This window comes from Pituophis catenifer, unplaced genomic scaffold, assembly GCF_029215685.1.
Source record: "Pituophis catenifer annectens isolate HBS135680 unplaced genomic scaffold, rPitCat1.0.hap2 SCAF_6, whole genome shotgun sequence".
NCBI lineage: Eukaryota > Metazoa > Chordata > Lepidosauria > Squamata > Colubridae > Pituophis > Pituophis catenifer.
The window spans coordinates 64,320,349-64,464,527 of record NW_027256886.1 but is presented as its reverse complement, the minus strand read 5'-3'; the positions used below and the strand labels follow the sequence as shown (position 1 = coordinate 64,464,527).

The following is a 144,179-nucleotide window of genomic DNA, read 5'->3' as shown; positions in this document are numbered from 1 at the left end:
GAGAGTACAGGGTTGCTTTCCATATAAACTCTACTTTTTTGCAAAATAAATAAATAAATAAAATCCATATAAACTGCAAATTGTAAAATTCAGTTAATCAACAAGAAGGGGTAGGCATGAATGTCACTGAGTCATCTGATTTTGAGCCTGGATATCAAGCTACAAAAAGGCAACCCTATAAATGATAGGATGTTACTTCTAGCACTAAGCATTACCCCAACTGCTTTAGTGTTACTCCCATCACTGCTTCTAAAATGTTCTTCCTTTAGTGTTGCAGCATTACTGCATCAGAAATACTTCACCAACTTAATAATGCTTTCTTTGTTCGACATGGGAACCCCACAGTGACCTCCTAAGGTCATCATAGTCCCCAGATGCTGCCTGCCACATAACAATGGCATTGTGTATGTCAATACACAGTCACATACAGCAAAGCATATAATGACATATAACAACAGTGCAGAACATTGTAGAAAAATGGGAGCAGACTATGGGCAGTTCTGATTCATCTAGCGAAGAGTTGCAATATTGCATCCTACTAAACCAGTGTTTTTTTTTTTTCAAACTTGGCACCTTTAGTTGTGTGGACTTCAACTCCAGAATTCTCCAGTCAGCAATTCTGGAAATTAAAATCCACACAACTTAATTTTTCCAATTTTGAAAATTACCTTGCTAAACTGTTGCTAGTTACACAGAGGTCCCTGTCACCGTTCCCTCATTAGTATCACTTGAAAATGGCAGCGCTTATTAATTTTGGATGCTTCCAGCTACAGCCTTTTAGTTGCTTATTATATATTGCTCTGCAGAAAATTTGGAGAGGTGGCTAAAATTACTTCTGTTGAGCCAGATCTAGTTGAATCTTCTCTCTTTCATCTAAAAAGAACTGGCTTGACTTAAGTCCATTGATTTTTTTTCCACCTTACATTCCTACACCCTGATTTTTATTTTGGAAGGAGAGAGCCTAGAACAAATGCAGGTAAAGTTCTAGTTTGAATCTCAATAGTATCATCAATAGTAAAATAACCAAACTTTCATCCTGAAAAGAGATCACTTCTAGCTGAACGTCTTAATTCAGCATGAAAAGACTCATTTTGGAACCCTTTTTATTTATGTTGATTTTCATGTTGGCTCAACCAGTCGTTCTTTTTCTCCTTATATTGTGGCCAACATATTAAAGTTCAAATCTTTCTGAAGTAAAATCACAATATTGTGCTTTTATCTGTACTTGGATTCAGTATTTTGTGTGCTATGGATTTTAAATCAGTTCCATTGTTTATTTTTCTAACTGGGCTTTACATTCAATATCTCATATGTATGTGTTTGTGGTCCAAAGCTTTTAGAGCATTATATTCATTGCTTTGAAGTAGAATCTATTTGATATAAACCTAAATTTCAATATTGCCCTACTTCAATGTCTTTCTGATTCAGTTTCAGTCAACATATAAGTTACTAAGTCTTTTAATCGTTCCTCATTTTGCTCTGGCAGATAAGGAATTTGATTCTGATGTTGTTAAAAAGCTTTCCATTTTTCTTTCTGTAAATTGACCTCCATTGTCTGTTCTTATCATGAAGCTTGCATTGAAAAAAATTACTTGCTCTGATTTTGCCATTGTGAGTATCGGTTCCCAGATGTTTCGGTAGCCTTATGATTTATATGTATCATTATGCTTACATGGAAAAGGATTCTTAGCTCTCTTTGGACTTTCTTCAGACAAGGAGCTACATTTTGCTTGAACTGTGATCGGCATTCACATCTAATCACTGCAGAGCATGAGGTCATCTTAAAAGGTCTCCAGATTAGCCATTGTAATTCCAGTCTGCCTTGGGGAAGCCTATGTCCTAAATGGTGATGCCAAATATGAATGCAATCTCTGTGTTGCTTGCCTGTAGAGATAGCAGACTTTTCTTTTATTGCTCTGGCAATCTCTTTTGACCCATTCTGAATAGCATATTCATTACCTTTAAATATAATTGTAAATCCCTTTTCTGTTAAATGTGTCATTGATCAACATCCTCCATCCAAACCTGGAACACTGAAGATATTATTTGTGTCTATACTTTAAGAGTACTGTACTGTGTTCAAAATATCTACTCTTCATCCCCCTTTAACTTTAATTCTTTGTTTGTAACACTCTCTTCTTTAGCAAGATAAACCCCTCCTTCATCATTAGTGACTAAATTAGTAGACCAGCGAAATGCTGTGGACATAGTATACTTAGACTTCAGTAAGGCATTTGACAAAGTAGACCACAACCTACTTCTTGGTAAGCTAGAAAAAGGTGGGATAGATAGCATCATCACCAGATGGATTTGTAACTGGCTGACAAACCATACTCAACAATTAGTCCTTAGTGGTACTACCTCTATATGGAGGGAAGCAAGCAGTGGGGTACCACAAGGTTCCGTCTTAGGCCCGGTACGTTTATGAAGATATTGATCTTCATAAACGACTTAGATGATGGAACAGAAGAGGAACTTATCAAATTTGCAGATGATACTAAGCTGGCAGGAATAGCCAATCCAACACCCTAGATGATAGGTTCAAGTGTCAGCCCTGGAGGCCATCTTTTTCTTTAGATCTTCAGGGCTGCCACCTTAGTGCTGTGGGAAAGTGGGAGGTGGGTTGCATGGAGTTGATGGAGTTATTTAGCCATAACAACATTCTTTTCTCTGAGAGTCAAGGACGTTCAGCCTGCACCTGGAGAGGCGTGACTGGAGACATCTCCAGTTGGAACAGTGGATTGATTGGACCATGTGATGGACATGTGGTTGCAGGGGAAGGGACTTTCAGATTTGGATTTTCTCAGAAGTGCCAATATGACATCTCTAATAAAATGGATCTTTGAGGAACTGCCTCCCTCGGAGTCTTACTTGGTTGGGGGTGTTACTTGGATCCCTGACATTAAGATCCAGATGGATCTTGTCAGATTTCAGCACTAAGCCCTCTCTAACAAAATGAAATTCCATGTAGAGAAAAACAAAGTCTTACACTTAGGCAAGAAAAAACAGAAGTAGGTGAAACCTGACTTAATAGCAGTAACTGTAAAGGGATCTTGGAGTCCTAGTGGACAATCAATTACATATAAGGCAGAAGAAGAAAACAGCCAATGCAAACCTAAATTGCAGTAACTGAGGGATTGAATCAAGTTCATGTGAGGTACTACCAGTAGTACCACTGTATAAGGCCTTAGTAAGGCCACACCTAGAATACTGCATCCAGTTTGGATCACCACACTATAAAAAAGTTGTTGAGACTCTAGAAAGAATGCTAAGAAGAGCAACAAAGATGATGAGGAGCCTGGAGGCTAAAACATATGAAGGACAGTTGCAAGAACTGGGCATGGCTAGTCTAGTGAAGAGAAGGACCAGGGGAGACATGATAGCAGTGTTCCAATATTTGAGAGGCTATCACAGAGTGGAGGGGGAAAGTACTTGAAGGCCAGACAAGGAACAATGGGTGGAAATTGATCAAGGAGAGATTCAACCTAGAAATAAAGAGATATTTTCTGTCAGTAGGAACAATCAACCAATGGAATAGCTTGTGGGTGTTCCAACACTGGAGGATTTCAAGAAGAGACTGGACAGCCACTTGTCAAAAATGGTATAGAGCAGTGATGGCGAACCTTTTTTTCCTCGGGTGCTGAAAGCACACGCACGCGTGCGATAGTGCGCATGCGTGTGCTGACACCCATAATACAATGACTCTCCTTGCAGGCCCCACCACCCACGCATGCGTGCGTGACACCCCCGCGCTCCCCCCAACCCCTGCACATGCAGGCACAACCCCCGTTTTAGTGCCAGCAGGTGGGGTGGTGGTGGGTGGCGGGTGCGGGGTGTGGTGCACCCCCCCGTGGCCTGTTTTTGGTCCCAGGAGGCTTCAAGGAGACCTGCTAGCACCAAAACAGGGTGTGGGGAGTACAGTGCGCCCCCCACCGCCCATTTTGGTGCTAGCAGTCCTCCATGAAGCCTCCTGGAACCAAAAACTGGGCGCGTGGGAGGGGCGCTACAACCCCCACCCCCTCCGCGCATGCACATGCCACCCTCCCAGCAGAGACCCAAAAATCAGCTGGCGAGCAGGAGGCGTGCGGGCTTACGCGGTGGAGCTGACCTGGGCATCGGCTCATGTGCCTGCAGAGATGGCTCCGCATGCCACCTGTGGAACACGTGCCATAGATTTGCCATCACGGTTATAGTCTTCTGCTTAAGTATGGGGTTGGACTAGATGACCTACAAGGTACCTTCCAATTCTGTTATTCTGTACTCCGTATCACATATTGCCAATTATTTTCAGAGCTTTATCATAACTATTAACTTCAATCAGTTCATCCCTTTTGATAATGTGTTTCTGTATAAATTTGAAAGTTCCATTCTATCATTATTCAGTTCTTTCCCTGATTGCAACTTTAACTTTTTGCTAATGAACTTGGGAATCTCTCATGAATTACTCCGCTTCACATTTGAAACCTCTAGTCTTTAAATGTTCCCCTTTCTTGCACCTGAAATACATTCCAGTCTCTTCTCTGTACATGTTACTAAAGTATTTAATATTATTTCTTCATTTGGATCATATATTATTTTAATAGGTTCATTTTCTACCCTGGAGCTCATCTAAAAATATTCCTTGAACAAATTCAAATGTTAATTCTGATTCAGACCTTATTTCTAAAGCATTTATAAGAACCCTTTATGTTTCATTCAGGGAGGCTGCATAGAAATTATGCTGTTATGTAATTATTCTTGATACCTTTTTCAGTTTTTCAACAACCTCCATGGTAGCATTCAAATTTATTTATCAAATTTATACACCATTCTCAAATGATTTTGCATATCTAATATAGATGTTTTTTTCTAAATAAGAGCCATTTATTTAAGCTTCTTACTTTATGTACGGGCATATTTCAGAGATATTGTGAATTCAGTTCTAGACCCACCCCCACAATAAAACAAATATAGTAATAAAGCAAATTCCCAACACATATAAAAGTAATGTTTATACTATACCCGTGATGGCGAACCTATGGCACGCCCATATCAGTGGGCATACCAGCTCTGGCGTGCATGTGCGTGCCGGCCACCTGATTTTCAGGCCTTTTGGGACCACCAGAAGTAGGGAAACATGCTGTCTTCTGCCTCTGGAGGGCCTGGGGGTAGGTAGGGAAGGCTATTTTCGCCCTCCCCAGATGCATAGAGAGGATCTGGAGCCAGGTGACAAAGAAAAATGGGCCAGGAGCAAGGGGGGAGATGGGAGGGGAGGTTGGGCATGCATGCACAGGGCGGGGTGCATTAAATTATGGGTGTGGGCACGTGCGTGCATGAACCTCCCCCGCCTCCCTCCTTCCTGGCACACGATGGCAAAAAAACAGGCCATTTGCCATGCCTTTTTTAGTTGTTTTCTAGGTCATTTTTCAGGCCATTTCCTGGCCATTTTTGGCTCGAAAAATGGCCTAAAACGGACTGAAAATGGCCTGCAAAACAGCCAAAAACAACCAAAAAACAGGCATGCGTGCCTTCAGGTTTCTGGTGCTTTGGCGCGTGCGAAGACCAGCTGGCCAGTGCGCATGCCGGAAACCCAAAGACCAGCTGGCTGGCACGTGCATGTGCACCAGCCAGCTGGTCTTCGGGTTTCCGGCACTCTGGCGCAGACATGCACGCACGTTCCGGTTTGGGCACTCGGTGCCAAAAAGGTTCACCATCACTGCTGTAGTCTATTAAGTATGCAACAGCATTATGCCTAAAAAACAACGTATGTACCTTAATTAAAAATATTTTATAGCTAAGAAATGCTAATCATGATCCGAGCCTTCAGCAAGTTGTAAACCTTTTGCTGCTGGAGGGTCTCATAAAAAAAAAAACCAACAACAACCAATGCAATGTCCACGAAGCGCAATAAGGTGAAGCATAATAAAATGAGATATTATGAGCCATGATGGTGCAGTAGTGAAAATGCAGTATTGCAGGCTAACTCTACCAACTGCCAGCAGTTTGATCCTGACTGAAGGTTGACTCAGCCCTCCATCCTTCTGAGGTGGGTCCCCAGATTGTTGGGGACAATAGGCTGACTTTGTATACTGCTTAGAGAGGGCTGTAAAAGCACTGTGAAGAGGTATGAAGTATATAAGGACAGCTAAGCTTGAATTATAATATCTTGTTTACTTAATAGGAAGTACCTATAAATGGTACTTCACTTACAATCACTTACAATCACTGATAAAAATAGAAGAGTCTACCGATATAAAGGAATAAACAAGAATAGCTGATGTTTGCAGGGAACCCTGCTATAAAGAATGGAAGCCTATGAAGATTAGCTGTTTCCCTGGAGAAATTCACCCTGTTGCAATATCACTATATGACTTGATTTCTTTTTCTTCTTTCTCTTTCTGTTCCTTCTCTTTACCTCAGGGGTGAAATCCAGCAGGTTCTGACAGGTTCTGGAGAACCGGTAGTGGAAATTTTGAGCAGTTCGGAGAACCAGCAAATACCACTCTGACTGGCCCCAGATTATGGTGGGAATGGAGATTTTGCAATTTCCTTCCCCCAGGAGTGGGGAGGGAATGGGGATTTTGCAGTATCCTTCCCCTGGAGTGGGGTGGGAATGGAGATTTTGCAGTATCCTTCCCCTGCCATGCCCACCAAGCCACGCCCACAGAACCGGTAGTAAAAAAAATGGATTTCACAACTGCTTTACCTCCTCTATATCTACTTTTCTTTTTTCTTCTTTTTCCTTCCTTCCATCTCAGCATAGATTAAAGTCATAACATGTCTTCAACACCAGGGGGAGCTGCACATTTTCTTGAAAGTAACTGGATCTTGCTACTTTTTTTTAGTCAGAGAGAGGCGGTCTGTATCAGGTCATTCCTGAGGTTCTCTCTCTTCTTCTTTCTTCAGAAGAAAAGACAAGCAAAAGGAAGGCAGCAGATCAAAACACCCCAGAATGCTAATCTCTGGCTTCTGAGACAAACTATAGCTGCTACTCAGAGGTGTTTGCAAGGAATGGTCCCAAATGCAAGGTGGTGCCTATGAGGTTATAATACAAGCTCCATCCATTTCTGTTTGGTGCACATACGCATACCTATTTTTGGCATGGACAGTCAAGGCCATTTTTTCTGCCTTGCAAGATGTTCATTCTTGTACCCGATAGCTTTTAAAAAAAAATGTATTACACAGCAGGTTTTTTTCTTAAGATGCATTTCTTATGGCTCAAATATGTATGTATGTGTGTGTATAGGTTGTATATATCAGAGATGAAAGAATAATCATAAATGCAAATATATCAACAGTCTTGGCAAGTTCTAATGCTTAACTTATGAATAAATATAATTCCTGTCTAACAGCCCCGGCACAGCTCTGCAGATTTACATTTACCATAAATATTCAAATTGTTTTTCAGCATGACATATAATTAAAGCATCTAAATGGTTTCATCCTGTAGATCCTCACACTGGCATTGCTCTAAGGAACAAAGTCACTCTGAAGGACATAAACAAAGAACACTTCCCCACATTTTCCCAGGATACGTGTACAAAAGGGATACGGCATGTCAGATTTGATTGCAAGGCTGGCTTTGATGTACTAACTACAAGCATTGCATAACGGTTAGTGAGACTTGTAGATTTAAAAACGAGAAGGTGAGTGTGTTTGTCTGGAAATCTAAGTAAGATTAACTTGACTTGACTTGATTTCCACAAAAGGCAAGCAGAAGTTCGGGGCTGCGCTCCTTCCCTTGATCAACAACCCTATATGTAACTGGGTTGACACACAGAGTAGTGAATTTCAACACATCTTTTCTCCAGTAAAACTGAAGTGTTCATGTCAACATTCAGGAAAGAGAAAGGATGAGACTTCGGATTATTTTTATCATCTTTTTGCAGTGTTAACAGCCTTGTAGAAACAGGTTCTGAAACCTTATTTCTTCTCATAGGTGCTCAGAAAGTAAGGTTTGAAGGGTTATCAGTATCATGAGAAAATGTAATAAGCATTCAGGTTAACATTTTGGTTTTTTTTTTTCTTTTTCTTTTGAGGAGCAGCTTCCTTTTATTTCTTTGTGCATGTTAAGATTAGGAAGCATTAGGAAGGCAGCAGGTGTCTAAGACTTATCCACATACCCAAACACATCCAGAGATCCTGCTGTTCAAAGGAGGAAGGGTTGTTTTTCATTTATTTTTAAAGACTTACATCCTGATACAAACAGAGAGAGGGGATATGTTTAACAACCTGCTGAACACAAAAGCGATCAATGTCACCATGCCATCATGCATGTGGAGAAGACTTAGATGAGAAACTCCATTCTAAAATCTGTGAAGCCCAGCTAGGGACACAAAAGGGGTCCATTAAGAAAAGGGAATAGGTGGCAGAGAAGGGAAGGTAAGCAACGGGTACTGACATACAGGCATGCAGTTAAACTTCCTACCTCCTTGAGTAACTCAAGAATGTTAGCGTATTGTCACTACAGAGAGAACGGATGGAGAGAAATCATTGGGCCTTTAAGAAGAACGCATATAGATAGCACCATATTTTCTTGCTCATCTTTTTTCTTTATCTGGCTTTAACAAGGATTGGGGGGGGGGAGTGCTTCATCAGGGAGACGGACTGATTTCCTGTATCTATCCTGTGAATTGTTGTGACCTTAGTCATTAGAAGACACAAATTAGACTGAATTTTATTATAACAGCTGAGAATTACTTCATTCCCAGCTTAATCCAAATTAATTCCAAAACAAGTCCTTCACAAAAAGTCCTTCAGGATTATCAGAAACTTTCATGTTCTTTGGCACCTTGGCAAAGCCCCACGAAGTTCAGAAACAAGAGATACCAACTGGAAACAGATTTAGCAACGTTGCTTTCCTACAAAGAGCCCACGAGCCTTTGCTGCACTTTTAAGCCTTATGTGCAGGGCCAATCATCTCCTGACTTTACTCCCGAGTCGTCCTTTTTTCTTCAGCTGCTCTTGCCTTCTGACAGCTCTGCATATGTGTGCATTAGGAACAGGCTCCTCCTGTTCCTCTCTGCTGTCCGACTCTGGAGGCTCTGGAGTTCGTGCATCACTCCCAGATGGCCCTGGCCCCATATCTGCCTCTGATGCAGAGCCCTCATCCGGGCCTTCCCCAGACTCCAGGACTGGCCCATTGTCCTCCCCAGCCTCCTCACTGTCCGACTCCGCTGCCAGCTCCACAGGCTGCTGGTGGACCACACATGAATCAGAAACATTCTAGAATAGTAATGGTGAACCTCTGATGTGTTTCAAAAGTGACAGACATATCACAACATTTTGGGTGGCGTACCAGCATCAACCAATACCCAACAACAAATATTCTCAAAAGTATATCTGTCTCCTTACATGATTATCAGAGGTTGCGGAGACTGTGTGAGAATGGGATGTGCTCTTATGCAACCTCTGCACCCTTTGGAAATTGCATGACCTCTGGAGACTCCAAAATTTATGCAAGATCGGTGCATGTTTTTGTGCAGTTTTGGGAGGGTGCAGAAGAGCTTTCTCCAAACCTGCTTCAAGAATGAAGGCCTCTTGTGACCCAGAGCAGCATCAGGTAGGCCTTAATAGCATTAAGCATCACGCCTGGACTACTGTAATGCTCTCTACATGGGGCTCCCCTTGAGGAGCACCCGGAGGCTCCAGCTGGTCCAGAATGCGGCCGCGCGGGTAGTTATGGGAGCAGCATGGCGCTCCCATGTGGCTCCCCTCCTGCGCGAGCTGCACTGGCTCCCTGTGGTCTTCCGGGTGCGCTTCAAGGTCTTAGTTACCACCTTTAGAGCGCTCCATGGCTTAGGACCGGGGTACTTACGAGACCGCCTTCTGCCACCAATAGCCTCTCACCGCCCAGTACGCTCCCATAGAGAGGGGCTTCTCAGGGTGCCGTCAGCCAAACAATGTCGACTGGCGGCCCCCAGGGGGAGAGCCTTTTCTGTGAGGGCACCCACCATCTGGAACGAGCTCCCCCCAGAGATACAGAAGATTCCGGATCTGCGCACTTTCCGCCGTGCCCTCAAAACATTCCTGTTTCAGCAGGCCGGCCTGGCCTAACTTTCCCTTTATATTGCTTTTTGATTTTATTTTAAACTGGGATGTCTTGAATTATCTAGGACCAGAATGTTTAGTATATTTTAATTGGTTTTTCATTATTAACGTTTGTATTACATGTATTTTTATCGTTCGCTGTTCACCGCCCTGAGTCCCTTAGGAATTGGGCGGTATATAAATTTAATAAATAAATAAATAAATAAATAAATAAATAAATAAATAAATAAATAAATAAATAAATAAATTATAAAGGCATTGTCCAGTTTTCACTATTTCTTCTTTTGTATAGATGGTACGACATGAAAGAGTAAAGGAGCACAGCCAGCAAATAGCTAAACTAGATTCTTAGCAGAAGCTCAACAACTTCCCCCCTCCCAACCTGATCTCTAAGGAGTGTGGGAAGAAATAGCCATGTGATTCAGTTCCAGTCCAGGAGAAAGACACTGGAAACTTGGAGGCTGATTGGAAAGACAGTTTAATGAGGAAGCAGAACCACATGGGTTCTGGGCAGCTGACAAAATAGAATTGAGAGTGAAGGGTTTTTATACCTTCTCTTGGGCTTTGCACTTGAACTTCCTGTTCCTGTGCAAGAGCATGTATTCTACTGGCTGTTGTTAGACTCCCATGGGGCCATGTAGGGCTAATGTAGGGTCATAGCTAGCTCTAGGTGTTTGTCTGAGCTAAGTTTGGTTGAAGTTTCTGAGGGTGATGCAATGAAGGGGCTTGTGTTCTGAAAGGGTGTTGGGCAGTGGTGAAATCCAAATTTTTTTACTATCGGTTCTGTGAACGTGGCTTGATGGACGTGGTGTGGCTTGGTAGGTGTGGCAGGGGGAGGATACTCCAAAATCTCCATTCCCACCCCACACTGGGGCCAGCCAGAGGTGGTATTTGCCGGTTCTCCAAACTACTCAAAATTTCCGCTACCGGTTCTCCAGAACCTGTCAGAACCTGCTGGATTTCACTCCTGGTGTTAGGCAATTCCTGTCATGGCTTAATGGCTTTTTCCTGTGTTGGATATTGGGTGATAGCTGCTTCTAATCCTACCATTCTGCCTTTGTTTCAAAATATCCTATCTTGAATGGATTACCAAATCTGCATTTCCAAAAGCTGGCCTCAGTCTCTGCTGGGCTATTATGAAAGACTTGGAGGCTGCTTTCTGTTTCCAAGAACATGTTTCTCCATTTCTCCTTTACGGAAATATAATATTCTGCCTTTTTAATATTTCCCAAAATATTTCATTCTTCAGGGAGAGAGGTGGCTTCCCACAGGTGGGAGCATCAAAAGGTAGAATTACAGAAGAGTGGAGGTGCTGAGAGCCAGCTGGATCCATTGAGGTTCATCTCTGAGGCGCAAACAACTATCAAATGTTAGTTGGGGATTAGAGGCCAGAAAAATCACATACAGTCTAAAAAGGATGGGATGTCCATCAGTGGTTTATTGGATTGAAGTCTAACATTCTTTCAAATGGCACCTACAAATTAATGAAGCGTGCATCAACTGAGCATTCCCGAGAAGAATGTGTGATAACTGAAGGGCTATAATTAAAAAGAGCATCTCTGGGATGCTACCCAGCTAATTTCAGCATGATGGACCAAGTCCAATAAGGACTGGAAGTGCTTGCAATTCAGCTATCATCTTCTAAAGCCAAAAATATGTTCTTCATTTGAATGGCAACCAGCCCTTTGAGCTTATGCCTTAGAAAGTCATGGTTCATATGCCCATGCTGGAGCTCCATTATCAAAAGCTTTTGGCTGTATTTTGGATATTTGTTCCTCTTCAATTTTTGCCTAATATTATCTTTGATGGCAGAAAAACCTGTGATCTTTTTATAACTATGGATGCTATTCAACAAAGCCCCCAAACGAGATACCAAAGGTAAAAGGGTTAAAAGAGAGTCAGCTAGTATAATAATTAAGATGTTGGACTAGGAACTTGGTAAATTGAGGTTTATGCCCATCCTCAGTCATAAAAATTTACTGAGCAACCTTTTAAAATTCAAATCCTAAACTGCTAGAAGAGATGCCAAGCCCAAACCCTTTTTCTTCCAGTTATTAACCAAATGACTTTAAGTCACATGACATTTGTTATTGGTGGCTTAGACTGAGAGATGAAAAAGCATTTTATATTTCTGCCCAAATCAACATATTTGGGCTTCTTTGATGAGATGTATTATGCCTTTATGGCTGCAGTTTTTCTCAATGTTCTCAATCCCGCAAACATAAAAAAATGAAGAGGGCTAAAACGTGCACAGGATATTTTAATATTTTAGGAAAAATGCTTTTCTTCTGGGTAAAATGCTTGCACACATGCATAGTTTTAGACAGTATACATTTTAAAAAGTGGCAAGGAAAAACCCACATGTGGATGGAGAAATGAGCTGTATCAGAAAAATGAATGTGTGTATGTGACAAGGGTTCAACCAAAAAATAGACCAATCTACTGTTAGATTCAGACCACATATGATTAATCTTCAAAAGTATTTATTTGTCTGTCAATTCAAGGATTCTACATCCTGAGTAACTTTTCTCTTAAAAAAACTAGGTAGCTATATATGTATATTTTATATACATTTAATATATATATAAATATATATATTTATAATTTATTACAAAATGGCTGTTTGATGTAAATCTGATAATATTGCTATAGTTATAAGAAAGTTAAAAACACTATATTGATAGATATGTTTTTCCCCCTTTTTCAATGTTATTTTGAATATTTCTAATAGCAGGCATTCAAAGGCATTTATTGCCCTTCTTCTCCATCAGTGAAAGAAAGCTGGTCCCTGAAGCACAACTTCTGACATCTGATTCTTACCTTTTATTTCCTTTTGTCACTGCCACTTCTCTAATAGCAAGAAACATAAAAGCATTGCTACATTTAAATTATAGTTCCCTATGTATGCCATTGGGAATGTTTTATGCTGAGTTAGGCTATTTTTCTAGATTGTCCACGTCAACTATAGATGATGGATGTTGACATCTGAGTTTTCCTGTGGTAAGATCAGTAGCCAATTAATTAATATAAATATCTTTTGAGGTAGCCTCTCAAAATTTCTGTCAGGCTTGCATCAGCTGGAATCTTTAAATAAGAGCCATCCTTGACTGCATTTGGTGAAGAAGGCATGTTTTATTAAAGGTCAAGTAGAATAAAATAAAGCAAAGTCAGAACTGAAGTTTGTGTGCCAAATCTCTAGGTATAACTTTTCCCTCCCAGACACTTCCCATTGCTGATCCCCCCGCTGTTCCCCCCTCCCCCGTCATCCAAAAAGAGGTGTTTTTGAAACAGTCACAGCTGCATTCTTCTCCTAGAGAAATGACCTTGAAGACTCGTCTCTGAGAGGCACGCTTCTTTCCATCAGTTTTATCAGTTTCACTTTCCCCCAAGCATCCGCCCTCCCTTCCACCCTCCCAAGGTCCATGGCAGACTGGCACTGAACGATTGCGAAGTGGAAGTATGAGGTGGCAGTTCTGACAATTTCAGCCAGAAATCTTCCTCAGTCCTGTGACATGAAACCTCCCGTTAGAGATAGTAAAGCTATTGGAAATCACATCAAGGACACATCATGTCCTTGATCTATATAGTCCAGAGGTCTTCAAACTTGGCAGCTTTAAGACTTGTGGACTTCACAAGTCTTAAAGCTGCCAAGTTTGAAGACCTCTGATATAGTCCCTTCCTAGACCAGTAAAGTGAAACTTAGCCCACAGTTACTATCTCCCCACAAAAGACTAGCTCCATATTGGCACTCCTTCCCCAATATATTTTTTTTCTGTACAGCTCCAAATGTATACATTGTATAGTAAGTCTGTCCATGCATGAAACTTTAAAAATCATCAACAGTGTCATTTTTGAATGGTAAGAAGAACCATTGAGATCAATTGTTAATTTTCAAATCACAGATTAAAACTAAAACAGAGAGTATCTTATTGTTTGGTTCAATGAAACTGCAAAGTGTCACATTCATCAGAGCCTACAGTTTTGTACCACCAACTAATATATTGATATATGGCCGGGTTCAATACATGCAATTAAAATATCATATAGTTTGGTTTTAACACCATGTGATGGATGAATTTAGGCACTGTGGTTGGTAAAGCATGCTTTTTGCCTTAGCCAAATGTGGGAACTGAGCCCCTTATGTGTTTTTCAATGAACCATGATTACAATAAACCTGGATTAAACTAACGTCAATCCCAAACTGTCTCTAGTTATGTAGAAAATTGCTGGGCAGAAAAAGAAGAAAAGCTACAAAAAAATCTGAGAATGGGCAGAAATAAAAGCTGTTCAAAGAGATTGCATTTTTATCAGCTGAACCAGCTCTATCATAATATGTAAAATTTTATTAAAGCAAGCAAATTGTTGATTAACAGTATTTAAAACCATCTGTTCTTCTCCAGAATTCTTTTTTTTTTAAAAAATATTTGTTGTGAAGAAATTCTGTGAAACGCTGGAAGCTGAAAATGATTGAAGGATGCTGGAACAGATGATAGATAGATGATAGAGATAGATGAATATAAACGGATATATAGAGATAGAGATATGGATATCTGTCTGTCTGTCTATTCTGTGAATGAAAAGAAATAACACAGAATCCATGTAGGAGATAAATTCAATGCTAGTAAAGGATTTCCCATTCCAATGGAATGATTGCCTTAACCATTCCAGATGCCGCCTCAACATCAAGAAAACTGAGCACTTAGAGACTGTTACCACCCTTGGAATGCTTCAAATCAATGGACAAAACCTAAAGAAGGTGGCCATTTTTTAGGATCCCATCTCCAAGGCAATGGCGACATCAATGGCGAGGTGCAAGTAAGGGTGAATGTAGCCTGGATGCATTGGCGAGAACTCACTGGTGTGTTATGACAGACGAATGCCAACCCATCTTAAATCTAAGATTTACAAGACAACCATCCATCCTGTTGCACTGTAGGGCATTGAATGCTGAGCCACAACAACAGGGACCGAAAGCTATCTCCATGCCATGCAAATGCAAATGCTCTTTTGGACGTCGGGCATCTTCCTTCTTGACCAAATCATAAATGACACCATTCGACAGCATTTTGGTGTGGCACCAATTACAGAGAAGATGAGAGAAGGCTGGCTCCACTGGTATGGACACGTCCAGAGAGCAGCACCTTCCACCGTTGCCAAGACAGCCTACCAACTAGAGATCAATGGCCAGTGACGTCCTGGGCATCCAAAACAGATATGGCAAGACACCATCAACAAAGACATTCAAGCCGTGGGCCTGCGCCCTGGAGACGCAGTTGACCATGCAAAGTGGCGTTCAATGATACGAAATGTGGACCCTGAATTTGTGGGAATATGCTAGGAAGAAGGAAGAAGAAGAAAGGGTTTCCCATTCCCTAATTCTCAATTTACTAGGTTATCTATTTTGGAAGAAGCAGCCTTGCCTTACTTTTTATTAGAATACCACCCACCATCTCTTCGATGTCAAAATATAGATATATTTTCCTAATGTGGTCACAGCACACAGCAAATTAGCAGAGATCCTTAACATGTAAAATGTAAAATGTATTTTATGTAATGCTCTTTCACATCCATCTCATTAGGGCAATTTTCAGCCCAACTATAGGTGGGTCAAGTTAAAATGAGCAACTAATGGACTGAGACATTTAATTTCAGCCACAAAGTTTGCAAGCTCCCAAATATATGACTCGGGGGTGGGTGGGTGGGGAATGTATAGCTTATGTTAGCACGTTTTGAATGGATAGGTTTGGTCTTTTTGAATTTTGATTGCTTAGTCATACGGAACACTGCCGACAAAATTATTTCAGTGATTCAATTCTGTGTGACACAAAGCATCATCTCTCTCTGTCTGAAATTGCAGTTTGCTTGTGAATCAGGATGGAAGTGATTCATAGCTTGATCACCCACTCTCTTTCCCCATTTAATAAAGGAACTCTTACACTACAAACATTACAGATTGTATTTGTTTAAACAACAAGCAGCAGGTGCTGGGGATTAACAGGCCATTTTCACAGGGACAGATGCCAAGCAGGGAGCTGAAGGATTAACATTGCAGGCTGAGGATATTAATTTATTCACAAATAGTCCCGAGTCAAGATGAGCAGTGAAATGGGCACATTTGTGTGCCAATTTATTCAATATGGTGAAAAATAAACTTAGATAGCCTGCCAAAGTATTTCAAAAAGTTTTTTTTTTTTTTTCAAAAGTGGGCGAAATTTATAAATTCAATGTTTGGAAATGAAACCTGGTTCCCATTAAAGCATATTACCTTAGTTAACATATGGTCCTGAGTCACACAATACACTAAGCCTGGAAGGTCAATTAGCTTCACTGTTTAGAAAACAATCTAAATTGTGACTATGAGGGGAAGTTGGCTGTAAAGTCCTCATTCCTCTCTCATAATGAAAAGTCTCTTCCAAGCTGGGATAGATGTCAGTATGCTTGGAAAGGGGTGCTTTCATTCCAATATCATACCAAATTGGTTGGAGTTGAAGAGAGGGAGGATCCTGTTTAAATTCAAAACCTGCCTCTGGTTCTGCCAAGAGGCTTGAGGCCCCAATGTTAAGGTGACCAGACGTCCCGCTTTTGGCGGGACAGTCCCGCTTTTGAGCAACTTGTCCCGCGTCCCGCGGCGTTTTAAAAAAGTCCCGATTTTTCATTCTGCCTCCTGAATCCCCGCTGATGGCTAGAGGGAAAAAACCTGTTTAAACTCTTGCCGTGGGGCTTCAAAGGGCCGCCCTACGTTAATTAGCTTGGCTTCCTCCTCTCAGCTGATTTGCACAGGGCTCTGCTCTTGCTAAATTGCTCAGTTTTTTTTCCTCTTTGTGCAAACCAAGCTCAAAACGAAACTGAAAGTAAAACAGGCTGTTGGCTTTGCGGTTTGCTTGCAACATTGGAAAATTAGGCAGCAGATTTATTTTCCTTTTCCTCACCAAAAAAGGTAAGTGCAAACAATGGAAAATTATTTAGGGCAAAAGAGGAGAGTTCAAGATTTTAAAACACAAAAGAAAAAAAAGCTCTTTTTAACTAGGGAATTGTAATAATTGAGATATTATTAATTGTATACTGTGTTGAAAGCAGAAATGGTTAAGTTGTGGTTTGGAGGAATATATGGGGGAAATTATTTGGTTTATTATTATTGGTAAGTATAATTAATTGATTTGTAAGAAATTGGATTGCATGGAAATAATTGGAATATTCATGTTCATATTGATTAATATACAAAAAAGATAGTTATATAACTAATTGAGTTATATTAAAATGTTGAATTTGTATTAAACAACTGTATTACATAATTACATAATTAACCAATGTGAGGATGGATATAAAAATAGATGACAATGGGAAGGGGTATAAAATAGAATAGAAGGGAAAAATTGAATTTGATTAAGATTAGAGATGAGGATGAAGGGTAATATTGTTTTTTTAAAAAAATAGATGAGGAATAAATATGGCAAAAAGGAAATATAGAAATTGTAAATTTAATTGAAATGACTAAACACTGTTTAAATTTGTGAACCAGCCAAATATTCTGTTCAAAGAAAATATATTGTATGTATGTGTGTTTCTAATTATTGCTATTTATTCATATTTGTTCTCTTTTATTCTTTAAAGTTTAACAATTCATTCTTTATCTTAATATCTTTATATTTGTTTGGGGTTGGCTTTCTTCCCTTTCATCTTTTTTATTGTACAGCAATCTTTCTCCTCAAACCTACCACCTCTCTTTTCTTTCCTTCTTACTTTCTCTTCCCCCCCTCTTCTTCTCCTCCCTACTTCCTCTTCCTTTCTCCTTCTCCTCCTCTCTTCCTCCCTCTCTTAACCGTCACTCCTACTCTAATTTCCCTTCCCTTCCTTCATCCCTCTCAATTACTGTATCCTTTTATGCATATGGACTACTCAGAGGGCTGAAAAAGTTATTTTTGACTGGTCCTCGCACTTTTGACCAGTCCTCGAACTTACGACTGTCCTCACATTTTACATTTTTGCCCTATCTTGTCATCATGGTGAAGAGAAGCAGTTGTGAAATGAGTGACATGGTTGTTAAGAATGCTGCATGGGCATAAATATGAGGATGGTCATAAGTGTGAGGGCCAGTCAAAAGTGCAAGGACCTGTCAGAAATGACTTTTTTCAGCCCTCTGGTTAGTCCTTTTGTGCATATGGACTACTCAGAGGGCTGAAAAAGTTATTTTTGACTGGTCCTCGCACTTTTGACCAGTCCTCGAACTTACGACTGTCCTCACATTTTATGTTTTTTGCCCTATCTTGTCACCATGGTGAAGAGAAGCAGTTGTGAAATGAGTGACATGGTTGTTAACAATGCTGCACGGGCATAAATGTGAGGATGGTCATAAGTGTGAGGACCAGTCAAAAGTGTGAGGACCTGTCAGAAATGACTTTCCAGCCCTCTGTGTAGTCCCTATACACATAGCCATGGCCACCCGGTCACATGACCAGCTAGCCACGCCCACCCAGTCACATGGCCTCCAAGCCACGCCCACACAATAAGCCACGCCCACAATGGTGTCCCTCTTACCAATGTTAAAATCTGTTCACCTTACCCTATACACATAGCCATGGCCACCCGGTCACATGACCAGCTAGCCACGCCCACCCAGTCACATGACCAGCTAGCCACGCCCACAAAATAAGCCACGCCCACAATGTCCCTCTTTACTAATGTTAAAATCTGGTCACCTTACCCAATGTGGGCATTGTATATTGGAAATGGTTAGTGGAGTAGGAAAGCAGCCCCACCTCGACCTCATAGTATTCTGGTTTTAACTTATCTAATTTAGGTTTATTTAATATTTCAGTGTTTGTACCTCTGTTTTTATGATATTTATAAACCACTCAAAGGCATTTGTTAGCGAGATGGGTGGCAAATAGATTTAATCAATAAATTAACTGTGCCTACAAACAGGCACCAGAAGCGTGTCACTGAAACTTTAGGAAGAGAGGAGAAAGAGTCATGGTTGTATTAAGGACAGGAGTTTAGTTCCCACTATTGGGAAAACACTGCTGTTAAGTGTGCCTCAATCAGGAGTGGGTTCTACTTTCCTTTACTACCGGTTCGCAATGGTGTCGCGCACATGCGCAGAAGTTGCCTGTTGACGTCGGGGTCAGTGGGCGGAGCCTCCCGCCGGTTTTACTACCGGTTCTATAGAACCGGTCCGAACTGAGGGCAACCCACTACTGCCCTCAATGTTGTGTTAGTTTGCTTTTACAGTTTTTTTCTTAATGTCATCTCAATCTATAACTCAAACACTGCTCAAAAGGTTTTTTTAAATAAATATTTGTTGCTTTTTAAAACAATAACAGGAAAAAACAAAGGAAACAAAACACAAAAAGAAGTACATTATAAAAAAATAAATAACAAAGAAAGCTTAAGAAAGTGAAAAAATGCAACAGGAAATAATAAGATACAGGAAATAATATGTTGGGAGAACGATAAACACTTATACTTTTATAAATAATTATCTAATACAAATATTCATGCACACACACAAACACACACACATACCACTTATCACTTACCATATTTTGTGTTATATAAATGAGTCCCAAAATATATTTATCCATACAAAGTCTGGATAAATCTGTAGACAATCTAGTCTTAGGTTATCAGCTCTTCAATCATTGAGTAAATGGGGATATACATTTATCTTTCCAGGGTTGCAGTACCAATCTTTTAGCAAAACCAGCCTGAAAAGTCAAAACTAGCCAACATTTAGGTGTTAGGATCTCCAGCCCTTTGAAACCCAAGGTTATATGGAAGCTAGCTTAATCTGTGCATGGATGCTCTCCAATTGTCTTAAATGGATATGACATTTGAAAACTCTTGGTTCTTCATCTCTTTCGTACACTGTTGTCCTTTCAGAAAACTTCTAGAGAGCCACTCTTATTTTCAGCTCTGTCTGTTTCTATTTGGGTTTCTCAATTTAAGATCTCTTTATGCATTGTGAGCAGTGTGACAAGTCAGAGCTTGTTAGATCTGGCTAACAACAGGCCTTTCTTTACCCCAAGTCCTGCATCGCAATCAAGATAGGATTATATTGAAAGAAGCTGAGATTTCTCTCCCGCGTTGTTCCTGAAGACAAGCAAGAAAGGAAAGAGAAAAGAAGGAATGGCTTTGGCTTTCGTGGTGTTTTTTTTTCCAATTCACAATTATGAATTTCTAAGAAATCTCTGCTTGGGGTGGTTGGATATTGGATATTGTTTTTCTAATGTTTTGGCACTGTGGGTGCAGCCTTTCCTGAATATCCACCAGAGCTACAGTATTTAATATACCTGGAGACAGTGGTGGGATTCAAATAATTTAACAACCGGTTCTCTGCCCTAATGATCTCTTCCAACAACCAGTTCACCAAACTGCTCAGAAGGTTAACAACTGGTTCTCCCGAAGTGGTGCAAACTGGCTGAATCCCACCACTGCCTGGGGGCTATTTGTATCGCCTAAAATGAACATAAATATGTTGGCTTTTATATTTATAAAAATGAAAAAGTAATCATTTTTTATTTCTATATTTAAGACCTTAGGGAAACACAGTGTTCCCTGGAATTATTTCAAGTCTGAGAGATTAATCTGTTGAGTAGAACTAGTAGGCCCTTAAGACTGCAGGCTGTGAAGCTTGAATAGTAACCTTTTCCCCACCTTTACTCTGCTTCTTTACAATCTACAGTGATGAAGTAGAAATAAAAGGTATTTCTTTGTTAGATTTATATTCCATCTTTTCTCCAGGAGCTCAAAGCAATGTAAATTTAGGGTTCTCTATGGTATGAGAGCAGGAATGAAATCCAGCAGGTTCTGACAGGTTCTGGAGAACCAGTAGCAGAAATTTTGAGTAGTTCGGAGAACCAGCAAATACCACCTCTGGCTGGCCCCAGGGTGGGGAGGGAATGGAGATTTTGCAAATCCTTCCCCGCCACGCCCACCATGCCTCACCACACTCACCAAGATACAGAACCGGTAGTAAAAAAATTTGGATTTCACCACTGTATGAGAGGTATATTGAAGTATGTGTGTGTGTGTGAGAGAGAGAGAGAGAGAGAGAATATCTCTTTAGCAATAACTTGTGTGCATCTCCTTAGCAATAACTTGGATCCTAGTCTTTAGCCACTAAAGCACATTCATTCTCAAATACTTGCACGTGGCTTTTGCACCATGGTGTAATGTGGATTTTGCCATTTTAAAGAGGAAATTTCCACTCCCATCAAGAAAGCATAGATTGGACCGCTTCCCTAATATGATAGGGCGGAGGGGAGCGAATCAGGATTAAAACAGAAGAGGATCAATAGTCCATGCCCATCGATGCTAAAAATAAAACAGCAGACATGGTAAAAAGCATAATTCTCTCAAGGAGACATTTGGCATATGATTCTATTAGATATGTCAGATTACCTTCCATACTATTTTAAGAATTCAGGAATGAAAAATAAAAAGAAGAAATGAAAAAGTCATAACCTTTTAGTGCTTCTTTCAAATTCTTGCGATTATCCAGAGATTCATAAACTTGGAGAAAGGTTCAAAAGCAGCTTAGACGGGGACTATTTTGTTTGCGCAAATCAGTTGCCCAAGCAAAGAAGGAATGAATTCAGTTCTGCTAAGATTTCACCAGGGGAAGCCTGCAGATATAAACATTTAGAAATGAGGATTGGAGAGAAAGAAAAGTTGAACTCCATCCTAACACACGTGTCAGGTTTTTCTTTTCAGCCAAGGGCAAATTAATGGTAGAACTAGAATTACATAATGGATGGTATTGTCCATATTGAAAGACAATGGCTATAATGGTGAAGAGGTTGGATGAGTACCAGGAGATCAAGATTCAAAACTTTGTAAGTCATAGAAAGTCAGTGGGTAAATTTGGGATAGTGGCTCTCTCTGTCTCTTAACCCAATATATATAATAATAATATATAATAATAATATTATTATTAATTTAATAATAATAATAATAATAACCCAACTTACTCTACAGGGGAAAATGGGAAAAGGGAGTGTTATGTACATTATTGTGAGCTGCTGAGTACTGTGTTTATAAATGGGCACCATGGATCAGAGATATCCAAAGGATGGGCTGGAGAATGCATCTCTCCGCTCTGCTTCAGTCTAAGTAATGTTCAGAGAACCATAATCAAGACGGGTAAAAGTCTTGGAAAAAAGCCATTGGTATGTTTAGCCTAGAAAAGACTGGGAGAGATATGTTAATCTTTAAATATCTAAAGTTGTTGCATAAAAAGAGAAAATGGACTTACACTGTATTGTTGTGGAAGCAATAGCAATTGCACTTAGACTTATATACCACTTGATAATGCTTTACAGTTTACACAGGATCAGCATATTGCCCCCAACAAATTGGGTCCTCATTTTGCCTTGGAAGGATGGAAGGCAGCGTCAACCTTGAGCCAGTCAGGATCGAACTCCTGACAGTAGGCAGAATTTGCCTGCCATACTGCATTCTAACTACTGTGCCATCACAAAGAAAGACAGAACCATAAGTGTTAAAACTATAAAGAAGGAAGTTCAAGCTTGGGAGGACTTTTCTGACTGTGCAAATTGTCATACATGTTGAGTGCTTCATTAGTGGCACAATGGTCATGTGTCAGAAATTCTCTGGCGGATCCTACATTGAGCAAGGGCCTAGAAGATCTTTTTAAGATTTCTTCCAATTTTATGATTTTAAAATTCCTGTTTCATGTTAGATTGTTTAATTTTGCATGAAAAGCATTATAGTATCTCTGATTTCTCAGATGTAAATCTGGGTAATATGCATAAACAGATGTGCCCACATATTAGAACATATTTTGGAATTCAAACAGGAGAACTCAACCAAGGCAGTCTTCTGGGGGTAAGGAGCTGCATTCCACATAATTTGGAGCGGAATTTCCTTGGCAAATAAATCTCTGCTAAATGATAATAGCAGGGCTTTGGGCTCCAAATTTAAGATATTATTTTCCATATGGCATATAACTTCAGGGCTGTTCTGCAGCTGTCAGAAAGACCTCCTGAGGTAAAAATATTGAATCTACTTTGGGAACATTCCAGAAAATACTAGAGCTTCTGGCAAAGGGCTGCTGTGAGATGTTACCTTGCTGAAAGATATAGTAACATCCAGTGAAGCTTCAGCTGTTGGATATATATTTATGGAAGATGAGTCATCTCCATAAAATTGAAAAGCACTATACCCTTGTAACTAGGTCCCATGACTCAGAAGACTCACTGAAACCTCTTGGGAAGTGCAGTGGCTAATCTGGTTGAAACATCTGGCATATCCTAGAACAGTGATTCTCAACCTTAACAAATGTGTGGACTTCAACTCCCAGGAGTCTCCAGTCAGCATGGCATGGATTCTGGGAGATGAAGTCCACATGTCTTAAATTTGTATTTGGTTGAGAAACATAGAATCATGATAGAGTTGGAGGGAAATAGCCTGTGGGTCAAGCAGGAAATTGAGAGCGCAGGAAGCCATGCTGCTGGAAGAACTGAAACAAATGCTTATTGCTATTTGGTCCCACCATCAAAATGATTGTGTTGGTTAACAAATGTCACTAAATGTTTACCATATATCCTCCAAGCTTGTTGGATCTAGTCCTTCCCTTAGGAACCAAAAGGAACAACCTTGGCTTCCTTTTGGGTATAAATTTGTAGAGTATTTGCAGAAGGTTTAGATATTTCTCCTGGTTACTACAAATCATGAACATCCCTAGCAATGTGCAAAGGGATATAAATATATGTCTACTAGCAATATTGTCACACAAGTGGCTAATGTAGCTGTGTCAGATGTCAGGATGTCAGGATATATGTATGTAATGAGAGCATCTGTCTGATGACATCACCAAAATCTGTAACATTATTTTGGAGTCATTGTGGTTTGCTGCAGATGCTCCTGCCACAAGATTGTGTCTTCACTTCTCAGTGCTAAATATTGATGTTGGCTCAAACACCCCTTGCAGAATTTGCTGTCCATGGTGTTTTTCCCTGTCTTCTTATGAATGTGTTCCAGTTTGGGGTTACGTCAAGTCTGCATTGGCGAGACACCCGTTTCCATGAGTCTGCTGGTTCTTGCTGAACAGTCTTTCCTTCAGCGTTAAAGGCATTCTTTAAATAAGAACTGTGGTGACACAGTGGTTAGAATGCAGTACTGCAGGCTACTTTCGCTGACTGCCGATTACCAGCAACTTGGCAGTTCGAATCTCACCAGGCTCAAGGTTGACTCAGCCTTCCATCCTTCCGAGGTGGATATAATGAGGACCCAAATTGTTGGGTAATATGCTGACTCTGTAAACCTCTTAGAGAGGGCTGGAAAGCACTCTGAAGCAGTATATAAGTCTAAATGCTAGTGCTATTCTGTGGCTCAGAGATCTTTTATTGGCAATACACCTAAAGGACAGGCAAAGCTTTGATCACACCATAGCAGTCACCATCTTGTTGACCACATCCTGCAAACATCCTTGCTAGAAAACAAAAGTTTTGCATATAAAATATAAATTTCTGCCAGGCCAAACTGTTAGAAAATATAGTTTTGGTTATCTTTCTCTCTCTCTCTCCTATGAAATATGCACATTAATTTCTAGCACATGTTCAGTAGTTGGCTGCAGCTAAATAGGAAGCTACTCATCCCATGTTTGGTTGGGATGAGCCTTACTTCCCTGCAACACTTTCTTTTCCCACTGTGTTTTGTAGGTTGTCTTTTTTCTCTCTCCACTTCCTATAACCTTTCGTCCATGCTCACCTATGATATTTATGCAACACGAAGAGATTTTGTTATTTATATTTCATCGTACTTCAGTGCAACATTTATTTTCCTTCCCCAGAGCTTCACTGAGCTTTTTTTGCTTGATTGCCTCAAAGCCTCGATCTGACTCCGAGGTGGAAGGTTGCTTTTGCACAGCTTAGATCAAAGGCTTTTGCTTCCAAGACATGCTGATGGTGGGGCTGGAATTCACCCCTTCATCAAAGCAGCAATGAACACACACAAACCCGTCTAGGACTGATTAAACTGATAACACACAATGAAATGTTAAAAATGGAGTGGGGATGGGTGGGGGGAGCCAGTAGGTCCTCTTCAATCTGCACTCCCCCAAATCTCTTACTTAAATTGAAGTGGCTGCATTACAAGCCGGAGTCTGCCCTTTCAAATGTGATATGACAGCTTACTTTCACATTGTTTCCTAGGATTTCCTATGGTAAACATTTAAACCTGAAAAGAACTCATGTATCTTCAAGCAATGCAGTCTACAAAAAACCTGAGAGAGAGATGTGGCTGATCAAAGTTCTTGGCATAGATGTCTGCCTGCCTGTCAGTATAAATTGTCTCGTCACACTTTCAGGCTCCTTTGTGATGAGCCCCTCTCTATATGTTTCTGAATGTGTAGAGGTTTCTTTTTTTTTTTTGAAGAATGTACTGAACAACTCACTTTCACATAGAAAGATGACTTGGATCAAATTATTTGCATTCAAATTATGTTGCTTGCAAGGGTTGTTGTGAAGATCATATGTAGATGCTGAGCTCTTTGGAATACTGTGAGTATGGTTTCATCGCAATAGAGATAAAAGCAAAATGCAACTAAAGCGTATATAGGGGAAAGAAAGAAAGAGAGAGAGAGAGAGAGAGAAAGGAAGGAAGGAAGGAAGAAAGAAGAAAGAAAGAAAGAAAGAAAGAAAGAAAGAAAGAAAGAAAGAAAGAGAAAGAAAGAAAGAAAGAAAGAAAGAAAGAAAGAAAGAAAGAAAGAAAGAAAGAAAGAAAGAAAGAAAGATGAGGGAGGGAGGAATTAGGAAGATACATTTCCTGGCTTATTTTATGTCATCTTATACTGTATATGATAGCAATCTTTTTAAAAAAACCTACAAAATATTCAAGTAATAGAATACTGCTTTACAGGCAGTCCTCACTTAAGAATTGCCACGTTTAGCAAGCAAAGTTACAACAGTGCTGAAAAAGGAACTTTGCAAGCAGTCATTGCACTTGCAGTTAGTCCTTGACTAATGGTAAGGTTGCTTAACGACCATTCAAAGTGATGATGGACCTCTCCCAAAGTTACCCAGTTCAGAAATTCTGACAACCAGATGCCCTCCCCCACCCCCACCCCCAGTCATTGACTGCATTCTGGGCATTTAGCTCTGGCCTCCATTTACGGCCATTTGCAGCGTCCTGAAGTCACATGACTGCAACTTATGTTTTTGTTGAAAACCAGCATTTACTTCTGGTTTTGGCAAAAAATGCCTCACAGAAAATAATAGTTTTGCTTAATGAGTGCAGTGTTCGCTTATTGACTGCAGTGTTTGTTTAATGACTGCTGTGTTCACTTAATAACTGCTGCCAAAAAAAAAAATAGTCAATCATGTGAGGACCTGCTTTACAATCTTCAGGATTTACAATTGTAATTGTCAGAGTCTATTACAGTGATAAGTTGAAGACTATATGTATAACTTGCAATGTCCCAGGTTTGCTATCACTATTTGACTTTGCTTTACAGCCAGCTTCCAATAGAATCAATGGAAAAGCGTCCAGTAATTATTGCTGTTAAACAAGGATTGCATGTATAAGATATACTCTAAAGTTACTGATGCCACAAAAAGAATAGAATTCAGGATTTGTTTCTTTCTCCAATTTTCTTTCTTGTCTCTTCCGGCTGTAATTTTACCCTGTGTTGTTATTATTTTATTGCAAATCGCAATAAAATGATTGCATTCAAATATTGACAAGGATAACCAGTTCTGTAGTACTTGGCATAGTAAGCCTAAAATTGAACATATATGTAGCTTTTTTTCTATAATTTTTCCATTTCCCATGAACATGCAATTGTTCCTTGTTCTTTCAATTGAAAAAAAATTAGTTAAGGGCAAATGTGACTGGACAGTATTTAAACATGCATTTGATCTTATGTTTTTAAAAACCAGGCATGAAGAGAATGTCTGTCTGACTTCTAATATTAACATTAACAGTCACCCAGTAAAAATTAATGAGCAGGAGATTTGAGGCTCAGACAAAGAAGCTGTTTCATAAAGATCTATAATCGGTTAAGAAAGTCACTGTCAATAAGAGATGCTTACAGTTGAGGGTCTCAAAAAAAAAAAGCTGTTTGACAAAAGTGTGGAGGAGTCATCTGTCCATTTATGAGCCACAACTTTCACATTCAGAAGCAAGGAGCTTCCAGATGTTAGTTCCACATGTTCAGACCAAATAACAAGACCATGTGGCTGATTTCATGTCTTCCCTGCATCGTTTTTTATGAGCCTCTCTGTGGCCTCTATTAGAAAAAGCCTGCTGGCAAGATATTCTGATCCAGTGCATTCTTCTAAAGACTTGTAATAACTGATTTGTGTTACTTAGGGAGCTAGGTGATTTCCAGATATTGTTGATTAGATCATGGTGTTTGTTTTTTTTTATAGTGTGTGGAAAGCTGAAACAAGGTGACCTTTCCTCTCAGCCTGGGCAATTGCATCAGCTGATATTTGATAATCTTATTGTCTCTCTGCAAAATAAGTCATTATCAGAAGAGCAATTCCCCATCGCAGCCTGCAGGCTCTTACTGTTGATACCGCTCTTTGTTCTTCTTATATTGAGGCCATAAAACAAGATTCATTTTGAAGAAAAGATTCAGATTAATAGTATCAGCGATCTAATTCGGTTACTGGAACAATGTGGAGAGTGAAATTTGAGACTTATCACCATATCTCTTCCACTGCGGTGACAGTAAATGCTTCTTAGAAAATATCCAAATCTTAAGTTAAAAAGGACTTCATATTTTTGTTCTGATGGAAACAATCTCTTCTGACAAGTTGAGGGAGTGAGTGGACCTGTTGAAGAGCTAGAAAACAATGGGCTATTCGCATGCAACCAATGTCTTTGGGGAACGTTTCATTTAGAATTAGAGCTGAATGTACCAGAATTAAATGTTATTACAGGCCAAGACTAAGAGCAGGGGGAAAAGGCATTCTGACCAAAGATATGATTGATGGACACAAATGATTGTCGCTCATATAAGTAGGATAATATTTCTGGTGTTTTCTGTAAAGAATGACAATACCAAGGATGAAAGCAATGCTCAGAAGGGAATGGTTTTGGTAAGATCCAGGTCTAATGTTAGTTTTGGCCAGTGATGGGCTTCAAGTAATTTAACAATCTGTTCTCCTAGTGACTGGTTGGGTGGGTGGGTGTGGCTTGAGGGGGTCATGTGACTGAGGGGGCATGGCCAACTCAATGTCACTCAGGGCAAGGTGGGGCAGCACAGGTGGGCCAATGCTGCAGGGACAGGGTGATTTCCTACGTACCATTCTGAGCCCCTTTCCCCCCTCTTGAGCTGACAAAATAAAAGCCCATTTAAAGATCGTGACTGCCTAGCGCATATTGGCAAAAGAAGGCTAGGGGGGAAAAAAGAGAAGGGCCGATTGAAACGCCTCGTTTTCCACCTGCATTGGGCTGTCTGCACTGCACTCAATCGGAATGGGGAGGTGGGGGGAAAAGCAAAAAGCCCACTCGGTCCGTATGTACTCACCAGCACAATGGAGAATCTCTCTTCCAGCTCGCTGGTTTGGGCATTGGGAGCTTGAGGAGTAGTTTGTGCGCCCTGAACTCCATCTGCTGCTGCTCCAAGCCCGGAGCCTGGATGCAGCCGACCATCAGCCAATTTTCTTCCACCGCTCGTACAAGGAACCCTGGAGGAGTGTAGCAGCAGCATATTGCATGGTTTTCACTCCAAGCAGCCCTGAAAAATGCATGGCTGGGGCAGAACGGTCCTCCTTAACAAGCTCCAAACCATTGCTGCTGCTCCAAGCCTGGGTTCCCCGCACAAGGATTGAAGGAAAGGGAGTCCAATTGTGAGGGTGGGCTTTTCCAAAGCTGGTGATAGAGGGAAACAGTGAGTGTGTGTTTCCTTCCTGAGGAAAAAGCCTGAGCCCGCCAGGCACTCCTGGCCAATCTCCTGGAGACTGGGTGCAAAGGAACGATCACGGCAACAGCTCCACATTGCCTAGAAAACCTGGCAGGCAAGGCTTCCAGGTCCAACAAAGGGGCCGAGGTGGGACTTCCTCCCGTCTCTTTTTTGGGAAGATTTTCAAACAAAGGGCTGGGAACTTGCCCACCCCGGCCAGCAACTCTGGGCTGGGCAGTGGTTCAGCTTTCCTGGCTGGCTGCGACCATGACCTTACCTTCCTCCCGCAGCTGGTGGCAGAGGGGAAGGCAAGCCAAGGCTGAGCCATCACAGCTGAGCTCCCCCCAGCCCACATCTCGCCCTCCGCCTGGATTCTCTGCAGCTGCTGGACCTCGCCTGCATGTGGGTGGGCAGGGGGTGACCAGGCAGCACAAGGCGATGCAGCCCACATCGTGCCTCTGCCAGCCGCCCCTGCCCCTCCCTCACCCACCAGCCTACGCACTTTGGACGAGCGCAGGCCACCATTGTGAAAAGGGTGCAAGCCCCATGGGCTGGAAAATAAGGCCAATGGTGGGGAAGGAAGATCCGCTCTGGTCTTGCTGCGCTCAGCTGAAGGACCACCTCGGTGGTGGTGGTAGGGACACAGTCAGGCTCTGCAGCCTTTCGGGCCCTGCTCTGGGATGCCACCTACTCGCCCTCCCCTCCGCTTCAGGTCCCACATCCAGCACGTGACAAGGGGACACACATGCCGCTTCCAGGCCAGTCCGTCAGGTGGGTGAGCGGGCAGCCCTCAGTGGAGGTATTTTCTCTCAGGCTTCCCACCTGGGCCTCATAGAAGCTGGTGGGCCTGAAAGTCTGCCAAGCCTCGCCATGTCCCATCCCCCCAATGACCTTTTGGCTGAGCACAACAAGACCAGAGCAGATCTTCCTTCCCCACCATCAGTCTTACCTTCCAGCAGCCCATTGGGCCCCTATCATTCTCACAGCAGTGGTTCACGCTCATCCAAAGTGCATGGGCCAACAGCGAGGGAGGATGGCTAACAGAGGGGTGATGCGAGCTACATCGCCTCGTGCTCCCTGGTCACTGCCCCCCACAGGCAGGCGAGGCCCAGCAGCTGCGGAGAATCTGGATGGAGGGTGAGATGTGGGCTGGGGGGGAGCCAAGCGGCGATGGCTCAGCCCTGGCTTGCCTTCCTCTCTGCCACCAGCCATGGGAGGAAGGTAAGGTCATGGGACCAAGAAAGAGGCAGTCGTGGGGAAAGTTGCAGAAACATCATGGGGCCTATGAAGGAGGAGAAACAGCCAGTGCGGAGGTAATTGAGCCAATTCGGCAGGGCGGTGGTGGTGGGGAGGTGTGTCCCTTTAGAAAGGCAGGAACTGGCGTGTCCCCAACCCGAGGTGAAGGGCAAGCGGGAGACATACGGCATGACTCTAGCCACCAGCCAAGGTGATAGGGCATGGTGGGGCAGCATGTGGTGAGAGAGGCCAGCCAGTGGTGGAATTTGCCGGTTTGCTAAACTGCGCAGAATCATAACAACCAGTTTGCCTGAACTGGTCCAACCTGGCAGCAGGCCACTTCTGGTTATGGCAAGTCAAGCCAATTGAAAAAGTCTTCTTGCAAAATGAGAAGATTCTGCAGTAAATGGCTTTGATTTCTTGTGGTGAGTTTGTTTTGTTTTTTTGTTTGCAGATGCATTATGATCTAATAATCAAGCTGCTTCTTTAATCACTGAGGTTTTTAGGATGCATATACAGTCATACAAAGTCCTTAATCACAAAATTCAATAAGGTGAAAGAATAGATTTATGAAGCCCATAAAGTTTATATGTAATGAGATCAATGGAAGGTAAATTATTTTTATTGGTTAGGATTCGACACTTTCTGTCAGCCCTGGAGGCCATTTTTTCTTTTGGATCTTCAGGGCTGCCCCACTTAGTCTGTGGGAAACTGGGGGGTTTCCCCCAGATGTGCCAATATGATATCTGTAATAAAATGGAACTTTGAGGAATTGCTGGCCTTGGAAGTCTTCATTGGTTGGGGGTGTTACTTGGAACCCTGACATTTTCTTTTATACTGATTTAAATATTGATTTGCTCTTTTTTTAAAATGTTCCCATTTTTTAATTTGTATTTTATTCTTTTGATCCTAGAACAAAAGTTCTACTGCTCTACCAGCATCAAGTTGCCAGTATTACTTGGCATCCTCTTTGGTATTCATGAGGTGACACTTTATTTTGTTTATCTTTTAAATTAACAAATGCATTTTGTTAAAATACAAAACTTCACACCAGCTTCAATTATAAATTGTGTTTTTATGTAGCCTCCAGATGCAGTAATGGAAATTAAAAATGATACCAACCACTATGTTTAATAAGGCACTCTTTGGTCAGAATAGAAGAACAGATGACAGTGAATATTTTGGGAGGCTAGAGAATGAATTAAATCTTACCAGTTTTGCTTTGAGGAAAATAGAGATTTTGTGACTGGCCACACCCATCATGGCTGCCATTTTGAGAGGATACTTAAAACAAGCTTTCAAAATTCCAAACAGTTTAGTTGCAAAATTGATTAGAACTATAACTCAAATATCAAAGCATTTGATAATAAATCATAACAGAGGCTAAATGTGTATGAAGAGGAAACCAATCCAATCCTCCGTTCTATTAAAATGTTGCACAATTTAGTGTTTTGTTAAAACTGGCTACTTCAAGATGTGTGGACTTCAACTCCCAGAATTCCTTAGCCAACATATTGCTGAGGTATTCTGGAAGTTGAAGTCACACATCTTAAAATTGATTAGATTTTATGTATCTATAAAACAAGCTGTATGCTTCGTTTGTCATAGGCAAGTTTAGTGAACTTCTTTCATACAACTCATAGATAGCATTGCATTACAGAGATGAAATTCCATGGAGGTTCAGCCCTTTCTTGAATTCTATTTTATTCCGAGGGTTGCTTCAAGTGCTAATTTCTGTTCTGGTTGCCAAGTTCTTTCGAACAAAGAATGAATGAACATGTAGCACTCCAGATTGCTCATAGAAACTGGTAATTTTGGAAGGGGGAAATCGTCGCTAGAAGAGCATTTGAACTGACGGAATCCTAAAATTGCTTCTGCCATTATTCAGTCTTAAGTGGTTATTAATACAGAGCAGATTGTAGAAATACTATAGCAATAGATGATGAAGAAAGAGCCACTGTTGGCAATTCTAGGCAAAGTTCCAGGATCACAGCTTTTAGTGTGATGGAAATGCCTTGAAGAGAAGTTTGGAAACAAGTACATATGAAATACAAATCCTGCTAGAACGTGTGAGCAGATGGCCGAAATGAAGAGGCAGTGGTGGATAGCAAAACTTCCTGTGAATGATCACTTCAGAACTAGAATTTCCTCTGATTTTAAGGAATGGCATGGCTAAAATATTGTCCCATACCAATTTTTGGAATAATATCTTGCCCAGACAGATATTAAAGAAACTTAGCACTAACGTGCAAAAATAAACTACCGGTAGCTCCCCTCAAAGCCAAAATATATAGCTCCAAACATTTCTGACAACATAGTAAGTGATCCTGTATATTTCCTTTCCCATATTAAGAGGGAGAGCTCTTATTCTTTCTTCTGGAAAATAAATGACAATCTCATTCCCACGTCTTTGTGTATGTGTATCTAAAATGTTACATATTTTGTGACTATTTCATTCTGAATTAACTTATATTTTGATTTTTCAGAACAGATATGGTACTAATATTTCAGGAAAATAAACAAAATGAAATTACTAATACAGGAACTAATACAGGAATTAGTTGTAAAACTCACTGTGGACATTAAGTTATGGAAATCTGGGTGCTGCATGATTGGGCATTCACCCATTCCCCATCCAGGATCTTCACCATATCCGTAGGCAGAGCAGGCAAGTTTGAGAAAAAAAAACTGTTGCTGTCTACAGTGGCTGAATTTACCAAAACCCAAACCAACCATAAATGCAGAAATGCCACGGAATATAAATTCCAGATTAAAATCTCTTTATAGAGGCCTGGGATGAAAGTTTATTCGAGTCTAACCATGTGGAGAAAATAACTGCAAGCATGTTATTTGTGTGGATGTGTTTGTGTGTGTTATTTTAAATTTGAGGTTGAAGATCAAAATGGGAAGGGTTTGTTTGAAGTGTTTTCTTGTCAGTTTTTGATTCATGTCTGGAAAAGTCCCTGCATTTTTTTGGGGGGGGGGCATGGTTTTCAGAAATGGTTTGTCCTTGCCCCCTTCCTAAGAAGGAGTGAGTGACTGGGACAAGATTAGCTAACTGGCTTTGTGCCTAAGGCAGGACTAGAACTCATAATATGCTAGTTTCTCCCTCTTTTTAAACATTTTTAATATTTTTAAATATTTTTTAGTATTTTTAATATTCAAAGTTTAAATTTGTTTTAAATTGATTGGGGTTTTAAATCTGTCTGGGCCAAACTATTTAATTCGATTTTATCTCTGCTTTTTAAATTTTGTATGTATGTATTTTATTGTTGGCTGTTCACCGCCCTGAGTCCTTCAGGAGTAGGGCGGTATATAAATCAAATAAAAGTAAAGTAAAAGTAAAAAAGTTTGGTGTGTGGTTAAGGCTAGAAATTGGTCTCCCAATTTTTAACCTTAATCTCTACACCAAACTGGCATATTACAACAGTATATTTATATGTATGTGTGTTTGTAGGTAAGAGATGTATTAGACAGATGGAAGGGGGATGGTGGTTTTACCTCTGAGTCCATTTTGCCATGTTCTTCACCCCCTTCCCAATGTTCCAAATTCTGATCTACTGACTATGTAGCAACTTCAAAAGGAGCAGCTTTCCCAAATTCAACCTGGAAATAAGAGAGATTAAATTTGGGACTGACATTCAAGATTTGTTCTACATCGTGAGAATCCTTCTCATACTGCCAAATTTCCAGGAACACTTCTGCTGCTAAGATCTTTCTTGTTTCAAGAAAAAGTATAAGTTCTATTTATTCCAACTAGGGTCAGATTTCAGTATAGTGTATAACAGCAGCCCCCAATCTTTTGGGCACCAGGGACTGGTTTCATGGAGAGAGGTTCTTCTGTAAACCGGAGAGAGCGTGGTTTCCCATGCTGCCTGCATCCCGTGGATGGGGCTTCCCTTGTTTGTGCGGCCCGGTTTCTGGCATGCTGTGGTCAGATGGTGGTCCATGTTCCAGGGTTTGGAGACCCTTGGTGTAGGATAACATATTTTCCCTTCAAGTTTAACCAAATCTTTCTTTTACAATCAGAATATTTTAAGGTTCAGGGTTTTACAATTCATCTTTCACTAGAGATGAACTGTATAATCAATATCTTCTGATATCTATAATTGATGCCTTGTGAAATCTAAAATTGCATGAGCATATACTAATTTATTATATTCATATGCCATAACTTTGGCATGATGCGCTTTCTTCTTCTTCCTCTCAAGAGCATCTAAACATTTTCAAATATTATTTTGGAAAGTTGAAGACAGGAAAGCAGATTTTCAGGACAGAAAAGAAGCTTAGTGAGTTTAGGAAATCTGTGCTTGCTGATTTTGCCAACATAATTCCAGTTTTATTGGATTTAAATCCTGCAACACTAGGCAGGATGCAGGATGTGATGAAATTCCTTACTTTTAGGAAAAGATAGAACCATGCAAAATGCTAGATTCCTTTGAAGATATGTCGTGGGAAAAATTATCCCTATTCCTACTTCTGGACAATTTCATTCATGCTTCATGTAACCAGAACTTGTATAGGGTAATCTCAGCTGCTTAGATTAGGCAATTTCTGATTCAATTATATGTACGGAAATCTTGAAGTTAAATACAGTCCCATATCTGATTCTAAGACCTGGCAAAGGGAATAAAACAAATAATCTATGCCAATAATCAGGAAAAAAAAATACTGAGTGTAAATTTTTAGGTTAAAAAAAAAAGAAGAAAGAGAGAGACAAAAGCACAAAATGATTTTGGTCACATTTCATGTTAGAGAATATTTTTAATTTATTTAATATCATAATTACCTACTCTGTTATTATATTGTATATTTTCTTTTAAAAAAATGCAAACAGATTATTGCATAACATTACTTCCAAATTAGCTCAGAAAGATTTGCTAACTTCAGACACAATATGAAAGGTGTACTAATGCTGAACATTAGTCTTCAGGAAAGATTTATGCTAAAGATTTGTGTGTGTGTGTGTGAAAAGCAGCACCTATTTCATTATCTTTGTTTGGTTTTCTTAAAACAGAATAATGCTGGCAAGGGGAAAGACAAGCTGGAAACATTTTTCTGGGTGTATGTCTGCAGGGTGACTATTTTGCCTGTATCTCAGGATGTGCAAACTATTTTGCATTATTCTAGAGGTCTTGAATAACATAGATAATACAGAATATTATAAATACCACTGAGATACCGAAAAGTGGCTTTGAACAGCATATTTATGTGTCTACAGAGTTTCACTGATGTTGTGGATTTGTATCATGTCCATGAAAAAAAAACAAATTATAAAAATTAGGAAATATATTATACTCACAACGCAAAATACTGTATTTTAGTTTCTGAGACAGTTCAAGCATATACAGCAGATACATAATAAAGCTCGGGAATTTTTTATCATCTGAAAGAAGCAATCATGAAAAGATGAAATTCTGTTCATATCTCCACACCCATTTAGTGCATTCTGCTGTGTTCACTTTTGAAAGACACACATAAGAGCGTGTGTAAACATACACACACAATGAATACATTATTTGCTACAATTTACAATATATATAGTTATATATATACACATATAGGTGTGTGTGTTTGAATTTTATAAAAATACCAAAAAGAAAAAGTTAATTCCTTGCACTCAGATACTGAGCATTAACCCTTTGAGTACTTCGTCCCCACCTGCAAAGACTGCAGAATGTATTCATCTGACCCACATTTTTATAGCATTCCCACTTAAAATCATTTGTGTATATACAGCGTGATGAAAAAAGAGTCGTACGGAACATAAATGGATTTAGAATGTGCTGATAATAATACAGATAATGAACCGAGCTCTATTAAGATTGTCAGGAGCAGAAGCCCATTGATATGAAGCAAGGGTTTTTTCCCCGCAAGAAACAAACTGTCAAGGCTAATTGAATGTGTGACATCTTTATCAATTGACTTCTAACGTCCACATAATACTGAGTGATCCAAGAATATCTGCAAAGAGGTGGTTAAAAAAAAAAATCCAGAGGGGGGCACAGCTATGTGATCAAAGCTGGTCCCCCTTTTTTACAACGCATGTAAAAAGGAGGCAGGGCTTCAGTTGAGTGGTTGGTTGCCACCATCTTGATTCCTTCCCTGGCTTTCTTCTTTAAGCATGGAATGACTGATTATTTTTCATCACCGCTCCCCACCACACCTTGAGTTGTATGATTCCCTTCATTTTAAGTCACCAGTTTAAAACTGCACTGTACTTTTATTTTAAATCTTAAACAGCAACTATACAGTAATTCTCTTATTCATGTTTATTAGTGCAATGTGTTCAGATATTCATAGATAGATTTTTCTCCCCTCCCCCTAAAAAATACCAAAACAAAACTTTTTTTTTGCTGAAAGTTCATGAACAGAGAGTAATGTTGGCCCTCGAGATTACTAGATCCGAACAGAATAAATCAGTGAAGGGTCAAATATGTATGGAAATATAAAGGCAATCCCATTTTTGTTTTAGCAATGGATTAAAAAGGCGTGACAAAGGAAGTGATTTCATCCCAAATACAGCATAATTTAAACATCTGCTCTTAAAGTGATATTTCGTTACAGTGAAGTCCTATATGCATTTCCTTAGCAGTGAGGGCTGGGGGTTTGCTTAAAATGGCCGCCATGGTCACAAAGCTTTTACTAGCTACTCTTGGACAGGACTGCTGTGATGATGACGATCATCGCATAACAATGCACGTATAAGTCCTCCCTCCAATCTGGAAACATTGTCAGGAAACAATCCAATCAAAGTTAAGCACTTTGGGTTTCAGTGTTTTAAAAAAATGCAAGCTAGTACTCAGGTTCAATTGTCTTTCTCATTGACATCAATGCATTTTCAAAGTGCTTAGCTCGGGCTGCTAACGTCCTACTTTATTTCTTGAGCGAATAATTGCAGTCCTCAAAGAGTTAATGGGAAAGCACTACTTTGCCTGCACTGATGATGATAGGGCTACTGGCAGGTTAATTCCCAAAGGCAAATGGACCAAAGAGTGAAACTGATGGAGAGACGGCTACTAAAGACATACACAGTGCCACATTCAATGGGACATGCTTTGCAGAGACATTAGAGTGCACCCTTATCAAAGCAATCTTTTAACCTCATAGAAAGGATTGTGCCACTTAAAGGAGTGCAGAAGGGTTTTTTTTTCCTTTTTTTTTTTCTTTTCGTAGAGTCAAAATGCTCTAGATTAATACCAACATGGATAGTCACAGCCTTTTACAATAGGGTATTTTTTTTTCCTTTGTACATATGCAACATTAGAAAACAACAAATGGCATTATCCTGACAGATGTCATGCAGAAATTAAAAGTACTACTATTAATAACAATAATCTTAACAACGAAAAATAATACAACCCGTACAGCACTGTAGATGTTAACGTAGGACTTTACCTAGTGTTTCCCTTCCAAAGAGAAAGAAGACAGAACAGTGACATACATGGGTTTACACGCCATAGGCTACAGAAGATCTTTTAGAGACAGCGTCGTTTTTATAGGCCTAAAAAGCTGTGTTAGGCTGGTTATAAAATCCTCTCTTTTTCTGCTGACTTCAAAAATTAATAGAAGACCGTTTTTGTTGCAAAAAATAACCAAGGAAAGGCTGTGATGCTGATATGTGTAGAAAAGTATCTGATGCCAATACAGATTTAAAAAAAAAATAAAAAGAAAACAATACCACATTACATGATACCGGTAGTCCTCGAATTATGACCTTTTGTTTAACAGCGGCCTGGAAAAAGTAACTTGCATTTACCACTCTTGCATTACCCTCATGATCATGTGATCACCATCTGAGTGCTTGGCAACTAACTCACATTTATGACCAGTTGCCACATCCTGCTGTTATGTGATTTCAGGCATAAAAAATAAAAAGGCCCATTGGAGAAAGATACTAAAGATACTATACAAATCTATACATAGATTTGTATAGTAATGTGATTTGCTTAACAATTGTAGTGATTCACAATGACCACCATAAAAATTGTTGTAAAATTGGCTTCCGCTCAACATATGACAGAAATTCCAATCTCAATTGTGGTCATAAGTTAAGGACTACCTGTACTACAAACACCTCACAGTCTGCTTCCTAGGTTTACATTTTCATTCTCCCTTGAACATTATTCTGTCGTTCTTTTAAAAATAATTTCGAGACTGCCCCTGCTTTTTAAAAGCCTCTTCTTATTAAGGAAAAAAAAAATAGGTTGAAAACCTATACAGTTATCTCATGTGCCACACCAACACGTAGTATCTTATTCGGTTTAGAAGAAAAACAAAGACCAACAGTACAAACCTACCTAGGTCTACTCAGAAGTAAGCCCACCGAATTTAATTGGGCTGACTCACAAATTGCTGTGTATAGGTTTGCAGTCTAAGATGCTTTGAGCTGCAAGCTGAGAAATGTGGCCTACCAACTACACAGTAGTTTCATTCTTCCACGGCCCCGTTTTGATATTTCCTGTACTATCTGAACTATAGATCATGGCTTCATGCAAGTTTCCCTTTAGGATTCCATTGTGGCTGGTTGTGCTAAATGGCAAGGATTGTGTCCGTGGATGCATTTCAAAATGAGGGCCTGTCTCAGTTTCTGGGACTTTAGCACAACTGTAGATCACAGTACTTGCATCACTACTTTCAGGCTGAGTGATGGTTGGATAGGGACTGTTTTTTGCACAACATGGCCGCCTGTGGCCTGAGTGACTGTCATGTGTACTATGGGGACTGTCTGTATGTGAGCTGTGTATGCTGCCGTCAATACTTGAAGGGATGTGGTAAGCATACTCCCTTTCTCCTGCAGATCGATGTCGGCTAAAATATCGTGGTTTAGTTCTACTTTTCAAACATCTGTGAATGTGCATGTTGGGTCTGAAAGTCCCTTCGTTGTGGACATGAATATGAGCTTCATCTTCCAGGAGCTGATCACAATGCATTTTTGCACAGCACGGAGTGACCGGCGAAAGGCAGTTGACGTGGTTTTGAACAGCCTGTAGATTAGTGAGTTTGCAGTGACTAATGGCCGGGTGATTAAAAATGGCAGATTTACTTGGGCATGGTGATTCTTGAAGGCATGAGGCATGAGCTTGGCTTTCACCGTTGACATTAACTTTTGGACGGACATTAACCTTCACCGAGTAGGTGTTCCTTCGAGAAGGGCAACAGGACCACCAGCAATGCCACACATCATCTCGCTTTGCACAGTGATGGATGAGGATGAAGAGCCCCAAGGTTACACAAAATGCTCCGTATAGGCAACTAAATATCATATCCAAGAAATGTCCTTGAGAAACAGCAAGGGCGCCAAAAGTCCAAGTGGCAGTAAACAGAAACAAAGTGAACGCAGCAGCTCGAAGTTGAGCCTTGAAGGAATGCTCATTTTCCAACAAGGATGAAGACATCATTGAACAGGTTGCTTGGGAAACTGATCCAATGTCTGTCATGTGACTATGGCCAAGTTCAGGACTTGCCAATCTCTGCTGATCTTCTATCCTTTCCTTTAATTCATACTTGCGTTCTGGGTGACGCCTCAATTGCACATAGGTGCAGAGGAAGTAAATGCATGTTACCAGAACAATGAATGCAAGCGGTCCATAAAATGCACCAAGACTTGGCTCCCATGACATCCAACAACTACACACAAGAGTGGGGTGGAATAGAGTTTTTTAAAAAAGAGAAAAGAAATCAAATTAATAATATTGAAGACAAATTACCTGCGAATGCAAAATAAATAAATACATTTACAATACTGTAAATTGTTTGGAAAAAATATGTCCTCTACAAAAATGGGGCTTACATATGCATAGTAAAGGTAATTACAGTTAAACCTCTACTTACAATGATTCATTTAGCAACTGTTCAAAGTTAAAACATCACTAAGAAAAGTGACTTATAACCAGTCCTTGCACTTTACAACTGTCGCAGCATCCCCATGGTCACATGATCAAAATTTGGGTGCGGTGTCTTGGATTTGCAGTGTCTTGGATTTCACACAATCTCCATTTTGACTTTCCAAATGGGCTTCTGACAAACTAAGTCAATGGAGAAGGGGGGGTGGCTTTTAAAGGTGCTTTTTCAAAAGGCAACCTGACTTTGTTTTTTCCTTGAGGAAGATGCTTCACTTCTCATCCAAGAAGCTTCTTCAGTTCTGATTGAATGTCCTGGGCAGGGGTGAAAATGGAAGGATTTAAATTCCTTTACAGTCATCTGGTCATTAGCACTCTCTCTGAGAGCCCTTTATCTGTACCGACAGGGTCATCTGAATCACCTATCTCCTGTTTACAACACAATCCTTTCAGCAGTTCCAAGGGTATTCTACCCCTATTTGCAGGTGAGATGATTCTGGTGACCCTGATGGCACAGATAAACCCCCAAGTGGCCTCACTGGCTTTCAGAGAGATGCTAAAGACCAGATGACTGCAAAGGAATATAAAGCTTTCCATATCCCCCCCACACCACCATTCAGTCAGAACTGAAGAAGCTCCTTGGATGAGAAGTGAAATCTTTCCCTCAAGGAAAAACAAAGTCCAGTTGCCTTTGAGACAATCATGACCTGGATGACTGAGAATCTCCATAATCAATGGGGCGGAAGAAAGATTTGCTTAATGACTGCAGGATTCACTTAACAAGAAATGGCAAAAAGGTCATACGTTCAGGCACAATTCACTTAACAACCACCTTGCTTAGCAATGAAAATTTGGGTCCCAATTTTAGTTGTAAGTCGAGGACTACTTGTAACACCCATCTAGTTTTTACCCATAGAACAGCTTTTAAAACTGACATTTTAAGCAATATTTTTGATAGGATCTCAGCCTGTTGCAGAGGATCCCCAGTGAGATCAGTAGCTGAGGTAAATGTAAAACTCCCTTTAATCTCCACATCACACTGGCTCTCGTATCATACAAGAAAACAAGTTTTCATTAAAGCTCTCTAGATATCAAATCCAATACTCTGGTTTTGAAACACAGCTAATAAAATTACCTCACGGTGTATTGTCAAATCTGAGTGCATCCACAGAGAAAAATTGGGGATGTTTAGAGATTCGCTCACTCAAAGGTCTCTAATACAAACTACAATGATAAAATAATGATGGAATGTGCATTGCAACATCACATTGTCTTTTCATATTGGTGTCCTGACACTGGACATGTATGATAGGCATGATACTACAACACACACTTTGTCACTTGCTTCCCTTGTCTCTCCCTTCCCTACAATCCCACTTGAATTCACTTCTTGATTCCAATAAAAAAAAAAGATGGGAAATGGTGTTCACTCAGAGCCACTAGTGTAGAAATTTTTTGGCAGTGTGATTGCTGAAACCTCCCCTTTTGTGTAGAGAAGTGGAGGAAGCAGACTCTTCTCAGCTAATGTAAAGGAAGGGAGCAGTTAACATACAGGAGCCTGGAAGAACAAAAGTCTGTATCCATCAACCCAGTGCCCAAAGCTGGACAAAGTAATATATGAACTTAAATAATCCTTTAAAAGTAGTCCTTAACCTAAAACTATAATTGAATCCAAAATTAAGGTCATAAGGTTGTTGCAGTTGAAAGTTGAAGCATCACGTGACCAAACTCAATTTTTTGTGATAGTCTTTTAGCAAATGCAGTGGTCCTTAAGAGAATGCAGTGGTGGTTAAGAAAATCAATTTTTCATAGTGGGTGTTTTTTTTGCTGGAAACCAGAAGTGAAAGTGGAACTGGCGAAAAAGTTGCAAATTGCAGTCAAGGTACCATGGGATGCTTGCAAACGGCTGTAAAACCGAGTTGGTTGCCAAGTGCCCATAGTGTGATCACATGACCTTGGATGGGTGTGGCCATCGTATCTTTGAAAACGAGTTGTAAGTAGCTTCAGGGAGGTCCTTCATAACTTCGAATGGACGTTAAGTGACTGGTTGTAAATTGGGGACTACCCGTAAATATCTCCACTAGGGAAGGATAGTGAGTGAGTGGCTGTCCCGGAATGGGCCTTTTCAGTGGTAGCCCTCCCTAGTTAGGGTACAATGATACACACTTTATTGTTATTACAGTGCTGTGCAACTCTATTCTTCTTCTAAGAGCCAGGGCTAATAATTCGTACGTTGCATAATTATGAAAATAATTCATAATTACAGATAGTCCTCGACTTACAACCATAATTGAGCCCAAAACGTATGCTGCTAGGTGAGAAACATGTTAAGTGAGTTTTGCCTCATTTTATCACTTTTCCTGCCACATTTGTTGAGTGAATTACAGCAGTTGTTAAACTAATAACATGGTGGTTAAGTGAATCTGGCTTCCCCATTGATTTTGCTTGTCAGAAGGCTGCAGAAGGGGGTCACATGACCCCGGGACATTGCAACCCCCATAAATGTGATTCAGTTGCCAGGCATCCGAATTTTGGTCACTTGACCATAGGGATGCTGCAACAGTGAAAAATGGTCCTAAGTCACTTTTTTTAGTGCCATTGTAACTTCGAACAGTCACTAAATGAACTGTTCTAAGTTGAGACCACCTGTATTTTCTTCCTTATTGCTGTGTGGTAGTTTTGCTTAGTTTTATTCCAGGCATTCTTAAATATAGGTCCCCCCCTCCACCAAATATCCTGAGCAGCCATTTACAGAGGCTTTGCTTTCCAGGCGCTAGGATGAACAAGGGGATAAACTCTGAGCTGATTCAGTAGATGCTCACATGTACCTTTCAGGTTGTGGAGGTGTGTCTCACTAACACATAAAATATTAACAGCTTCCTCTGATTCCTCAGAACAGTTCTCTTGTTTAGTTTAAGAAAAACAACACAACAACCCTTCCCCCAGACAACATCTCCCCCCAGTGACAGCCAATGTAATTTTCCCCTTCTGTGGGTCAGTGGTATTTTCAAAAGGCTCTTCATCACAGGCCACTTCAAAACTTAGCCCCATAAAAGCACACAGACATTGGAAGGTCTACATGTGTATGATGTGAAAAATGAATAAGGCTTACAAGACACTGTGCTGTGGCTTAGTCTACCTCTCTCTCACTCCCCTGAGCAATTTTACCCCTCCATCTGTTTCCTAGTTTTCTACTCGTATTGTGATATCTGGTATTGATTGCCTGTGATTAAAGTGATTAAATTAAAGTAGTACAACCTCTGTAAAAGTGCTGGCAGGAAAGTCTCCCACAAATTTATGAACATAAATAATCAGATCTTTTAACACCCTGTTGATTATAAGTGATTGTCTAATCACACATGATGGAATAAATAGGCTTTAATAGGGTAGAACTTCCAGAAGAGTTTTGTGCTCTCTTTAATCTGCTGAAGTTCTTCCTTTTTTCTAATGTATTTCTCAAATGAAATTTCCTAAAAGTATTTCCATGAAGGAAAAACACAGTTTGCTTTACTTCCTCCGTTTGTTTATAAATATGGGAACACTGAATCTGCCTGGATATTAACTGAAATGCTTTCCTTAAATGCTACCAAAATATTGTAATGCACAATTTATTAATGCCTCTGTGGGTACTTTTTAGTACTCAATTAAACCAATGCATTTAGAAGAAATCGCTGGATTTCTAAACAGGTGTGCGTCCCCTCATGCATTCATATATTTACTTTATACACATAAAAAACCATAATTAGCCTGCAGCATAGGTTGTGTGCAGAGTATAATACGTTATGTTATAAAATGACAAAAACTACATGCTGATAGGGAGTAACTAACCTGACAGGGATTCTGGATTAGGCTGTATGGTTCCAGACTGAAAGTTATTTAATCATGGCTTATTTTTACAGGAAATAACAGTGGCGTCATACATGGAAAATATAGGGATATACTTACAACTGAGCTCCAGCGTAACTTTTTATCCCATAATTATTTATGTTGGTTGCTGCAGTAATTCCACAGATAATAAAAGGAACTCCTCCACTAATCAGATAGAACCTGTTTCAAAGACAATTATTTGACAGGTGAATTTGCTTGGCATCAAGTAAATATTTTTAAAGTTTGAAACAAGAGTCTTTGAACGTAACTCAGTTCATCAATTTCAATCACCCATTAAAACTGGAAATAAAACAAACTGAAAACACAGTGTGATGATCTAGAAAGTAAAAGTTTCACATTTAGAAACATATAGTTTAGAATTTCAGTGTGAAATGCATTCGAAACTGGGGGTACTTCAATAAAAATGTATTTTCATTTAACCATGGATGCAACCTTTCAATAAGAAAAAAAAAAATCAAAATCCCTACATTCCAGCCTTAAAAATGAAAGCTGTTTTCAAACAAAAAGGGATTACTGTTGACAGTGAAGATTTTTGTTTAAAAACAGAAGATAAAACCATTTTATTCTGAAAAATTAGCCAAACCAACATTTCTAGAAGAATGACCATATGTATTATATGTTATTATCCAACTTTAATAGATTAAAAAGTATAACCTTGCAAAAGGCCTATTATACTAAGCCATTGTCCTTTGTAAACATGGCAGTGTCTTCTCTATTCCCAATCTAGAACCTGAGCTAACGGCACAAAAATATATCACACACAGGCTTTGGGCAAACAATTGTTTTGTTTCATGTTGAAAGAATACAAATGTTCTATCTTACTTGATTATGTAATTAATATGCTAGAACCCAAAATGACAAACCTGAACCCATGAGCTTCCAATCTTGAACTTTCCTTTGTAAATATTAGCGCATAGTAAAACTTTTGATAGCAGAGATGGGAACCGGTGTTCTAAACAATATGGTTCTGACCCCAAGAAGAGATGTAGAGAACAAGAAGAAGGCATATCGCCAAGCTAGCAAATCTCTTTTACAGGGATGCTAAAGCTAGAATTATTCAAACAATCCAAAGCCGAGAATACAAAATAAAGATGGCACACAGAAGAGTGGGGGTTACGTACGGCAATGTTGATATATATATGCAAGTTTTGGTGTATTCAGGTCTTTTTCCGTGTAAGATTGAGAGTATCTTGGCGATGTTTCGACGAGGTCTCACTCGCCATCTTCAGGCTGATGTCTTCGGCTTCGTGCTTGTGCGAGGAAAGCTTTCCGAGCAATGCGATCACACATTGCTCCTAGAAGCACGAAGCCGAAAACACCAGCCTGAAGATAACGAATGAGACTTCGTCGAAACGTCGCCAAGACACTTCCAATTTTACGCGGGAGAAAACCCGAATAACCACAGACTTACATACAAACACCCGCGAAAACCTCAGAAAACATATACATATATATGTATATGCATATTGTGAAAAGAAATATATAGTGTAATACATAATTCTGACATTCTGCATACAGGTTTTAGGAAAAGAACCTTCTCTACCATTGCACCCACTCTATGGGACAGCTTGCTCCCAGAAGCGAGGAAGGCCCCTCTATTCTAGCCTCCTGGAAGAGCGTAAAGACCTGGCTCTGCCAACCGGCCTGGGGTTCTAAACATACCATGCAACCCTGGGGATGGTTGGTGGGCTGAAGGCACTTCCTCTGCTTTTTAACTCTGCAATTGTTCTTTTTAATCTCTGTTTTTAATCTGGAGTTTAACTTTGTTTTTAATTATAGCTTTCGTATGATTTTACTGTTTTATCTGTAAACTGCCAACAGTCACACTAGTGACCTATAGGGGTATAGAAATTTGATAAAATAAATAAATTTGATAAGTATGTTGCATCCAGCCACAGCTTTAGCCACTGCTGATACCGGCTGCCTAAACCACTTTAGCAGCTGGCCCCAGGCCTAGTTGGGATTCATTGTGATGCTGAGGAGGCTATATCTCTCAAGCTTTGCTTCTTAAAATGTCCTTATGTGCTTTGTGAAAGGAAAATTAGAGCAGTATCTCTAAGCTACTCAGGATGAGAAGCCCAGAAGGGTAATCACTGCTTGGGAGCAGGTACCATACGAAAAATATAGCAGAGAAGGGATGCTGGGCAAAAGGGGATGTAGAAAATGCACTGTTTGTGCCTATATAAGAAAAGCTGGCTTAAATGATGTATTTACTCATTATGCTGACATAAACTAAATATTATTTATGTTGTATAAAAGGTTTTAATAATTAAGCAGACTTACCATTTCTTTTGCTACTTACATGTACAATAAGTAATAGTGAAATACGGGATGTTGACACTAGTTACTTCTTGGAACCAAAACCCATTTTAATGTGTGCAATGCATATTAGTAACTGTTATAATTAAACAGTGAATCATTGTCAGGCCCCATCAGAAGCTGAACAAGTTTCCTAGGAGATATGTGTTTTTAAAATAAAACACTCATCCTAGTGTCCCTACAATCAAAATAATATAGAAATGATTCCGGTTGAAAGAAGCTCTAGAGAGGTGGTGCTCAATCTAATATCAACTCTTGAAAGAACAAAAGTCCAACTTTTCTATGAATGATAATTCTATGTTACATACATTTTGCTATTAGGATTAATGAAAAAAATTACATCTCTCCCACCTTTCTAATTAATTTTATTATCATTGAAAATGGTTTGCTCATCTGGTCCAAAAGACCATTCATGGCATTCCCTTCCTGGCCAATGAACTCCCCAATAATGACATTAGTCATCAAAACTTCTTGCATCCCTTGTTTCACATCTCTGCAACATAGAGAAAGGATGCAATTTGCCACTTCGAGGCAAAAAAAAAAAAAAGGACTGACAGGAAGAAATTTGAGGTAATGATAGTGATGAAAAGAAGGAAAGCTGCTGCTAATTCAAGTCAGACACCCTATTTTCCTCAAGCCTTCCCTAAGTGATTCATCACCCATTTTGTTCTCTGCATTGTGAGATCTGTGTTCACTTAGAAGAACCAATTAAAAAACAAATACAGCAGTGGAGAGAGAAGTTGAGGGGAAAACCTTTCCCCTCCTCTCGATTATTGCCAACAGGATAGGCCTCATCAAGTAGATGAGAAGGGGAAATGACTCAGCTGGACAAGTAGGTGGTAAACTGAAAGGCAAGAAAATCAAGGAAGGGGCTCCCAGGAGAGAGCATGGAAAAAAAATAAATCCTTGGTTAGCAATGCTATGGAACTCATGCAGCAGCACTTTTCCTGCTAAGCTCAAATGAATCAGAATGTAGAAGAACTAGGAGTTCATGGAGATTCTCAGTCATCCAGGTCATGGTTGTCCCAAAGGTGCTTTTTCAAAAGACAACTGGACTTTGTTTTTCCATGAAGACATTTAGCTTCTCATCCCAGAAGCTTCTTCAATTCTGACTGGTCACAACTGAAGAAGCTTCTTGGATGACAAGTGAAATCTCCTACTCGTCCAGGTGACTGAAATGTCCTACTCGTCCATTTTCTCTTCTCATCTACTTGATGGGACCTATCCTGTTGACGATAAATGAGAGGAGAGGAAAGGTTTTCCCCTCAACTTCTCCCTCAACTGCTATATATATATATATATTTGGTTCTTCTAAGTAAACACAAATTTCACAATGCAAAGAAGGAAATGGTCAGAACTGAAGAAGCTTCCGAGATAAGAATAAAACATCTTCAAGGAAAAACAAAGTCCAGTTGCCTTTTGAAAAAGCACCTTTGGGATGAAAGAATTGGAGGCCACCAGATTGACAGGTCATGCTTATACTTTGATACGGGGAATGTTGGACAGTTAATTTGTAATGTTTGTTATGAAAAAACTGTGTCCCACAAGACTGCTTCTGAATCTCACCAGGGTTATGTGCTCTATGATCTGAGAAACACTCAGTTCTTTGGCTGAGATTACACTACTAGTTCTGCTTCTGCTGAATTATTATATCGTGAATGTATCTCATGTTTTCCGAGAATAACGGTACCATTGGATAACCTTCTATTTTACAATTTTTTCAGAAACAATTAGGACCCCATGGTTCCATTTCAAATATTACATTGGAATTGCAATTCATTAGTTGCACATAGTTCTGTGAACTAAAACAAAAAAAAGTGTGAAGTATTGAGTTCAGATTAGACAATGGCAACCTTGAACCGATGTGATTAACTTTTACTAGAATCACAAGGTCTAACAGCTGTAGCTTGAGGGGTAGAACTAAATATAAAGTGGTAGCTCAGAAGTAATTATCTGAAATGCCAAACAATATAATGGGATTTTCATATAAAAGACAGGAAAAATATAAACAAGTACCAGTAGTTTTATAGCACTGAAACCATTGCAATACATTTTGACTTTAAAAAAAGCCAAGAATCTGAACTAGAAAATTCAGGGTAATGTTTATGGGGGAATTTAAAATAAGATTTTGAAGTATGTAAAGACGTCCTGGATATAGCAAATGGAAAACTGTTGACAAAGTTGATTATGTGTCTAGCAGAAAACCACTGATACCTAAAATTGCCACACCTTCCCACTACTTCAGAAAAAGCAAAAACAGTCACAATAGAGAGGCTATGAACTCTTAAGTGGAAGCAAGGGCAGGGCGATGACTGCCAGAATACCAAACGTGAGAATTCATTGAAGGTTCTTTTTTTTTTTTAATTTGAAATGCAGCCTAATGGGAAGTTGTCTCCACAAGACAACTGTTGCGAATGAAGACCCTGTGGGAAGAATATGCACACTTGTCTCATCTCTGAGGCTATATCCTGTTCCCTGAAACAATTTATTTCTTCACAATGGCTTTTTCTAGCTCTCTAGGAAGTCCAGGCAGAATGCTGCTGTAAACTTAATATTATTTTCTATGAACTGATTCGTTGTTATGACTGGAGAAAAAACAGCAGGCAGCCTCCCCCACTGCAAACATAATGGTGGAAATTGCAGTGATCTGCACTGTTTGCTTCTCTGTTTGATATTTGTTTTTGAATAGTGCATAGACAGGTTCTTACTCTATATATTTGTTGATTGCTAATTTATCAGTGGGTCAGGCTTCTAGAAAGTCCTGTGCATCCTCCCTGCCCACCGTCATGGAAAAATAGTGATTCACTATAGTCTAAGCTAACTGAGGAATTCTGGGAGTTGAAGTCCACAGGTCTTAAAGTTGTCAAGATTGGACATTCCTGGTCTAATCCAAAGCAATTGAGATCTGAAACATTTCTTGATCACAACATTTCTTGATCCAGTCACACAGACCTCTTAATATTTTGATAAAATGCAAGTCTAGGCCTTGAAATTCAAGTCCACATCTTGTTCTCTGCCTTCTGAGTCATTCTTCACAGTCAGTTTAAACTGAATTACAGCATCAAAGGGTGCTGAGAATCTCATCAATTTTCTTAGTTCTATGCAATTTTCTACTGATACAGATAAATAAGAAAAAAATAAATCAATTCTTAACTAAGAAAATCTACTTTTAAAAATTTAAACTTTTACATTCCACCCTCTTTATCACACAATGATTAACAACATAAACAGAAGATGGCACTGCATTGTTTTTAACAAGAACCAGATAATGACCTGTCAATCATATAGAAAACAACAGCATCCATAAACACAGCCCATCTAATCACAGTTAGGAGAGGCTGGCAGGACAGGCAATGATATATTTCACAACAAACAAGAAACCTCCCATTTCTCCAAGATCAAAGCACTGAAGAGACTATCTCAGCATTTGCATTATCTGCAAATGAAAAACCAAGATCAGAAAACTGGTACAACCCAACATTTCGCTCTGAATTATGTGTATTTTCTACCATCACAATTTTAGATCTATCACTTTATATATCTAGATCAAGGACTCTCTGTTTAAATTCATGAGTAGCCCTGCTGAGACTAAGCAATATTAAAACAGAGTGAAATGCTGCATATATCATCAAAAGTTAGCTGAGCCAGTGATTCACCTCAAAAAGATTGTCTTGGCTAATATTTTAGATGACATATTTGCATTCAGGTTGTTGTGTAGAAGGATATCTGAAGAACGTACACCAAAGACTGGGCTCACAATAGAGTTCTAGTAAAGTTTGACTGGATAGCTTCTAGGTGTGACATTCAGAGTAAGCTGAGTATGAAATAAATAAAACTTCAAATGTTTGCAATAAATAGCATGGTTGCAGTTAAATATTTCCATTGCGAGTGGCAACTTATTAGTATTTTGCATCTGTAGCCTTTAGAAGTCAGACTGTAACCGCTGCACAATTTGATGTGTCAAGGAGGCACAAGACTAGAAGAGAAAACCTAAGCATTTGAATGTCTTTATCGGCCATTAATTTTCCACTTAGGTGCGCAGTGACTCTTAGTGGGAAGCAGTGGTGGGTTGCCCCCGGTTCGCACCAGTTCTATAGAACTGGTAATAAAACCGGTCAGAGGCTCCGCCCACTGACCCCGATGTCATCAGAATGCTTCTGCGCATGCGCACGGCCCCATTGCGAACCGGTAGTAAAGGTAAGTAGAACCACCCCTGTTGGGAAGCAGGGGTGGGTTCTACTTACCTTTACTATTGGTTCGCAATGGGGCCATGCGCATGCGCAGAAGCGTTCTGATGACGTCGGGATCAGTGAGTGGAGCCTCCCGCCAATTTTACTACCAGTTCTATAGAACCGGTGCGAACCGGGGGCAACCCACCACTGGTGGGAAGGGGACCTTCATCTTCAAATGGCCATCTTTGGCTAATGCCCAGAGGGAACCACAATGGCCAAACTGGGTCAAGGAAAGAATCACTGTGTCAGAGTGGAGAAGTGTGGAAATTTAACTCTGGTTTTTAGAATCACAGGGCTGGAAGGGATATTAGAGGACTTCTATTCCAACCCCCTGCCCAATGCAGGAATCCATAGACATGGGTCTATCTTTTTATGCTGCTCCAGTCGTTAGGAGCTGGAACCACTGCAAGTTGAAGACCCTCATTTTCATAAGTAGACTGTGCCGAACATTGTTCTCATTGCTTTGCAAACTGTTAAATACAACCAAGCATTTTAAATATTTGAATGTTTGAATCTGCCAACTTGGTTGTATTTGCATAACTGCTTTAGCTTAATCCGTACTGAGCATGTTGTAATTTTAATTCTTATCAAAGAGGGAGAGAAAGAAAAAGAAATGGAGCATATAATTGCCTTTAAAGGGGCTTGAATTGTTCTCTATCTCATTCGTTACTTCAAATGTGAATTTTGCTCAGCCTCCCTAGGAGATCAGCCTTGGAACTTTGCATACAAAACACACACTCCACCACTCAGTTATATAATATTCACATGAGAAGCCTTGTCCTTTTAATTTTCAGTATCCCTTTGGATACAAGACTATCTTTGACTTTGTCCATTCTAAATCCGGAAATTGGAACCCCACCTTTGGAGGGTTTCTCAACATGTTATTCTTCTTTATTTGATTTTAGTCGGCTGTCTCGCTTTGGATACATATTTCAGTGAAAGATGCACCTTTAAAAAGAAAAAAAAAAAGGCAATCCTAGAAGCTACCAGATACCTTAGAGCTACCAGAACATTATTTATAAAAAAAGAGAGAAGCAATCGTTTTACACAACCAGATGCTTTTATTCACATGTGACATTTTAGATGGATTGCCTCTGGGTTACTTGGACTCAACGATAATCCTTAGATTCATCAACGATAGAAATGTATTTTCGCAAACTGGCAGATACCACTTCATTGCTTTAAATGGAGACAGCAAGACATTTACCACTGTATCCCAGAGGTGGCTTTGGGAGCGCCTAAGGGTTTTATTTGCCTTCTAGCAGATGGAGGCAAGAAGAAATTTAGGCTAAATGTCACATTCAAATATAAACTTTCAAAAACACAGAACAATGTATGTATTCATTTTGGCATTATTACAAACAACTATTTGAAAGATTACAACATATTGTTCAGACGGTTTATTATCAAAAACTTGAGGCCTGAAGCCAACATTGGTCACTGTAAATGAGGATAAAAATATGAGCAAATGCAAATTTCTTTCCCTATTTATTACGCATAGCCAGATTGTACCGTTGAAGTGATAGAGAACTTCTGGTAAAATCATCACTTCTACCAGTCCTGAGCCATCTCAGAACTCACCTCCAGAGAAAGCAGATTGAAGTCTTCAAGACCGCAAGTCTAGGAAACTCTTACTGCCAACTCAGAAATGGAACCAAGGAGCTCAGGCAAGAAGGTTGCTATGTAGAAGAGAGGCTGGGTGCAACAGCAACAATCCCAACTGGCCCCTAGAACTCAACTTAATGAACAGGGTCTCACACCCGGTGATGTATGGTACAGTGCCTCTGAAGGCCACAAAGGGATTCCCAAATGATGACTGCCCACACTTCTATTCTTGCCATGAAGTCTTGGCTGGTTCCATACCCAAAACCCAACTGGTCCTATTTCTGAAAGGGCCACCCCATCTTCCAGGCCCAGACAGGTTAGGTCTCTCTTCAGTGATTAAATCTCAGATGAGGGAGGTCTTATTATAGATTGCTCTAGCATTTAGAACAGCAACTGAAAACCAGAACCGCTGACTGCCTACTGATTGGGTCCAGGGATTAGGACCAAGGAGTTGGAACATGAAACCGGTATGAGACATCAGTTCTGTCATCCCAAAGAATGGCGCACTCCTAGTCTCCCGCTACATCTTCCCATGCTTGTTATCATTGTAACACTTTCGCTGGCCCATATCCCTCCAATGCCATATTATTCTCCAATACACCTCCCCCCCCAATTCTCATGGTTGGGCACCTCGCATAGTGTTTGATTCTAGCTATCCTGGGGTGGGGGGCGTGGGGGGGGAGAGAATCCGGGCATCCTGAAGCAATTTAGCTTCATAGACTCTCAGTGCTATCAGGGTACCCAGTGACCATCTCCCCAACTCAACCCACACACACATAAACACAAACATCTAACAAACACAAACCCTCATACTTACAGGAGTTTCCTCCCTGTTGCTCTTACCACTCTTATCCAACCTCTTGGTCTCATCCAGAGATGGGGGGAGTCACAGTCAGAAGTCCTGAGCTAGCAGGTGTAATTAGGCTGATTGATTCTTTTATCCCTTTACAGCTAAAAATGGACACTATGGGGGGGAAGGGTTCATAGGACACTACCGTTCTATTGTTATTCCCCTCACCCAACAGCCTAGCCAACACCAGTATCCCAAAGCTCTAGAGTTCTGGTTGGTCTCTTCTGATAAAATGTCAAATAGAGTTTATACAGTCTGTGAGGATAGAGACCGACAGCAGAAGAGGTTACAGCAGTGGTGAAATTCAAATTTCTTTACTGCTGGTTCTGTGAGCGTGGCTTGGTGGGTGTGGCAGGGGAAGGATACTGCAAAATCTCCATTTCACCCCACTCCAAAGGAAGGATACTGCAAAATCCCCATTCCCTCCCCACTCCTGGGGCCAGCCAGAAGTGGTATTTGCCAGTTCTCCAAACTACTCAAAATTTCCGCTACCGGTTCTCGAGAACCTGTCAGAACCTGCTGGATTTCACCCCTGGGTTGCAGTCATATCAAACGCCATTGTGGCCAGAGCTATAAAGGTGGCCAGTCCTCTGGTTCATTTCTTCAACCAGCGCAAGGCCCACAGGCACAATGAGTGAACTACACTAAGTCTACAGAAGTGGCCAATACACCACCCATGGCCAGGTTGCAGCTGGCCTGCTCTTGGCCCACTCCTCCAGCCTCCAAACGTCTTACTGTGGCTAGTACAGGCTCACAGATATGGCAAATGCATTAGGTCAAAGGCATGGACTGTCTTCCAGCATGTCTTCCAGCAGCCTCCATGGCCTGCTCCTTTGACTGGCAAGCCTCTCAGAATGGCTGATCTCCAGCTCAAAGTTCCTAATTTGGTTGGCACTTGACCTATATGCATGGCAATGCTTCTCTGGCTCATCTTCCAGCTGTGCCTATAATTAGCAAAATGTCCCCTTTTTAATTCCTCAAGGAAGCTATTATTTTACATTTTGCTAAGATTAGAAAACCTAATGTCAACACATGTCATTAAGTCTTTTTCACCTCCTTGTAATAGAAATAATGCCTTCCCATAACTTCATATCACTGAATATTTCTGACACCATTTAAGAATCGGCTTTACAGATTGGTGAGCTAAAAATTGCTTCATTATTTTTCTATGTTTTATATATCATTAATAGTATTATTATTATATATATAACAATGTGAGATCGCAGCTGCCAGTTCTCTAATTGTTGTTGGCCTTTGTATGCATTGAGTTCTTCTCAAGAACCTAGGACGTCATAATGTATTGGTATAACATGTTTTCCCGAAAATAAGACCCTGTCTTATATTTCTTTGAACCCTGGAATAAGTGCTTGGCCTTATTGCCATGCGCTCAAAAGCCCAATTGGGCTTATTATCAGGGGATGTCTTATTTTGGGGGAAACAGGGTAATACATGAGTGCATCCAAGCAATGTGACCATTTGTAATTGACAGATGGAAATTTTGTTAATACGCTGATTTTCTAAGTCCTTTCCAAGGCTTTTTGGTATGGCATCAATGGTAATAACCAAACTCCTATCTGCAGGACTTTGTATTTTGTGATTTTCTCTGTTCTTTCTCTTCCCTTTTGCTTCCTCTAAGTACTGTGACATCCACTATCCAGAATTTTTATCTGTCTTATTGACAATTATTAAGTCTGGAATATTATGTGCTCCATGGAAGATCTGAAACTGCATGAAAAAAACACCACCTGAAATACAGCAACTGAACACTGTATATAGAGGCAAGATATTACAATGGAATTTGGACTAGACAAATGTGCCACTCACACCATCAACAGAAGAAAAATAGTGAAAACTGAAGGAATCAAGTTGCCCTCTGGAAATAAGATCAAGAGTCAAGATGAAACTGGGCCTCCTTCAAGCTGACAACATCAAGCACATTAAAGTCAAGAAGAAGGTTATAAGCAAATACATCAGGACAGTGAAGAAAATCTTAAAGTTAGGGGAGGAAATATCATCAAGCAATTAACACCTGGCAATCCTTGTCATTAAATGCACAGCTGGAATAGTGGACTGGACTCAAGCAGAACTAAAAGCCCTTGATAAGAAGACCACAAAAATCATTACAATGAACCATGCCTTTCATTTGTGCAGCAATGTTGACAGATTCTACTTACTAATAAAAATTGGTGGGTGTGGAATGTTGCAAGTACGCTAGAGAGTTTAAGAAGAAAAAAGGGCATCAGAAGAATACCTGAAGAAGAGTGAAGATGCACTGAAGCTAGTATACAATGAAGATGTATTGAGTACAGGTAGTCCTCAACTAACAACCATAATGGAGTCTGCCCATTATGGTCACAAGTTGTAACATTAAGCGAGGTGCTCAAATGGCTGCTTTAATGACCTCTTACCCGGCTCCCTCTTATGCTGTTATTAAGTACTTTGCTTAATTACCCTATCCGTGTTGTTAAGTGGGGCTCAGGAGTGTGGGAGGCCCTGGGAGACCTAGTGCAAACTCAGGCCCACCTGTCCAGGCTCTCCAACACCTCCCTCCTATGAGATACCCCATGCTCTGCTTTCTATCCTTCAAGATTCCTGCAGGTCTTGGACCTGCTTTCCCACTCCATTCCAGAATTATTAGTAAGTCCTCAAGTTATAACTGTAATTGAGCCCAGAATTACAGTTGTAAGTCATGATCTTTTTAGGCAAGTCACCACTCCCAATTTAAAACCTTTTTTTGTGACAGTCATTAGGAAAATCCATTGGAGGCTAAGAAATACAAGGCTATTAACCTTGGAAGACTACAACTAAGACTATGATTAACTAAGAAATACAAGGCTAGTAACCTTGGAAGGACATGATCTACAATTGGGATGGCATGCATTCTTATGGTATGGCAGAAGCAAGATGCATACGTACTTTCAGAGACACTATGTAAGAAATGCATTGTTATTGGTGTGGGAGAAAGTTAGAGATAAATATTATTTGAAAATACCAATATGGTTATCAACAATGGAAGCGCTAATATTATTAATCTTAGAAATATTCTTAGATATAAGGATATATTAACAGATAAGGGGGAATTGAAAGGGAAACAAGAAATAAAAGAACAAGGGATTGAGATGGATTGGTATACACATATGCAAATACAAACAAGAAATGAAAAAGATGCGAAATTATATGGTTTTTATTTAGAAATGACAGATCTGGATAGGATACTCACAGGAACAGATGATAAAATAATTAAAAAATATATAATTATTTACTTAGTATTGAACTAGAAGAAGAACAGGTAAAAGAAACAATGATAGCCTGAGTGAAAAATTTTGGATGTTCAATTGAGCTAGATAAATGGCAGCAGTTATGGGAAAGGAATTACAAATTAACAATGTCCACAACATATAAAGAGAACCAATATAAAATGTTTTATAGGTGGCATATGCCTCCTGAAAAATTGGCGAAAATGTTTAAAGATAAATCAGCTAAATGTTGGAAATGTCATCAGATACCAAGATTGTATTATCATATGTGGTGGATATGTCCAGAAGCAAGAAATTATTAGACTAGAATTAAAACATGGTTAGAAGAAATGCTACAACAACATATAGAATTAAAACCTGAGCTGTTCCTATTGGGTACTCTACCAGAGAAAATCAGTAAAGAAAATATATACTTGATTATACATGTAATAACTGCAGCGAGGATAGTATTTGCGCAAAGATAGAAAGCAGAAAAAAATCCCTTCAGAGGAGGAAGCAATTAAAAAAATATTAGATTGTGCAGGAATGAATAGATTGACTTTGATAATTAAAGAAAGAGAGGAATCGGAATATTTTAAGATATGGGGACAATTTTACCATTGGTTAGAGAAGAGATATATATATAGGGTAATGTTGCAATGAAGCAATGGAAGAAGAAAGGGGAGAGTGAAGATAGATAAATGTATTAATAGTAAGCTAGAAATATGAGGAGAATGTTATAAATAAATGAATAATGTGGGGAGAATGTTATAACAAATGAATGGAAAATATTAAGAAGATCAGAGGAGTAAGAAGAGGTCACAAAAGATGTACCTAGATGATACACTGAAGAATTGATTATATATTGTATGTTTGTTTGTTTATAAAATAAAAAATAATTATGCAAAAAAAAGAAAAGAAAAGAAAAGAAAATCCATTGTCCGCAATGGTCGTTTTTTGCCAGAAACTGGAAGTAAATATCAGTTTCTGGCAAAAACATAAATGTTCTGCCCCAGCTACAGACCCCAAAGAACGCAGAACACAAAAACTCTATACAAAGCTTATTTACTCAAAATAACTTAGTCTTTATCATTCAAAAGCTGTTAATGAACTGTCTTAACAGCCTACCAGAATTCTAAGATAAGGTAATCACAGTCTTACTAGAGTTGGCAGAAAGCCCAGAAACAGTTTTGCAGACATGAAGGAGAGTGAACTAAAGTTGTTCTCTACAGCTTGTTGCAAGCGGCGTTCCTTCTTAAATAGGCTAAGGGAGTGGCCAATTAGCCCCAAGCCTTACTCTCGAGGAGACCTCCTCCTCAGGAGCCACTCCTGCCTTTTGGCAGCTCTACGCGCCCATGCATTGAGAAGAGGCTCCTCCTCTTCTTCCTCTTCACTTATGGGAGCTTCTGGAGGTTTTGAAGGCCCTGGCTGAATCCCTTCCTCTGGCACCACATCTTCTCCAGCCTCCTCACTTTCCGACTGAGCGCCAGCTGCACAGGCTGCTGGCGCACCACCACACCAGTCTCCTCATTGTCGGAATCGGCTACAATCTGCACAGGCTGCTGACGGGCCACAACACTAAATCAAGTTAATGTGACCATGGGACACTGTAAACAATGTAATGCAGGTCTGTTCCTGAATGCACAAAATATGATCAGGTGACCACAGAGGGAGCCCGACCGTCTATGAATCCAGGTTGTAGCCCTGGAGAGGTCCATCGTAGCTTTAAATGGTCACTAAGTAGCCAGTCATAAATCAAGGACTGCCTCTAAGTGGAGAGACCAAACTGGCATACAAGAAAGACCAAATGAAGAAGAAGCAAGGCAAAGTATTACCCATCAGGCCAAGCAGATAACAAGACCTGGCAATGGCTAAGAGCAGGAAAGTTGAAGAAAAAAAACGAGGGGCTAATTCTGGCTTCACAAGACCAAACTTTAAGAACAAATGCATACAAAAGCAGAATTGAGAAGATAGCAACAGGCAACAGATGCCAACTCTGCAAAGAAACTGAAGAAACAGTCTATCACCTAGTCAGCTGCTGCAAGATGAACACACAGATTGACTACAAGCAACGGCATGACAAAGTAGTAACAATGAAGAACTGGATTATTTGCAAGAAATTCTATCTTCCTGGATGCAAGAACTGGCAAGACCACAAAATCGACAAACAGAACGTAAATAAGCTAAAGTCCTCTGGACCTTTAGAATTTTATTATTATTATTATTTCCTATTGTTCTTTGATCTGTTGTTCTAGATATGTTAGCATAATTAACGTTTTGCTCTTTTATGCTGCAGTTTTTGTAGGTTTAATTATTTATAATTATATTTGTACATTTTATAATTTATTTTTTCCCGCCTGGAGAGCAGAATACTCTGATTTCTTCTGCAAAAAAATTCAAGAGTATACAAAAAAGCATTTAGAGTACATTTTGTTCAGTAATGTGTGGGCTCACAGCCAGAGGAAGCAAGGAATTGGTTTAGTCTAATGAAAGGCAGAAGAAAAATAACAAGGAATGAAAAGAAGATCAATAGCAATAACCAATAAAATGTCCCTACTTTAAGAAATCAAGTCCTTTGTCAGAGTCAGCACATGGGTCTTTCATCTTTTTGGAAATTAGGCAATCCACCTTGTTTTACATTCTGATGCTAATCAAATATATTCTTGATTTTAAAATGAATACTGGATTGGCAGATATTTCTTTTTTACTTTCCTCTGAATACGATATGCATTTAAGAGGAAATAAATGTTAATACTGCCTATTTTTTTTTCTCAGAATTTTCAGAATCTTTAGAATTCCTATTCAAGCAATTTCCTCCTGTCCCCATTTCATTATGTCTTCATAGTCTGTAAGTAGCCTCTCCAATCCCCCCACGTTATAACTATGGAAATGTTCTTGCCACTGGGAACAGTGATGCGATGCTGAAGGAACCGATGGAAATCTGGCGCCTTGACATTTACCCAAACATTTCTTCCTGTTGACAGTGCTCAGAGGTAAATAACAAGAATTAATTCTGACAATCTTAATACACTATCTACTTCTATGAACATTTTAGATAGTTTGCCAGAGAATGTAATATAGACTGTTTTCCCCAGCCAACAAAACAGAGCCTGAACAGAAATGCTGATTTGGAAACGTTCCCTCGGGGGTGAGAAATACTACTGCTCTTGTGTTCCATTAGATCCATAGCTGTTTCAGCAGATTTTCAATTACTTTGGCCCAATCAGCAAAATCCAGTGGGGATAACACAAGTTATTAGATAGGGTAAAGTTTATATGACCGCTGGCTCTCTGATTAAAAGAAAAATGTAATGGAGCTTAAAAAAAAAATCTCTACTATATACACTGAATGGTGGGGATAAATAACATTGAATATATAAAATAGAAGGGAAAATCTTTCTAAAAAATATGCATCATTTGTATACTGTATAATCCACCTTGGAATGTTACTGAATCTAAAATGGGATCTCTTCAATCAAATACAGGTAGTCCTAGACTTACGACCAGAATTGAGCCCAGAATTTATGTTGCTAAGTGAGAAATTTGTTAAGTGAGCTTTGCCCCAATTTACGACTGTTCTTTTTTTATTTATTTATTTTTATATGCCGCCCTTCTCCGGAGACTCAGGGTGGCTTACAATGTGTTAAGCAATAGCCCTCATACTTTTGTATATTTTATACAAAGTCAGCTTATTGCTCCACAAACCGGGTCCTCATTTTACCCACCTTGGAAAGGATGGAAGGCTGAGTCGACCTTGAGCCTAGTGAGAATTAAACTCGCAGTAATTGCAGGCAGCTGGATGTTAAATGCATTAGCCTCCTATGCCACTCAGGCTCCTTGTTCTTGCCATGTTTGTTAAGTGAGTTGCTGCAGTTGTTAAATTAGTAACATGGTTGTTAAGTGAATCTGGCTTCACCACTGATTTTGCTTGTCAGAAGGTCGCAAAAGGGAATCACGTGACTCCGAGACACTGCAACCGTCATAAATATGAACCAGTTGGCAAGCATCCGAATATAAATCACGTGACCATGGAACTGCTGCAACGGTCATCAGTGTGAAAAATCGCAATAGATCTTTGACTTATATATCGCTTTAGTGCTTTACAGCCCTCTCTAAGCGGTTTACAGAGTCAGCCTCTTGCCCCCAACAATGTGGCTCCTCATTTTACCGACCTTGGAAGGATGGAAGGCTGAGTCAATCTTGAGCCGGTCAGAATCGAACTGCCGAACTGCTGGCAGCTGGCAGTCAGCAGAAGTAGCCTGCAGTGCTGCATTCTAACCACTGCAGCACCACGGCTCTATGGTCATAAGTCACTACAAGTGCCGTTGTAACTTTGAACGTAACTGCTAAATCCAGTTCACATCTAACCTTTTTTTTTTAAGGCAAAAGAAAGCTAAAAAGAGAAATGAAGAGTCAAATTGCACATAGTTTTTCTGCTTCATTTGCTCTGAAATTCACTTTAATAGCCTTGACTGATTGGATTTTCCTTTCCTGATTTCTCCCTAGTATTAAACAAATAGATATTTACTTCATTCTGCTGCCTGCCATTTTCTGTTGTATGGGACGCTCTAACAAGTTTCAGGATAATTGAAGGTGCAGTGGTGGGCTTCAAAATTTTTTACTACCGGTTCTGTGGACTTGGCTTGGTGGGCATGGCATGGCTTGGTGGGTGTGGCAGGGGAAGGATACTGTAAAATCTCTATTCTCTTCTCACTCCAGGGGAAGGTTACTGCAAAATCCCCATTTCCTCTCGATCAGCTCGGACTTGGGAGGCAGAGAATAGATGGGGGCAGGGCCAATCAGAATTTTTACTACTGGTTTTCTGAACTACTCAAAATTTCCGCTACCGGTTCTCCAGAACTGGTCAGAACCTGCTGAAACCCACCTACTTTCAACTGTATGGCCTCCGTGTACTTCCTATTATGCATGTTGGATCGAAGAAAAAAAAATAGTTATACTGGCTTACTCTCAAAATTTTTCCTGAGTACGAGTCATATAATTTTACCTTATTGGTTAGATCTTTGAAATTATGCTCTAATGCTCCACATTTTATTCAGCTATTAGCTTGCCCATGCATAAATTCAAAATATCTGGATTCCCAATTGCTAAGATTTCTCAGTTAATGATTGCCTCTTAATTATTTCCTTCCATTTATACTGCACTTGAGGATAATATTCAAATTCCCAGTAAATATTCCAAAAAAGAAATACTTGAGAGAAATGGGCATACATTTACCATATTAGATTTGGATGTGTGGGATATTCCTTCCAGCAAGCATTCCTTAAGTTTGTTTTTACTAATTCCTTCTTAAGAAATGGTATCCAAATATTATAATGTAGAAAGTTAGCACCCACCTCTCTCCTAGAAGAATGAAATATTTTAGGAAATATTAAAACGGCAGAATATTATATTTCCCTACAGGGAGAAATGGAGAAACATGCTCTTGGAAAGCAGCCCCCATCTTCCTTAATGGCCCACAGCAGATGTCAGCACTTAAGAGATAAAGAGATAGATAGCTCTATTCATAAGCAAATACCCTCACCCAAGATTCAACAAAGGTAGGATTAACTGTCAGCCACAACAGGAATTGCCCAATGCCCCTTTATTGCATCAGCAGTCTAAACTTCAACCAATCTTAACTCAGACAACCTACAGAGCCAGCTATGACCCCTACATAACCCCTACAACAGAATATATGTTGTTGCACAGGAACAGGAAGTTCAAGTAAAAAGCTCAGAGCAGGTATAACCTCCCTCCCCTACTCTCAACTCCATGTGGTCAGCTGCACCAGAACCATGTGCTTGGTGGTCCTGTTCATCATTAAACAATCTTTCCAATCAGCTTCCATGTTTCCAGTGTCTTTCTCCTGGCTTGGAACTGAACCAGGTGGATATTTCTTCCAACAATAATTTCCCTCAAATATCCATAGCCAAGCAAGTGTTTTGTACACTTTTTCTCAAGTGTTTTACTTTGGAAGGCTCCACTTTTTTTATTAATATGTGCAAGGTATTAGTTATGTGAACCTGTCAGCTATGATGTAGAATTCTAAACTTTTAAATTATGAGTTAATAACAGATAAAATATTACAAAATGGAAGAATAACTAAGATCAGAAAAGATTCTCTTTTATTGAAAAGAGAATATTCAATTGTTAGTAGTTGTATTAAAAGTAACCCTTGATAGGATGCTATTGAACAACAATAAAAAAAACCAAGATATAATAGGTAATAAGTAAAATGTAATATTACTCTGTGTTGTAATAGACCGTAACATAATCTCTGTGGGGTTTTCCATTAAACTGTATCATCAGGTTATGATATTGCTAGACTCAAACAAGATCCCTTAATAAAAACACCTTGCTGTGCCTTGATTCACGAGGAAAGAAAATACATTAATGAGTAAACTTTACATGCAATAAACTGAGAGCTTCTCTATATCCGGTCATTTAATAAAATAGCTACATAGAAATTGTGCAATATGACTGTATATATATACATATATAAAACCAGTGGCAAAGTCTGCTAAAATAAAACAGCAGATAACCAATAATAATAATCTAGAAAATATGGCTGCATGGGATAATAGAATTAGTTACAATGAATGATATAATAGGAATTAATGGGTCGATAAAGTTACTTGATTTATGTAAGAACATAAAGAGGGTGAAAAAAATCTCTATTTTGCAGAGATGCAACATTCAAAATGGAGAAAGATTAAGACTATGCCTGCAACCTTACCCATGCCTTTTTCTAATGATCATGTACTGTAGAAAGTCTCAAAATGAGCTCTATTAGATTTGCTTTCATATGATCATACTTCTCTCTATGATAAAGCAAGATGCTGAATCATATACGGTATACTATTGCACTTGTTTTCAAGCAACTTCTGTATAGGTCCTGTTCAGACCTTCAACCTGAATGAAGTTTGGAGGGAAGCAAGGTTAGGACTACGTGTGGGTGCCTTCTTCTCTAACTATTTTGAGCTCTGCATGCATTAGGACTTTTGTGTTCTTCTAATCCAATTATGCTCCTTCCCAGAACATCAAAATACCAGGACTTTTTGACTTAATCCTCAAATCTGTTTCCCAGGTCCCTTTTTCTTCTCACTGGATTTACAAGCTTCTTATTTTCCCACCTTGTTTCTTTTCCCTTGAGTTATCCATGTGATCACACTCCCTTTATCAGTTGCTGGTCAGTTTCACATCCCCATATTTGTGTCTACTATTCAGAAATTAGCAAAATCTATTAACTTGCAAAACTGTATAAAAACTCTTTCCTTGATTGTAACATTCATCTCTTTTGGCCAAGATCTGTGATTGGGGTATAAAAGAAGAAGAAATAGTTGGTGGAAGATGATCAGCATTGCAAATGACAGAAATGTTGAATTTCTGTCCATTATGTGTTAGTTACATATCCTTTGCTGAATCAAATACTTCCAAATTTGAACCCTTGGAGATAGTACCTCCTGAGCTGTATTCTCCTCAATAATCTGATCCCTTTCATATCACTGATTTCATCCTCTTTGTTTTTTCAGCAATCCAGACAATGTGGATGGTGAGATGGACTGAGAAGCTCTTCAGAAGTACTGGAGCCTGGTAATCAGGCCAGTGATAGATTTAAAGGGCTTAACTGAGCTCCAAACCCTACTGAAATGTCAGCCATTACAGGTAGTCCATACAGGGAGCACCAACTATGAGCAGTAACGCTATCTTTTGTAAGGTTACAGTAAAAAAATCTTGCAAGTTTGAAAATACATTTCTCCCACCTTGTCTTTACAATCCAAGAAACTAGGGAAGGTCCCTTCTGAGACATTTTCCACACCCTCATTGCTTTTGTGGGCTAAGCTGTCTCTTATCTGATGTTATCCTAAATTGCTTTCTCCCTCCTCTTCTTCTGTCTCTCAAGGACATTCTCATGGACCATTAAACAAAGCAAGTTATATTCTTAAGAGTGTCCATGATCTGCAACTCTAGGCTGATATCTCTCTGAAACACTCTTGAATATAAATCATATTTCATTGACTCCTCTCCTTTGGCCAACTCTGGACAGAGAATCCTTCCTGTCTTTCATGAACTTCACTACCATGTATGGTATTTCTTCCTCTATGTTTTTCATAGAGCCATTTGAATTGAGATATATTGAGTGCCTGAAGTTACACAGTGAACTTCCATGGCTGAATCTGTACTTATTTCTATACCACTCCATCTGTAAATGACCAGGGCTGAGCCCAAGTTTGCCCAGATTGATTCCCATCAGTTTGGAGTTTGGAGTCGCTAAGCTCTCACAAGAGACTTAAGCCCCCCATGAATTCTTTTCACTCTTATCTAGGACGAATTTGCATTGACCGCTAGTAGATCAGATACCTGTATATAGGTAGCATGAAATAAACTGGTAGTACTTTTGAATTTTAAGGGACATAGTGGCTCAATGGCTAAGACACTGAGCTTGTCAATCAGAAGCTTGGCAGTTCAGCGGTTCGAATCCCTAGTGCTGCATAACAGAGTGAGCTCCTGTTACTTGTCCCAGCTTCTGTCAACCTAGCAGTTCGAAAGCATGTAAAAAATGCAAGTAGAAAAATAGGGACCACTTTGGTGGGAAGGTAACAGTGCTTCGTCCGCCTTTGGCATTTAGTCATGCCGGCCACATGATCATGGAGCCGTCTTCGGACAGCGCTGGCTCTTCAGCTTAGAAACGGAGATGAGCAACGCCCCTAGAGCAGGAAATGACTAGCACACATGTGCAGGGGAACCTTTACCTTTACTTTTGAATTTTAACCCAGCTCCTGACACCATCCTAGACCAACACCCTTCCTACACCCCAATGATTTATATATTCACCTGTCTAAATAGACTACTTTGTTATCAAGCTGCAAGGAAATGTCCTGTGAGCCAAGCATCTTTAACAATTAATGTACTAGGGAAAATGCATATGAGGCATAAATCATTCTGTCCAATGAAGGCAAATAATTCATTACTGAGCTTGCATTTTAATTTAAATTGTTATAGATTTAAATGTTCATTTAAATGCTTATTGTATATATTTTGTTTGCTCTAATAAACTGGCTAATAGGAGAATATGAATATATCTATGACTCTGTCTGCCTATTGATCAATGGATGGATGGGTGGATGGAGATAGATAGATACAGTAGATAGATAGATATTGTAGATCAGAGTTTTTGAATCTTTGGAAAGAAAGAACCTATGTTCGGGGAATTCATCTTAATAACTTGAAAGACTGCATTGCTTGTAAACACGCAGAAGATTTATTAAAATCCTATTTCAGAAATAATACAATGTAAAGTATTGAAGAAAAGCACATAAGCCTCAAATAATTTTTTTATGTTAAGCAGCTAGTACCTCTTCCTGGATACTTCTCTTCCAATGAAATCTTTCCAAATTGGACATAGTAACAAGTACAGGTAGTCCTCAACTTATGACCAATTGTTCAGCAACTGTTTGAAATTATAGAGGCACTGAACAAAGGGACTTACAACCAGTCCTCAAAGTTATAGCCACTGCAGCACCCTCATGGTCACATCATCAAAATTTGGGCACTTGGCACTCTACCGGCACATACAGTGAAGGGGCACTTCAATTCCCCCCAACCATATCCCCTCATTTATGCCCCTTTGTCCCCCGCATTCCCTGGTCTGTGATACCTTTAATCAGGGATGAAATCCAGCAGGTTCTGGATAACTGGTAGCGGAAATTTTGAGCAGTTTTGAGAACCGGTAGACGAAATTTTGAGTAATTTGGAGAACCAGCAAATACCACCTCTGGCTGGCCCAAAAGTGGAGTGGGAATGGAGATTTTGTAATATTCTTCTCCCAAGACTGGGGAGGGAATGGGGATTTTGCAGTATCCTTCCCCTGCCACACCCACCAAGCCAATGCCCACCAGGCCACACCATGCCCACCAAACCACACCCACAGAACCGGTAGTAAAAAAAAATTGGATTTCACCACTGCCTTTAATGATAGTACCATAAATTGCCAGTTTACGTTGTCAAATGCTTTCTGCGCATCTAAGAAGATCAACACCATTTGTTTTTCAGGATGTGCTTCATAGTATTCCAATGTATGTGATACCCTAGCTGACCTTAATTGTCTTCTGCTGCTGATCAAGCATACCTGGCCTGCCCTTTCTCCTTACCTGGGATTCCCTCTGCTTCTCTATTGATGACCCACAGGTCTGGAGTTATAATGGCAACTGGAACTGCCAGAATTGCCATCGTTAAGCGATGTGGTCATGTGACATTACGCTTTATGACCGCATAACGTAATGATGGAAATTCTGGCCCTGGCTGTGGTCATAAATTAAGGATTACTGTATTAAAATAGAATAATTTTGCTAATTCCATATTTCAAACAGATTGTCTGAATCCTAGTATTAGTAAACAGTAACTCATATGCAACATTGCTTGTGTCAATAAGCCATGATTGCATTAATGAATTTATTCAACTACATCTACATTGAAAACTGCATCTGAGTAGCCTCATGATGGCTATGATTTTAAAAAGCACACAATTTGTATAAAGAGACATGTTTTCTTAAAAAGATGGTGAGATATTTTTCAGTTTCTCTTTACAACAGGAAATTTGCCTAAGAAATTAACACAGAAAAAGCTCACTGAATCTGGTATTTCAAGTTCTTTCAGAGAAAATATTTTTTACTGGAAGAATTAATGCAAACTACTCAGAGTTTTTCTGTTGAGCCATAACAATATTAAATTGAATATGATAAATAATAAAAAGTACCAAAAGCAAATGTATTTATAAGTTAACGTTGCTGACTTGAATTGCTGCATTCTATATTGTCAGATAGATATGCAGAATAAAGGATTTTCATTACTAACCTGTAAGGGCTCTCTACTATATGTGTATCCAGAAAGTATATTTGAGAAAGGTTTATGTCAAGAAGAATCTCTCAGCCGTCATGCACATAATATTTTAGTCAACAATGCAAGGTATTATCTGTCTGGTGCAGGAGAGCAAGAACTTACAATAAGTATGCAATTATCTTACAGCTCAGATAGCTCAATTATCAAGCTAAATCTTGCATTGATAACATAAATGGCTGCATGCACAACCTTAACAACAATTATATAAATATTTTTTAAAAAGGAAAAGCCTTTTTCAAACTGTCACTACTGCAGGATAATAGTCACAGTAGTTACATTTTATGTAAGAAAAATAAAGAGCATACCTTTTATCAAAAGGATGTCATTTCCAGCATCTCCCTTTCTGTATGATGGCTATTTTCTGTGACCCTTTTTAGATGTTTCCCACCCTCCACCCCAGAAAATTTCCAACACTTCATTTGTAGATTTCAACAAAACAATAGGGTTTTTAAAATGAACTGCTTTCAAAGCTGGAGCCAGCAATGCAAACGTTTGACATATCAATTCACTCAACTCAACTCTGTACATTATTTGCACATCCCTGATGGTAAATTTATCCTGCTGAGGGGGAACAATGCTCCTTTAGCAGTCTATGATTCAATAATGATTTTCACTAAATATAGAAAAACATGACCATCAAGAGGATATTCAGCAATGACATAAAGATTTATATTTCATCTAGTTCTCAAGAGAGGAACTAGAATTATCAGATTAGGACTTCAAAAAATCTTGATGTTCTTTAGACGATGGCTAAAACATTAATAGATCTACAACCTTTTGCTACTGTATGGTAAATTTTATATTCCAGATCTGGAGCCCTAGTAGGCAGCCATTCTCCCTGGATCAATGGCTTTTTTTAAGAAAAGAGAGGGCACATACATTTGAATAGCGGAACAAGTTTGCAGAGATATGAAGTCATATCTCCTTCATTGTTCTCTGCCATACACAAAATGCCCCCTCCCCCTCAAAACTGGCTGCCATGGAACTGCAAAAAGAGCTATACAAAATGGTCATCCTACAGAATGCACAAAATGGCCACACAATGTCTAATGGAGGAGTGCATAAAGGGTCAAATAAAATGGATGCCCAATCAGGGCAGTCTTAAAAGGACCACACAATATGGCTATCCAGTAGAAGTTGGAACTAGGGTTATCTGACATCATTACTTTTATGGCACTTATTCTGTTCCATCTGATGTTTGAATGTGCACACACACACACACACACACACACACACACACACACATTTACAGAACTTCTTGATGACTGTAAAATTATTGAATTTGAGAGATATTAAGCCTAGGGTTCATTTTTCTAACATTGTTCTCATTTGCCTCATTTAAAAATGGCAATCAGGAATTAACAAAATGAATTAATGTCAATACCTTAATACTTTCACTTATTAACTCAATTTTAAACTTCTAAAAATATTCATACTGTAAGCCTTACATATGGTAAATCTCTGGACTCAGGCTCCCTGCTTTCTAGGGTTCATTGAAGAATGCAGTTAGTAATATTTTATCTAGAAATTGGTTAACTTTAGAAATCATGGTCAAGAATTAATTTATTTTAATAGAGTAAATAATAGGTTCTGTGCCTTTAAATCCCAATCTTTTAATTATAATTTGTATTGGACCATCATGTTGATTCTTATATGCCTTTTAAAAAAGCATAGTATTAGCAAATAAAGTTCCAAACCCTGGATGATTTATTTGAGCAACTTTATAGGATAGAGACTAGGTGATAGTTGTTTATTACCTCCAGATCTAGAGTAGGCTTAAGGAGGAGATACACCTTGAGGGCTTCTGATATCAGCCTTTCAAGAGAGACCAGATTAGAAAACAGCGAACAAAAGAAAGCTACTTTATCATCATGGGACATACTAACAAAATTTTGAAAGTTTGCCACAATTTTTCTCTGCCCCCATTTTATATTAAACAGAATCAAGCCAGGGTTGGTTTCTTTCTCACACTTTCCACTTTTTCAATATGACTCAGTTGTCCTATTTCTCCCTTAAGGACTTATATATTCGTTTGTCAAAGTTATTTCTAAATTTTTTTCCACCTGGTTGCATCTCTTCTGATAACAAAGCAATAACAATTGTCCCTGGTCCAGGAAATTACTTTCCCTTAGCTGCCTGAAGGATCCAAGAGGGGGAGAGATCCAGCTCACTGGTAGAAGAGAACATCCTAGAGAGCACCTACCCACTTCATCGGAGGTCACAGGTTGAAGGAATCCCAAATAAGCAAGCGAGATATTGTTCTAATTATCATCCTGGACTCTATCCTGATGGAGTCAAGACTTAAGCAAATCTGAGTGACTATGTCAGTGAAATGTGATCATGGCAATGACAGACAAGCTCCTGATGTTGATTCTTTCTTAATTATGAACTAATCATCCAACCCATGAGTCCAGAATGCAACTTGCTAACACAACAAGAGAGAGGAATAATGGTGTTTGGTTTTTCTTATTATCAGGAAATAGGCCTGGATGTCCTCGGATTCACTTCTTGAGGTTTTCTAGATGTTGCTTCCATTGCTTTTTCTCTGCAAGCTTTTGGTAAATGAATTAGTCTTCTGGAATTGGCAAAAGAGAAGGGCCACTTGAGCACAATTTTATCAAGATTCTGGGCCATCTCGTAATACCAGGCTTTCAATGGATTTAGCTGCTGGATTGTCAGGAAAGTTCCCAAAGGTTTACTGAAAGCTATTCAGATCCCTGAGATGTCTGAGACCAACAGGTCCAGCCCTACAGAAATCTCAAGAGGCAACCAATCATAAGTTACCTGAGTATGGCAAAGAGTTGAAAGCAATACCACCCATATCCCGATGTCATACCAATTTTTCCCAGTGATGGCGGTGGCTGCAAGTGCGGGAGGGTGTGCAAGGAGTCGGCTTAATGCACGCATGGTGGGTGCTGCAGAGTGTGTGAGGGGCCACCAAGGTGCGAGTACAGTGGGACTAGATGTGGCTGCTACAGGATTGGGGAATTTACCCAAGTGACTTGTGATTTTTCCTTCCAGCTTCTCAAGTGACTTTGCTGGTGGAAAGCCTGCAGGAAAGGTTGCAAATGGCAATCAACATGACCACGGGATGCTGCAACCATCCTTAGTGGAGCTGGCTGTCAAGGACCCAGATCGCAATCACATGATCATAGGGGTGCTGGGACGGCCAGAATTTTGAGTACTAGTGGTAAGCATCACTATTATGACTTTGAATGATCACTGAATGAGTGGCCATTAATCTAGGACTATCTAGGAAACCTTTAAGGATTTCCCTAAATTAAGCAATATTTCTAATAAATGGCATATAATGTAAAGAGTATGATATCTTCAGATTGTTAGGTATGACTTAAAGGAGATATTTTGTCTCTATCTTTTATGCTTGATATCTGTACATTTTTTTTAGTTTATAATTCTTTGTATTATATCACATTTTTAAAAATTTCATGAAAATGTGTAAGTCTGTCAAATTGCCAACATTCTTAACAAGATTCATTAATTGGGAAATGGACTGTTTAGGATTTGAAATAATTAGAACCACATCATTGGCAAACAAATTAATTTTCATACGATTTTTTTTTTTTTAAAAAATGGTATGCTTTTAATTTCAGGATGCTCACTAATCTCCTTAGCCAAGGGTTTTAACAACAGTGAAAATTAATGGGGAGAGAACACGCCGTTTGTTTTCCTCTCATTCAATGTTAAATAAGGGAAAAGTCCATTTCACACACAAATATACACACCCCTTTTTCTCTCTCTCTCTTCAGAATGGCCCTCACATAGGAAGGAAAAAGATTGATTCTGTTTTGGTCTAATAGCAGGTCATGATTGCTTGCAGTTCAGATGGAATACCTTGCATATTTCTGCCAAAGTCTTATAGTAAGAACAGTATTTTTAAAATTGACTTAGAATCAAGCTGGCATGAATATGCAAGTACTTCTCCACTTATAACCACAATGGAGCCCAAAATTTCTATTGCTCAGTGAGACAGTCAAGTGAGTTTTGACCTGTTTTAGAACATTCTTGCCACAGTTGTTAAGGGAATCTTTGCAGTTGTTAAGTTAGTAACAGTTGTTAAGGGAATCTGGCTTTCTCCACTGATTTCCAAGTAAACAGCTTCTGACTTTGTCAGAAGATCAGGGGTGAAATCCAGCAGGTTCTGACAGGTTCTGGAGAACCAGTAGCAGAAATTTTGAGTAGTTCAGAGAACTGGTAGTGGAAATTTTGAGTAGTTCGGAGAACCAGCAAATACCACCTCTGGCTGGTCCCAGAGGGGGGTGGGAATAGGATCTTGCAGTATCCTTCCCCTGGAGTGGTGTGGAAATGGAGATTTTGCAGTATCCTTCCACTGCCACACCCACCAAGCCACGCCCACCAAGCCACACCATGCCCACCAAGCCACACCCACAGAATCGGTAGTAAAAAAAATTGAATTTCACCACTGCAGAAGATCATAAAAGGTATATGGGACAACTGTCATAAACCTAAGCCAGTTGCCAAGCACCTGAATTTTGATCATTTGTTCATGGGAATGCTGCAACGGTCATAGTGTCATAAATCTAACTGTCATAAGTCACTTTTTTCAGAGCTGTTATAACTTCTAACAGTCACTAAAGAAATTATTGTAAGTCAAGGACTTTAGAGAACAAACTAAAGCATATGCTATCATCAAGAGTAAAAGAACTGAAATGGAAATATGCTCGTCACATAGCATAGAGTTTTAAAACAAGATGGATTGACAATATCAGCAAGTATTGCAGACCTAATTGGCAAAAGAAAGCTCAGGACCATATAGGTTGGAAACATGCAGAAGAGGCCTTCATCCTGCAGTGGCTAGACAATGGCTAAAATGGTGATGATGATGATGATGTTGATGAAATCAAGGCCTACAGGTATGACCGGAACTGCTTAAATCAGGGTTTCCCAACCATGGCAATTTGAACTCCTATGATTAGTTGGAAAATTCTAGGGTGTTGAAGTCCACATGTCTTCAAGTTGCCAAGGTTGGGAAACCCTGACTTAAAGAGATAGGTTTGGATTATCAGTAACTGAGTTTAAAAATGCTTGGGTTAAACACATGTCCGTCATCTGACAAAAAAATAAAAAAAATACAAATAAATTTAAAAATAAAAAGAATAAAAATATTAAATACCGTACATAAATTAAAAAGAAAACAAAAAGTTCAAAAGGCAGACTTGATGAACCACTAAGTATATAGCCAGTGGGGATATCACCAGTTAATAACAATACAGAAGCTCCTTAGAAATTCAAGTGTAAATACGCTACTCTTTTAACATGCCCCTATGATTAGTGTTTATATCAGTAGTCTCAAAAGTGGCCAATATAATGGCAACTCCAAAAATGAAACACAGAAAAGTTAAAGTTCTAGTTCTGCCAAAGCCAACTCCATATTGTGTTGTAGGAAGCTTCCAAAACACCAGTAACAATTTTGAGTGACGCTTTAGGCAGCAAACGGGCACTCCAATGATTCTTCCACTTGGTTTCCATTACTGACATCATGTATATCTGAAGATAAGTCTTTCTGGAAAGTTAGTTTTGGGTGTATTGCATTGGCATATAAAGGATAGAAAGTACTGAAGCTTGAAGAACTAAATTTCTGCTGACACAGAACTGAAAGCTTCACTCCTAACGAACTTCACCGTCTCATTTCCCTAACCATTTATGGGGTTTGTTCTGTTTCATAGAAAGGTAATAATTAAACCCACCTTTTGCATTTACACAATCGTTTCAAAGATTTTCCTTTTCTACAACATTAAGCTTTCATTTAAAAGGTACTTGTTACTTACTGTCTTTCTGAATAGCCCAGATGTGTTGAGCTCTAAATGCATTTTTCTTTTGTGGGACAACTGCAATTGAGTCACTTGCTTTTCTACAGGATATTTTGTTTGTTTATAGGAAAGAAATGGTCACAGAAGTAGAGCTTTAAACAAAAAAGAGATTTTTTTTTAACAACAATCCTCATTCAAATGCAAAATCTGTTTAAATCTTGGTTGATAGTGCCATCATGTGCATTATGTGCCTAAGAAATTTAAGGTTCTTCTGTGAAATCTCCCATTTACATTATAAAATGGGTTATTATATATGAAAGAAAAATTACACAAGTCATAGAAAGAAACTCATTTCCTTAAACATGCCAGCTGGCTCAATCAGTAAAAGTAACAGTGAAGCACAGTAACCTGTCATAGAGTGGTTCAAATTATACCTGTTTTGGTCTTAATGCTGATTTGCTTGATTCCACAGATGCTCGTTTCTTGTAGTAGTTTACTGTTAATTTAAAAACGACGTGTTTTCTAACTTTAAAAAATATTGCCTATGTTGCAACCTGGAGAGATTGACGGTTATGGTTGAAAAAGTCAAAATCAAGATATTGGCCATCAGCATCTTGGTTTTTGAAGATTGAAGCTCTGCTGTTTTGTGTGTGTGTGATGGAGTATTGATTGCACCATTGTGGCTGTCATATTTTTAAATTATTTTTATTGATTCTGGGTTTTTTTATATTATCAGATTCAGTAACAGAGTGGCTGCTACCTTGACTATAGTTTGCAGACACTCTTTATCTGAACATAAACATCTTATTGAGGCATAAGCTGCACTGATTATAGAAATATATGACTCTATTTCCATTTTCATATCTAAATCAAATAAGTCAACTGAACATTTAAGTGAAAGGAGAATAATTAGAAAATGCAGCACACCAGTTTTCTATCCTAGGCATCAACCCTAACCCTCCTGTCTTGAATGAAAAAGAAAAGAAATGGGAGAGGATGAATTTTATCTGCAAAATGACAACAGATAAATTGCCTTTTCTGTTTCTGTTCAACTGCCCTCTTTCTGTTCATCTGCACCATACCCAAATTGCTTTATGTTGAATTCCTTGTAAGGCCCATGAATTTCAGTCTAAGCAGTGTTTTCTAGAACTCCGGGGGGCACCCCCAAGACCTCTAAAAGGTCTGCAATCAAAATTATTTCCCAGGCTATGCTGAAAAATGATGCAGTATTAAAAGCCCATCAAACAATCAAGAGAAGTGGTAGTGGCAGCAAATGCATCAATTTTAAATTTTAATATGGTAAATACAGGTAATGCTTGTTTTAATTGCCACAATAGGAACTAGCCACTCCGTCAGTGAAGTAAATGAAGCAGTCACTCAGCGAAATATAATGATTTTTATGTTTTTACTTAAGCTTTCCTTTGCTTTACACATCTGCAAAAGTTGTAAATGCAAGGCTTGGTTGCAAAGCTATTTTTTCATTACCATCATAACAGTGAACTAAATGGACAAGTCGCTAATGAAGACTGTCAATAAATATAACCCAGACAAACAAATGCACTTTTGAGGTTCTTCATAATTTTTAAAAGTGGAAAGGACTTCTCACAGCAAAAAGTTTTAGAAACACTGGTCTAACCAAATGAAATCTTTTGTAGTTATCATGACTTCTGTATCTTGAACGTTTTGCTTAGATAAATGCATTTTGGTAATGCTACATTACATTCTTTCCTTTCATGGAAATCTAAAACTCTGCATCTCTTCAGATTATGTACGTGTGTGCACACTAGCCAGGTAGCTTTTTCTGACACGCATCCATCCCAAGAAATATCAGATGAATTCAGTTACAAAATCATTCAAAATGGAAGCGCCTCTTGAGAAAACATACTGAAATTGTTAATCTTTTTAATCTTCATATCCTGCACCACAGTTCCCTCAAAATACGCTTTGCCATTTAAGTAACAGCTGGCACAGTATTTACTTACACTCTATGCACTTGAATACTTTTGCTTGGAAAGCAACGGAATCAGGGTGTTTTCATTGTAATATTAACAATCTTGTTATATCATTCAGATCTGTTTGAGAGATCTTCAGAATGCTAAAGAATGTTGATTTAAGTACCACATGGATGAAACCAACTGAGGTTATAAACACAGGGTTTATAAGGAGAAAAGGAGAATGAAGACTTAACGTAGTTTAATATGTTGAAAACTGGGATAGACAATTTTCAGGGGAGCCTGGCCTAATCTGGAATGATGCTGGCTGCATTGTCAAAAGAAGAGGGTTTCATTATTTAAACGTAATTTAAATTAAATCTGGTTTATACAATTTCTCTTGTCAGATAGTTTAAGATCTTCCTGTTCTCTAGTGTAGAAAGTTAGTACCCCCCCCTCCTAGAAGAATGAAATATTTTGAGAAATATTTAAAAAGGCAAAAACATGCTCTTGGAGACAGAAAACAGCCCCCAACTTTCTTAATAGCTCTCAGCAGATGTCAGCACTTAAGAGATAAAGAGATGGATAGCCCTATTCATAGGCAAAGCAAATACTGCAGGCAGAAATCCAATCAAGGCAGGATATTTTTGAAATTCCCTGCAGCAAGGTCTGAACAAAGGTACAATTAGCCCCCAGCCTCAATAGGAAGTGCCCAATCACCTGCAGAAACTTCAACCAAAGTTAGTTCAGACAAACTCCTAGGATTTGTACTTTGCCTATAGAGCCAGCTATGTCCCTTACATAACCCCTACATGGTCACATGGGAATCTGACAACAGCCAATAGAATACATGTTCTTGCACAGAAACAGGAAGCTCAAGTGCAAAGCCCAAGATAAGGTATAACCCTCCTCTCAACTCCATGTGATCAGCTGCCTAGAACCCATGTGGTTCTGCTTCATCATTACACCTTCTTTCCAATCAGTTTCAATGTTTCTAGTCTTTTTCTCCCAGCTTGGAACTGAACCAGATGAATATTTCTTCCAACACTAGATTAATATGACCTTGATGGTAAGTATCGGTCAATGCCAGTTTTGTCTCACTTCAGACTTTGTGGACCAGCTGCATTCCACTTGAGGCATCAAGTTATTTTTCCTTAGTGCCACAAGCTTGACCATCAAAATAAGGTGATAGGTTTGGCCAGCCACTTGGCTCTCCAGAAACAAATTTCTGTGCATGCACAAAAGTGGAACCCAACATCTGGATTGAAGGAGCGTTGTTACACCAAGGCTTTGAAGAGGTTTCAAATTTTTATTTGAAATCTATTTTTATGAGGTTGCAACATGAACCAAAAACCATTCTCGTATATGAAATCTAAAACACGTCACTGCATATTTTGCATTTGTCTTTCAGGCAATGCTTCCCAGATGGGTGCTTTTTCTCTTAAAGCAGCATTAGCAATATTCAGAAATGCTGCATTCTTGACTTCTTTACCAAAAATGCTGTAAAAATATAAATATATTAGGACAAAACAGGAGCCTGAAAAAAAGGATTAAATGTAAAACGTATATTTACGTTGAATTAACAAGATTAATGCACTAATTCCTTATATCAGTGGTCCCCAACCTTTTTATCGCCGCGGACCAATCAGCCTTTGATAATTTTACCGTGGCCCGCTGAGCGCGCACAGGGGTGAGGGCTTTGGGCTACACGTGCGTACCTGCGCGGGGCTCTCTTCCCTGGAGCCTTTGCGCACGGCCCAGGAGCTTTTGCGCACGGCCCAGGAGCTTTTGCGCACGGCCCAGGAGCCTTTGCGCTGCAGCGTTCATGTCCCCCGGCCGCTGCGCGGCCCGGTGCCAGGTACTCCACGGCCCGGCACCGGTCCGCGGACCGGGGGTTGGGGACCACTGCCTTATATCATTTCTTCCTTTTTGATGCATTAGAAATTACATTATGGCATTTTGAGGAAAGGCTGGCTTGGAGTGGCCATATCTAAGGTTTTTGAAGGCTACAAGGAGACCTGAAGGCTGAGGCTGCCTTAAAAGCAAGTGAATTGCAATAGTGGGAAACCTTGAATTTAAGATGAAGTCCTTCTCATTCATTCAATTAGCTATTGAATAGAGCTGACAGATTTATTCCAAACTTCTGTACTACAACATATTCAAGGCCATTCTTTAGGTAACCAGCATCTTTGCAATTGTGATTTGGTATTACTCATCATTCTGATGAGTACATACTATGATTCATAAAAGATCGTCTAATGATTTTATTCAGGCCATAGACAGCTAGAAATTGTCAAAACTCTCATGAATTGGTAGTACAAGCGTGAATTGTTCTCTATTGGAAGCTGAATCATGCTGGCAGGAAAGGTTACAGGAACTCTTGAACTAGAAATAATCGCTTTAAAAGCACTAAATTTCTTTAGGTGAGTGAAGCCACTGCTCCCCCTTTTGACAGTGCAACTTTAAAATAGAAATTATATCAGCCCAATCAGCTGACGTCTCTTATCCTTTGAGTCATATGTAAAAAAATCTTGATTAGGCAGGAAATCAAAACCACGAAGACAAGGCAGTGATGTAACACAAATGTCATGTGTCTGCCATATGTGCTAAAGCCAACCAGTGTCATTGATTGAGATGGAAAGAAAGAAAGAAAGACAGAAAGAAAGAAAGAAAGAAAGAAAGAAAGAAAGAAAGAAAGAAAGAAAGAAAGAAAGAAAGAAAGAAAGAAAGAAACCAGAAGTATAGTTTGCCATCCTTCTTTATATACACCTAGGCCAGGAGATCAGAGGGACAAGAATGTGTTTTTTACTGGGAGTGAGAAGTCTTTCTAATAGCTCAGGACCATACATAGATTCAAAGAGTTAGAAGAGATATTTATGTCATCAAAGTCACAGTGACAAAGTTGGAAAGGACCTTAGAGGTCATCTAGTCCAACCCCCTGCTCTCGCAGGAGACCTATACTATTTCTGATAAATGGCTGTCCAGTCCAGGGGTGGGCTCTAAAATTTTTTACTACCAGTTCTGTGGGCGTGGCTTATTTTGTGGGCATGGCTTGATGGTCATGTGACAATTATTTAGGATTTAGCAGAGGTACTGATCTGCCAGGCTTTTAACTGCTTGCAGAGCTGTACCGATTTACCCATTTATTTTTTGCAGGCACTCATCTACTCATGTATTTTTGCAGGCACTGATCTACTTATGTATTTTTGCAGGCACTGGTCTACTCATTTGTTTTCTTTTAACACTGATCAGCTGTAGGACGGCCCTTTGAAGCCCTGCGGCAAAAGTTTAAACAGTTTTTTTCCCTCTAGCCATCAGCTGGGACTCAGGAGGCAGCAATAGATCAGGAGTGGGGCAAAATAAAAGGTAAGAATAACACGGGGGGTGGGGGTGGGCGCATGGGACGGGGGGCAGAACCAGTTCGGTGATGTCATATTGTCACCGCTACCGGCTCGGGAGAACCGGGCCGAACCCACCACTGGTCCAGTCTCTTCTTAAAAGCCTCCAGTGATGGGGCACCTACAACTTCTGAAGGCAAGCTGTTGATTGATTGTCCTCGTTGTTAGGAATTTTCTCCTTAGTTCTAGGTTGCTTCTCTCCTTGGTTAGATTCCATCATTTCTTGTCCTGCCTACAGGTGCTTTAGTAAATAAGTTGGCCCCCTCTTTCTTGTGACAGCCCTTCAAGTACAGGTAGTCCTCGACTTACAACAGTTCATTTAGTGACCGTTCAAAGTTACAACGGCACTGAAAAAAAGGGACGTATGACCGTTTTTCACAGTTACAATCTTTCCAACATCCCCATGGTCATGTAATCAAAATTCAGATGCTTGGCAAGTGGTTCATATTTATGACTGTTGCTGTGTCCCAAGATCATGTGATCACCTTTTGCAAACTTCTGACAAACAAGGGCAATGAGGAAGTCAGATTCACTTAACAACCGGGTTACTAACTTATCAACTGCAGTGACTCACTTAACGACTAAGGCAAGAAAGGTCGTAAAATGGGGCAAATTCACTTAACAACAGAAATTTTGGGCTCAATTGTGATCGTAAGTCAAGTATTATCTGTATTGAAAGGCTGCTATCATGTCACCCCTGGAATCCAGATAAAAGCATCCCAATGGATTTTTTTTTTAGCTTTTGCCTACACCGACTTTACTATCAAACTACTCTTACAGTTAGGAACATTTCTTTTATATGAAATCTACCTTCCCTGTAACTTACAACTATTATTTCTATCCTGTATTATGTGGTGATACAGAATAAATCTTGTCCTTCTGCAGGTTCTTCAAGAAAGCTACCATATCACCACTCAGTCTACCCATCCCAAGACTACTAAAAGAGATGTGGTGGCGCAGTGGTTAGAATGCAGGATTGCAGGTTAACTCACTACTCACTGCCAGGAGTTCGATTCTGACCGGCTCAAGGTTGACTCATCCTTCCAAGGTTGGTAAAATGAGGGCCTAGATTGTTGGGAACAATATGTTGACTCTGTAAACCGCCTAGAGAGGTTTATGAAACGGTATATAAGTCTAAGTGCTATTGCTACTGTAGGAGAGTCATTTTAGTTTACATGGCGAGGAAAAAAAATCAACGCAAGGATCAAGGAACATCAGAGCATCAGCGCTTTTCAACTTCCTAGGACATTGTACAACAGACTTCAAAATTATTGTTTTTATTATATTTGAAGAGCAGAGGAGGAAGAGGTCTAGAGGAAGCTTATCAAGAAGCTGCCCCTATGCTGGCAGCCCTTTCTTAGCCTGAAGGAAATAGCTGAGAGAAAGAGCAGACTGTTTATTATCTGCATTGCCTGAATTTCTGGTTCTTTCTTTTTGGTGCTTCCTCAGTCATTATCTTCCCAATTCCCATTACACGCCCTGCTTTTGTTTTGTGGATATATTTTTTTTCTGGAAAAATAAGGATTTTCACCCCTAATTCTAATAATAATCAAATGTAGATGTAGCAGGAAATTATGTCTGTTTAATTCATTTTGTATGTGAGCATCGCAGTTTACAAAAGCCAAGTTACTAAACAGATGAGATAAGAAGTACATATTTCTTTTTTAATCATGTATCCCAAAATCATATAATATGGTTTCGTTTTTATCCTCTGATCAACTGTATTAAGCCTTTATTCTGAAAAATATAGAAACAAGAAGATTGCTCCAGTAGCTATGACTCACTTGCATTTTCTTTCCAGCTTTGGGTCAGAGGTATCTGCAGATTTCACATTCATTGAAAGCTGTACTCACACTTTCCTGTAGCATACAAATGAGAATTCCCAGCAGTTTTCAATAGCTAGATTTTGAAATAAAAGGACCTAATTTCTACAGCCAATAAGTAATAAATGGCTAATCAATAGTCTGCAGCATGCCAATTTTTTATGGAATAAATAGGATTTGTTTCAACAAACACACTTATGGTGATGTCAGGCAAGAAATGAAAAAAATAAAGATGCAAATTGGACTGCACTCTAATGTTTCTCAGCCTTGGCAAACTTAAAATTGTAAACTTCAGTTCCCAGGATTCCTCAGCCAGTAATGGTGGTTGGGCAATTTTTGGGGACAGACATCCACATGTCTTTAATGTAAATGAAGCGGGCTCTGATAGATGATCACTGGATAACTTTCTATTCACTCTATTCTAAAAAGCAATGCATCCGGTTGGAAAAAGTACAAACTCAGCCAAAATCCTTTTGGTTCCTCTAGGAGGTCTCTAAGTTGTCAGAAGAAAGGAACATTCTAATGACATACAGCTTAAAGGTTGGTTAGGTCAAGGGGATCCACATGAGTTAAAAGTTGTCTATCGTCAGAAGATGATTTGAGTCTATGCTTCAGAAATCTACAAAAAGAATTATAACTGTTTTGCAAAGAAACTCAGTAATTAGGAAATGTCAATTAAAAATGACAAATGTATATGACCATATGAATTGCTGAGTTAACAGAATCCTTTGTCTAGAAGGGGATAAAACCATTGTACCTAATTTCTGTCTTTGTTCAATGCTTCATGTACAGAGCCTTGAACCTATTGCGCAATATATAAATTGTCTCTGATTAATCCAAAAGTTGTGTTTGTCTTATTAAATCCACAACATCTTAAAGTTGCTAAAGTTGACAAACACTGTTCTACAGTATTGTGAGGCATAATATGGTTTTTAGGATTGTTAATATATCAAACAGCTAAAATGGAATTGCAAATGTATTTTAATTTGTAACAAATAAGAAACAGTAAAGCCCAGCTATGGAAATGTTGCTGTTGATGATGCATTCTTTATTTATACAGAATTCTTGATTTAAAATGTTCCAAGAGAACAAATGGTACATGTGCCTCTATTTTTCTAATTCTTTCCAGTAAGATACCTGGAAGACTGGCTGCCAGTTCGCACTAGGCTCATAGTTCTTTCAAAACACTTCAGGCACATTCGGCACACATTCGATTTGTTAGAAGGTTGTTGCATAATAAAAGTTATCAAAGAACAATAGAAAAGCTACAGTAAATCCAGCATTAGAGTGTAAAGATATCATGGAAGGATAATATTTATAATGAGTAAATATGTTTTTTCTAATGTATTTCATGTGCCCTCAACGCCCACGATCTTTGTTGACATAGTAATAACGTGGAGATTGTTTAGAAAACAGTTTTAAAAACATTTACCTAGCAGGATTCTCAGTGCAAGTTTGAGAACTCATGTAAATATTCAGTACAACAGAAAAGTTATCATGCTCTGATACCTCAAATATATTTATTTGCAAGTAACAGCTAGTCCTGGAATGTCGAAGAGCTGAACCCTTATTTGGAGAAAAAAGTTTTGATAGAAAGATTCACAATCCATAGGACTGTAAAATAATTAGCTTTTACTGGGATATCACACTTCTGAAGGGTGTGAAAAAAATATTTTGTGGCAATTTGTACATCTGTGATGGGTGATATAATTTAATTAAATTTAGTTTAACCTGGCAGGAAGATTGACTTAGAAATCTTCAGTGAGTTGGTGTTTCTCAAAATCTTGCAATGTTATAATAGAAATAGGTAGTAACAACAGGAAATATCTGGTAAGTAACTTAAAACATTTTCCTATAGACAGATTTTTAAAACACAATTAAACTACAAGCTTTTCATTGCAGAATATATCAGATGTTTCTACAGCCAGATTGTTGTCTCACTCATCCATTTTTGTTGCTAATTTTATTATTCTTTTAGCTGCTTGGAAGCTGCTCTCACTGAACAGCAGCAATAGCAGTGCTTTAAATTAGTTCAATAATGTTTCTTAAATGTTCAGTCTCCAAGAACAGTTAATTGGTGTTGCCAGATTAATCTCTTCTGTAAAGCACAGTAATATAATAGGCAGAAGAGATACATGTTTGTCAGGGGCAGAGTTTAGCAATAAGAAAGGGAATACACGTAGTCCTTGATTTACAACAGTTCATTTAGTGACCATTCTTCAGTGGCACTGAAGAAAGTGACTTATGACCATTTTTCACACTTATGACCATTGCAACATCCCCCCCTGAACAAAATTCAGATGCTTAGCAACTGTTTCATATTTATGATGGCTGCAGTGTCCCGGGGTCATGGGATCAACTCTTGCCACCTTCTGACAAGCAAAGTCAATGGGGAAGCCAGATCAATTTAACAACTGTGTTACCGTGTTTTCCCGAAAATAAGACATCCCCTGATAATGAGCCCTCCCCCATAAAATAAGTCCTCCCAGAAAATATTTAAATGCATGCACAACCGGTCCCTGCCATTTCCTATGGTTAGGGAGACAGAGCTGGAAATCAGGCAAAATGGCAAGAGGAGCCCCATTTGCTCCACACGCCCCAAAATAATAAGATCTCCTCGAAAATAAGGCCAAGCACTTATTTTGGGATTCAAAAAAATATAAGACAGGTCTTATTTTCAGGGAAACAGGGTACTAACGTAACAACTGCAATGATTCACTTAACAACTGTGGCAAGAAAAGTAATAAAACAGGGCAAAACTCACTTAACAACTTTCACTTAGCAACATAAGTTTTGGGCTCAATTGTAGTTGTAAATTGATGACTATTTGTATGAGCCTTCTTTTGCACAACTGCAAGAAGAGGTGAAAGCCTAGCTGGCCCTTTTGACAATGTGTTAAATCATAGAATTAAACTCCCCTGTTCCAAATGGTCCTGACAGTATTCCCAATACCATGTTTCTCCAAAAATAAGACCCGGTCTTATTTTCATTTAGGCCCCAAAATAAGCACTAGTCTTATTTTCGGGGAAACATGGTAGTATAGTCAGTTCTCAACTTACAACCATAATTGAGCCTGGAATTATGGTTGTAAGTCATGCCAGTCATTAAGTGGGTCACCATGTGATTTCCCCTGATTTTGCAACATTTTTTTGTAGGGGTTGTTAAATGAATCACTGTGGTTGTTAAATAGATACAGCAATCATTAAGCGAATCCACTGTCTGCAATGGCTGTTTGTTATTAGAAACTGGAAATAAATGCCAGTTTCCAGCAAAAAAAAAAAAGTCATAAATCTACAAATCTAGGGGCCTGGTGGCTCAGCAGACTAAAAGCATTATGATTAACACCAGCTGTCTGCAATTACTGTAAGTTCGAATCTCACCAGGCTCGAGGTTGACTCAGGCTTCTATCCTTTCTAAGGTAGGTAAAATGAGGACCCAGTTTGTGGGGGCAATAAGCTGACGTTGTATAAATATATACAAAAGTATGAAGGCTATTGCTTAACGCATTGTAAGCCGCCCTGAGTCTCTGGAGAAAGGCGGCATATAAATCAAATTTTAAAAAAAATGGCCATAAATGCAGGCTGGTTGCTTTGAGTCCAAAAGGCAATGACATTACTGCGGGGGGTGGGTGGGTTGAAAGTAGCCCTGGGAAGGCTGATCATAACTACAAACGGTCACTAAAGTGACTCGTTATAAGTGAAGGACTACCTGTATTGCTGAAAATGGGTGATTGAAATGCAGCATGTCAACGTTTCCATGGCAGTCTTAAAGGAAGACATCAAGAAACCACTACAGTTTTTTTTAATCCCCGTTCCTTTGGGCAACAGGTGAAACTTTAGCTCATCCTAAAAGTTCAACTCAATAGCAACTTCTGGACAAGCAGACAGTGCTCTGTTGCTTTACTATATTCACTATATTTTTCAGGCCTAAGGCTAGAATGGGTAAGATTTGAAGTGCTCCTATGATTGCCAATGGCAGTAGCATGTACTTGAATATATTTTATTTTTAAAACCGCTCCTGCCTTCCTTCCATGCCTTGATGTTTCCTTTCTTAGAGTACTGGATTGAATGAAATTGAAATTCAATCCAGATAAGCCTAAAATACAACCGATTTGGGGATACAGGTTACCAGAGGCCTGGAGTGAAGAAATGGTTAGATTTTCTGGCAGGCCTTCCAATCCATCTCTCAGAATGATTGCTCTGTTGGCTTTCACAGAGTGTAAACAGATTTATTATATGCCAAGATGGGCTTCTCTGTAATTTTTAGCATTACGGCGAATATTTACTACATTTTAACTTTTCCCTGTACTTTAAGCCAGTGAAGCAAAGCAGAATGAATAGAGATGAGCTGGGAATCAAATGTCATCTGGAATTTGGAATGGTGGAAATCTCTTTACTTTAAAATAAAACATGCACACACCACTGTACAAGATACAGTTATCTTCCTATTGTTACAATTATTGACGGACCACACAATACTTAGGGGTTCCCCTAATTGTCACTTCATTCAGGATTGACTGTCCCAGATCAATTCCGGGTGAGATAAGCTAATTTACTTTGAAGTAAATTGTTTGGGCTTTGCACGTCTCCTGTCTTCATATTCTTGTAACAAGATTTTGAATTTGCAAATATTGTCAATCATAAAAGATAAAGCAAATTATTGTAAAAACACATCAAAAAACCATACACATATTTTGGAAACTCACATTTTCTATAATTAATTTTTATGTATTTTTTGATAGGATTGAAATTTATGTTTCAAGGAATACAGACTGTGCCATTATTCTGGCTTGTAAAGTATTATAAATTATAATTGCAAATTCCTCTTCCAAGTGCAATAGCAAAATCATTTTTAAATATTTTAAATTCAGTCCAAGTAGTATAAGGCTTTTAAAAAAAAATAGAGGATGTTTGGTAATATTATATTTATTATATGCTGGGATCCTTATAGAGACTTCTACCAGTCAAATAACATGCAAGCTGGCATGTGTAAGAATTGCTAAAAATGCCCATTATTCATTAATGAATTGAGCTAATTACAACACAATTCTACTTGATCTAAAAATACACATTGGAATTATTTGTAGAAAACAGTTTATTCAAGTGTTCTTTGGCTCAAATGGGAAGTAATAGAACAAGGGATCCAGTTAGATTTCCGGTTTTGCTTTTGTACTGATATAGCAGCATAGTTACACAATGCATAAACTTAATATCACTACTAATTACCCAATCATCTCTATTCATCCAAGTGGGGAGAAAGGTATTGGAGAAAGGTATTGGGTGTCAGAGGCAAAGGATAATATGCCACAGAAAATAGTAGTATTAATATTTAAGTCTTTTTTAACCATGTCATGGGACAATATACTCTGCTGCCCTGCATCAGTGCTTTGCTGTTCTTAATAACTAAATTTTCATCAAAATATAGAGTTAAGTAATATCTAGCAATAATACGTACAGAATACACAGAAATTGCAACTCTTTCCAATCCCATCAACTATCAGATCAAATATCTGACCTATGTGTTTCATCTAAACAACCACTTAATCATTTTATAGCATATTGAATAGAAACACACATCCAGTCTAATAAAACCAGACTATTGACAGAATCATACAAGCGTCTCTCAAAATATAGAAAAAAGCTGGGAGAAAGAGAACTGTTCCCATCTGTAGAGAACCATCTCCCCAGATTGATCAAAGAAGTCCATGGTGTGTGTGTGTGTGTGTGTGTGTGTGTGTGTGTGTGTGTGTGTTGAATGTGAGCAGAATTCTAACATTCTGGACAATTCCCAGTATTTTGAACATATAGTTCTATTCAGCCACATATTTCGCAACCCAGGAAGTTTTTGACCAATGATATTTTGGCCACATGTTGGGAGTGTTTGCCATCTCCTTGCAAAAATACTTTTGATTATTCTCAACCATATTAAAAGAGAATTAACAATAAGTGATTAGGGTTTATTGACTTTCATTATCAACCAATCAGCTGCAATTCTTAGGCTGAGGCTAAATAATCTTTTAAGCAGTTCCTTTTAGCTGGTAGAAAATGAATCCAAATAATTACTTGGAAAATAGTCCTTCTGACATCTTATGTAATGTATGAGGAAACAGAATTGTGATAGTCTTTTCAAACAACTACCGGCTCATTTCATCAGCAGGCGGATGAAAATAAAAGTTATTTTTCAAGAACTGCCAGTTACGGTAATATTTTTTGAAAATCACTTCATGAAGAAGTTTTTTTATTAACATTATTGCAAACTATCAAGAAAGATTACGTCAAATGTTAAAATAACCATACCAACTAGTGCAAGCAAAAATAAAATAACAAATTCTGCGGATGCCAATTTAGAAAGGGCTATGTGTGATATATATATATAGTATTATAAACTGGAGAGCAAGCAGAAAATGCTATGGTACATTTTGTTAGGAATGGGTTTTCACACAGATATATAATACTAATTTTCAAAATAATTGATATGTCATTGTTTCTAAGATTATGGTTGTATGCAGTTATAATACATGATTAATACAAGGATAAATACTGAACTCTGAGACTACGCTGATAATTCACACTGCATTTCTGTCAGAAGCACCAAGGTGCTTCCAGGTTGAAAAGATTAGCCAGTGACATCATTGTTACCTGGGGGACGTCCAGTTGGGGGCGCCTTTCATGTCCTGGTTAATGTGCCCACCAAAATAGGTCCTATCTATCTACTTGAATGCATGCTTTCAAATTGCTAGGCTGGCAGGAGCTGGAGCGAATGACTGGAGCTCACCCTGTCTCATGGCAGCATTTGGGTCTGAAATGCAGGCTTGCTGTTAGTCAACCCAGTGTCCTAACACATGAGCCACTGTGCTACTGTTGCTGGTAATTGAAATATATAGAACCATGGTGGCGAACCTATGGCATGCGTGCCAGATGTGGCACCCAGAGCCCTCTCTGTGGCCACATGTGCAGTCGCCCCAGCCCAACTCCATTCACGCTTCTCCATTGCATTTCACTCAATCAATTCTAACTTCTTGTGAAAGAAAAAGATTTCGCAAAGTTGGAATCGATTGAGTGAATTTTTTCATTCGCACACTTCACAATGGGGGAGACGGGGTCCCGCCATCCTCCTGAAGCCCATTAAAATATGGAGCCACAATGCAACCCTGCATCATCTCGGCTTGGGAAAAAAAAGCAGTTGCTTTTCCTGCAGAGTGTTGGGATGCCCCGCCTCCCTGCCAGCCAGCTGAGCATGGGCACGCTGCTCCTGGTCTCATCAGCCTTCGGACATCATTCCCACCCAGGACCAGTTCAGGGTTCTTACCCCCATGGGTTGGGAGGAGAGAGAGAAACAGGGAGGTAGAGAGAGAGGGGGGGAGAGGAAAAGAGAAAGAGAGAAAGAGAGACAGATGGTGGGAACGAGAAATGATATTACAAAATATTTATTGTTGCTAAACGTAAAGATTCAAAAGCAGAAAAAGTCACCCCAAAGGAGTTTTTGAGGGCTGAATGCCGAGAGGCACAGATTTTCTCTGCCTTCTGCATTCCCACCCCACGCTGCCTTCTGAGTTCCCAGCCTGCACTGAAGCAAACAAAATAGGCTGGGGTCTCCCTGTTAAGTGGTCCCACCGAGCCTGCTTGCAAACTCTGCTGAGCGCAGCTCCAAACATTCAGCTCGCACGTTCCTCCTGACCAGTACCAGCTCTGCAGCGGTGGCAGGGAAGGTGCGCACCCTGCCTGCTCCACTCTCGCTGGCCAGAAGTGGGGCCCCATGCCACCACTTCCCAGCCAGAGCACCACATTTGTTTGCTTGCTGGTGGCCTCCGAGGAGGGAGCTGCGCTCAGGCTGCCTGGGCCTTTGCCGCAGGGGGAGAGAGAGGGAGAGGGAAGGGGGAGGTCTCCCCGACAGGTTGGAGTTGCCTTAATTTGTGTGGATCTCTAATGTTTGGTATTGCCTTCCAGCTTCCACTCCCCCTCCACAGCCCAAGTGGTTGGATTCACACGACAGGTGAAGCTGGGCAAGACAGCACGGATAGATAAATAGATAGATAGATAGATAGATGAACCAGTGAGAGAGAGATAAAGAGACGGAGGAAAAGAAAGAGAGAGAGAAACAGAGAGAGGCAGAGAGAGAGGGGGGAGGGAATGAGAGAAAGAAAGAGAGAGGGAGGGAGGGAAAGAGAGAGAAAAAGAGAGAGGGTGGGAAAGAGAAAGGGAGGGAAAGAGAAAAAAGGGGGGAGGGAAAGAGAGAGAGAGGAAGGGAAAGAGAGAGAGAGAAAGACAGATGGGAGAAGAGGGAGAGGAAGGGAAAGAGAGAGAGAGGGAGAGAAAGATAGACAGGGAAAGAGAGGGGGAGGGAAAGAGAGAAATTATATTACAAAAGTTTTCCTTATTATTGTTGCTAAACCTAATATTTCAAAAGCAGAAAAAAATGAAGGGGCAAAGAAGTTCATTTATCACGTTATTCTTAGAACAATTAGCTGAACTCTGTGTTGTTTATCATTATTTTAGGTAGTAAAATCTCATTATTCAGGTTAAATTGCCATTTTGGCACTTTGCGATAAATAAGTGGGTTTTGGGTTGCAGCTTGGGCACTCGGTCTCTAAAAGGTTTGCCATCATGGATATAGAATATCCTCAATGTTAAATATATTAAAAATAATACATTCACCTGCCCTTTCCTATAATTCTACTTGTACTAGGGAAGATGTTCCTTCAAAAAAATAAAGGTTATAATATACATTGAGAAAGCCTACTCATTATCTCCAAAATTATTTCTGTCTCAGAACTTTAATAAATATTCCTATGTCCCTTCAGCAATAGTAATGTATAAAGTGACCTCTGTTTAATAAACAAACAGTATGCCCTGCTTTTGCAACCTAAAATAATATTCCTTCTTGCTGATTGTATTTAAGCTGGCAATTATTCAACTAACAAAAGAGAATATTTGTGGCTCAGAGTTGAACAGTGGAATCTTTGCTCTCTGAGATTAGTGGTTTTCTTGCAGACATTTCATTACCAAAGTAGGTAGTATCATCAGCGCTAGAAGAGAGTGGGATTTGGAAAACATTTATTCTTCTATCACTGATAATGTTATCTAGTTTGATAATGAAAGGTCTGCAAGAAAATCAAGCTCAACCCTTCTGCCTTCTAGTACTAATAAAGTTACTGCATTGGTAATGAAATGTCTGCAAGAAAATTGCCAACCTCAGAAAGTACTAAGGACGCCACAATTATTCAACTGCTAAACATTCCTAAGAATAAACCATTACAATGATTTTTAAATGAAGTAACACCGAGTCACAGAAAAACACTATCATAGCATACAAAATTCAAAAATTCTCTATTAAATGAACCATTGGACAAATTTTAAAAGACTTTTAAAAGACTTAAAGTAAACATCCACTAAATATTTTAAAGAACAGAAATTAATGATGATAGATTATTGTGTCACAATCTGTAGGTAGAACTGTAGCAATTTTTCTTCACAGTTTGTACAAATGACTAGAAAACAGATTTTACTTTTCTCAAATTATTTGGGAACATTATTATTCATAGGAAATTTTGAAGCTCACTTTAGTTTCCAAGGATGCAAAGGGTATACAAAAAGCAATGCCAGCACAGCCAATATAAACAATACAATTAAAACAATAAAATTATTCCGCAGAATTAGGCATACTAGTTTGAAATCTTACTAGAATGTTTAGGATTAATTAATTATTAATGGCTTATGCTCCTTATTCTCTGTTTTGATTACTGAGCACTGTTTACTATTTTTATTGTTGTAAAAGCACTAGAAATAAGGAACAGCCAAATAATTATATAATTGGACCTGTTCCAGAGAAAAGTCTTTAAACCAAGATGTATACAACCTGTATTTGTAAATTTATGTGCTGCTCCTTTCCTCATTTGTTTCTCAATGAGATGTAAATAATCATGAAAGTTTATTCAAATTTATCATAGTTAATTATGATAACCATTGTCAGAACAATCAACCTTAAGCCAATTTCAAACTACAATTTCATTTCTCACTTTGGCTGCAATATGACTCTAAAGACATCCTTAGCAGTGTTGTTTGCCAACTATTAAACCCAACTGGTAGAGATAGCGATGGCTAAACATATATAAAGCAAATCTGAAAGGAAACATGTCCATAATCATCCATACCTGAGCAATGGCTGCTTGGGATAAGAAGGCTGATCACTGTTTTGGGCTGTTTGAGGCTTTTTTGTAACTTGTTTATAAATATTTCTTGCTGTCACTCCAATCCAGAGCATTGTAGAAAGTGTAGAATAATGCAGTACAATACCAACCTAAAATAAAATGGTGAAAAATAGAAAGGCTCAGCACAGGGACACAAAAATAGAACATATTATCATTATTGTTTTTTGTTCATATTGTCAAATATAAGCCTTTTTGCTCAAGGAAATGCATTTGGGGATGTTTTCAGTATTCCGCTGCCTTTCCAGGCTTTAATCAGTGTGTAAGAGAATGAAAAAGAAGACACAATAAGGTCTGTTTCTCAATATAAACTGGTGTTTATTATTGTTGATACCTGGAAAAATAGGGCTTTTATAAAAAGACAACATATAAAAGTCTCCTCCCTCTTCGTTGAAAAATGGGTTGCTTATGTTTGAAACACATAATGGACAATGCTTTTAGTTCCTTTGTTAGATAATCTCTATTCCCAGTGTGCCCAGATGTCTTGTTTAGAGAAATAATCCTGCTCCAACAATGTGTATGTTTCAAAAACAATGGAAAAAACAGCAAAGTAACAATCATCAGCACCAGGGATGGGTTCTACTTACCTTTACTACCAGTTTGCAGCCGGGCCGCGTGTGCGGTCGCTTCACTCGCTCGCTCTTTTGTGCAAGCGCAGAAGCTTCTGTGCATGCGCAGATACATTTTGATGACGTCGGGGTCGGTGGGCGGAGCCTCCCACCAGTTTTACTACTGGTTCTATAGAACCGGTGTGAACCGGGGGCAGCCCACCACTGATCAGCACCCTAAAACACACTTCCTCATCCATTGCACAATTGAACCATGAACATATCCAAAAGTGGTCCTTGCTGTGAACAGGTCAAAATTCCCTAATAAGGCTTGTGCAGAATTTTTCCACATTCTAGGCTCTAGTTCAATTGAGACTTTTTGAGGAACAAAACATTACAGCTTTAATGCATATTAGGAAGCTGCTACTTAGGCACGACACAATTCCCTTTTTATATCCATATGAGGGTTAATCTTGGTATTTCTTTCTCCCATATTTCTCATGGGTTTTTTTGGTGAGACGGTCTTTTGCCCTGTGTATCTTGGCCCTTAAGTTGGGTTACTGTTAGTAGTTGACATAATTGATAATTCTATCCTGAGAATCTCTTGCTCTCAGTTTAACTCCCACACTATGCACACATTTTATTCCAGGTAAATATTCATTTGTTCCTTGCCTTCCTGTTGTAGAAAGATACAGTGGTGCCCTGCCAATATAGATGCTTTCCACTAAATTAGAAAGGAATTAGGCAATATAATTATGTTTTTTATATATGAGAGATATCTCATATCTTCAAATGTATAATAAGCTCTGTTTACCACCTACTGACCTATCTGGAGAAAGGTTACCATGTTATTGCTTTATGTGAATCACATGGATGAAATCTTTTGTGTGTTTAATGGAAATTTGCAGTTTAGCAAATTTCTGCCGTGTCCTGAAGACCTTCTTTTTTCAGCAAGCTGGTTTGGCTTAATGCTTTTTAAATGTTTTTAATATGTTTTGTTATTGTTTTTTAACTTTGGGGCCAAATTTATATATATCTTTTAAAATTGTTTTTAATGTTTGTATCTATGTTTTTTACTTGGGCTGAACACTGCCCTGAGTCCTTTGGGAGAAGGCCGGTCTATAAATTTGATAATAAATAAATAAATAAATAAATAAAAAATATTGGCACCCACATTATGGAATATTCTCTCTCGTGAAATAAGGCTGGTTTCATTACTTCTGAGTTTTTGAAGGTCCCTCAAAATCTGGTTGGATAATAAACCTGCTACTGTTTGTTTGTTTGTTTGTTTGTTTGTTTGTTTTAATTTGATTTATACGCCGCCCTTCTCCGGAGACTCAGGGCGGCTTACAATGCGTTAAGCAATAGCCTTCATACTTTTGTATATTTATTCAAAGTCAGCTTATTGCCCCCACAAACTGGGTCCTCAATTTACCTACCTTAGAAAAGATGGAAGGCTGAGTCAACCTTGAGCCTGGTGAGATTCGAACTTACAGTAATTGCAGACAGCTGGTGTTAATCACAATGCTATCAGTCTGCTGAGCCACCAGGCCCTGGTTTTACTAATTATGGAACATGTAATGCAAAATTAAATGTTTTGGGTCAACAAAAAGGAAATCTTTTTTTATTATTAACATTCAGTTCAGTTAATTGAAAGACTGGAATGATATTGCTGAAGTCTTTATTATTAAATTCATACAGCAGCAAATTACTGACCATAGGACCCAACTTGGCAATATGGACTGAGTCTCTCATCTTACTTTCTTCTAACACCGAGATATAAATAAAAGCACACCAAAATATATAATCAAAGGTTCTTGAAACAGTCTTCATTATTTGGTATAAAATATATGAATATGCAGCTTACTTTGTAAAAGAATCAGGTTTGGAAGTCTAGAATTATAAATATGGTAGTGTAGGAATACTGGCTCAAATTGAACTATTCTCCTAAATATTACAAATTTGCAAATATTAAAGGAGACGATCTCAAGCTGGATTTCCTAATTCCTCTGCAATAAAGTGCCATTTAAAAAATAAATCCAGTACAAATCCAACGTTACATCATAATTTAACTCAACACTAGACAAACATTTCACTAAAAATAAATCCAGAAAACTCAGTTTTCTGCCAGTAAAGACCCCGTTTAAACAGAATAGTGTATGAATCTGGAAGAGGAAGAATCTGAACTATAGCAGATGGAATTTTGTAACTGTCCAATCATCTTATATAGTTTTAAAAAATCTGCAGAAAAAATATTTTCTTGTATTTTGTTAGCAGTAAGAAAATCACCTTCAACTGCCATAAAACTTCAGCAAGCAATTTCTCTGTTTCTTTTAGTTTGTATATCTGTGCTCAGATAAATCATAATCCAGTTTGCCTCCAGTGAAAAGGGTTATAGAAAAATGCCTTGAAGCTATATCTATGTCCCAAATTTTCTCCCACATTGTCACTATTTTAATTTTCATCCTCAGAAACTTTTTCAAACTAATCCACCATTATCCATATCAAACCACCCTCAAGAAATCAAGCAGAGTTGCTACCAACAGTCCATGTTGTTTTGCATGAACATTCACAATCAGTGTTAGTGCAAAGCTGCCAAACTATTATATCAAGAAGGTGCCATTCCTTGATTTGATATAATCAAATAGTAGTGACATTATAATATGAAACTGAAATTGCTTAGCATCTTACGGCTAGAAAGAATGAGCCAGCAGTTCCGAATAGTAGGAAAATTACTTATTTCCATTTTAGCTGGGGATTAAAAGGAAAGATAGGAAATCTATGTTTCCATTCAAATTACTGGAGCTCTATGGAGCTCAAGGAATGTCATTTTATTTGTAGATTCATGCAGGGGCAGAGCTGATCAAACGCCACATGTAGAGGATGCCCTAGGAAAGGCATTAACAAACTATTATTTGCAGGCCTCAGGAAAAATAACCATTGGTCTCCCTGCATTCCCCAGCACAGAATTCAGATTCTCAAGCAGGTTTTTGGCAGATGTTATTTATTTATATAAAATGACCATATTTTAAACTTAAATAGATTAAATTATCCTTTTGGCAAAATTTTAAAAAATATCAGGTGTTGCAGGCACACATCATTTTGGCCTTTAAGGAAAATAAATAACACTTGGTGTTATACCCAGAAACAAATAGGATTAAAAATTGGCATCCTATAGGCTCTACTACATAGAATGTAGAATAATCCAGGAGCCTGGATAGCTCTGCAGACTAAGCACTGTAATTTAACACCAGCTGTCTGCAATTAAAGTAAGTTCGAATCTTGCCAGGCTCAAGGTTGACTCAGCCTTCCATCCTTTCTAAGGTAGGTAAATTGAGGACCCAGTTTGTGGGGGCAATAAGCTGACTTTGTATAAAATATACAAAAGTATGAAGGCTATTGCTTAACACACTGTAAGCCGCCCTGAGTCTCCGGAGAAGGGCGGCATATAAATCAAATTTTAAAAAAAATAATAATAATAGAATTGGAAGGGACCTTGGAGGTCTTCTAGTCCAATTTGAGCAGGTGACTATACCATTGCAGATAAACAATTGTCCAGTCTCTTTTTCAAAGCCTCTAGTGATGGAGCACCCACAACTTCTGAAGGCAAGCTGTTCCATTGGTTGATTGCTCTCACTATTAGGAAATTAGATACTCTGGATTCCAGCCTAGACACCATTAACTTTTCAAGTGACAGCAAAGAAAGCCTATGGAGAGTCCATTGCACAAATTAAGCCTGGAAGTTGCCACTGAATTCACCACTGTTAAATGAAGCATTTGGGGGGCACTTTTTTTACAAGGTTGTCAGATATTTAGAGGCACAAGGCCTTTGATAATTCATTCTATAATACAGAGCCATGCATTTTCATTCTATGCCCCAACCTTTTTCTTGGATGTTTGAATAAGGCGAGCAACTCACTTACTTTTGTGTGCTTGGATGATACAGCCATCTGGGCATGATTGGGTTTCAGTTTTTCATAACTGTTAGTTAAGTGTGGTGTAAACATACCAACAGTCACCACAGGACTTCACTATTTCTTCTTTTCTTTCCTCATCTTTGGGACTACAAAAAGACTTTCCTATTGCATCTTTCCTTAGTTCTGGTATCTAAAGGAGAAAAGTTACTATCACAAAACTTAAGATGCTGGTAAAGAAGCTAGTTGCCTTCTATTACATCAGGGGTGTCAAACTTGCATCGTCACTGCAGCGTCACATATAGGGACTTTTTTTTGCCTTTGCTAAACTGGGCATGGGTGTGGCCATCGTGTGACGCATCTGACCCAGGGGCCATGAGTTTGACAGCCCTGTATTACATGAAGTGGTTGATGTTTATTATCTTTCTGCCTCTTATTTTTTTTGATGAGGCAAGAAATCATAGGCTGAACAAGTCATAATGATCTATTTTTATATAATACAACGTCATTAACCCAAAAGCTGAGTTTATACATGGTGTTAATAGAGAACCAACCAACCAAACAAACAACTATACTATGTCTTACTGCAGTGTCTGAAACATGTCTTATTAATCTCTAACAATTAAAGAACCCACTTTCTGATTATAATCCTGCTATTGGTGTTACTTGAACTGAATATTGACGATATTTATTATATTTAAACTGTCTACTGGGTAAACTGCTTGAGCATAATTTATTTATGAAAAATGTAATGTATAAAGAAATGACTATTATGACTGAAAATATAAAACTCCAGCAGCAGGCACATGCTTCAAGGAGTAACAGTAGTTATTATTCTTTTTATACAACTCTCCCTTCCCAAGGAAACTAGGGAGACATAAAATAATAATAGAATAGAATCACATCATAATAGAAGAGAATCACAGAGTTGGAGGAATCACTTAGACACTATCAAATTGAATCCCCTCTCAGTATAGAAATCTAAATCAAATCCCTGACAAATGGCTACCTGGATGTTTCATCTAAAGCTTCTCTTGTAACTCATTTTGCCATCCAACTATTCTTACTATTTAGAAGTATCTTCTAACATACTTGGAATCTGACTCCCTTCAATCTCCACTTGTGTGTTATTAGATTTATATCTCCAAGTCACCCAGTGAACTTCCCCAGCTGACAATGGACTAAAAACTATTATACCATATATTCTGATTATTTTGCTCCTCATGCTGTGTGAAGTGACATGCGAGAGGTCCTGACCTTCCTCTGAGTGGCAAACTTTGAAGTATTTGAAGGCTGCTATCATATCCACCTTTAGAATTATTTTCTTAACCCTAAACATTTTCAGTTCCTTCATTTTCTAAAGACTGAAGACAGTTTTTGGACAGTTCACCTTTACTCGTCATTCTCTGAAACAGTTCTATTTTACCTGAGTTGTTCTTAACTTTCCCACAATACTCTGACTAATGCAGAATAAAGTGAAACTATTAATTCCTGTGTTTTAGAAAGATTTTTTTATTTATCATGAATTACAGTTCTTTGCATGGCCAGCTGTGAATTCACTATATGGGTTCTATTCCAGTACAGTGCCTTTTTTGAATCTTCTAAGCTTGCAGAATTGCTTCATAGTAATCACCCTCACATGCCCTAGTTCTTGCCAAATTCCTTCCATCCCTAAGACCACCATAGCAGATCCAAAAGATCAGTGAAGTCACCTGAGTAATAAGCTAAGAACATTTATTTATTGGGCTTACAAGTTGTTCCAATCAACCTAATTTAAGGCTTTGAACCTTGAGGATGGTGACTTTGGTTGCATTGTGTTGAGTGTGACAGCAATTCTAACATCTGGTGAGAACCTCTAGTCAAGGAATGGTATCCTTTTACCATTTTGAAAAACTAAAAGTCTTTGTCACGGTTCCAAGTAACACCCCCAATGAAAGAAAACTCTGAGGCTTGAAGTTCCTCAAAGTTCCATTTTATTAGAGATGTCATATTGGCACTTCTGGGAAAACCCAAATCTGAAAGCTTCCAGGTTTTCCCCACCCAAAGGAAAGTCCAGGTCCCTGCCCAGCACCCACATGTCCATCACATGGTCCAATCAAAGCACCATCCCAACTGGAGATGGCTCCCAGTCACATCTCTCAAGGTGCAGGACAAGATGTCCTTGACTCTCTAAGAATGTTATTATTATATCACCCCTGCTTCATACAATCCCCCCTCCCAGTTTCCCACAGCAATAAATGTGGCAGGCCTGAAGGCCCAATGCAAAAGATGTCTTCCAGGCCTGACAGCCTTTTCTTTAGGTATAAATAGGACCATGGAGAGCAGCAAGAGGGTATTGCCAAGAAATATAGCTACTGCTCAAGCATTGTTGTATGTATTCTAGGTTTTATCAGCAATCTGCCTTCATTCAAGGAAAGCTTCTCACTTCTAAGCCTTAGTCTTCAGTGTCAGTCCAGTCAAGAAGAGCCAGACATGGTGAAACAGAGCAATGAGTTATAACTTTGGCTGCTGACACAGCTGTATAATAAACCATGCTTAATTTCTGCTTAGTAAAACCATACAGAGAAACAAAGCAACCTGAACTATTCTGTTTGGGGAGGAAAAGCCTAGATTGTTTCTTGTCCTTTGGCAAATACGATAGGAATGAGTGTATCCTCTCCCACAGAAAATAATCATATTCCAAACATACTTAGTAATGGATGATATGGAGAAAGAAAGCCTCTGAAGAATACAACAGGTGTCCTAGACTCTTTTCCTCCCTCCTTGTCTATTTCAGACTGTTATTGATGATAGAAGCTTGACTAAGATGCTCCACTCTAAGAGGATTAGCTGGTGAATAATGGATTAAGAAATGACATCCCTTTGCCTTTATTCTACAAAGATTTCCAACAAGAGAGAAGTCAATGGCACTGCCTAGCGATCTCCAGTGTTCAACAAGACAGAAAGCATTACAATTATGACTAGTGAAATGGTAATATTATAACCTAACTGGTATTCTTAGTCCTCTCTTATTAAGAAGGCAAGTCTATGGAACATAAAACCTAAGAGAACATGCTGCCGTACCATTTATTATTATTTTTTGCTGTAGGAATGGAGCCTTCTAAAAGAGAGCTGGGTACTTGATCTCCAGTCTAAATACTTAAATGATAATGTTGAAGATATGTCAAATAGATTTATCTCTCTATCCTGATACTTTCAGCTTAGTTCGCTGACCTATCAAAATTGTTTTGAATAATATTTCTGTCTTCTAGATTATTAGTTATTGCAACAGATTATATTTCAGCTGTAAATCAAGTAGGCACTGCCTGTACCCCTTTATCCCAGTCATTAATAACAGTGTTGAAAAATAGAGGCAAGTGACTGAATCTTGGAGCATTCCATTCAACATTTATTTATTTATCAATTTTATTTGCTGCCCATATCGCAGTTTAAGGCAATTCTGCATCTCACTCTCTCTATATAAGGAAGTATTTATGAGCATCCTTTGAGTACAATTTCTAGACAGCTATATATTCACTAAATATCCAGCCCACATTTATCTATTTCCTGAACAAAATATTGTGGGACACTTTGGTAAAAACTTTCATGAAGTCAAAGGAATAATAAAGCAATAAAGAAAACCATATTCTTTACCAATAACTCTTAAACAACAAATACAAAACTTAAAATAAGATTAATTTTAAATAGAAAATACAATATCATTGGTGATTTGATTTAAATCATTAGAAATTTAAAATGCCATGGATATCATAATACAAAATATCAATTGATTCACTCTTTTCACATACTGTATCTGCTTCAAAGGGTTATCGTTAGATGATCATTCAGAGGAGAGGTGGAGTTGCTAGAGGGGCAAAGGAATTGTTACGTCCTGTAGTTGTTCCATTGATTACTAACCTCAAATTTAACCTAGGGTTCAAAATATTTAATAGTATTTGTTTTCCTAATCCATCCCTTGATCAAATGGTTTGATCAAAATTTCAAAAAAGTAAGCAAAGGGAAGGCACAGTTTTCTAAAGGTTGCTAAAGTGACAAAGAGAAGCAAAATACCAATTGTGAATACTAGTATTAATGAGGAAGCTGGTATTGGGTTAGGACAAATATTCCTGTTTTGGAACAGGCTTCCATGGGAAATTCAACTTGCTCTAATTCAGGGGTGTGAAACTCGCATCGTCACATGACGTATCACGACTTTTCTCCTCTTCACTAAACCGGGCATGGGTGTGGCCAGCGCATACACATCCGGCTCACGGTCCTCGAGTTTGATAGCCCTGCTCTAATTGAATCAATTTTCCTGAAGCTGGTTAAAATGGATCTCTTCTGAGGGCTTATTAAGAATTGTTAATTGTTCCTGTTATACTGTTTCATTCTAAATTGTCACTATGCTATTTTATCATTACACTTTCAATATATTATTGCAGTATCTTATTTTTATAAATCACCAAGAGTTGTAAGGCTGTGGCAAGACAACCACACAACCTAAGAAATAAATAATAATAAAACAAATAGCAGGATGCCTCAAGTTCTAATAATGACAACCAAGCTTAGATAACTTTAAAAACAGCCTGGATAATGACCCCTATCTCCAAACAACTGGAAAAAGGTGTTGATTTTATACTCTAATGACCCCAAAGCTAATGATTTAGCAAAGCAGGAGACTAGCAAAACAGAATGGCTGATATAGAAGAGCTCTTTCATTCATGCCAACCTTAGAAGTATGTAAATCTTTTAACTCTGCTTGCTTTTATTTTAAGAAATTGCTGCAGTAAAGCACTTGCTGCACCAATGGGATGATTTCCATTCTTTTGTAGTTTTTTATTCTCTCTTAAAATCTGCCTAGAGAGTTTGTGGGACTTTTGGAACAGAACACAAGACTGCAGAGGTAGGGCGAATTGTTAAGAAATAATATTTATTTCACTAATGTGTACCTGCCTTTGAAAATTGTTTTAGCTGGCTCAGAACGCTGCATTCAGATTTTTGTAAACTGCCAATTTCAATAGCCCATGATTCTTAGATTACAAGTAATGTTGGCTGCCAGCCCTTTTCTGGACACAATTCACAATGTTAATTGTGAGCTATCATGTCTTAAAACCAATTTACCTGAACAACTACCTTCCATACATGTCCTGAATTGGAGATCTTCTTAACAGGAAGTTACCCATTCCTATTTAGGTCCTTTGTCATCCCCACCCCCAAAGTATGCAAACATCACAAAAAAGATACCAGATGAAGTCTGAAGCTGTCACTGTGTCCTAACATTTCCATGTGCACTGTTGCCAGTCATCAAGCAATGACCTTTACATGTTGAGCCACAAGTTGAAACTGAGGCAGGCTGGTTCTATGTGGGGGGCATTGCATGATAGGCATGGTAATACGGTAAATTATATTTATGTACATGGAAAGTTAAGTGTATAAACCTGGAGACCTTGCTGAGAAGAGACCGAAGTCCCATGGCACTTCATATCTAAACAGTCTGTCTTTCCACTATTTGACTTGTGCCTGGCAAGAATTTGAGAAAGGGCCTTCTTAGTGGCATCATTTTGCAACCCCGTACAATGAGAATGGATAACATATAGCTCCTCACACATATGTGGTTCCACAAAATTTAGATGTAATCCCACGAATCTCTTAAAAATGGCCACTGATAGTAGTGTTCAATACAGCAGAACATAAAACTAAATATTGAAATTAAGGACCAGCAATACTAAATTATTTTTTAACTTCATTTCAATGTTTTAAAAATCAACTCTATTTTTTTCTGGCCTTGTCCACTTTTTGGAGTTTGGATCTTTAGATGCTACTCAAAGTCAAATACATCTGCTCTATGTAAAGTAAAGTTCTTTTTTTTTTTTCATTTAGGACTTCTACCAGCACACAAATGCTTATAAGTTGAAATCAGTGCCTCTACAGTTGGGTTTCTAGTCCATGTTTTCACTCATATTTCACTGAAAGTAATTTGATAAATACTATTTTAAGGAATTGCACTACAAACAAGAGCAACAGTAAATGATTTTATCAGTTGGAGGTTCAATACTGACCTCTCTAGAGAACCCTGACATAGTAGAACACAACTGTTGGAAGTGCCCTACAGTCTTATTCTCCTTGTCATGATGGGGAAGAGAATGCTGAACCCACTTATGCCTCTTATGCATAAATTAAATATCATAAAGGGTTGTGGGAACTTTAGCTGAAGGAGACTCCAGTAGAGAAAGAAGTATATGGTGAGTGAAAAATGCATGGCTCTTTTTACAATATGAATGATGGATGAGTTTGGGAGGAAAACTCGGTGAGCCATGCTTTTGTACAAATACCACATATTAGTCAAAAATGTCATTTCTTTTTAATATATCATGGCAGATGGATCTGTATGACCAATATTGGGGTATTTAGATAAATAAAAGTCTCTGAACCCATCACACTTCCAGCTGAAAATGTGATTAAGTGAGCACAATTCACATTCTCATTGATTTTAATGGGTGGGGACTATTCCATGTGCATTAATGCCCCGGGTATGCCTTTAAAAGCTGTTCACTACATTCAGAGGGAGTTTGAGGACTATGTGATGTGATAGTTGCCATGGTAATGACCAGTTTTGTTATTGATTACCCAAATAAAAACTCATATAAACCTATATAACTTGTTGGCATGTAATGCTCCCTTGAGGAATCTTAAGTTGCACTTCTTTCCTTTAGTCAATGTTTCTCTCTCCTTCTCTGGGCTTTTCTACTATGAAAAAAAAATGAAGTTTCACAATGGCTGTGTAAGAACTGTATTACATTCTGTAAATCAGCATTTGCAAGAGCATTAAATATACTTTATTTGTCTCGTCTCTTTACTTCTGGGGACTTTTATTTTCTCCCGTTTGAAAACCATAAATTGTCACTGCTGGATAAATGGGATTTTATCTTGAACAAGCTCTTCAAGTTCAGATGTTGCATACAGGTGTTGCCACTATTGTTCACTGCCTGCATCCTTTTTAAAGACAGGTAGAACATTTTCCACCCATGCCTGTGTCAAACTCAATCATTCCCACTTTATCTTAATAAACTGGGATGTTACAAACTAATATCTCCCACAGTGGTCATACGAGATCATTTATCTAGTTCTTTCTTTTCAGTTATACAGCGAGCAACATCAGAAGAGATGCCATTTGCAATTGATGTGTGTGTGTCTTTGAGTCAGTGTTGATTCCTGGAGATTACCTGGACTTGTCCTTGCAGTTTTCTTGGCATGATTTTCAGAAGTGATTTGCCACTACCTGCTTCCTAGGGCTAAGAGAGAATGATGGGCCCAAGGTCATCCAACTGGCTTTGAGCCTAAAGCAGGACCAGAACTCAAGGACTCCCAGTTTTTAGCCTGGTGATATATGCACTACATTAAAGTGGCTCTGTACTATAGTTTAAAAATCTGTAAATATTACTTCTGACTTAGGCATCTTCCTTGTAAAGAAAAGAAAAAGGGTACAAGGCTGTTCTATGGACTTTGTTCATTACATGGATGCCATGCTAAACTCAGCAACAATAATCTTTTGGCATTCACTCACAATTGCCTGATAAGCTACAGTTGTGGCTTAATACAAAAAGTCTTCTGTCAGATCATTGGCTTAGCTTATGGCAGAGCTGCTTAATATTAGTATACGTCGACAAAAACAGAAAGAAAAAAAAAGGAAAAAGAAAAAACAGGTTCCATGGAACTATACATTCACAGAGGAGGACAAACTGACAATTTTGTATCGCAATTCTCTTCGTCAGTCTTACCTCTTGACAATAGAGAACTACCACTATCAATTCGCTGTAAAGAAAAATAGTTTACACATTGTCCCTAGGAAGTGTATTCCTAATTTTGTGTGGGTAATGTGCCTTTTCTGTTCTTCCTGGCGTTCAGAAGAGGGCACCCCTGAGATTTCGATGGGTTCAGCCCCCCCTCCCCCCCTCCCCCCAGGCTTTCAATAAGGCTCTTTGCCTGCACTGGTTTGTGGTTAAGATGACTGCAATTTGGCTCACTTGTCCTTTGACAATAGTTGTTTTTACTCTTGCTGTTTGTTTTTGCTTTGTGTTTTAACCCTAGCATAGCCACCTGGGGTTGCAACTATGAGTTGGAAGGCTTTACAAACTGCTTAAACAAACAAACTCACACAGGAAAATCAATTTTTCATTAGCACATTAATGGTGTCAGCTTCCAATCTGCAAGGTAATCCCTAGACTCAGACTGCAAGAGACAGACATTTGTGCCCATGTAATTATCCGGCTACATTTGCTCAATAAACTATCCTACTGTCTTGACTTACAAAACTACAAATAAAGAAAATAGTGTTAATTTCCCCCAAAGGGACACACATCAATAGATACTTATCTCACAATAATGAAAGCAAACATATCAGATAATAACATCTTAAATTGGGCCTTCAGACTTTGCTTTTCTACATTACTATAAAAACTTAAGTGTGCTACTTTATGTAGATGATTTCCATGTATATCTTAGTTTTAAGCCACAACACTGAACATTCATGGCTAAAGGAACAGTACGTTCCCATATCTACCATGCAACAGGATAAAATAAATTTATTTTTGATTATATAATTTATATAGTTGCTCACCTTTAACATTGCTACTTTGAAATCAAACAAAAACCAATTCCAATTAAACCCCAAACAATAGGCAGCTGAGGTTCACCTTTCTACCCCTCTTGCAGGTGGGAATTCTATTCATCCTGCCCACAATGTCTAAAGAAGTAAGCACTTTTTTCCAGCCCATCCAAAGACCACAAACTCAGACCCAATCATATGTCATGGGCAGGTTGTTTCAAAGTTGTTTGACCACTACAAAGAAGGCATGCCTCCTGGGATTGATGGCACTGTTTTATGAAACAAATTTATACTCTATCCCAGAGGGTGCCCAATCTTGGGGAAATCTAGGAATTGAAAACCACAAGTCTTAAATTTGCCAAGGCTGGACACCCCTGCTCTATCCTATGACTCTATGAGAACATGTAAATGGGAATGGGAATGGCATATGTGGAATTGTGTTTTGGAGCCCAACATAAGGCAACAGTTCTCAGAGGAGAGTGATATTTATGCTAAGGAAAGCATTAGCACATGTGTCACTGATATATGTCTGCAAGGCTACTTCATGTTATTTTACTCCTGTTCATGTGTGTGATACTAATTCTTTAATGGAACTGCTTGATTTTTTTAAAAAATTCTGTTAGGAAGAAAATAGTAATCAATAAGTTTTAATTTTGGGACTGTAGATTTAATACTCTAGAGCATGGAGAAAGCCGCAGTGTTACTTGGGAATCAAACATCTTATAAATAAAACGAACATTAAATTTAAAAAATAAACTATGGGAAACAGCAATTATGTCATTTAGAAATTGTGACTGCAAGTGATATTAAAACAGAATAAACCTGAAAGGATGATCAATCAACTTTACCCAGAACCAAAGATTAATCCAATTGTTTCAAATAAAAAGGAATTGAGAAAAATATTGGTTACATTGATTGATGTATTGATTATGTGCTATCAAGTTGGTGTTGATGCTTTGTGATCACATAGATCAGGGGTGTCAAACTGAAGGCAGATCCAGCCTGCGGGGTGCTTAAATCTGGCCCACGTGGCTGGCCTGGAAATATCAAAGGACCGGCCTGCGGTGTCTCTGGCAGCTAAAATGGGCTGTGTGCGCCCCACCCCCCGTGCCTCATTTTCATCCTCCATGGCCTCCTGCAGCACTCTGCCAACCAAAAACGGGCCAGAAAACGGCTGGCAGAGTACTGCAGGAGGCCGTGGAGGCTCCTGCAACCGTGCGCAGACCCCCCCCTATTTTGGCCAGCAGGATGCTGCAGGAGGCATCCATCCTCCTCCCCCACCCCCCCCTCCTGCCAGCCCGCAGAGAACTACAATGCTGATCTGGCCCTCAAAGAAATCCAGTTTGACACCCCTGACATAGATGGTTAGATAGAGTTATGTAAAATCAATGTAAAGTGCAATACTATACAATAATGAAATGGAAGATTGCTGTTATCTATCTTTTTGCTCCTCCAAAGAGAAATCTCCCAAACACAATTTGGGTTGTAGCCACAGGATTTAGATTCTTTGGCAGAAAGCGAACAAGTTACATAAAAATTGTCCATAGCACCTAGAAGTTTTTGTACTCATGAGGCTACAATTTGTCATGGACCCTATGGAAGAAGACAGTACAGAAAGACATGACCCAATGTTACTATTCCACATAGTCAAAGATTTTATTGAGGGACTGTTGTTATATTTACTCTAAAGAATTGATGAAGAGAGAATATTAAAGAGTGCATGGGAAAATTTTCTGTAATAGTTTGGGAGAGTAAATTGTGTGAAAGATCATTTTTCCCAGGGATGATTTAACTAAATTTCAACTATTCAACTATTAGAGATTGTACTTTCATATCCCTGAATATAGATAGTCCTCGACTTACAACAGTTTGTTTAGTTACAATGGCACTGACGAAAGTGACTTATGACCATTTTCCACACTTATGACCATTGCACATGTGATTTATATTCGGATGCTTGACAACTGACTCATATTTATGACGGTTGCAGTGTCCTGGGGTCATGTGATTACTTTTTGCAACTTTCTGACAAGCAAAGTCGATGGGGAAAACCAGAGTCATTTAACAACCGTGTTACTAATTTAACAGCTGTAGTGCTTTAGTTAATAAAACTAATAAAAAGAGCCAAGGTGGCGCAGTGGTTAGAGTGCAGTACTGCAGCTACTTCAGCTGACTGCTAGTTCAGCAGATCAGCGGATCAAATCTCACCAGCTCAAGGTTGACTCAGCCTTCCATCCTTCCGAGGTAGATAAAATGAGGACCCAGATTGTTGGGGGCAATATGCTATTTAGTATACTGTCTTTGGTGTAAACCGCCCAGAGTCCTCGGAGAGTGGGTGGCATAGAAATATGACTAATAAAATAAAAATAATATATATATATATAAATGTGACAAGAAAAGTCATAAAGTGGGGCAAAACTCACTTAACAAATTTCTCACTTAGCAACATCAATTTTGGGCTCAATTGTAGTCATAAGACAAGAACTACCTATCCTGATTCAGAGTCTGTCTTGCCTGTAACCTTGCTTGTAACTTGTAACCCATTCTCACCAGCATTTGCAGAGCCATAGTAATGATATAAAAAGACAAGAGACTGGAAAGGCATGATATTTGCATTGCAGATGAAAATGAAGGAATGAATAAATAAACAAAGCAAAAGAAATAGGGGGGCTGTGATTAAAGCAAGTAAATTGGGAGAAATAGGTACTGTTCAATTACAATTTTCCTTGGTCTTGAAGGTGAACCATATCTCTGGTTCTGAACAATCTTTGTACAATCTTTGTACAGACTGTGTACAATCTTTGTTAGCAATATCTGAAAAGCTGAAAAAGCAAAGAACAAGCTAAAAATAGGAAAGGCAGATCTGGGGATATATTAATTTACAATGTTTTAAAGACTTTATATAAAGGAAAACACAATTATGTTATTATCTATCAAATTCTATGGAACAGAATTAATGTTATTAACTATCAGGGTTTTGTTTTGTTTTTCCTTGTGATTGTGGCTACCAAGATCTAAGGACGCAATAGATGGAGAATGATATAACTGGGGTATTTTTCTGGATTCTGTTGTTTTCTTAAAATTATGTTCAACCCATACACTAACATTTCTGCTTATTTTTTGCTTTACTTTCAGCAGGAAACCTAAGGGATAAAGTAAGCCTTTGGAGCTGCAGATTTCTCAGAAGTAATCTATTGCTCACCCATATGGATATGAATGGCACATTATCAGCTTTCTTCTTTTATCTCAAATTTCTCTGCATCTAGCCATAATGAACAAACTCAGCTCTAGTTATTAATAATATGAAGACCAAGAAAATCCCTTTGTATCCATTCCCCTCCTCGCCGTGTATATTCTTACTTTCCTTCTTTCTGAACTTGAAACATTCTAAAGAGCATAGTATATCCCAGCTTTCAGTTGTAATGTGTCTATAGTCTTTAAACATCTGAGCCAGTTGTTTTCTAGCTGTATTTTTCAGTTAATAAACGAAGAAAAACACATTCTTGTTGCTTAGTAGTGAAATTATACCAAGTTATAAATGTCATAAATTAGATGAGTTAATGAGATCCACACCGTTATTAGTTTTCCTAATAATTATTTTCAACATAAATACATGAAAAGAGACCTACTGGATCAACAAAAAGATCCATCCATTCTGGTTGGATGTATTCCACATTTTGCAGCCTGATTCTAATTAGGAAGCCTAAAATCTGACACAAGCAAAATTTTTCTCAATTTTGTTTTACACAAACTGACATTTCGTGGGCATTTTACCAGCAAGGTTTACAGTCAATTCCAGGATCAACATGACTTGTAGATGGTTTAAACATTAAATACTAAATTCATGGAGGAAGCATTAGCTAGTGAAACTCACACTAATAATAAATTCAATATTGCAATATTCAATATTGTGCCAACTCAGTCATAATCTATTTCCTGTCAGTATCATTGTGACAAAAAAAAATATCTCCATCAATTTTAACACTTCGCATAATTTTATGAATCTCTAATTATATCATGATGTCTTGAGTCAAATGATAAAAATAGTTTTGATGCATTAAACTTTCTAAATAAGAAGGTGCTGTAACTTTGGTCATTTCAATTACTCTTTTCTTTGTTCTATGGTAGTAAAACTTACTATGTGAGCTACATAGTGAGCTATGAGATGTCCCTCCTGCCCCCACTCAATACAAGTGAACTGCTTCAAATGCCCTTGTAAAAAACATTCCCAGCAAGCTGAATTGACCCCAAGTGGCAATTGGGAAAGAACCAGTCAGGAACCTTATAAATGTATATATTCACATATGTATGTATGTATGTATGTATGTGTGCATGCGTATGTATATGTATATACACACACACACATTCATTGATCATATCTTAAAGTAAGTATAGCTGCTGTACTGACCTAATAGGAAGGAGTAAATAATGAGGTCTTCTAGATAGGTTTACCTAAAACACTCCAATATTATGCTGTCATTTACACTCTGTCTGCCTTGTTCTTTGTCTTGTCTTTTAAAAGTAGCAGGTCAATGGTATAGAAGATGTGGTTCTGCTTTTACTCAGGGTTGCTCATCAAGTTGCAAATGCTTTGCTGGGAGGCAAGGGCACACTGTTTTATTTTCTGCATCCTAATGCTTCAAAGTGATTTGAAGTTCAAAGTTTTGGCCATAGCAACCTGTTAAAAACAATGCAAGATTTTGTGCCCTGCCCCCCAGAAGTATGATACTGTTTGGACAAACAAAACTGTTTTCAACTCTAACTCAATTATATCCTCATTTGGGCTTACTAAGAGAGAAAGGAAGCAGCAATCTTGAAAAATTCCCATGAAAGCCAACAGCAAAGCTTTCATTCTGCTCCTTCATTAAATTCAAGAGTGTTTATTTTTAAAAAGAAGATAAACAATCCATGCCTTGCATTAAATGAAAGCCAAACATTTTCTTATCTGCATATAAGTTATGCTAACAACATACAAAAAAAAAAGGCTTAGAAATACTCAAGAATATCTCTTGAAAGAAAGGAGAATAACTTATATAAAATAATGTAGCAATAGAAAGAAAATTAATAAGTAGACTTGAGATACTAGCTGAACTATATTTGTACATAAAAGTCCCAGTGAAATAATATGATTTATCTGCAAGTAAAAATGGTTCAGACTGAGCTGCTAAAGTTTCCCATGCCTACAAGAAGCTCCTGACTACAGGAGCAATAGAGCTACAGTCTATTCAGTTTTTTAAAATTTTGAAAATAAGATTCATCCATCCAAAGGAAGAATGTTAAGGTCACCAACATGTGCAAGTTCACAGCTTAGTTTCATTATCATATAATATATTAGTAATGGTACAGTAATGCGTACACTCACCGCTTGACATATAATTGGATATTTTATACGATTTATTCCACCAGCAAAAACAGCAAAAGTGAGAGCAGTATGGAAACAGAAGTTGAGAAGCATGTGCCAACCTTTTCTGCTGATTCGAATTGTGCTATTTAAAGTTAACAAACAAACAAGAAAAATCCAAAGTTACATATTTATTTACAAATAACATCACAGATTTGTGAACAATGAACATATAGCCACAGACTCAAACTCAGAATCCTTAGTGCTCGACTTATTTCAGAAAGAGCTGAATCAGAATTGCAATTATTGCAGAATTATTTCTCTAAAGAAAGTATTCTAGAATTGCAGAATCCCAATTTTTGTTGTTATTACAGTTGTTACAATTACTATATTTACTATTCTGACTCTTCCCTATATTGACCTCTGGACATTTGTTAAAACTGTGCAACTTACCTGTCTGATCATGCCTCCAATGCAAATTAGGGTAAATCATTTGTTTAACTAGGGACTTCAAGAACTAGTTGATCGGTGCATTCATGTTCTTTGCCTTTGTTATTTTAGCATACCATTAGTCTTTTCAACGAGTAAACAAACCGGAGCTTGAAGCAACTTTTAAGAGGTTGTTATGCAAATGAGCACTTGGAAAAATACACTGTCTAGAGAATAACCATTGTATTCTCTAGTAATTTCTACATGAAAGAAAAGTAATTTCTACACGAAGCATAATTAACACGAAAGTTATACGGTATTTATTTCTGTAGTACATTTTGGATCCACCCTTCCTCCAAAAATCCGAAGGTATCTGAAAGCATATTTCAGACTGAAACATTTTATTAAAAGGCAGAAATAAAAATTGTTAGTTTGACGAAGTGCTATCAGGCTTCTCCTGAATTGTAGCTCCCAGAGTAACACAGCTGTCTGCCTACTTTTCCTTCAAGGATCTCCAGACAGGGGGCTGTCTAAGCAGTTCTGGACTTGAAGCTATTCTCAATTCCAAATGGATGAATCTTTATAACAGCCTTCTCCAATCTGTGTCTTCCAGGTGGGGAAAGGCTGTGCACCTTCTGAAGATTATGTGAATTACAATCTAATAGATATGGAATGTGCCAGGTTGGGGAGCGATGATTGCAGTGTTGTCTGGACTAAACAATAGATGAAAGAAGGATATTTTGCAGATCATGTTGGCATAAGAGAAATGAAAAGAGTGGTTGGTATTGCTCACAGACCATCAGGGTAATGTATGAACTGAACGTTATTCAAGCCAAAAACCACTGGAGGAAATACATAATAAACAGATTTATAGCTAGAGAAAATGCAAGGTATATATGGGCTTTCATGCATGAGAAGAGTGTGCAACTGATAAAGTGCAGATAAAATCAGATACATCAAGCATCAAGCTTCTCCGTCAGATTTGCGTAGCTCAGTCACAATGCCAATTACTTGATCACATGAAATTATATTATATTCATGTGCAACTACAGTATAAAATTCAGGCATTCTTGTATGTGATGGAGAGTCTGCGTATCTGAGAAAAATTATATAGGAAATCATAAATGAGAGCTCTTCATAACATTATCCTTATTTGCAATAGAAAAAAATATTTCTGTAGCAGATCAGATTCATATATTGTGCTAAACCACCATTTGATATGTTCAGTTTGGCTTAATCTACTTAGCTAAGATACTCTAACCTCTGAACCATACTTTGTCTTAGGGCAATGCATGAATCCCACCAATCATGTCTTATAGCAAATCAGGCCTGGGTTTTGATAATTGTAAACCTAAATGCAAGTGATTGGATACAAGAGATGTTGCTAGCAGAGGAAAGAGACAAAAAAAGTTAACTCTTTACTTCTTTTCTTCTAACTATCACAGCTACTCCTTGCACCACTTTCTTTTGAAAAGAAAGTGTCCTAGGGATGGTATTTTGGAGAGAAAGAAGAGTAAAAGAAATGATTGTTGCTACTTTTTAGATTGTTTAGAATAAAAAAAAAATCCAGATACAGTGAAAGTAGCTCATATCCAAGTATACCCAAGAAAAACTTCTGGAAATCTTTCCCATCTTTTCTTTCTTTGACAGAAGAGGCAGATAAGCAGAATAGAAATATTAATTTATTTATATAAACCATCACTGAGCCCTGTCAAACTGGAGAAGAAACTATAGATATAATTATTTGACGAACGTAACTGGTGAATGCAGCTCCATTTGCAACAGCAAAACATTTCTCCAAACGGTCAGAGCATTTGCAATAATGGAGGGTGGAATCAGCTATCATTCTACCCTCCTTCCCAATCTCTGGGTATTTCTGTTTGTGCGTGTGTGTGTAAGGGAGAGAGGAAGAAAAAGAACATCCAAGTGAAAACAAACTTTGAATGCTCTAAATAACACTCAAAGTGCCTTGATGTCCTCAGTCTTTCCCATACACATACTTCTTCTGCACTGGATTAAGGGATTTCTTTATGAAAGTGATGAATGGGAAAATTGCATATAGTTATGAAATCCCTTTTACCAAATCTCTTCCAAAAAATAAGGGGAGTAAGGGGAGAGAAGTATAATATTTAACACACCTTTTTATGTTGCAACTGAAAAAAAAAAGAAGTGGGTGAATCCACTTAATGTTAATGTTAATAACCTCTCTTCTTACCCGTGATGAACAATATAGGTGATAATTGAAGCAAAGAGGCACAATAACATGACCGCAGTACATGCATAAACCACAGGGTGCAGGAACTCCCCTGGGTATTGGGATAGGGGCCACACTGTCTTCTGATCCTGTCAAAGAAGGAAAATGAAACAAATTAATTATTGCAATACTTGCCTCCTTCGTAGAGTGACACTAGGTTTTTGGGGCAGTTGTTTATTAATACTAGCTTTTCACAATCAACTATCTTCATCTACAACAGGGGTTTCCAACCTTGTTAACTTTAAGACTTGTGGACTTCAACTCCCATAATTCCCCAGAAAGCATAGAAGGCTGAGGAATTCAGGGAGTTGAAGTTCAGAGTTCTTAAACTTGCCAAAGTTTTACACCCCTGATCTACAGATTTCTGGTCTCATGTTAGTGGCTGTGCACTTGAAGAGGAATCCTAAATGTCGCCTCCTCAATGTGTTAGGAAGAAAAAAATTATTCTTGTTCTTAAAATAATTTTATTCAGATAAAAGAACAATGGTTAAAGAGTCTGCATTCTCATCTAGACCCCATATTCTCTTTCTACTGATTATGGCTTTTAATAAGTTCCTAAAATCCACATGTGGGAAAGAAGCTGAAGCAAATACAGAGATTCTTACCTCAACCTTGTCTTATCTTTGCATGTACAAACTTATGTTCAAAGATGGCCCATTTGGGTCTTTCTTATATAAAGATATGTATATTTCTTTATACATTCTTCATGTATTTCTTACATAATTACATTTTCTTTTTACATCCTTCCAGTATATGGTTAATATTCTCAGGGCTGTGTAAAGCATTCAAAAGAGGCGTTTTGCAATATGCATCATTGTGAACAAAGTATTTGCTGTATATAATTAAATGTGCATCTTTTGTAGGGGTCATATCTCTGCTTCCAGAACTGTCACCAGCTGTCTGGAGTGCATGCAAGGTAACACCTCTATTGAAGAAAGTGAGGACAGTTCTTTGAAAGATGTAACTGCTTTAATAATGTGAAGGTATTTATTTGTGCTTGGGCACATTTAAAGCATTTTTTTCAAATACATTGACCAGACTTCATTTTTACATCAAAATATGCCTGCCATTCTTTGCTAACCCTCAAGACAGATCTTGAATTCATTTTTGTGTCTTTCAGTTCCTATGTCATTGCATTTCAGAGATTGTATAATCATTATCCAACTTCATCTATGATACACATACCCCTTAATTTTTTACTGAAGAAATTTTTAACAAACTAAAAATCATACAAGAAAATAAAGATAATAAAGAAAAATAATAGACAGGAAAAAGAAAAAAGGAAAATAAATATTATAAAGAAATGGCTTCTGATCTTCTGGACAGCAGTTATATATTTATGTTTTGTCCCCTCTGTCTCTAAAGTTTCATCATAATTTCCTTCTTTCCTAAAGCTAGCCTTTCTAATTTTCAAACCCATAAATCACATGTTCATTTTTCTCTACTTTCATAAAGTCCATAAGGGGTTTCCAGTCATTGATAAATGTAGTTTTTGATCTTTCTTTAATCAAACAAATTAATTTTGCCATCTCTGCTAGTTTTGTCATCTTCCCCAACCATTTCTCCATTAAGGGTTTTTGAAATTATTTTAATCTTTGCATATATAATAATCTTGCAGCAGTAATCATTTATAAAAATTTCCATGACTGTATTCTAATTAGCTGTTCATTAATCCCAGCAAGAAAAGTTCTGGTTCCAATGTTGATATTTTAACTTCTTGTATGTATTTGAACTCAGAAATCTCTGGCTTTCTACAAGCCCATCAGGTATGATAAAATGATCCTTTATGTTGTCCAACCTTCCAGCGTTAATTTGAAGTCTCTTTATACATTCTAGACAAATTTTCTGAAGTCATATACCAATGGTACTTCATTGTATGAAAAATCTATATTATATTGTAATATGTTTTTTCCCCACTGTTTCATCAATATATTGTGCTCAAAGTTCTTAGTCCATTTTATCATATTGTCTTTTCTTGTTCATCCATTTCAAATTTCAATAAAGGTTTATACATTTTAACAATTACATGTTCACCAGGTGCACATACTTCAATTTCAAACTCTGTCTTCTACTGCTCAATTCCAAATGCCCTATTATCTACCTTCAAATCTTTCTTTTTGAATTGTGCAAATAAAACTATTAAAAACTAAATCCTCTGCAATCAATTGCTCTTTAGATTTCCTCTTATATTCTCTGTATTCTTATTCTAACAACTCTACTAGATGAGTTAACCATTTTTCTTTACATACTGTTTCTTACCTGTAAATGTTTCTTATGCTAAGACCCATAAAGGCCTTAATAGTTTTCAGCCATTTTCAGGCACCATCTGAAATTATATTTGTTCCATAATCTCAATATGGCACTTCTAATATAATGATTCTTAAAATCTACATTAAATTTAACTTTATTGTATCATAGAAAACTATGTTACCTCAGTCTCAGAGCATGCTAAAATTCTTTACTCAATAAAACCCACTCATTCACCCAAACTAAGCAGCAGGCTGCAAAATACAATTTCAAATTACACAGTCACAGTCCTCATCATTCCTTTGATTCTTGAGGTATTTTATAATTATCTTGGCTTTCTCCCTTTCCATACAAACTCAGATATATCTTTCTGCCATTATTTAAATGGTACATCAGTTATCCAAGCAGGTATTGTTTGAAACACAAACAACACCCTTGGCAAAACATTCATTTTTAGCATAGAAATTCTTCCCATTGAACTGCAATTTCTCCCATTTTAACATGTCCTCCTTAATTTCATTCCATCTCTTAACATAATTATTCTGTTATGACTAATATTTTATATATGGTCCTGCTATCAAGTGATGAAAAGGAAAACTGATAAGAGTCTGTTTTCATGGATGTATTTGCAACTTCCACTCCAAAGGTGCCAAATTAATAGACAGTTTTACATGATACATCTACCTTTCACGCCAAAATGATTTTATTACATTGTATTGAACTTCAAAAGTATCTAAACCAGTTACTCAACCTTTCTGGCTTTGCAGAGGATGGTTTTGTGCGAGCAGCCAGCAAGTGCGCCGTGCATACATGGACACTTGCAAATATGTCCACGGCCCAATTGTAACAACTCACAGCCTACTGATGGGCCGCAGCATAGAGATTGGGGATCCCTGGTCTAAATGATTAAAAAAACTCAAAATAACTCAGCAAAAAGTTTTCAAGATTTACAAAGTAACCATTTACAAATAATTGCAATTAGATATGAAATGTACGGTGTAATAATTTTAAGTAAATATTGCTTAGTGCAACTTTCCATTTACAACTAATATAATTACAAGTTCTTTGTGGACATATGGACATTTCAAAGATCTCTATTTAGTTTTAGCTTTAAAAGTATAAAATTTCCTTGCTGAAAAAAAAATAACTGGTAGATTTTAATAGCCAACTAATCTTTTTTTTCATACGTGGCAAGTTGGCTGGAAACCAATTCAACTTAACGGGGTAGCTTGAAGAGAGAAAGTATAGTTGAGATTTCTTATTTATAGGAACCAAATAGATGAAGGATTTATATATTATCTATAGGACTGGCTGTAAATAGTTCCAGTCATAGAATTTACAGTAAATTGTTTTTTTTAAAAGACCGTTGCTCTTTCTTACTAAAGTTAATTCCTCATTAACATTCATGAGCAAGTTAAATAGAAAATCAGGTTGTGGAGCATGGTTGACCTTCTCAGAAACTAAACAAGATCGGATCTAGTTGATGCTTGGATGGGAAATTGCTAGAGAATACTCTGGTTTTAAGCTTGGGTGGAAAGTTAAAAGAAAGTCCCAGAAGGCAGATACAAACTACTGTACTTGTGTATCATTGTCAACAAAACTGTATTCATTCAGGAGCTGAACACAACTTGAGGCATTTTTACCTTTTAATCTATTAATCCATGATGTGATTGCAGGTGACAGAAAAGGTAAAGGGAGAAAAATTAGCAACTCTGATTGAGTTGTCCTTGTGCTACTTTCCCACTTTGTTCCCCCCCAAAAAAAATTGGCAAAGAGGACAAAGCATGAGACACATAATACAGAAAAGGCAGAGAAAATTATCTCGTCGTCTGAATAATTCTTTTCTAAATTGACACCAAGAAACTATTTTTAAAGGACCCTGGAGATAACAATGACAGCTGTCCATAGAAGAATCCAAGATGTCTAGTTGGGATTGAGCAATAGAGTCTACCTACCATCAAAAGTGGCAGCAAAAGCAATATTCTTGCTTTAATGCAAGAATATAAAGTGAAAAAATTTAATAATAGCTCTGCTAGTACAACTTCCAAGGGAGCAGCTAGATACGATGATCAAATACGGATAATTCCATCAAATGCCATATCTTGAGGAAACGTGTGCTTGTCACACTTCAGAAATAGAACACATTATCAATTGTATGCCTCAGCAAGGGCTCAGTTTCTATAAACCTGACTTTCCAGAACCATATTCCAGGACCCCAACAAAATTATCCTATTTTCTTCATGGCACAAACATATATTTAGAATTGTTAAGCTTATAGTTAGGGCTGTCCAACGTGGAAACATGTTTTATAGAACAGGGGTCTTCAACCTTTCGGACCTCAAGGACCACTAAATTCATAATTTAAAATCCCGCGGACCACTAATATGATCTGCCTAATGACCGGCTGGGTGGGCGTGGCTAGGTGGGCATGTGACTGGGTGGGCATGGCCAACTCGGTGTCACTTGCATCGAGGGGTGCCTCACCAGCCTCTACTCGCCCCTCCCCTCCCAGGCACTCCTCGCCTGCCCGCTCAGGCTCCTTAGGGCCCCAACAGGAAGCAGTTGTTGGAGCTAAGCAGCCACCAGGAGAAAGAGTTGGCAAAACAGCTCAGTTCAAATTGGATCTGACCAAGAAGGAGGCTCAGCAGAAGCACCTCACTGAGGACTAGGAGCATAGGCTTTCCAAGCAAAGGGAAGACCTGCGGGAGCGCAAGGCCAGGTACCGGCACTTGGAGGCTCAGCGGGCTGAAATGGTCAGCCAGTTCCAGGTCATGATTTAGTCCCACTGGAACAAGGCCCTCCGGCTCTTCGCCACCAGCAACACTTCACCCCAGCCTTCGCCCAAAGCCCCACACCAGGAGGCTGAAGCAGACCCAGAGTCAGAATTTCTGCCCCCTCTGACCTGCACAAAAAGACCCCGAAGGGGGAGACTCTCTGCAGCAACACAAACGTTCATTGCACTTATCCAGGCCAGGGGCTGTAGGACCCCTGATTTAGTGCAAGATAAAAAAATGCAAATAATTTTTCTGCGGACTACCAAAATTTTCTCGTGGACCACCAGTGGTCCACAGATAACCTGTTGGTGACCGCTGTTATAGAACACACTGGAGTTGCATGCAAAGACAAATTTACTTAAACACACATTGGTTTTGAACTTTTCATTTTATTATATAACATTGCATTCTATTTTACCTTATACTATTTTATCTTACTCTTTCATCTTTATTCTATCATATCTACTACATTGTAGTCTCTTTTATCTTACCATAGCCTTTTTTAATCGCATTTCACTGTATCTTACATTATCTCATTTTATTGTATTTTACTGTGGCTGATGCTCATGCTTTTGATACGGTCAACTGACTAATCAATAAAGTACACTATTAGTGTGACTTCGAAAGCTAACGTATTTCATTTTCTTCATACTGCAGCAGTTTGGAAGAAGTGGCTTATGATTGTTCTGCAGTCTAGCTGACACTGAATATTGTAAGCCAAACTCTGAGTGGTTTACAACTTGCAATGCCACCCAACAGATAATCATATTCCTACTACTGGTTGGATTATATTGAGAGCAGCTTTCAACAACACTCATGATAGTTGTATTCATATCGCTAAGAGGAATAGTCACTGAAGTTAATTTCATTTCCTGATCAAACATTTCTCCAGTCTATTTCAAATGCCATTCAGATCTCCTCTTAAGCCAAAGTATTCATTCAGTTGAATGCAGAAATTTTATAATTTATTGGCTTTTGTACAAACTGTGATACCCTTATATTTTTTTTCTTAAATTTTTTTCCCCAAAACTCACATACAAAAGTACAACACAAAGGAAGCAAAAGAACTCTGGATTTTGATGCTGACCAATTTTTTGTTTTCTAATCTAAACTACAGCGGTATGTAAATCAGAGTAGCATCTTCCTGCAAGGGCCCTTACTTTAAATAAAGGTTTAAAGCAGAATTTCTTAATGTTTTTGCGCCCTGCACCCTTTTCACAGTTTGGTAAAACCTACAGACCCTTTTGCAGAAAAATGTATTTATAACGCACAAAATAAAATACATATATCTTATATCACAAAGAAAACCAAATATACCCGTTATTACAATACTAAAAAACAGATATGTAATATACTGTATATTGATTTAATGATTATACCTTCTTGGGGGCATAATATTTATATGTTGAATATTAATTATTCTTCTCTCTCTCCCTCTCCCTCCCCCCACCTCTCTCTCTCTATTTTGACTCCTAGCAACCACCTGGACTAATCCTTGCAGTTTTCTTGACAAGGTTTAACGAAGTGGTTTGCCTTTGATTCTTTCTTAGGATTGCAAGTGACCTGCCCAAGTCTCCTGGCTGGAGTCTACAGACCATAAGTAATTTTATTACCTACATAGATTATTGAAAATAATATATATTTTTTCATTCAAGTTCACAGAGCTTTTGAAATCTAAGCCCTATGTTAAGAACCCTAGAAGATATTTTCTCTGATAAAATAGTTCCATCTGTTGATTTTAATGGATCAAAATTATTAGACTCTGTAATAGGAAAAATGAATGAAAATGAGCTGTTTTCTACATTCTCATACATTCTGCTTATTACGCTCATTTTCTTAGCTTCCCTGCTCATTATGAAGACAATGCCAAGACCTGTGGATTCTGCAATTTGCAGTGAAAATTTGACAATGCACACATCCCTGTCCTCTTGAAGCTAACATGTTAGCAGCAGCGCAGTTTGAATAAGAATTCTGTCTCCAAGCTTATTCCTGTCAGTAATAGCTAGTATTCCCTTACCAGCCAGTATTTACTCCCACCCACAAAAACTATTTAAATCCTCAACAAGAATTAATTCAACAAAATTTGTATTTGATTTGTGAATGTATTAAGCAGTTCAGTATAAAGACTGTGGTGGCTTCATGTCCAATTTTTTTACCCTTATTTGTGGGTTATCACTTTAATGGGTATCACTCTCCTTCTCTTAGCAGAATAACAGAGTTAGAATGGACCCTGGAGGTCTTCTTTTCCAATCTCCTGCTCAAGCAGGAAACCCTATACCATTTCAGACAAATGGTTGTCCAATCTCGTCTTATAAACCTCCAGTGTTGGAGCATTTACAACTTCTGAAGGCAAGTTTTTCCACTGATTAATTGTTCTCTCAGGAAATTTCTCCTGAGATCTATGTTGGCCCTCTCCTTGATTAGTTTCCATCCATTGCTTCTTATTCTGCCTTCAGGTGCTTTGGATAATAGGCTGACCCCTTCTTCTTAGTGGCAGCCCCTTAGATATTGGAACATTGATAGCAATGTTCACTATGATGTCACCCCTAATCCTTTTCACTAGATATACCAGAATTCCAGCAATCATTCTTCGTATATTTTACCCTCTAGTCATGGAATAGAATAGAATAGAATGGAATGGAATGGAATAGAATAGAATAGAATAGAATAGAATAGAATAGAATAGAATAGAATAGAATAGAATAGAATAGAATAGAATAGAATAGAATAGAAATACACTTTATTGGTCAAGTGTGATTAGACACCACAGTCATCTTTGCTGCTCTTCTCTACACTCTTTCTAGAATCTCAGTATCTTTTTTATTTGTGGCAACCAAAACTGGATGCAATATTTGAAGTGTGATTTTATTAAGGCAGTATAAAGTGGTATTAACATCATACATGGTCTTGATACTATCTCTCTGTTACTGAGTCTTTCCTGTTTCCTCATCTCTGAAAAGAACATATAGAAATCTTAACCGCATTTGTACAAATCTGCCTCCACCTTTAGTCTGTCTCTTTATTAATATATTGGATTTATATCTTGTCTTTCATCTAGGAATTTAATTGGCATGCATAATGCTCCTTTCCCCTATTTTTCAAGTAATAGTCCTGTGAGGCAGCTTGAGCCAAGAGAATTTATTGCATCAATCACTCAGTGGACTTCCCTACTAGTCCAACACTTTACCCATGGTATCATATTGTCTTTTTCCGCTTGTGTTCAACTTATTTCTAGGACCTCATAATACTTTGGTCACAAAGTTGAAGCTAGCGATGGAAGATGAAGCTCATTGGACTGCATTAAAGAAAACTATTGGCGCTAAAAATAGGCCATGAATATTGGTGGTGGATCTTGACCAGTGACCAAGTGGAAAAAGCAAAATTACAATTCTGCCTATATCTACACCTGTGGCAATATACAAAAAGAGGACATCTAACATATGAGCATGGGCTGTGTAGGTCTTGCTGTTATAGAATAACCCTGTTAGTTTAAACAAGAAAAATCACTTTTAATTAAGAACACAGACTGACGACAAAGAACAGTTAATTCTTAACAGAAAACCAGATCAAGCTAGTGTTGTGTGATCAAGGAGAAACAATGAAATTTCACATGGAGAAAAGGCTTTAGTGGGTCTCTCCTCTATCCCATTCTTAAGGATATTCTTTGTGCTAATGGTAAAAAAAAAAATGAAGGCAACCACCCAGCTACCGTATATGCTTTCATTGCAGCCAGAGATAGTACAGCATTGCTCCCTTCCTGCTTGCTTTGTTTCTGTCAAGCTGTTAAATTTATAGATGCATAATGGACATTAGCACAGGAGGCTTTTTGCTTTGTGAAATCCTGGAAGTCATTTAAATTCTCATGTGCCCCTATTAATTATATAGTCTGGTTGATGCATCCAGATACTCTACCATCCATTGCTTGCAAATATTATACCAAGCTGCATTTTTTCAGTTTGTGAGGCTTTCAGGTGAGCTTTTTTCTTTATAGCTTATTTATTTATTTATTTATTTATTTATTTATTTATTTATTTATTTATTTATTTATTTATTTATATGCCGCCCTTCTCCCGTAGGACTCAGGGCGGCTCACAAGATAAAACAACACGACAATAAAATGATATTAAAATAATACAATTTAAAATCCCCAAGCAATTAAAACTCCGGCAGATCAGGGAATTTGCTGAAAAAGCCATGTCTCCAGGTCGCCACGGAAAGTGCGGAGGCCGGGGGCCATCCGGAGCCCAGTGGGTAACTCATTCCAGAGGGTTGGTGTGACCACAGAGAATGCCCTTATCCTGGGCGCCAACAGCCGACATTGTCTGGCCGATGGCACCTGGTGGAGGGCAATCCTATGTGAGCGCACTGGGCGGTGGGAGGTCGGTAGGAGATGGTCCTGCAATATTGTTTGTCTGTGTGAGCATGTGGAGATATCTCTATCTATCTATTCTCCAATATCTATCTATCTATCTATCTATCTATCTATCTATCTATCTATCCATCCACCCACCCATTATCTATCTATCTATCTATCTATCTATTTATCTATCTATCTATCTATCTATCTATCTATCTATCTATCTATCTATCTATCTATCTATCTATCCATCCATCCTCCCACCCACCCACCCACCCACCTATCTATCTATCTATCTATCTATCTATCTATCTATCTATCTAATCAGTTTATTTATCACATTGTGATTTTTCATGGGTTTATACATGAACAGCATACTGTAGGAATTAGATTAAATGACTGCCCTGTGACAGCTTGGGAGTTACAATTTGATGTTGCAAATGAGTGCATCTGAAGTAACAATGCAGAGGGTTGGTGGTGTAGTGTTTTTTTTCCCTCCCACAGATTAATATTTAATGCAAGCTTCTTAAAAGTAGGACTATCAGTACGGCATTTTTAGGGCAATCTGATCACAACTCTATTTCTACTCCTCAGTTCTTCAAAAGCATTCTGAACCATTCTTAAAGTTGCTTCAGGGAGGGAGGGAGGATGGAAAGGAGGGAGGGAGGGAGGGAGGGAGGGAGGAAGGAAGGAAGGAAGGAAGGAAGGAAGGAAGGAAGGAAGGAAGGAAGGAAAGAAGGAAGGAAGGAAGGAAGGAAGGAAGGCCCATCAAAAATGCCAAAACAAATACAGGGAGGAAAAAACAAGAAGATATTCTATAGCACAGAAACAATAATTCAACCTACTATTTACACAAATAATTAAATCTTAATCACATGAAATAACACTAAACAAAATTTCCAGAGTCCTTAAGAAATGAAATATCTATAATATGAGGCAGAAGTATTAGGTATCTTTGCCTCTTTGGCTTAAATATAAAAAAAAGGTGGGATAAAATCCTCCTCCTCATTTTAGACTAGTATAAATCTGGGATTCCTCTATCTTTTCCACAGTTTTCCACTGAACATTTTGTTTATTTCTTGTTGCCCTTTTCCTCCATTTGATAAATCTGTAATTCTTCATATCATGCCCAAGTACATAATGCAAAAGTACTTTCCCACTTTTAACATAATATTAACAAACTTCATGGATATTAAATCCAAACCAGGGAATAAGTAAAACCCTTATAATTTGAATAAGTCTGTTTCTCCAGTTCACATTTCATATTTTAACATAATGGTTAGCTCTTTTAAAGGCTAGAGCTTTTAAAATGTTCTCTGGGGAAACTGATAATTGAAAAAAGTAACTGTTTAAATTAATCTCACTTTAACATTGTAAGAACAATATTTAACAATCTTTAACATCCTTAGTCATTGCTTTGTTATTCTGTTATCCACATCAAGAATAAGTAATATTTTTATGTTAATCAAAAATGCATAGACACAGAATCATGTAAAACACATTCCAATAATTTCTAATTATTTTGGAAGTTTTCTATGTTGCTAACGCATCTGGACCAACATACTGCTATTTTAAGCAACCTGGAATATTCTCACAATAACTCAAATCATTCAAAAATCTGATTAGCAGTATGATAAATAATTAATTCCTCAACCGTCCTTTACTTTTCCTGCAAAAAAAATAATATAAAAATGAACAAACAAAAATACAAAATCCGAAATAAATAAAAGAACCTACATTTAAATTGGTTTATCACTAAATCTCTCACAGAAGTAAGAATCAAGATTGTACTCTTATTCCAGCCTATTCCTCATGGGTCTTACAGTCCTAAATGCAGGGAGTGCAAGAAAGCTATGACTAAAAAAAGAACCAAGGGCCTGCCATGAAATCAAAGGGGTCACATAGCAACTTTTCTAATTGTGTCCAAAGTTTTTAAAAATAATTTATTATTTTCACTTCATAAAAGAATTGAACTCAAAACGTGTCCATATGTGTGTATAAGTAGACATATCAGTCTGAAATTAAAATTCATTTTATAGTTACCTTTCCTCAGATCATGATCTACCTTAAAATAAGGTATTTCCTGCAATTCTTTATGGACTTTTGGCTGACACCAAGATTGAAAGGTTGATATTTTATGGATTTGCTTACTGACCAGGGATGAGATATGGGATGAAAAGATATTTGTTTGTAATCTTATAGGGGCTGAAGAGTTACTGTATTTGTTTATGCTTGTGACGAAGGTTGGAAGATACTTCTTTGTATATTTCTTTTCTTTTTATTATATTCTTTTTCTTTTTTCCTTGCACTTTTTATTCTTTTTTCCATTCTTTTGGCCTTTTTTAAGTTTAGAGTTTTTTAGTTTTTATTACTGTAATCGAAAGTCTTAATAAAAATTATATTTCAATGAAGGTCATGAGCTGAGGACATCTGGACTGTTTCTTATAAATAAACATCCAAGAACATTGGCCTGAATCCTTAACTCAGGATGGGAGTATCCCAAGATGCTTCATAATCTGTGGACCTTCATCACTACTGTTTAAGCAGCAACTGGAAACCAAGAGAAGGGAGGTCCATTGCCCAGCTTCACTGGTGTACCAATTATGGCTCTACCAAGATCAAGATGGCTTAGTGACAGCAACTTAATTTAATTTAATTTAATTAATTCAATTTATATGCCGCCCCTCTCCGAAGACTCAGGGCGGCTCACAATACATTTTAAAAACTCATTATAAAAAAACATTTAAAAATTAAAAACATTAAAAACATTAAAAACTCATTCACGCCATTCATGGCCGGATCTCGCCAGATCACAAGAGCGAGATCAACAGCCCCAGGCCTGCCAGAAAAGCTAGGTCTTCATCGCTTTTCAGAAGGCCAATAGGGTGGGGATGGTCCAGACCTCATGAGGTAACTGGTTCCAGAGAGCTGGGGCAGCCACAGAGAAGGCCCTCCCCTGCGGGCCCGCCAGCCAGCATTGTTTAGCTGATGGGACCCGGAGGAGACCAACTCTGTAGGATCTTACTGGTCACTGGGAGCTATGCGGCAGAAAGCTGTCTCGAAGATAACCTGGCCCTGAGCCATATAGGGCTTTAAAGGTAATGATCAACACCTTGAATTGTGACCAGAGACCAATAGGGAGCCAATGCAGCTCGCAGAGAATTGGTGTAATGTGGGTGTATCTAGGTGCACCCACGACAGCTCACACGGCTGCATTCTGGACGAACTGTAGTCTCCGAACACTTTTCAAGGGTAGCCCCATGTAGAGCGTGTTGCAATAATCTAACCGTGAGGTGACAAGGGCATGAGTGACTGTGAGGAGAGCCTCCTGATCCAAGTAGGGTCACAATTGGTGCACCAGGCGAACCTGTGCAAAGGTCCCCCTAGCCACAGCTGTCAGATGTTGCTCTAATCTTAGCTGTGAGTCTAGGAGGACACCCAAATTGCGAGCCCATTCTGAGGGGGACAATTTCTCCCCCCTAGAACCAAACTTCTGCTTTGACCACCATTGTTTAAATTACTGTAACCCACTCTACAGGGACAACCTTTGGAGATGATGCAGGAGTTGCATCTGGTCTGAAATGTAGCAACTAGACTGAGGGTGTCAAACTGGTGGCCCGTGGGCCGGATGTGTCACGTGCAGGCCAAGCCCACCCCAGCTCCATGAAGGGAAAGAATGTTGCAATAAGTCACATGACACAGAGAGTTTGATACCCGTGAGCTAGAGTGTTGACAGGACAATTCCTTCACAGTAGAGTAACACTACTACTAAACACACTGCACTGGTCACCAGAAGGAGTCCGAGACCAACTCAAAATGCTGGTGATAGCCCATAAAACCCTAAAAGGCACAGCATTGGTTGATTGGTGCTGCCTTGCTAAATCCAGTACAAACATCCTAGGAAAGCCTGCTTAGAATCTCCACATTACTGAGAGTGCATGAACAGGCAGCAGGTCTTCTGTTTTGCCACTCCTAAATGGAATCCTTTACCTTCAGATGTTCAAGCAGCCTCTTCTCTCTTTATAATCTTTATAAAAGATTTAAACAATACTATTCCAATATGCTTTTAACAAGACTAAATGCTTCTAGCAACTATTCTTCAGGATGCTATGACACTGGTTCATTCTTAGCTGCTGAAAGTCCTACAGAAACAAAGATCCCTAGTTCTCACTTCCCACAAAAGGTAACAAATAAAACAAAAGACTTCTACACTTTGCTTCTTGCTCATTCCCTGCTAAAGAGCAGATGAAACTTGAACCCTCCTCAGCTAACTTCAGGTACTGAGGGGGACAGTTAAGCCGTCGAGTCAACATTCCACTTGCAGGATCTTCCGAAGGGAAAAGATGAAAATAAATCGCTTCAGATGCTGAAGAGAAAAACATGGAATGGGATCACAAAAGGGTGAGAAGGATCAGGAAAAAAGGCATACTTCAAATGTATTTTCAAAGGAGGCTGATTTCATGAGATTGCTGAATGAACGCTGCACCTTCTTCACACCACATTTTTTTAACCAATACAAGATGCTGCCACTCATTTCTATTTATGGATAATAGGTTGTCTGTAATTTGTTTTAGAAATGGCTTGACACATCTGGCTAGAACAAACAAGCTCTCATCTTGCAATCTTCCCTGCCTGTAGGAATTTTCAATGCTGCAGTAAATGTCACTTATATATAAAAAAAAAGTGTGTGTGTGTGTGTGTGTGTGTGTGTGTGTGTGTGTGTGTGTGAAAGAAGCAGGGACTGTCTGTCTTAGTCTTTACAAAATAAGCTTTGAAATCTAGGGAGCCACTGGACTGCTTCATTGCCTCTGTTCTAAAGAATCTCTGAATTAATTTTATTATGGAGAAGCTTTAGAAGGCATTGTGCATAATTTTAATTATAAGCCCAGCATTTGATTATGATGACACTTGTGCTTGATGAATACTTAGAAAAGGGACAGGGTAGCACCTATCTTCAGAAACATAAGCCCATGGGGCTCACAAAAGTATTGTGACCTTCCTGTTTATTACTGGTTCTGCTGCCTAAAACCTGATGGCTGGAGAAAGAGGAGGGGGAACGGGCATCTAATGTAACACTTCCTTAATATTTCTGCACCTGTTCCTGTAACAAAATAAGGCTTCTGAAAACTATCATCGATGTAGTAAATCTGTTAGGAAGAGACAATACACAAAAAGTAGGAAAGAATAATTTTCATTTATAAAACCCTATGTAAGGACACATTGGACATTTAGCTGAATGCATCTAATTATATCATGCTCAAGTATCCCTATGAAGCCAACTCTCTGTGCCTTTCCCAATATCTCCATTTTTACTATGGGTCATCAATAATCAAGTTTTTAAAGGTACTTTTTATTTAAAACCAGCCCAAATTCTATTTTAAGCTTGGTCTTGATTTGATATATATCAAGCAATTATGCCTCATTCCTATAATACGTTAGAATATAGTAAAATATCCTTGATTTCATTTGGTATGTAAGGCACCGATACTAATACATGATTCATTAATCTTGGCTTTATTTTAATGATAATTAAATGTTATTGATCTGACAGCCTCCTCCGTTCTGTCCCAAGAGAAAAAAAAAGCAAGCAAAGATTTATCTTTTTTTAAAAAAAACCCACAGTATGCAAAATAGTGCAACTGTACATCAGCACATTTGAACAAGGCAGTTTTCATATGTTATTTCTTAGAGGAGAATCTAGAGGTCATGAATATTAGTAGCTGGAAGGTAATATGCCTTTCTAGAAGAAGGAACCATGAAGAATAAAGATTTAGCATGGCTGCAAGCACTGCATTATTAAGAACATTTTTTTTTTTAAAAAAAAGGAACATTGGACAAAGCAGAAAACAATAATTCTATTATCCTCTCCAGTAGAATTATTCTATTCTATTCAAGTATTTCATAAATCTTATGAAATAACAAGGGATATTTTTTCTCTGGGGTAAAAGTTGTCTTAAATAGGAAAAGCTGTAATGAGGGAAAACTGTAGATGAATATTTGGGTCATAAAGTAAAAGATGGTCCTTATCGAAAAGGTGACTGACTTGGATTTTCCTTCTTCCATCTCGGACTGGATCAAAGACTTTCTGAGGGACTGGCCACAAACAGTGAGGGTTGGATCTGTCATATCCACCTCCCTGAAGATTAGCACTGGCTCCCCACAGGGCTGTGTGCTTAGTCCCTATCTGTATTCACTCTACACACCTGATTGTTTATTGTCTGATCAATCCACTGTGATCATGAAGTTTGCAGATGACACCACTGTAATGGGTCTTATTAGAGATGGAGATGAAACAGCGTACAGGGGGGAGGTTCAGAAAATATCCACATGGTGCTTAAAAAACAACCTGCACCTGAACATCAGCAAGACCAAGGAGATGGTGTTGGACTTCTGGAGGAAGAGAGAGGAACCTGCCCCAGGTTCCTCTCGAACCTCTCTGGGGCATCGAGGAGGGCTGTGTAAAGAGAGTTTCCTCCTTTAAATTCCTGGGAGTCCATCTTAGCGAAGACTTCACCTGGAAAAACAACATGATCCAGGTGGTCAGGAAGGCCCAACAGAGGCTCCATTTCCTTAGGGTCTTGCGTAAAAACAGAGTGGAACAACAACTGATGACTTCCTTTTACCAGTCCACAATAGAAAGCGTCCTCACTTATTGCATCATGGGATGGCATGCCGGTTTAACAGCCGCGGATAGAAAAACATTACAGAGGGTGGTGAGCACAGCACAAAACATCGTGGTCTGTCCCCTGATAGATTGCTAGGGCTTGCTGCCTTAGAAGAGTGAGGAAAATCCTCAGGGATGACTCACACCCTGGTCACCACTTCTTCATCCTCTTACCATCAGGAAGGAGATATAGAAGCATAGCCAGCCGCACAAACAGGCTGAGGAACAGTTTTTATCCGTGGGCTGTCAGACTCCTGAATGCGAAATAACTTCATAACTATGTAGTACGATGGATTTGCAGGGCTGGCACAACGTGTAACATGTTCACACCAGTACAATAGGACTGGGGGTTGTTAATATGATTTATTGGCTTAGGGATTTTTTGTCTTCACTGTGAGTTGTATTGTGTTGGGGAGGGGGGTACACTGAGGGAGCTCAACCAATCTCATTGTAAATATGTTGTACACTGACAATAAAGATTTTATTTTATTTAATTTTATTTGGTGAGAAGATACCACAAGTAAATATCTGAGTAATGACTAAGGAGATTCTCAGTCATCCAAGTCAGGGTTGTCCCAAAGGTGCTTTTTCAAGAGGCAACTGGACTTTCTAGTTTTTCTTTGAAGAAGTTTCGCTTCTCATCCAAGAAGCTTCTTCGTGAAGCTCAGACTGAAACTGGTAAGCATACTTTCCTAGTTTATGGCAAATGGTGGCTATTAATAGGTTACTGGTTTAAATAGTTTATGGAGGGGCAGAAATGAAAGATCTGGACAGGAAAGGACAGGACAATGTATGCACACAGTTTTGCTTGGTAATTGACATTATGGGTGTCTGAAGCCAAACAATGGCGCACAGATCCATTACAGAAGAGACTGATGGTGCACTGAACTAACTGAAATGTACAATTTTGAAGATAGTGTTAGAATTATATCTGTCATGCCTTAAACATGGTTTCTGTTTCTATTTTGTCAAATCAGTCATATTAAAGTGTAGTAGATATGCATTTTTTCCTTTAAAAAGCAATATCGTACGTTTGTAGCTATAACAACTTTTTCTTTCAAGTAAGCAAGCTAGGCCACACAATTTTTGCCAGACTTGTTATTTACTAAATCTCTCTGCACTACAATATGTTCAATTCTGTTCTTGAGTATTATTTGGAAGCTTATCTGGGGGTGAATGTGAAAATCACCTTGCACAAAGCTGAATACTTTCCACAAAGGCACAGTTGCCATTATATACAACTTGCAGTTATTCTGAAATCCTTAGGCTATGTTCTGTACAGGTAGTCCTCATTTACCAACCACAATTGGTGGTTGGTAAATGAGGCTGCCAATTCCATGGCTAAGTACTGATTTTTCTAAGTGAAAAACCATATGACTCCGTTTGATTTATATCACTTCTGCTTCTACTGTTAAGTAAACCACAGTGGTCATTAAATGGGACAACATGTGACTGCAACGTGCAATTTCACTTCCACATTCTCCATTAATTTTGCTTATGGAAGCCATTGTGCTTGTGGAAGTCACATGATCACAAACGATGATCATGTGACTGTGGGGCACTAGGATGGTTATAAATGCATGCCAGTTGTGGCGCACCTGAATGGCAATCACATGGTTGCTGGAGACTGTAACAGCCATAAATGTGAGGATTTGTCACAAAGCTGCATTGTTTTTCAACTATTTTAACTGTAACTGAGGTCTACCAGTATTGCTAGTTATTTATTTAAATCAGAGTATTTCAATTTCATTTTTAAGATGTGTGACTTCAACTTCCCCTTGCTGGCTGGAGAATTATGGAAACTGAAGTTCACACATCTTAAAGTTGAGAAACACTGGGCATTTTTTTTCTTGTTGGTTTTCTCGCCAATTTCAACTTCTGAATAAAAGTTTACAAAAACAAGCCGATTTTGCCCCAAAACCAGGAGTAAAATACTACCGGTTCGCACTGGTTCGGGCAAATCAGTAGTAATAAAAGCTACCGGATTGGGTGAACCGGAAGTAAATAAATGCTAGCGGTTTGTCCAAACCAGTATTTCCAATGATCAGCTGTGCTGTGCAATTTATATTCTCTAGAAAGCAAGAAATCCTGCTTTCTAGCTAATATAAATCGCGCGGCACAGCTGTTCCCCCCCCCTGTTCTACTTACCTTCTGAAGCCCCTCTTTCCACACAAAATGTGCGTTTGGTGCGCACTGCGCATGCGTGGTAGCGAACCGGTGGCAAACCACAGAGGATTTCACCACTGCCCAAAACCCAGGGAAGTCTAACAAACTAATATTAGTATTTGTATTATTAAATACTTCCAGCAAAAGTATTTCCACTGAATCTGTCTCCTGCTATTTCTGTTGACTCTCCCTATTCCCATCATTTCATACTTCCTCCTTCAACTTCAATCATATTTGTCTTTTGAGTACTTGTCTAACACACTTCCCTGCATGATCTCTTAGCTTGCATTTCCCCAATGCTCTAATTAATTCTTCTCCTCCAGTTGATGCACTTATCTTTTGGAATTCCAAATTCCAGTAGAATCCTGTTTCCCATTTTTTTAAATTTTGTGAGAATACTGCAGCCAGAATAATCATTTGTTGGGGATTTGGGAATGGAAGTACATACAACCCTGAAGTTGCCCAAGATGGGAAACACTGCAATGCAAGAATGAAAAGATGAAAATCTAGTCTCTCTATCACCCAATACAAGACAAGCAAGTAATGAGGAATCATAACATAACACTTTTACTTCAGTACACTTATATTCTCCTTTAAAGTTGAGAAGTGAAGGAAGCCAACTAAAAGCATTATGAAAAGCTGCCTCCAGTGAGGTATTGGTTGAGATAACTTGCTCTGTCCTGAGCTTTTTGTAGTTTAATGAACCATTCCAAATAGTTTTGGCTAGATTCCATCCCTTATTAAGGGGAAGTACAATGTAGTGAATCAGGATATTGAGCTACATATTGCGTCTACTATATCTACTGCAACAGGGAATAATTATTCGGTAATGTAGGGTCGATGGGATGGGGATAGGCCACAACAAGTGCCCGATCCATGATCAAATGGATTTGGGACAAAAATTGGTCTTGGGTCAGAACAGAACTGTCTCATAGAATAGCTAAGAGTCAGACTGAGTGGATATCATCATCAATATATTATACTATGTTTAAAATTATTTTGCTGTATGTCGACAGGAGTCAGTCTCGATTACAACAAGTTTATTCAATATATGAATAAATAATGGATTACCCAGTCCCATGGACATTTATGGCTGGTAAGACCCAACAATCAACCTTCACTCTGGACTCTTCCTTTCAACTTCTAGTCCCAGGAAGTAACATGGAAATAAATCTGATGTAATTCTATTTTGGTTGGATAATTAAGAAAGAAAGGATTCTGGTGTGTACCTTATAACACAATAGATTACTACATAAAGTTCTAGTTAACTCGAGCAATCTCAAGTGAGCAACAATTACATAGAATTTCAAAAGGTGTATTTAACACTAATATTAGGACAACTACAGAAACATAGAACTTGTAAAAGGAACTTCTCACTCTTCTTAATTAGTGAATTGGTTAGGGTGCAACAGAATATTTTGAATGTCTTTTCCTCCAGGTTTTTCATCACATGGACTAAGTTCCCATTTTTGAGATAAACTCACAATAAACTTCCATTCTGTCTTTTGATTATTTATGTCTAATATTCCTTCTATTATTTCCCAGCCTTCCCTTAATTTCTCATAAATTAGGAAGGACATATTTTTTTATATAAAGAAATATATATTTCAGCCAAATACATCACAGGACTTGTGATAGTTTAACAACTTCACATATACTTAGACACTCTATTTTCGGTACTTATCATTGTCTTGGCATTAGTTTCATTCTATTTCCTACTTCTGATTAATCTACCTTTCTCTAGAGACTCTTGTACATTGCATCTTACTGCAATAACTGATGGACCTTTGCTGTTTGGTGGACATTCAACATCAATATTAGAAATATTGTTTTAAATGTTCAGTGTACATAAGCCACTATTATCAACATGTCTCTGAAACTGCATATTTTCAAGGACAAAACAATCAATAATTTGTCAAACTATTACAAAAATTAAAATAATGGTGTGTCAATAGACATTTTAGAGTTACAATTTCTAAGCTTTTCTTTTAGGATAGATTAATGGAGAACAGCATTAGATGGATAGAAAAAATGTTAACAATTATTTGGGGTGCCTCTGAGCTACAGCTCCTCCTAAATCTTGATATCACAACTAAAGACCTTCAGACTATTCAAGGAACAATGGACTCTAAGAACTGCTGTATAGGTAGTCTCAACTTACGGTCATAATTGAGCCCAAAATTTCTGTTGTTAAGTGAGATATTTGTTAAGTGAGTTTTGCCCCATTTTATGACCTTTCTTGTCATAGTTGTTAAGTGAATCACCACAGCTGATAAGTTAGTAGCAGGGTTGTTAAGTGAATCTGGCTTTTACATTAACTTTGTGTGTCAAAAGTTGCAAAAGATTTTCACATGACCTTGGGATACGGCAACGGTCATAAGCAGGAGTCATTTGCCAAAGCATCTGAATATTGATCACATGATCATAGGGGTGCTACAAAGGTCGTAAGTATGAAAAAACAGTCATAAGTTACATTTTTAGTGCCATTGTAACAGATCACTAAATGAACTGTTGTAAGTCCAGGGCTACCTGTACTAGTAGCACACATACAATATGACATTGGTTCTTGATGTTATACATATAGGCCTTCTAGCTCATGTTGTGTTTGTCAATTAGATCAATGTAACAACTTCAATAATGTCTTTTTTGACTTATATATCTCATTCAAGAACACCTTCAGTCCAATCTCTTCAGCAAAGTTCTACACTTCTACCTCATATTCACTATATGATTAAATATCCCATATTTAAACTCCTTCCTCTTCTCTTTTGCCTTTTATATTTTACCACAGCTTTTCTGACTTTTTTTTTTTCATTTTCCAGTTTGGTTCATATGCTTAAATTATCACCATTTTCTGTTTAACTAGTTTTCACCTTCCCACCCTCAAATCTTGGGTAAAACACTTTATCAGTTTATTTGAGACTAATTCTTCAAAGTAAAACTCCATGTTTGTCTAGCACTAAAATTTTCTGTCTACTTCAGATTGTGGGTAATTGTTACTATCTATTGCTCTTCAAGTACAAACTGAGCATCTATCTGTCTTTCTTACACGCCCAGACAGTCCATAGGAAAAGAGGGTAAACTGCAAATATATAAAATGGAATGAAATAAAATAGAGTGGTGAATAATTTAAAACTGATCATTTCTGAAGTTGCTGATTAGATTCTAGTCCTTTCCATTTGATTCTAAATGTAAAATGCCTAAGAACAACCTTCTACCACAGTTAGCTTAATATTCACTCTAAAAATTGAGCAGCCTACCCATAATAATTTTATAATAATTTTCCTAAAATGTCTGGGCCCAAAGATAGATGACATAGCAAAACAGAGGCAAAAGGCCTACTGAGAAAAAGACTCAGATAAATCTCTTAGTGAAAAAACAGGAACGTCAAGAGACTTTAGTTTTCTTTATAACTGTTGATGACAGTATAATGATCTTTCCGCATCAATGGATTTCTCAAACTTGAATTTGCCTGCAGTCTCTCACAGGAAACAAGGACAATGGCTGACTTTCAGAAAGCCTGAAACTTGAGTGTCACCCTGCCTTAAAACATCCCAGTCATTTTTGGAACTTTATTTTTCCATAATGCATATTATTTGGATATTAGAATAACAGAGTTGGAACAAAGGGACCTTGGAGGTCTTCTAGTCCAACCTCCTGCTTAGGCAGGAAACCCTATACCACTTCAGACAAATGGTTATCCAACATCTTCTTAAAAACTTCCAGTGTTGGAGCATTCGCAACTTCTAGAGGCAACTTGTTCCACTGATTAATTGTTCTCACTGTTGGGAAATTTCTCCTTAGTTCTAAGTTGCTGCTCTCCTTGATTAGTTTCCACCTATTGCTTCTTGTCCTGCCTTCAGGTGCTTTGGAGAATAGCTTGACTCCTCTTCTTTGTGGCAGCCCCTGAAATATTGGAACACTGCTATCATGTCTCCCCTAGTCCTTCTTTTCATTAAACTAGACATACCCAGTTGCTTCATATGTTTTAGCCTCCAATCCCCTAATCATCTTTGTTGCTCTTCTCTGCACTCTTTCTAGAGTCTCAACATCTTTTTTACATTGTGGCAACCAAAACTGAATGCAGTATTCCAAGTGTGGCCTCACCAAGACATTATAAAGTGGTATTAACACTTTATGTGATCTTGATTCTATCCCTCTGTTTATGCAGCCTAGAACTGTGTTGGCTTTTTTGGCAGCTGCTGCACATTGCTGGCTCATATTTAAATGGTTGTTCACTAGGACTCCAAGATCCTCTCATAGTCACCACTATTGAGCGAGACACCACATATACTGTACCTGTGCATCTTGCCTAAATGTAGAACCTTACTTTTTTCACCACTGAATTTCATTTGTTTGGAGTTTGTAGCAGGAAGGCACACCTACTGTATACCATTGACTGAAAATTGGTACACTCTTTCTAGCTGGGATGTTGATTCTTTTCCAATGAGTGTGCAATTTCAAGAGGGACAGACATGAAGATGTGAGGAAGGGAGGAACGCCTACCTAGCCAGCAAGATGAGCCAAATCAACCCTGGTGATCAATGAAGTTGATCACCAGAGTTGCATCAGATGGTCCTCATATTCATCATGCACACTAGTATAGCCTCTACCGGTAGTAGGTATGGGCATTTTAATAATTATAAAGCCAAAGAGATTCTCATAGATATAGGATGTTCTGAAACATACTCTGTTCAATCTGAACAGAACTCATGGCAAAATAAATTATTTTTCAGTGGCTTCAGCAACCCTTTAAACAGTTGAACACTGCTAATTCTTGATTTTCTGAGGGAGCATCATTATGCATAAAAAGCTTGACAGACACCAATAAGTAGTCAGGTAGAATGAGAAGTATAAACAGGGTAATTTGAACCTATAGTTCTCAAATGTTACGTTACATTTGCAGCAACAGAAATCACATTGAAAACCTCAGTCATCTTGCTAATGTATCTGCTTTACTACAAGCTAACCATTCAGTTCATTTTTTTAAGGCTACAATTTCATTTAGAACTTTGCAGTTATTTTTCAGTTTAAAAGGAGAAGAAGATCAGCAGAAATCTATGTAGCCCAACAAAGAACATCTCACAAAAAAGACTTGTATCATTATAATGAAGGTTGTATTCCCTAAGGCCTGTTTATATATTTGAAGCTTATCCCTGTATCACTTTAGTAACCTTGCAAAACAGATGAGGTCACTTCTTCCTAAGTTGAACCATTGGTCCATCTAACTTAATAAATGTCAACAATAATAGACAGAGTCCAGGATTTCAGGAAGTATTTTCTCCTAGCACAATTAGAAAAGCCAGGATTTGAATCTGGAACTTCTGTAGGCAATGCTTGCAGATCCACAGACCTTCCCCAGTGCTGAAACAGAGTGACTTGCTCAAGGACACTCAATGTGTTTCACCACTGACTGGAATACAGATTGTACTATCTCAATTCTAATAAAGCTCGTACAAACAGGATTTTTTTAAACCCAAATTGAACATACACATTGTTGAATATCTTATTTCAGTCAACTTCAGCTTATATCTTCTGCTTTAATATCTCCTGCTTTAATTTCCAAACTATACTAGCATATGATTCATATACTAATAATGCTTTTTAAATGATTCTCCTGATAATTACAGAAAATCTGTTAAAATCACAAAACAAACACAACAATGGGCTTGTTTTCTAGAGGAATCTTGTTACATTAGTTCAATGAGGTCAATTCTATGTTCATAAAATTTTAGGCTGTTTTTGATATTCTAATAGACATTACAGTGAAGTACCCAGGAGTCTTGCAGTCTTTAACTCATTCGTGACTATGTGAAGTCCTATTAACAGGAGACATTTTGCACCCCTCAAAATGATCTGAACCTCAAATTAAAATACATACGATAACATAAATTTATTCGAGATGGTCTACAAAAGTAGAGAGAAGTTTCTCCACTTTATAAATAAATTCAAAGTTTTAAGGATATCATTGACACTACCAAACTAGTCAGCTGAAATGGGTGTGGTATCTGCAGCACCAACAGGTACTTTTGGAATAGATTATGGGAAACCACAACAGAATTCCCCCTTCCTCCATCAAAAGCTAACTAAAATGTTCAAATATAGCCTTGTTTGTTTTGCATGCTTAGAAAGCGAAACTTTCAATCACTGGATCTTTAGGGCATTCTAATATAATATGCAGCAAGTGTGAAAACAAATGTGTCATGTGATACTGAAGGCATTCCATTTAATAAAGTAGAAAGCAAGATTGGTACAGTATTTAGATACTTGTTGTCACTGACTTGGTCCATGACCGTCTGACATCTGTGCTCCATCTGACAGCAGCAGATTGGCATTCTCTGCACATGTCTTTTCAATTCCTGTCATCTGTTTTTTTGCCGTTCTATACACATTCTACACACATTGCATTATTTACTTAAGTATGAACCTTTCAGAGGCGCTCATAAGGGGCACCTTTTCTTCACAAGTATATTCTGGAATGAATGCCGGATTCAACATTAGGGAGAGAAGATGACTGAACACTACTTCCTTTCAAACAGCTCCCGAGACTGAGTAACCCATCTGTAGGCTGCAGAAAATGTAAGTATCCCTCATACGTTTCAACCGCTGTTTACATTTACTTCACTGTTGATACGTTATCTAATTTAATATGCCTTTTGTGTCTGCCCTGGTAACTTCCCAGTTAATAAAACTATTAAATAACTGCATTATGAATTGCAAATATGCCTGAGGAAAAGCCTCAACAGCCTTTGTGTTAGCAGTACACATAAATATGGCTTTTTTTTTTCTTTAAAAGCAGCCATTTAGTAAAAAGAATGCTATCGTCAGCACAGGGACCTGAATTTCAAGAACTGTCAGAAAGGACTACAGAATCCTTGTTTAGTGAAGCAAGGAATCTTCATTTTTTCCATTTATTAATGACTCAATATTGCAGTAAGCCAGCAATTAATTAATATGATCAACACAGCACTAGATATGTAAAAGACATCCTTTCTTGAGAAGTATAGAAGAATGAATATGTATTAATGTGTGTGTGAATATATATGTATATATATTTTCATATACATACACATACGTATACATACACTGATAATTTACTTTCATTACTGTAGTATCATGATAGAACTTTCATTTTTCATTAAATCATTCATAACAAGGCCTGCTAGCAGGTAATATAATTGTGTATTATCAAGTATTAAGCATGGCTCTTTTAAGTTACCCTCATTTAATTCCCTAAACTAAAAGGAAGGCAAGATTAATAACCAGATACTGCTAAGTAAAGACAGGCAAGCAGATTCACACACAGACACATATGTGAAGTTATATACTCACCATTAGCACTGCAAAGTTACCGAAGTGAGTACTATGAAAAGTGGTAATATTGTCTGCAGAGCTAATTATGTGGCACCCTTCTCCCCACCAGCCTCCATGTCCATCTAGAAGGTCAAAAGCCCAAAAGACTGCAATGGGGTTTATGCCCTGGGTAAAGTGCTTCAGCGTTATAATAAGAGGACTGGTGAGGTTTCCGATATTGCACCCATCTGCCAAAGGAACAAACTGAATTAAAGCAATGAAGTGGAAAATGCTGTATTGCTATATCCTCTTTATAGAAGCCGATAGCAATTTTTGTACACATACGTAGACATTAGAGAGAACAAAAATCCCTCTCCTGGTCTATCAGCAGAAAGCAATGTACAAAAGTTTGGAATAGTTAATATTGTCTACAATTGCCATTTTATTAGGTTAATCTGCAAATAACAGTGCTACTTAAATGCCCTGAATCAAAACGATGGTTTCAAACAAGAATAGTAAATTTAAACCAATATCTTTGATAGAATTAACATCAGAGACAATTTCGTAGTCTAAAAATTAAATTATAACCTTCTAAAATGTGAACCCAATTCGGGATATAATGAAATATTTAATAGATCATGGTCTGAATCTTACACTAAAAGGAGAATATGAAACCCATTACTTTCATCAACAAAAACACTTCTTATACCGTACATTTATCATATCAAAAGATACACTGATGACTATCAACGTACATGCAACAGGACTGCAACCAATCTTTTTAGGATCCAGACTTTCTATGGGTATAATCAGAACTAAAAAGCAACATTTCATTTCCTCTCCTTCACACAATCCTCTTTTCTTTTTTTTTTACTTTCTGATAAACTTCGGCAAGCCACAAAAGAGAACCCTATCGTATTTACAATTGCCAAGCTTCTCAGCTGTACAAGTTTCTTTTTAAAATATGAAGACACTGGTAACAAAAAACACATTTCTGTTAGAGCAGAGGCAATTCTCAGATCAGCATACCTGCGTGCTACACTGCACCATTATACGAGATACTCTCATGTATAGCTAGGCTTTAGAATTAAAAAAAAAAAAAAGCAATGCAAAACACTTACCTATTTTAATGAAGACTACGGGTGTGCCAATGACCCTCTGCTTCCCATAACCTGCAATGTGAGACGAGTTTGCGGTGTTGGGAAAGAGTTTTCCATTCCGAAAGGCAATAAACTGTAGCTTGCAAGAGGAGTTATCAACAGATTGCCAGGCTGCAGATGAGGAGAAGACAGACTGTGGCAAATGAACTGAAGCTATTGCCACAGCATTCTGTACAATGAGAAGCGGGGGGGGGAGGGAGAGAGGGAAAGAGAGAGAGAGAGAGAGAGTGAGTGAGAGAGAGAATTTAAAATGCAAATCACAACAGGGCTGCTTTCATTATATTTTAAACTCCTGTACGAGCAAATGTGCTCTGCTTCAATTTTCCAACATGCTAGAAACAACCAAAGGAGCAGGAGCTGTAACCATGGGAATAGGACTGGTACAGTGCATATTAAAACAGAAAACGTTTTGATTGAATGTGAAGATCTTTATGGTCAAGCTCCCTGCTGCAGAGGTGAGAATGGTTCTTACCATGCCTGCTAGAGGGTCCATCAACACTGCAGATCTGATTTAAAGAGACAACCTCTCCCAGGTTTTCTTGTTCACTTAAAACAGAATCAGACAACTTACAGTAAAATTGCATCTTTTTGAAAGGATAATTACAGGAGACTGAAATGCATTTTATTAGTAGCTAAAACTGCATCAGGGAATGGGTCTAAATTGAGGTATGCAGTGCAGTCAGTTTCATATTTCTTGTGGGACTATGATTTCATCCTTTAAAAAAATTACTCAGTTCCCTAATGCAGACTTGCAAAATCACATATCCTTAACCCTAACGTGCTAGAAGAAGCAAGGAGTATTCAGGCTATTAAAATAACAAAAAAACATGTAACCAAGTTGTAACTGTCTTTTTAGGTTACTGAAGCATGTGCAGATTGGCATTATTAAATTAATGATTTCCCCATCAAGTAATTGTTTTTCCCCTTTCACAAATAATAACCTTGTTGTCATTAAGGCCAGACACATATATGGCAGTAGAGTAGGGCGGGAGACACAGAATGCAAAACACTACCTGAGATTTACAAGCTCTAGTATGAAAAAACACAACAGCAGCATGAAGAATGAGTAGGCTTCATTTCTCTGATACTAAAATGCGGCACCTGTAGTATAACACTGTCCCATAATTTTAGAAGACAGAATATTTTTGAAAATAGCAATTCATCTCATCAAAGTTTTATAGTTGCACACACATGTACAAATGTTAAAATAGGAGTTATAGTAGCAAGCAGTTTTAGATAAAAGAAAACTCCACAATCACAAACATATAATAATCATCATGAAAAGACTTCCGGTTGACATCACAGTGGGAACGGACTGGAAAATAGGGGGCTCTGATGAGCCGCGTGAAATCCAGCCGGATGAACCGCTTCAGGGAGGCTTTCGAGCCATAGCCATCCTCTAGGGACTGTGAAGAAAGGAGAGGCATTTCGTGGACTGTGAGGAATTGGCAATTTCCTCGCTGGAACAGAAACAGCTCTCCCGAAGCGGCAGCGGGGGCCATCTTAGGGTGGCCACCTTGAAGTTGGGACAACCGAACCAAAGAATTGTGCAGGAGTAGAGTTTGGATGGAGTGCTAGAACTGAATGAGTTAAATGCCAAATTATACTAAGAAAAGTTGAAATTGAAGTTTTAAAAGAATTCTGGAGCTTGGACTAGCGGCTATCTGGCATTTGGGAGGGGAATCACACATGTGGAATAAAGAGAAAGCGTGAACTGTAATATAAAGAATCTAAGAGAAAATCTTGGATTTGGAAAATTGGGAAAAGCAAAAGATTTTAAAAGGGAAAAAATGATTTTCAGAAAATAACAATAATTCAAAAAATTACTAGATAAACAATTGGGTTTTTCAACAAGCCGGGCTGGCTTAACATATTTTTAAATATTTTTAATTGGTTTGTCATTTTAAACTGGGGCCAAATTAATATATATTCTTTTAATTGTTTTTAATGTTTGTATTGTATGTTTTTAATCTGGCTGTACACCGCCCTGAGTCCCTCGGGAGAAGGTGCGGTATATAAATTCGAAATAAAATAAAAATAAAAAATAAAAAATAAAATAAAATAGACTATTTGGTAACAGAGTAGAAACTGAGAGTGCCATCTGCTGGAGGAAAAAAAAGTACTATAATTTTCTATTCAAATAAACAAAACAGAAGAAATAGCAGCTCGAAATTTTGACCTTGGCTATATAGAAGAAGATAAGTTGGACACTGTGAGAACATATAAGGAGTGAACGTGTTTTACATCTGGGTGGTTGTTTTATTTCCCTTCGCTTCTGGAAGATAGCTTCATAATTGGATTTGACTGTTGCTGAATTTGGATAATAATTGAGAAGAACATTTTAATTTTAAAGAACAAAAGGAATAATTGAAGAAGGAAAGAAGAAAACTATATAGACTTTAAATTCTGGTCAAGTGCATAGAGATATAATTGGGGAGGTATTAAATTGTTATAAAATGGAGTTGCAGATGTATAAAGAGTTACTTTTGGTGTTTAAAAGCATGTGTGAATCTTTAATAAGCAAAAAAAAATGGAAAATTCATTTAAAAATACAGAAAAAGAAAAGGAAGAGGAGTTGGAAGAAGGAAATTTAAATGAGAAACAAGAAATTAACAATGTTGAAGAGAAAGTATCCAAAATTAGAAATCAGATAGAAAATATTGCAGAAATGTTTGGGAATGTCAAAAAAGCAGAGAGGAAAGGGGGAAAATCCCCCCTAAAAAAGAAACAGATAAAAGGGAAAAAGGGGAATATCTGGAAGAGACAAGAGAAAAGTTTGGTGAGGGATGTTCAAACAATACAACAAAAAAAGATAAAAGGAAGCCAGAAGATGAAATGTAACATATATAAAAAGAAAAAAAGAGAGAATTGAGAAATTAGAGCGAGATAAAAGGTCATGCAAAGAACCATTAGAAAAGGGGATGCTAAAAAGATTTTGAAATGATGGTTAAAGATGAAGGATGCTGAAGTAAACATTAGCAAATATACATAAAATAGATTAATAAATGGGAATGGGAAAGTAGACAATATAATAATAATAGTGTTTTTTATAGCTTTTTACATTAGAATGAAATTTTAATTGTTATAGTAGTGGTAAGTGAGAAGATTATTACAAAGAAGAAGAAATAGAACATGTTTGTGATAAACCACAGCAGACAGAAAGGTGAAAATAAGTAATTTAATAATATTATTAATTTTGATAACAATGCAAATTACGATGAATGTTTGACTATTAATGATTAGGAAAAAGGAATTAGAGAGACACTTCCGGAAATGAAGAAAGATTGTAAACAACTGGAGCAATTGTAATTGAGAAGAAATATAAGGCATAAAGTGATGTTATTTGAATATAAAATTGAAAATGATAAAAAATAATGGGGGGAAAATTAATGTGGTAGAAGTCAAAATAAGAAGATATGGAGAAAAATGATACATTTGTGATAAAGGATTACATAAAAGAGATGAATATTGGAAAAAATGGGAAGATTAAGTAATATTATAATGATGATTTTGATTATGTATAAGATGTGACCCAGTCAAGACTCTGTTCATAAACTATGTATGATGAAAGAATTTTTTAAAAATAAAACTTGTCTTTAAAAAAATCATCAAATCTGGGATGCCTTATCTTTTCTTAGACAATCAAATATAAGATGAGCAAACAATTTACTCAAAATCAATTTCAAGAGCTAAGAAAGTAGCTTATAAATGGACAACTGAACTAGTCAGACATAGTACTGAGGGTTCATGTCATACAGAAATTGAAAGGACTGCAGAAAGTATTTAAAGAATACACAGATATATTTTAAAGCACAAACCTAGTTTGAAGAACTGGGGGCCAGTGAAGCAGTTTGTTATGCAAAAAAATCTTTCAGGAACCAGTGGATTCATGATGCTGACTAAAGCATACCCTAATAAAGGAGAATATTAGTAGCTTAAGGTTGACATGAGGGATCCTTGGTGCTTTCTGAGATTGCTTGTTTACTTGCAGATGCTTCATCATCCAAACTTGGTAACATCATCAGTACTGATGATGTTACCTTGTTTGGTAATGAAACGTCTGCAAGAAAACAAACAAGCTCAGAGAGCAGCAAGGATCGCTAAAATATCCCATTTCTGATCTTCACTCCAGACTTCTGTCCTGTTCACCATGACACGCAGCAGCTTGTCAGTATTTTTGCTGTATCGGTCCCAAATATCCATGAAACCAATATGGGATATCCATTCCCTGGGCATTTGCTTCAGCTGCTCCTGGGGACCTTTGAAGAAGTAGAAGTGATCTTTAACTGGAACAGAGGATGGAGCTGCTTTTGGCAAGCCAGCCTTTGTACGAAAACCTCAAAGGCAGAGACACCAAAGGGAATTGCCCCTCGGAAGAAACCCCCTATCGGATGGACCAAGGGTGAGAGCTGACTCATCTTTTTCTCTTTGCAATTATGTGCCTGGAATAGTTCTGTAATAATATCATGGTAAGGGTGAGGGGACTCAATTTAGCAGATAAAAGTATGGTATAGGAGGAGTAATATCTCTTCTTCTTACTCTCTCACACGGAAGCATTGTGGTAGCCTTACCCTCTAACTTGCATGTACTGTTGCTTAGTATATGTATACTTAGTACAAGAAATATTAGAGCCAGGATCCCAAATAACAATAGGAAATATATTTTGCATTCAAGGCTTTCTGTCCATTCCAAATACTAATCTTGAAATTTTGTATCATGTGTTGGGTATTCAGAACATTTTGTTGGTTGTACTGTATAGCAACACATGTCATTCATCTTGCTGATCAATTGTTCCTACCTGAGCTTGCAAGGGTTGCCTTGGACTTGATGCTGGGGATTGCTAGTATGATAATTATGAAGGATTTCAACATCCATGTTGGTCTTCTTTGGTTGAGGCTACTCAGGACAGACCACGTTGGGATTTAGGCTTACAGTGATTCTCTGAAGGGATGGCACCATCAGAATAGCTCACATATAGATTCCAATGGATTTCAAAGGGCTCAATCAAGGTTTCCAATTGGTATGGTTGGTATTTCCATCAATATTTGGGTGTTTTGTGAAATAAGAGACCACTTGAAACAATAACTCCTGAGCATCTTTTCCCATGTGCAAAGCCCATTGGTATAAATTTTAGCTGAAGAAAATGGAGCAAGTAAGGAAAACTCATCTTGCATCTGACTGAACACTAGTAAAAGCTAATTATCAAGTTTGCTTTGTAGTGATTACAGTTAAACAGCCATTTTTCTCTTTGTGTCATCTCAGTGTCACCCAATGGAGCTTTTTCAGTGATTTAAGGCCTTTTGGGACCTGGCCCAGTTACATATTGTATAGAACCCTCAGTAGCTCACTATGATATGTTGGTTACACATTTATATGGCAACATTGATTTCATTCTTAGACTCTAGAATATAGCAGTTCAGTTTGTAGAGATGTCCAGAATTATCTCATCAGACATCTTTGATTAAGTTTAATTTTAAGGACTGATTTTAGAGAGAAGATGCACAGGCAAGATTAACCAACCACATGATGCTTGCTCCTTGCCTCTGTCAATTATTCCATCTAGTAGGAAAGTGGTGTTCAGATGGATTATAAATAATGTATTATATATGTATAAATAATATATATATACATACAGCAATTATGAATTCTTCCTTACAAGGAGGAGTGGTCCCTCTTTCTATAAAGAAGGCTCTGGTGAGTCTACTCATCAAGATATTGCAATTGGATCCATAAGATCTATATAATTATAGGCCAATGGGCAACATTCTTTCCTGGAATTAAGCATGCAGTGGATGACCAGATCCAGACACTCCTGGATGAAACACATTTTCTAGATTCATATCAACTGGTGTTTAGGCCTTAGTCCACTGTTGAATGGTCTTTCCTAGGGGATAGGGGAAATGAAATGTTGATTCTCCTGGGTCTTTCAATACCTTCAATACCACTGACCACATATTCTTGAGAGGTTGTCCCAAGTAATTGAGGAGGGAACACCTTTAAACTCATTCCTGGATTGCTATTTCCATTTCTGCTCAATCTTATAGCTTTTTGGGTTCCAAAAGTTTCATTTCTCCATATGCCGTTTAACATCTACATGAAATCATTGAGTGAGATCATTCAGAGATTTAAAGTAAGATGTCATCGGTAACTGAACTCAAACTCATTTTTTTCCATCACATCCATGTGAACCAGTGAAATTGCGGAAACACAACCTGGCTATGCTGATGGACAGGATGAGGGCTAACAAACTAAAGATTAATCCAGACAACTTGACAATTGTACTAGTGCTGAATCATT

The 144,179-nt window shown here is 38.3% G+C and overlaps 1 protein-coding gene across 1 annotated transcript; it reads right to left on the bottom strand.

Moving 5' to 3' along the window:
• Nucleotides 1-38,553: 38,553 nt before the first annotated feature.
• ADGRA1 (adhesion G protein-coupled receptor A1) lies at nucleotides 38,554-90,222 on the bottom strand. The gene is made up of 3 exons (XM_070945172.1): nucleotides 90,098-90,222; nucleotides 43,927-44,025; nucleotides 38,554-39,766 (listed from the first exon to the last, which is right to left on the bottom strand). The coding sequence occupies exons 1-3, from the start codon at nucleotides 90,205-90,207 to the stop codon at nucleotides 38,554-38,556; spliced, it is 1,422 nt and encodes a 473-aa protein (XP_070801273.1). The 5' UTR covers nucleotides 90,208-90,222.
• Between the last annotated feature and the right edge of the window lie 53,957 nt (nucleotides 90,223-144,179).

Coding starts and splice junctions, on each gene's coding strand:
- ADGRA1 (XM_070945172.1), bottom strand. CDS start 90,207: ATGCTCTGGATTGGAGTGACAGCAAGAAATATTTATAAACAAGTTACA. Junction 44,026..90,097: donor CCCAAGCAGCCATTGCTCAG/GTATGGATGATT, acceptor TCTTTGAAACAG/GTTCTATCTGATTAGTGGAG. Junction 39,767..43,926: donor AAAAGTTACGCTGGAGCTCA/GTTGTAAGTATA, acceptor TCTTGTGTGTAG/TTGTTGGATGTCATGGGAGC.